This window comes from Pongo pygmaeus, chromosome 13 (assembly GCF_028885625.2).
Source record: "Pongo pygmaeus isolate AG05252 chromosome 13, NHGRI_mPonPyg2-v2.0_pri, whole genome shotgun sequence".
Lineage (NCBI taxonomy): Eukaryota > Metazoa > Chordata > Mammalia > Primates > Hominidae > Pongo > Pongo pygmaeus.
Window position 1 is genome coordinate 21,057,287 of NC_072386.2, and position 144,179 is coordinate 21,201,465.

Here is a 144,179-nt window from a genome sequence, read left to right on the forward strand (position 1 = left end):
GGCGTTCCGGCCGGCGCCACCAGGGGACGGCCTCTGCCTGCCGCGGCCTGACACGACACACGCAGCCCCGGGGTATGCCCCCATCTCCGGTGACTCTGGGCTCCGGAGGGCGGCTGGTTCGGGGAGGGGGACGCTCCTCTCCCAGGACACGCCCTCTACTGCCAGTCGGGGTGGAAGCGCCGCCGCCTCTGACCCGTCCACTCGCCACTCATTGCCTCCCAGACCAAGCCAATTCCCACCCCTGCAGTCTGGCCCCAGACCTGTCTCCCCAACGCCCCACCTTTTCCCCATACTCCAGTCAAACTAGATGTCTTGTCATTCCCCAAACATGTTCTGGGATTTCCCACCTCCCTGCCTTTCCTCAGGCCGTCCCTCCTCCGGGAGTGCTGGCCCTGGAGTCACCATCCAGTGCTGCCCATCCCTCAGGGTCGGCCGGTCTTTCCAACTGCCAGGTGCCCTGACCCTGGGGGCAACACACACCAGGTACTGGGGAGATGTGGTCCCACCCACGGCCCCTGCCCCGTGGGAGAAGTGCACTTACTTGACCGCACAGCCCTAGTCACCTGTGCCAGACTTCCCGCAAGCGCTCCTTTCTGGGGAAGGGGCTCGGTACACCCCAAATGAAGGAAGCGAATTTTAAGGCTTTTCAATGAATGGGCACTGAAGTGAGCTGACCCACTGATGATAAGGCTAGAATTTGTAATACCAACGGCTTACGAATGTCCCGCAGGGCAATGGCTGGGCACTGAGCTCTCTATTCCTTTCCCCATGTCAGGCAAATACACCTACTGTATTTTAGTACAGTCATGAGAAATGACATTTCAGTCAATGCCAGACCACATATACTGTGGCAGTCCCAAGAGATTATGATACCATATTTTTACTATGTTTCTATGTTTACATCTGTTTATATACGCAAATTTTTACCATTGCGTTACAGTCGCCTAAAGTATTCAGCACTATATATATAAAATATAATATATATTATATATTATATATTATATATATACTATGTATATAAAATGGGTCAAGTTGGTGCCCAACCCTGATTCAAAAGGGACTCCTGGGGCTGGGTGCGGTGGCTCACGCCTGTAATCCCAGCACTTCAGGAGGCGGAGGTGGGTGGATTCTTGAGCCCAGGAGTTCAAGACCAGCCTGAGGCAATATAGTGAGACCCCCCCATCTCTATAAACAAACAAACAAAAGGGACTCCTGGTGCTAGGTGGGGATCTAACCCCCTCTATTCAATTCCTTCTCCCATTTTGTCAACAAATCCCTATTGAAATAATCAAATGAACACAGTAGGAAGAATTCCATGTTGCCTCTAGACTCTCTAGAAGGCTGTATTTCACATAACAAAAACTTTAAGGCCATGGGTGGAGACAGTGAGGCTCAGCGGGCTGCTCACTGCACGCAGAGGGAAGCCCATCTGGGACCACCACGTGTCACTGACACCTTGAGGTCTGAGGACTGGAGGTGAGAGGGGCTGAGTGGATGCATTTCCTAACTTAAAAATTCATAACCTTAGCAGCAGGCACATGAAGGAACAGTGTGCTGAATGGAGGGTGTTAGGGCAGTGCCAAAGTCAACCCCGACCAAGGGCCGTGGGCTAGTTGGAGAGGGAGTTGCTTTCCAGGCATCAGACACAAGAGACAAATGGCCACAAAGGTCAGACACAAAGAAGAGTGATTGACCCAATGTATCGTCTTTGTGTGTGTGTGTGTGTGTGTGTGTGTGTGTGTGTGTATGTGTGTGTGTTTTGAGACAGTCTCGCTCTGTCTCACAGGCTGGGGTGCAGTGTTGCGATCTCGGATCACTGCAACCTCCACCTCCTGGGTTCAAGCAATTCTCCTGCCTCAGCCTCCCAAGTAGCTGGGATTACAGGCGTGTGCCGCCATGCCCAGCTAATTTTTTGTATTTTTAGTAGAGACGGGGTTTCACCATATTGGCCAGGCTGGCCTTGAACTCAAGTGATCCACCCACCTTGGCCTCCCAAAGTGTTGGGATTATAGGCGTGAGATACTGCGCCCAGCCGCCACTACTCCATCTTTTAACTTTTAACCTGTTTCTTTATATTTAAAATAGACATCTTATAGTTGACAAGATGCAGTTGGGTCTTTTTTTTTTAATCCCGTCTGACAATATCTGCCTTTTAATTTGTATTAATACCATTCATACTTGATAACATTGTTTTCTTTTTTCTTTTTGAGATGGAGTCTCCCTCTGTTGCCCAGGCTGGAGTACAGTGTCTTGATCTTGGCTCACTGCAACCTCCACCTCCCAGGTTCAAGCAATTCTCCTGCCTCAGTGCCCTCCCCCTGACCCCAGTAGCTGGGATTACAGGCATGTGCCACCACGCCCAGCTAATTTTTGTATTTTTAGTAGAAACGGGATTTCTCCATGTTGGCCAGGCTGGTCTCAAACTCCTGATCTCAGGTGATCCACCCGCCTTGGCCTCCCAAAATGCTGGGTTTACAGGCGTGAGCCATCATGCCCGGCCCGATAACATTATTTTCAAATTTGTATGGAATAAATACAGAAATTGACCAAATGTTAAGTCTTAAACTAAGCTGTAATAAATTCCTGAAAGTAGAAAAAATTCAGTCACATTTTCTGAGCACAATGTAATAAAACTAAAACTAAATAACAAAAGATTGGCTAAAAATTTTTGAATCATCTAGAAAACAAAAAAAAATCCCTCTTACAGCACTGAAAGGCAAAATCAAAACACGTTCAGATATAAATGACAATCTGAATACTTTGCAGGCTGGGCGTGGTGGCTCACACCTGTAATCCTAGCACTTTGGGAAGCCAGGGCAGGTGAATCGCTTGAGAACAGGAGTTTGAGACAAGCCTGGACAATATAGAGGGACCCTGTGTCTCACGAAATTAAAAAAAAAAAATTACAAAAATTAGCCAGGCTTGGTGGCACATGCCTGTGGTCCCAGCTCCTCAGGAGGCTGAGATGGGAGAATCATTTGATCCTGCGAGGTCAAGGCTGCAGTGAGCTATGATTGTGCCACTGTACTTTAGCCTGGGCAACAGAGCAAGCCCCTGTCAAAAAAAAAAAAACAAAAAAAAAAACTTGGTAATTGTTGAGCATGTGGAGCATGGGCTTGAAGTCCTGTGGCCCAAGTTCAGTTTCTAGCTCTGCTGCCCACAGAGACTGTGGCTCTGGTTTGGGTGCTCGGGTTTCTCCATGTCTGTTTTCTCGTCTGTAAAATGAAGATAATAATACTTATCTTAGATAATTTTTTTAGCGATGGTGTCTTGCTATGGTGCCCAGGCTGGAGTGCAGTAGCTCACTGCAGCTTTGAATTCCTGGGCTCAGATGATTGTCCTGCCTCTGCCTCCCAAGTAGCTGGGACTACAGGTGAGTGCCACTGCACCTGGCTTAGAGGATTTTTTTTTTTTTTTAAGATTGAGGTGCATTTTAAAAGCAGTCTTTAAATATCACTCATTTTCATGTGTGTAATATTTCACAGTCACAATTTTGATTGTAAAAAGTAACTTTGTTTCTCTATTCAGGGCAAGCTCGAATTCTGCTGCTGATAGAAAACTTAAACTTACACACTGAAGGAAACTCACATCTACTTCAGTTTCTTTGGGATAAATTCATAATCTTTCTGGGGTCCTCTCCACACCTTTGAGTTGCCTCCTCTAGACTCGGGTGCTTGGACAGATGCATCCATCTGGCTGAGCCTGAGTCACAAGCCTTCACACAAGCACCCAGAAAGAGAACAGAGTGCTAGGCGCGGTGGCTCACGCCTGTAATCCCAACACCTTGGGAAGCTGAGGTGGGCAGATCACCTAGGGTAAGGAGTTCGAGACAAACCTGACCAACATGGTGAAACCCCGTCTCTACTAAAAATACAAAAAATTAGCCAGGCGTGGTGGCGCGAGACTGTAGTCTCAGCTACTCAGGAGGCTGAGGCACGAGAATCACTTGAACCCAGGAGGTGGAGGTTGCAGTGAGCCAAGATTGTGCCACTGCACTCCAGCCTGGGCAACAGAGCGAGACTCTGTCTCAAAAAAATTAATGAAATAAATAAATAAATAAAGAGAACCAAGGAAATTTCCCACCCCCTCTCCAAACCCCACAAGCTGCCAGAGTTAGAAAGGGTCTTTTACATTCAAATAGAGACTCTACCACATGCTGAAAAGCCAAAAACCAGCGAATGTCAATCGTATCTCCATTCTTAAAAGGAGAAATTTTGTTTCTGTCCTAAATCTGTTTTCCCAGAACATGCTGCACCCCATGACTAAACCCCTTCTCAGTGTCTAAGCTCTTACATCATTATGAATTATTCCCCAAACTGGTTTATGAAGCAAACTATGCTTTAAGCCCTCCAGTCTTTGGCTCTTGATTGGCAAAGGTTTTTGGAATAAAAAATTCACTGTAATAGCCAGTAGGTGAAAGGCCATGACAACTAGAAAAGTGGGGGAAAGAAAACTGGCAGAAAGTCTCCTTATTTTATCCTGTTATGCTTTCTTTATTATTGTGGTTAGAAAATACATGGGATGCAGCCAAAGATGTACTTAGAGGAAAGTATACAGCATGAGAAATATGACCATCGGTTGTGAGTTAGACCTGGGCTCAAAATATCTTGCTCTGCTTTTCTTTTTCTTTTTCTTTTTTTGAGATGGAGTCTTGCTCTGTTGCCCAGGCTGAAGTGCAGTGGTATGATCTCGGCTCACTGCAGTCTCTGCCTCCTGGGTTCAAGCAATTCTCCTGGCTCAGCCTCCCGAGTAGCTGGAATTACAGGTGCGTGCCACCATGCCCGGCTGATTTTTGTATTTTTAGTAGAGACAGAGTTTCACCATGTTGGCCAGGCTGGTCTCGAACTCCTGACCTCATGACCTGCCCTCCTCGGCCTCCCAAAGTGCTGGGATTATAGGCGTGAGCCACTGCACCCGGCCTTGTATCCCCTTCCTAAGAAGGGAATATTTGACTCTGTGCCCAGAGGGTTGAAACCCATAAGGAAAGAAGATTCACCATCGAAGGACTGAGAAAAAAAGTATAGACAGTAACTTCTTATAACTTAATACTTCCTTGACTTGAAAGTAAAGAGATTTTAATGAAAAACTCCTTCTTATTGGCCAGGCAGGATGGCTCATGCCTGTAATCCCAGTGCCATAGGAGTCCAAGGTGGGAGGATTGCTTGGGGCCAGGAGTTCAAGAGCAGCCTGGACAACAAGGCAAGACCCTATCTCTACAAAAAATTAAAAATAAATAGCTGGGTGTGGTGCACACACCTGTAGTCCCTGCTACTCAGGAGGCTGAAGTGGGAGGATGGCTTGAGCCCAGGAGCTCAAGGCTGCGGTGAATTCTGATCATGCTACTGTACTCCAGCCTGGGTAATGGAGTGAGACCCTGTCTTTAAAAAAAAAAAAAAATTTAAGTCTCTCTTTTTTTTTTTTAATTTGAGGTGGAGTCTTGCTTTGTTGCCCAGGCTGGAGTGCGGTGGCATGATTTTGGCTCACTGCAACCTCCGCCTACCTGGTTCAAGCTATTCTCCTGTCTCAGCCTCCTAGGTAGCTGGGATTACAGGTGCTTGCCACCATCCCAGGCTAATTTTTGTATTTTTCGTAGAGACGGGGTTTCATCATATTGGTCAAGCTGGTCTCAAATTCCTGACCTCAGGTGATCTACCTGTCTCGGCCTCCCAAAGTGTTGGGATTACAAGCGTGAACCACTGGGCCCAGCCAAAAAGTCTTTTCTTATTGACATCTTTTTCTTAGAATTCTCAATCTTACATGCATTGACTTATAAAAATAGTCTATTACCTAATTTGGGGTCTGGAGGGAGAAGATTCTCCCCTAATGTCTGATTTAAAATTTTCCCTAAACTGGCCTGAAACATGAGAGACGGTTAGTTAATTTTTTTTTTTTTTTTGAGATGGAGTCTTTCTCTGTCGCCCAGGCTGGAGTGCAGTGGCACAGTCTCGACTCACTACAACCTCCGCCTCCCAGGTTCAAGTGATTCTCCTGCCTCAGTCTCTCGAGTAGCTGGGATTACAGACCTTACAGGCATGTGCCACCATGCTTGGCTAATTTTTGTATATTTAGTAGAGACGGGGTTTCACCATGTTGGCCAGGCTGGTCTTGAACTCCTGACCTCAGGTGATCCACCTGCCTCGGCCTCCCAAAGTGCTGGGATTACAGGTGTGAGCCGCCGCACCCAGCCAGTTAGTAAATCTTAAATATTATTATATTACTTATTTAAAAAGAAAAAAGTAAAGCACTGAAGGAGCCAGACAACAAAAAATAAATGAAAGGAGAGAAACATAAAGAAATAGTGAATGAATGCTGAAGTGTTTCGGGGTAAAATGTATCGATGTTTGCAAGTTACTTTGGAATCCATAAAAAATTAAATGGATTCAACTTACTTTGAAACACATAAAAGGTAAGATGGATGGACAGAAGAATACATGGATAAATATAAGCAAATACAGGAAAATGTTTCTATAATAAGATTGCTATAAGATGTTTAAAATTGACTAAAGCAGTTAATGTAGATAAAGACAAAAAATTATATAGCAGAAAACAGATAAAGAGCAGGATTGAAAAATATAACCTAGAGCTGGAAGGCATATCAAATAGATATATCACTACAAAATCAAATAAATAAAAAAGTCTAAAAGAAGAGAAAACTCAAATGTACCACATGAGTAATAAAAAGGGGATGTAATTAGAAGTGTTCAGAAAAAACATATAGACAACTGTTCACTAATAATTTTCCTTAATTGGGCAATTTTCTAAGAAAATACAAATTATTAATATTTAAGAAGAGGAACCAGCCTGGCCAATATGGGGAAACCCCGCCTCTACTAAAAATGCAAAAAACAGCTGGGCATGGTGGCATGCGCCTATAAGTCCCAGCTAACCCGGGAGGCTGAGTCAGAAGAATCGCTTGAACCCACGAGGCAGAGCTTGCAGTGAGCCGAGATCGCGCCGTTGTACCCAGCCTGGACAATAAGAGTAAAACTCTGTCTCAAAAACAAAACAAAACAAAACCAAAAAAAAAACTCCCAAAAACAAAAATACAAAAAATTAGCCGGGCGTGATAGCACGCGCCTGTAGTCCCAGCTATTCGGGAGGCTGAGGCAGGAGAATCACTTGAACCCGGAAGGCGGAAGGTTACCGTGAGCCGAGATCACGGCCACTGCACTCCAGCCTGCGTGGCAGAGAGATAAGGTCTCAAAAATAAATAAAATAAAATAAAATAAAATAAAATGAAAACTAGCTGGGCATAGTGGCATGTGCTGATAGTCCCAGCTATTTGGAAGGCTGAAGCAGGAGGATTGCTTAAGCCCGGGAGTTGGAGGTTGCAGTAAGCCGAGATTGCACCACTGCGCTGCAGCCAGGATGACAGAGTAAGACTGTCTCGGGGAGGAGAAAAAAAAAGAAATATATTCACAATATTAATAAGTCAAAGAAAAAATATACTGTAAATGGATGCTGGAATATATTTGATACAATTGAGTATTTATTACTGAGTTTAAAAAAAACTCTTATTTTCCCATAGCAGAATAAAAAGAAATCCCTTGAAACTAACAGTAAAACGTGTTACGCTTAAAGCAAACATGTCATGCTTCACAATAAAACAATGGAGACATCCCCATTAAAATCCAAAACACAACAAGGTTTCTTGCAGTCCCCACTGCTATTCAATATTGTTCTGGGAGTTCTAGCCAATACTAGAGCAACAAGAAGAAATAAGAGGTATCTTATCTCTTTGAAAAAGAAAGAGCAAAGTTTTCATTATGGCTTCTCCCTGGAAAAACCTCAGAAAAGCCAATAAATATAAATTAATATGAAATTTTAAAATGACAGCCAGGGGGTCCGAATAATTTTTAAAAATCAATTGCTTTGTTACATAGTATCAGTAACCAATTGGACTATATCATGGGAGAAACATTAGCAACCACACAACAAGTTTCAAAATCACCCAATATGGGCTTATTTCACAAACACACGACCAAATCCATTTTATCATGAGGACTGTCTGCTCTGCTCACACGTGGCCAGACTGGGCCATTGTAGGAAGACCATGAATACTCGCCATGAGGATGCGTGCCTGCTGTGGGGCAGCTTCCTGATGATGAAGAAGGTGAGCTGGATCCAGGCAACCACCTTCCCCCATACTCCCCCTCCTTTTGGGGCCAGAGCCCAGCCCTCCACTTCAAGGCCAGCAAATCCCGGGCAGAAGGAAGTTTCTGCAATAGCCTGCACTAGTGCACTGCAGTTCTGCTCTAGGCTTTTGGCCAGAAGAGTGCCAGCAAGAAGGGGGACAAGAAGGGGCGTGGGGCCTGGACTGCTTTCTTGGGTTGCAGAGGGCTGAGGAATTCTTAGGGAGCTGGGTGGAGGCACTGGCAAATGTGGGCTTGATAAAGGGCTGTGAGAGGAAGACAGAGAGGAATTGAGGAGGCTGAGCAACGTCAGGAAGGAGCATTCAGCAGAACGTGGTCCAAAGGGTTAAGCCGAGAGCCCTTTCTCCAAAATGAGTGGTGCACCCGACTGAGTGCTCTTCTTGGTGTCACCCTGGCCTGCTGTGCTGGATATCTTCTTTTTGCTCCACTTCCTTCCTTATTTCCACTGTCTGCTCTGATCTCTGCCCCAGAAGGCTGACCTGTATGACTACCAGCACAGGCTGCCTGGTCCTTGGGTTTTCAACTGGGTTCCCAGTGGGAGCTGTGAGAGGAGACCCAAGGGAGAGAAGCAATGGCTTCTCCGTTAGGGTTAGGGGTTAGAGGTGCTAACAGCTCCACTTTGAGGCCCGGCGTGTTGTACTATGCCTTGTGGTTTCCCTACATCCTGCCCACACCTTTATAAATAGCCTCTTTATTAAACTTTCCTCCAATTAATCCTAATTTGGGTGGACCATTCGTTTTCCTGCTGGGACCCTGACCAATATAAATGGTTAGCCTTCTTCTTCTTCTTCTTTTTTTTTTTTTTTTTTTAATGAGACAGGGTCTCACTCAGTTGCCCAGGTGGGAGTGCAGTGGCATGATCTTGGCTCACTGCAGCCTCAACCACCCAGGCTCAAACCATTCTCCCACCTCAGCCTCCCAAGTAGCTAGGACCACAGGAACATGCCACCATGCCTTTGTATTTTTTGTAGAGATGGGGTTTCGCCATGGTGCCTAGGCTTGTCTCGAACCCCTGAGCTCAAGTGATCTACCTGCCTCAGCCTCCCAAAGTGCTGGGATTACAGGCAAGAGCCATCACGCCCGGCCTAAGTGGTTACACTTCTGTTTGGCAAAGCAACTGGTTGCATTTGTAGTAGAGTTCAGTGGGAGATTGGTCTGGAGAAGACAGAGGAGGTGGTCTTTAGGAAAAGACCCACCCCCTGATTACCTGGTGGATTCTGGCCAAGATAGGGCTTCCACCTATGAACCTTTAGGCAAGGAAGTACCGCCCAGTAGACAACATCCCAAATATGAAACCGTTTCCCTCAATTTCCCTGCACAGGGCAGTGAGGTAACCACCTCCTCCCCATTGCAGACAGAGGAGGAACCTTGCCCTGATCACATAGAGAGATAGATACATACAGAGAGGGCTCTAGAAGGATTCTGCACTTATTTGTAGAGGCAGGGAGAGGAAGGTGTGGGATTTTTTTTCCTTTGTTTATATTTCCAAGTACTTGGGGGAAGGTGTACATGTAACTTTTACAAGGAAAAAACAATACAGTGAACTTCATTTTGGAATAATGGAAAAGTGGGTGGAGCCAGGGGCAGAGTGTTCACCCCGTGAGGCTTCCTTCCCTACCTTCTCCACCATCAGCCTAATGCCCTGAGGCTGGGCTCTGGAATGAAACTCAACCTTAGACTTGGCATTTGCTCTCTGTGTGAGGCGTTTTGCTTTGGGCCGGGAGACAACGTGGTGAAAAGCACTCCCTAAACTGCCCTAGAAGGTGAGCTGGAGAGCTGTGTCAGTTACTTTTATGATTCCTGGTGCTCCTTGGACCTGTTTGCTCAGACCTACCCAGGCTCACCTGGCCTTGGAACTGTTTCACTCTGCTTACCTTCTGGCATCTACCTTCATGGCAACCTCCTTTACGGCCAGTTCCATTTCTGAGAAGTACAAATCCTGCCTGGCTGCCTTGTGCCAGGGAAAGCCTGGACTTGGCTTCTGGCCGTGGCTTCACCCTGACTCCCTGTGTGACCACAGCTTGGTCCCTGTAGTCTCAGTTTCCCTCTGTGTGCGCCGTGGAAATCTGCCCTCTAGCCCCAAGATTGCTGGACTGCCGAAAAGACTGGCTCATCCCTGGGAATGACCCCTCTGCCTTCACTTTCCCTCAGCTTGCAAAGTGCACAACTCAAGCCTCTTCCGCAGCTGGGAGGCAGGGAAGGAAAGGCCCCTGCAGCGGGGCCTCCTGTCCCTCTGAGAATTAGAGCACCCTCTGTGGGAGTGTGTGAGCCTGACTCTCATTAGCCCAAGGCTGAAAGAGAAGCATTGAATCAAACGAAGGAAAGTGCAGTTTCTCCAATGATGATCAGTGTTGCTGGTGGGTTTAAGTTTCTTCCCACAGTGGAGCTGAAAGAGACCCTGGCTGAACTCTAAGGGTGGGGACCAGGCCTAGGGGAACCCTGGCCCCCAGCCTGCTCAGTTATTATTTCCTCAGGAGAGTCCAGGGTGCTCACAGGACAGAGGAAAGCACTGCCTAGTAACGAGATCAGTGGATGGTCTTGAAGGTTTCGTGGCACTGAAGTTTGGGGCACACAATCCTTTGCAGGCTAGAGCTATCCAGGCTGGTCAGTGTAGCTGGAAGGACAAGGGCAGAGGCTTAGGATGCCACTGTGGCCTGGCATTCAAGCTGGGCACATCGGATCTGCCTTATACTTCCCCACACCACGCCCCTCACAACATGTCAGCCCTGCTGTTCTACCCCTGGAACGGACCTGGACTCTGTCGTTTCTGCACCTTTGCTCAAACTGTACCTCCTACTTAGAATGCCTTTCTCAAAGCCATCTGGCAAAGCCTCCTGATTTCTTCCAGGCCTGGTGCAAACCTACCCTCTTTTCGAGGGCTTGCGTCTTCCCCCTTGTTAGACGCTCCCTCCCCCTGCTCACACCTCCCATGGCAGGTTGCCTGTACAATTTGATCACCTTCTCCAACCTGTCCTATAAACGCCTTGCATTTTTTTTGAGATGGGTTCTTGCTATGTTGACCAGGCTGGGAACATCTACTTCTCTAATAAAAAATCTTGTCAGTCCTGGCTATTGTCCTAGCCTGATGAGAAAAGACGTCTATGATAGACTGTGTTATTCAAAATACTTACTGTCCCTCCCCCAACACACACAAAACACCATGGGAGGACTGTACATCCCCACCCTTTGAACTCTGGAGTGGCCATGTGACTTGCTTTGGCCAGTAAAACGTAGAAAGAAATGACAGCATCACTTCTAAGCAGAGACTTCAGGGCCAGCTTGTGGTCCTCTATGTCTCTTTTCTCCCCTTTGTGAGGACACTGGAATGGGTCTGGAGTGAAGATAGTATCAGGTGTAGCAGCTGACCCACAATGGACATGTGAAGGGGACAAAATAGAAGCCTCTGTTGTAAGCCACTGAAGTTTCGGGGAGTTAGCCTAAGCTGATTGGTACCACTTCTCTGGTCCCATCAGCAGCCCTCCATCTCCATGTTCCCATGGTCTCCCTGCCCCAGGTGTTACCCTGGAACTGGAACATCAGGACCAGCACGGTGGGGAGAACTGCCTAGTATGCTCTTGGGTCTTGGAAGGCCTGAAGCTCTCTCTGTCCTTAAGGCTGAAAGCTGGGGTCTTTGTATTTGACTCTCTGTCACTGCCTGCCCTCTGGTCTGACCAACTGTGTCCTAGCTGGCCTGTTCTCCCAGGGCCCTTGGCTTGGGATAATAGCACTCCATGACTTCTTTTTTTTTTTGAGACAGGGTCTCACTCCGTCTCAGGTATGAGACAGGTTGGTGTGCAGTGGTGCGATCTCAGCTCACTGCAACCTCCACCTCCCAGGTTCAAGCGATTCTCCAGTCTCAGCCTCCCGAGTAGATGGGACCACAGACATGTGCCACCACACCCGGCTAATTCCATGACCTCTTATCCCAGAGCAAAGGACACAGCTCACCTAAGGGTGATCAGTGGTTTCCTTTTTGAATGTCAACATTGCTTAGAAGCTGCATGATCATATAAAAATTATTTTTATTAAAATAGAAAAGCTTTCCAGTATATTGCATTAAAGACATTTATACAGAAAAAAGGCAATTGCAACAAGCATGCTACATCAGTACTGACATATTCTGAAAGCTTTAAGTGCCCATTTTTCAGCAACATTTTGGTATAATACGCATATCCCTATGTATTTCAGAGGGTACATATAATACTGAAAAAATACTTCATGTAAAATCTAAGTTCATGTGCATACACACAAGAAGTATTACATCAAATAGCTTATTTCAAACTGTGAAACACATTCAAAGTATTCAATTTCTTAGACAACATGCAGACATTTTAATACTCAGCTTGACACTTTTAAATATATAAACCACAATTCTTTATACTTCTATATCAAAAAAGAAAGTCAAACAGAACACTTATCTACATTGTGCATATCACAAAAAGCAAATGTGTTTTCACGAACGGAAAGTACTGGGTTAACACACATGATTGTCATTTTACAAATATGGCTATTCACCTTCTTCATAATAAAATAGAAATATAATGTATTATTTACATGAACTACTCATTATTTCACTTTTTGGCAATTATATAAGTAGCAGCAATTGGTTTAAAGATTGATGTTTAAAAACTCTACATTTAACTCGGATGAATACCGATGAATATATATCTGGTTAATATAAAAATTGCATAATGCAAGATGCTTTGATGCAATGTCACTTCTCCCTTTCACAAAAGTCATAGACACAAATCCATGACCAGTGAGCCTGTCGCTTACAACATATAACTATATGAGTGTCATTTAATCAGCTTGCTTTTGCATAACACAGTAGTTGGGGTTCTGAATTAAATTTCTGTAATTTAATGCAAATTTGCCTGATAATTTACATAATAATTTCAAAGATGCTTTATCTATATTTCATATTCTCTAATGGCAGTGGCTGTTTACTGGGACCCCTAACTTCTAGCCAGAGTAGGTAATTATCTGTAAACAAAACAAATGCAACGGGAACCTTAATACTTCAAAAAGAACTCTGAAGTGAAGTTTGTAAACCTGATAGTAAAGTGAATTATCTTTCTGAAAAGTGGTCATCTCATTTCCCAGCGATAAATTTGCTTTAGAGTGGGGGACCCGTATCGTGAGGAAATGTAAATCATACGCAGTGGTCTACCAGGAAGAGACATTCTCTTTTCATTAGTATTTGGAACAACACATTTTAACATTTGTAAAAGCAAAACAAAAATCCTACTAATATTGGCGGATTAAAAAAAAAATACTGTGTGGTGAATAGAGGTGACATGTGCCTTTCCTTGGCCACTATTCAACTACAAACCAGCAGTCCTGCATGTCTTTCTTAAGGCAGGAGAGTGAGGTGGAGGAGCATTCTGCACTTTCCGTGGGCAGTCAGTTATATGTCCAGAGCAAGTGCAAGGCAAGGCCCAAGCTGAGGGGAAGGAGGAAGGAGTGGCAAGAAGGCCTGGCCCTGATGCCGGCTGATGGCACACTGCTGGAGACCTGTACCTGGGAAATGATGAGGGCAGAGAGAGGGACATGGGATGCCAAAGTCGGGCTGTCAGAGTTGATAAGGGACTCAATCTTCTCTGCTTCTTTATTGCAGGCTTCAATCTGTGAGGAGAAACAAGATTCTTTTAATATAAAACCACAGAACGTTTTCAACGTCAAGCCAGACAAATTCCACATATATCCTAAAAGTAGCGTGGCCTCAGAGGGCATTTACTTTCTCTTTGTCCTTCTGTTCTTATCCAAAGTAACATTTTATTATAGTTTTAGTTTATTACATAAATATAGCAGCATTAATGGAAATGAAACCAGAAAAGAAATAACTGGCTGTGTGTGGTGGCTCCCGCCTGTAATCCCAGCACTTTGGGAAGCCAAGGTGTGAGGACAGCTTGAGCCCAGCCTGGGCAACATAGCAAGACCCCATCTCAAAGAAAAGAAAAGAAGAAAAAAGAAAAGAGAAAGACAAGAAATAATCCACAATGCCACTGCCCTAATCAATCAACTGTTTTCATTTTTCCATGTCTGTTACCCACACCTCTTACCCATATTTAGACTTTATCTTTACATGGTTAGTTGGGGTCACAGGGAATACAATTTTAATGTCCATTGAAACATGAAAAGGAAAACAATTGGACTAGATGAGCTTCCTAGTGATTCATAGACTGCTTGCCTTCGTTCCCTTTCCTTGAGCCCTCACTGCCTTTGATGTTGAAATTTGGGTCTACGTGAGTGGGGTTCTACATGTCTCTAGACTGATGAAGAAACACTGGAGCCCACAAGACCAGCTCTGATGGGATCTTCCTCCACAGTGGGCACACAGCTCTCAGGAGACTGGAGTCTATTCTGGCTTTATCACTGCATGACCTGCACCAGTTCCTTCCCCGGCTTGGGCCTCAGCTGCCTCGTCTGTACAATGGGTGGATTAGAAACAGTGATTTCTCGGACCCCTTCCAGCTGTACACACTCCCAGTTGCAGTATCTTAATCCCTCCCCTCCCCTGACGCCTCTGCATCCCACTGTCAAATGTGCACCAGGTCTCAGCCACTGGCAAACTGCTCAGTACTTTAGAGATTGCCTTGCTTTTCTCCCTCCTGCCCCACTGAACTTCCCAGATGCCTCCACTCCCTTACCCACAGATCCTTCCTCGGTCTTAGTTTGTGCCCACCCCCTCCTAGGTGCACCAAACTTGAAAGTGACAAGATGGCTTCACAACGTGTGCTGATCTCACCTGCAGAGCTTTTGGATAGTGATCGACGGGAATGATCAGGATCACAATTTCTGATTCAATGCTGAAGTATCCAAACACGTCACACTGTGGGACAGACACGTGCATTCGGATTTTCTGAAGTATTTCCAGAACTGTTATTGGCTTTTTATTTGTTACCTGGAAAGAGAAAACATGCTATTACCTGAAAAAAAGAATTCCTATGACTGCCTAAGCTCCCTTGCTTTGGGCTGCCAGCTGAGGACGCTCTTTTGACCACACAGCCCTCAGCGGAAGGCCCAACCACAGCTTTGCTAGGCCAAATTCTCAATCTCCGGTCCATCACAATGGGGTTTTGCCTGACTGAGAAGCTCTGTAGTGAAGATAAATACTCTCACTAGAAACACTTTGTAAAAAGTGACTGTTCTGAGATAGAGGTCACAGGGTTTTTAAAAATACAGGTGTTTGTAATCAAAATGGGACTAAATCTCTAGGTTGTGGCAAGTGTTGGGTGCAACATTTCTGGAGCCCTGTGATGGTGCAGAAAACAGAAAGGACAGAACTATGCAGGGAACGGGCAGGGCTCCAGAAGGTCCCCTCGGGAGGCACGGGGACTGGTGTGAGGGGAGGTGACCTCGAAACCACCTGGGCACCCACCAGTCTCTGGCTACCTGGCTCTGCCTGCAGCCCCACGTATGCTTACTGTGCCAGCAGGGACCTTTTCTAAGAAAGGCTCAGGCTGACTGTGATGTGCACAGCCAGGGTGTAGAGGGGAGGAACATGGGCTTGGGAGGCAGCCAGCCTGGGTGCAAACCCTCGTCCTACTGATTAAGGGCTATGTGGCCCTGGGAAAGTTGCTTTTCTGAAGATTAGTTTCTTTATCTATGAATGAGGACAACACATTCTACTCTCTAGGATTACTGAGAGGCTTAGCAATAAGATTTCAATAGCATCTGCATATAAAGCAATTTACCTTAGCAATAGTATCCAGTTTTTCTTTGTCAAATAAAACTCTTAACATCCCAGCACATAATGGGCAACAAGCACCTGTATAACAGAAACCATTTTATGTGTGTTCAGAATTAGAAACAAAGAGAATTTAAAATCCTTAGTGAAATGTCCAGCCCTTCATTTTGGGCAGGAGAGTTACAGTGTCCTTCCCAAAGACTGTACCTTTATATAAGTTCCTTGACCAACCTGGAGTCCTCTCATCTCTACATTTACCAAAATCCTTCCTCTACCCCTGCTTTTTATCCTTCACCACTCCTTGGAGTGAGAAGGCTGTGGTGCAGATAGCACAGAGAGAGCTGGCTTTTCAAGAGACCTGGGGCCTGATCCTGGTCTGCCTCAAAACTCACTGTGTGATTCTGGGCAAATGCTTCTGCCGGGCCTTGTTTCCCTGTCTGCAAAATAAGGGAGTTGGTGTTTCAGGGGTTCCATGAGTGTTTGATTCAAATTTATTTATTTATTTTTTTTGAGACAGAGTCTCGCTCTGTTGCCCAGGCTGGAGTGCAGTGGCATGATCTCGGCTCACTGCAAGCTCCACCTCCCGGGTTCACGCCATTCTCCTGCCTCAGCCTCCCGAGTAGCTGGGACTACAGGCACCCACCACCATGCCCGGCTAATTTTTTTGTATTTTTAGTAGAGACAGGGTTTCACCGTGTTAGCCAGGATGGTCTCGATCTCCTGACCTTGTGATCCGCCCGCTTCAGCCTCCCAAAGTGCTGGGATTACAGGCGTGAGCCACCGTGCCCAGCAGATTCAAATTTAATTTTAAAAATTATTTTAAACTGCTAAAACCCATAACAGAATATGGCATAATCAAATATAATATTGTGCCGTATTTTAACACAACAGAGATTTAACCAATCCATTAGCAGCCTCTCTGCCCTGGGCCCCTCCGATTCCCCTTCGTTTCGTGTCATCGTACTTGCTGCCATCTGGTTTAGTGCGGATTTGCATGGCAACTTGTGTTTGTTCTGTCGCCTCCCTCAGAACATGGTCTCCAGAAGGAAAAGGCCTTTGTTTTTCTCACTGCTGTGTCCCCAGTGCTTAGAGGAGCGTCTGGCACATAGTGAAAGCTAAATAAACATTTGATGAATTAACGGATGGAGGAATGAACCTGTTAGACTCCAGATTAACCTGTTCTGTGCAGACTTGGAATAAAGTCTCTTCTGCTACTTCTGTTTGACTAAGAGTGTGAGATTGTAAGGTAAGCTGTTTTAAAAAACTGTTACTGCTAAAAACAGTCTGTATGAAACAAAACTTTTCTGATTATATGCAACTAAAACAATTAAATTAGATGTTAAGGTCAATCTAAGACAACAACCATCTTCTATTTCTCTCAATTTCAAAAGTTTGTGTTCATCAAAACTACTTTAATTATTCATTAATTAGTAATTCATTATTCATTAACTTTGTAATAAGTAAACATTATGCATTTAATAACCCTAATTTTCATAATTGAATACTGCTTTATCTGTTTATATATTGGTGTTTTGTGTAAGATTTAGCTTGAGAAAAGGCTGCTGTATTGTTTTAAAATAGCAGGACACCAGATGATATCGAAGGCAAGCCCTAGTTTTTTAAGATCAACCCAAAGTAGTGAGTATGATCAGCATAAGAATCTCTTCAAGACTTCCTGAAAAATGTAAATGAACTAGTTGGCTCTCTTCTCAATGACTCACTCTCTGGAGGTGGATAAGCAAATCTTCCCAGTCCTCCCCTGTCCACCCCGATGCTGCCAGCCTACCCGGTGGGATGATGGGTTTGCATCCAGCTGCCAAGAGTGAAGGACACTTGACAGAAGCACACTCGGCAACGGAGCTGTGCTCTGAGAGGACCCCAACGGCCTGGCAGTCCCCATAGTAATCGACCGCCACGCGATCCGAGTAGGCAGCACACACGCTGCTGTAGGTCTCACCATTGTGCCCACATACGGGCTCGGTTGCTCTGCAAAAGGGCTGAGGGCAAACAAATCACATTTAGCCTGGAAATGTCTATGTTATACCTTTCCCAACCAAGAGTACACAGCGTGCCTCCCTATTTTCAGGAAGGAAAAAAGACACAGGTATAAATTACGGGGACCTCTTAAGCTCCTGAGGTGGGCTAAATGCTGGGGGGTGGGGGAGCAATATGGGTGTCTCCAGATGAGCTGAAAGATTACTTTTCTCAGCCTCTCTGGGATCTGGGTGCTTATTCCATGTGAACTGATAAGAGATAAAAACCTTCTTTCCTGCTACCTCTCTCCGCTCTGCTCAGACTTCTATTAGTATCCCAGAAGCGCCTCTTTAAGACGACCAGATCAATCTTCATGCAGATGCAGAGGTCCTATCATTTCATGCTGGGTATGGGATAAGGAGAGGGAGGAGTTGGGGGAGCAGTGGGGTAGACAGACTCTGGAGCCAACAGGTAGGTCAGGCATAGATCAGAGAAAAATCACAGCCAGGAGAAGGGAACAAGTAGGGGAAGACAGAATTCAGGGTAGACGGGATCAATGCAAACGGCACAGAGGCTCTGAGAGAAAACAAGCATGTTTCAGGGAGACATCATGATGGAATTTTTCTAACCATGAAGACCAGAGAACGTGAAGCAATCATCTTAAGTGTTAGCTGGTTGTGGGCAGCGGATGCTAGGCCCAAAGCGGGGCCCCAGGGAGAGGGGCAAGCATAAAATCAGTGGTGCATGTGAGAAGCCTCAAAAGGAATTGTCCTTGGTTTTTTCTTTCTTTTTTTCTTTTTTTTTAGACGGCGTCTTGCTCTGTCACCCGGGCTGGAGTGCAATGGCATGATCTCGGCTCACTGCAACCTCTGCCTCCTGAGTTCAAGCAATTCTCTTGCCTCAGCCTCCTGAGTAGCTGTGATTACAGGCGTGTGCCACCATGCCCAGCTAATTTTTGCATTTTTAGTAGAGATGGGGTTTCACCATGTTGGTCAAGCTGGTCTTGAACTCCTGACCTTGTGATCCGCCTCTTCTGCCTCCCAAAGTGCTGGGATTACAGGCGTGAGCCACCGCGCCCGGCCCAGTTTTTTTCCTTAAAACATAAATGCAGATTCCACAAACCTAAAAAACTGAGAGATAAGCTGATGTAACAAGACATTAAGTCTTAGAGAAAATTTCAATGACTCTTCAGTACCTTGGGAGGTGGGACTGAAGTGGGAAGAGTGGGAAAACTTTTCTTGGTTTTGACTCACATTCTTCCTGCTTTGTTTCTTAGTGAGGGCCCAGAGAACTATGAGAAGTAAGAATGATGTTGACCATGCCAGGGGTGTGAAACTTTTAAGTTCTTTTCCTAGGAGTGGACTGCAAGAAGCCACTCTCTGTTCTTACTTGTACACCAGATGTGCAAAGGTACACAAACTAGCAAGACAGCTTCCAGAGTTAGGAGAAGGAGCCGGTCTTCCTTTTTAGTGGAGGACTGGGTGCTATAGATTTGACAGGATTCACAGAAGACCCTCAGCTGGTCTTACTGTTGATTCATCTGTAAAAGATCATAAACCAATTTTATCCCTAGTGTACTTTGTTTTGTCAGCCAAAGCACTGTACCTGGCAGGGGCCTTTGTAAGAGAGGCTTTTTCCTCTTTGGTATAAAGTGCAGAGATTGTTGTGCTCCATGTGGTCTGTGTCACAAACAGGATCTTGGACCTGGTCACACGCGAGCTGTCTTGGTACACACTCATACTGGCTACATCCAAATTTATCAAAAGTCGTCAGGCAGACCTGTGGTTTGGGTATGCACCTGAAAAAGATGAATGCAGCACCATGAGCCAATGTAGGGAGGGACTGTGGTGGGGCTAGCAAAGCACTAGATGAGGATAGGAGGCTGCAGAGAGAGCAAGAGATGAATCAGGACAGTCCTGTCTCCAAAGAGCTTATGTAGAGTGGGAGAGTCGAGCCTGTATATACAGTAGGCTAAAAGGTAGAAAAGACGCGCACAAAGCTTGTGGGGATGAGTCATTCTCGTCTGGGGAGCCTGAAGAAAGCATGGGGAGGAGGCAGTGTTCTAGCTGGAGCCTGGGGGGTAAACGGGGCAGCATGGGCTTGCCAGGCTGAGAGAGCAGCCATGAACACAGGTGTGATGCTCAAGGAATGTGGTGCTGGGGAAATGGCAGGTGATCCACAGGGTAGGAGCCAAGGAGGCACAGACAGACCTATAGCAGCAGGGCCATGATATGAGGCCAACAGATAGGCTGGAGCCTAAGGCTGGAGGCCTTGCATTCAATAACAAATGAAACACTTCCAGGGGCTTAACTTTCAGCTTGGCTAATATGAGTCTATCTTAAGAAAAGGCCTCGGCCAGGCGCGGTGGCTCACGCCTGTAATCCCAGCACTTTGGGAGGCTGAGGTGGGTGGATCACCTGAGGTCGGGAGTCGAGACCAGCCTGACCAACATGGAGAAACCCCATCTCTACTAAAAATACAAAATTAGCCGGGCGTGGTGGCACATGCTTGTAATCCCAGCTACTCAGGAGGCTGAGGCAGGAGAATCGCTTGAACCCAGGAGGCGGAGGTTGCGGTGAGCTGATATCGCACCATTGCACTTCAGCCTGGGCAACAAGAGCAAAACTCCGTCTCAAAAAAAAAAAAGAAAAGGCCTCACTCTTTGTCCTAAAATAATTCAGGTTTTTGTACCTACAAGACAGAGGAGCTGATACCAGCTGGTTGCAAATGACTGAGAGAATGCCACCATGAAGATGGTCTTTCCTAGGAAGATGAGGACCTTGCTTCATTCTCAATTCCTGAGCTCCTTCAGAGGGGCTAGGGATGATGACTCTTTTCTTCTTTAGGCTTTTTTCTGCTTTCCTAATTTTTATAAAGGGTTTACATAACTTTCTATAAGAAGATAAGACCCATGAAAATGTTTAGCTTTCACTGGTATTGTAAGTACTAAGATATATACATTTTAGTTTATAAAATAAAAGAGGAAGCATATAGTAGCTAGTGTTATTTTAATTTCAAAGGAAATGATTTATATTCTTTTTAGGGCTAACCTCCTGCACCAAAATCACTACCACCACCACTATGCATGAAATGGTTTGAAATTACAATGCACTTAGTTATGGTTTTATGGAAATTTAAAATATTGGAAGAGAAATAATGGAAAATAATATTTAGAACTTCATTACCTACTAACATGCCAGGGATAAGAAACAGGAATATCAGGAGAAATTTGGTAATTTTGAGAGAAAAAGTCAATTTGAGTATATGGAAATAAGAGGATCATAAAAAAAAGATTGAGAATCTGGGGGCAAATAAAAGTAAACATGAGCAGGGCAGACACTTGATCTGTCTTGCTTGTTGTTATGTCCTAATGTATAGAAAAATGCCTGGAACATCAGTAGATACTTGATGGATGAATACAATTCTTAACAATTATTATTATTATTATTATTATTATTTGAGACAGAGTCTTGCTCTGTCACCCAGGCGGGAGGGCAGTGGCATGATCTCAGCTCACTGCAACCTCTGCCTCCCAGGTTCAAGAGATTCTCCTGCCTCAGCCTCCTGAGTAGCTGGAATTACAGGCGTGGGCCACCACGCCTGGCTAATTTTTATAGTTTTAGTAGAGACGGGGTTTCACTATGTTGGCCAGGCTGGTCTTGAACTTCTGGCCTCAAGTGATCCACCCACCTCTGCCTCCCAAAGTGCTGGGATTACAGGCATGAGCCGCCATGCCCGGCCACAATTAATTATTTTTTGAACACATAATACAAGCCCACGGTGAAACTGAAAAAGTATAACATGGTATACAATGAAAAATAGTCCTCCCTTCTACTCTTGTGTCCCAGACACCTAGTTCCCCTCCCTAGAGGAACCACTATTACCAATTTCTTTCTTTTAGTGTTTTTTGTTTGTTTTGTTTTTTTTTTAGATGGAGTCTTGTTCTGTCCCCCAGGCTGGAGTGCAGTGGCACCATCTTGGCTTACTGCAGCCTCTGTCTCCCGGGTTCAAGCAATTCTCCTGCCTCAGCCTCCCAAGTAGCTGGGACTACAGGTGGGAGCCACCATGTCTGGCTAATTTTTGGTAGAGAAAGGGTTTCACCATGTTGCCCAGGCTGGTCTCGAACTCTTGAGCTCAAGCGATCTGCCTGCCTCGGCTTCCCAAGGGATTACAGGTGTGAGCTACCACTTTCTTATTTATCCTTACGGATATATTTTATGTAAGGATAAGCATTTATATGTGCATTTAAAACTGCAAATTTGGCCAAACTGCCCTCCATAAAGGATGTACCAATCCTCCTCCAGCTCCCTCTTGTATGAAAGCAGCTATTTCCCTATACTATGTTATCAAACTTTAGCTTTGCCAGTCTGATAGATGGAAAATGGTATACGATTATAGTTTTAATTTAATTTACATTTCTCTTAATATGAGGAAGGTTAAGCATTGTGGCAGATTGGCTAGATGTTTATCAAATTCACTTCACTTTCTTCCTGGGTATGTATCTAAATTGTATCTCCCAGTCTCCCTGGAATTCATTATGGCCAACTAACTGAGTTCTAGACAATGGAATGTGGCTGGAAGTAGTGAAGAATGTTACTTTTAGATGTGGCCTATTAAAGCTTCTTAAGAGCAGTCCCCACTCTCTCCCTTCTCTTATCTGCTGTCCAGATGCAGAAGACACAGAAGAGGACTAAGAGGACTATGAGGCTGTAGGAGAAGACTGGGTCACTATACGGAAGGATCCCACATCTCTGAATGACCACATGGAAAGCTGCCTGCTGAATAAACAAATGGGCTCTATGTAATTATCTACTCTGTGAAATTATTGATATTTTGGAATTTGTATACAGTAGCTAGAATTACTTACCCTCACAAATAAAAGTATCTTTTCAAATGTTTAAGAACCATTTGGATTTCTTTTTTTATGTTTATGTCCTTGGTCCATTTTTCTATTAGGTTATTGATCTCTGTCCATTTTGATATTAGGTTGATCTTTCTCAAACTGATTTGCAGGGGCTCTTTATATTACAAGGACATCAGCGCTTTGTGATATTCCTTCCAGTGTGTCATTTGTCTGTTACCATGCAGAAAATTTTGAGGTTCATGTAGCTGAATTTTTCAATCTTGTATATACTCAAGAAGGCCTTCCCACTTTGACATTTATTTTTATTGTTTTATTATAAAAGCAAGACAACCTTATTCAGAAAGGCTAGCCAATGGAGAAAACAAATGAACAAATATTAAGACAATTCTCAATTCTACCTCCTGACACAACCTGTATTATTCTTTCAGCTTATTTCTTATGCATTGCATCCAAACTTTCTTGGATTAGTTTCATTGTATAAACTTTGGCAGATGGATGACTAATTCTTTGCCATTTCTTTTAACACATGAGAAAGTCTCCCCCTCCCTCCATATTACACCAGGGTTTTCAGGATGGAGAAGCAGCAATTGCTTAGGAAAGCACTGTGGCATTGGAATGTGTACTGTTCAGGTCATTCAGGCAAGCCAGTAAACACTCTGCTTCCAGAAGGCTGTAACCTAAGGGTCAGCAAGATGCCTGCCATGGTGGCTGCCCCATACAGAAATCCATCATTAAGGCTGGGGAAACTGTCTTCTGAGCTTAAGTGAGGAAACAGCAGAGAAAGGAGCTCAAAACAAATAATTTCAAATAGTGAAGTTGCATTTCCAGAGATTTCTCATGTCCAATTTCTAAAATGGTTGCATATAACTAGAAGAAAATTTCCCTTGACTATCAGGTGACAGCTACTAATAAGAATACACCCTTTTCTCTCGTCTCTTCTGCTACCTCTCCTTATGTTACATTTTCTGTTTCAGTCTTACAGAACTGCTTTAGTGCCCAACAGACACCATGTTATGGAGATAACAATGTTATGGAGATAACATTTCCAGCAGCCACGACTCTTGTTAGTCTGCCTTCACTACCACCTCTTTTTCTCTACTGCAAACCTTGCCTGCAATCTCTTACTCATCTTTCTAGATTCAGCTAGGTATCACAATCTCTAGAGGCTCCCCCAGGGCCTTCCCCAGGCTGCATTAACTGCCCTACTTCTGGGCTCTCAATCGCAGCACCTTATCAAGCAGCTTTACATGGCTCTCTTTCCCTCCAGACTCCAACCAAACTCTTCAGGGCAGAAGTGATTTCTTAATTTACCTTTGTGTTTTCACTGTCTGGTATATGGTAGATGCTTTGTAAGTACTAGTCTTCAACTGAAGAAAATAAGAAGCCATTTGACTTACCTTTGGTTTTTCTGGCAGGGATTAGGATTACATGGATCCTTTGACATGCAAGATCCAAACTCAAACTGATGGTCTTGAAGGCCCACACAACGAGCAATGCAGGCACTGGGGTAAGTGCGCCCATTCTGCCCACATACGGGAACAAACTGATCTGCACAGTTACAGGGCAGACCTGAGGAGAGGAAAGAGCCTCAAAAATATGTATGTGTATATTCCCCTCCCCTTATATTTCCTTGTTAAGGCAAACCATGAGCAATCATGTGAAGGTCTCATGTTAAAATAGAATTGTAAATTAAGTCAGGAAAAACCTTCTCTCCAATCTCTGACAGGGTTTTTTTTTTTTTTTTTTTTTTTTTTTTTTTTTTTTTTTTTTTGAGACGGAGTCTCGCTCTGTCACCCGGGCTGGAGTGCAGTGGCGCGATCTCGGCTCACTGTAAGCTCTGCCTCCCGGGTTCACGCCATTCTCCTGCCTCAGCCTCCCGAGTAACCGGGACTACAGGCATGTGCCACCATGCCCAGCTAATTTTTTTTTTTTTTTTTTGGTATTCTGACAGGGTTTTTAAAGGCAGCAATGCTCTGAATAGCTTGTCTGCAAGATGGCTTTCCTTTGTCCTTTTTATTGCCAGCTAGTTGAGGGCCCCCTAGACTTTGATCCCAGGTAGAGACCCCTATTAACAAGGCTATAGGTAGGGAAAGTAAAGACTGTTTCTCCCAATTTGGCATATAAAATCTATAATTTAGATGTTTGAAGTCTGATGTGGGGATTTCTTCAATGTTAAAGGCTAATACTAAGCATAAGAAAGAGTGGGCTGAGCTCACGCCTGTAATCCCAGCACTTTGGGAGGCTGAGGTGGACGGATCACCTGAGGTCGGGAGTTCGAGACCAGCCTGAGCAACATGGAGAAACCCTGTCTCTACTAAAAATACAAAATTAGAATGGCGTGGTGGTGCATGCCTGTAATCCTAGCTACTTGGGAGGCTGAGGCAGGAGAATTGCTTGAACCCAGGAGGCAGAGGTTGTGGTGAGCCGAGATCACACCATTGCACTCCAGCCTGGGCAACAAAAGCAAAGCTCCTTCTCAGGAAAAAAAAAAAAAAAGAAAGAGTAAAGGTTGTAGGTTTCTTCCACTCTCATGTCCAAGACAGTAACTTAGAAAATTATTGTAATTTTAAGACTTACAAATTATTATGAACATCTTTCTCTGAGTCACATTTGGAGTGGGACACAGGGTCCCAAGAAATGTGGCACAGTTTTGGGTCAGTAAAATTTCCTTAGTCTGCTAGATCAACAGTCATTGACTTAATTTATCCCAGGACACCAGGGGCCACACACTGTAGGAAACAGGGGTCTTGCTAGTTGTAAAGCTCAACTTCTAAAAACATTTAGACGTTAACAAAAAAATTTTAAAAAGTCTTCCTTGTAAATCCTTTGCTTATTCTTTATCCCCATATCCCTCTATGGTTTCTCTAAGCAGAATGAACAGTCCTCGCTTGAGCAGGGCAAAGGATAATAATAAAGGATGTTGATAATAAAACAGTGAAGGCTGGGGTAGAGTTTGTCCTACCTCTACTTCCTTACCAGTGTGCCATTCACTTCTTATTTCTGATCCCCTTTTTATTTCCGATGGGCTGGAGGTACAAGGTTGGTAAATCCTTACTCTCCTCCACTTCTCCTCCACCCGGCCCCCACCCCTCTCCACATGTAATACTAATTCTGGGGAAAGAAGAATTAAGTTACCACCGCAGCAGCGTGAAATGGGGGCAAGGGCAGCTACCTAGTAACTTTTTACCCACAACCAAAGGTATTTTAGATCTAGGAGAAAGCAGATACCAAGATATACCAGTAGACTGTGCTGTTGCTATTGGCAACAATAGCTTCACGAGAGGAAAGCATCCCATCTCACTAGCCTTTTCACTTACTTACGTTGGTGTAAGAATAATAAGAGCAGCAAAGCGTAGGAAAGTCAAGAAAGTAATATTCTAGGATATTATTGTTTGTGGGAGTCTAGATGAAGAAATAAGCTAAGGTAGGCTGAGGAAGAAGGTGCTGAGAAACAAACTGAGAACACGCATGGACATTTTAGATCATAGCAGTAGGGGTAAATGAGGTATTCTACCAGGTAGAAAAGTTCAATTTAATTAAACCCATTCCAATCACTGGCCCTGTTCTTTTTGACTCATGAAATTCCAGAATATTAGTGCTAAGGGCCCTAAGACACCATTTAGTATAATATCTTCAATTCATAGAGGAAGAAACTGAGATCCAGAGAGGAGAAGCATCTTGCCCTTAGATTCTGTATTGATTTTATTGTGTACATTTGCAGTTAAGACTGGAGAAGCTGCCTTGAAGGGAAAAATGTGTGCAAAGAAATGATGGCTCCTAAGGACAGACTCTGGGCAATCATGGTCACCTGTGAAGGTACGACGGTCATCTTCTGAACTGTGCTCACTGAGGCAAAGGCGGGTAGAACACACCAAATTGCCAGCAAAACAAGAACAGACATTGCAGTCAATACTAAAGGATGTTCCATGACCTGACAGAAAGAGAAAGAAAATGTTGATCTATATCACGCATTGAGAAATAGAGCACATATTACAATTTTAATGGTTCAACAAGTTTTAAAATAGAAATTTCTTTTTTTTTTTTTGAGACAGGGTCTCATTCTATCGCCCAGGCTGGAGTGCACTGGCGTGATCCCAGCTCACTGCAACCTCCGCTTCCCGGGCTCAGGTGATCCTTCCACCTCAGCTTCCCAAGTAACTGGGACTATAGGTGTACACCACCACATCTGGATATTTTTTGTATTTTTTGTAGAGACATGGATTCACCATGTTGTCCAGGCTGGTCTTGAACGCCTAGGCTCATGCCATCTGCCTGCCTCGGCCTACCAAAGTTCTGGGATAACAAGCATGAGCCACTGTGCCCAGCCAGAAATTCTTGAAAGATGACTTCTGAATATACCAACTAGAGTAAAAGCTGTGGTATTTATATTTTCATATTTGCCTCCTATCATATTCCTCCAAGCCCCTGAAGTGCTGGTCTTACCAGGCTGCTCCCTATCCTCTAAGAATGTTTCTGGCTGCCTCTTCTGCTTTGAAAGCTCATCTCTCCAGGGCCAGACCTGATGCCATCTTTGGATAAAAGACTCTTCTGATGCCCTGGCAGGAATGCCCAGCTCCCAGAAGAGCACTTGGTCTGCAACTTATTTTGGCTCAAATTCTCTCATCTTAACACATAAAGCATGATCTCATCCCCCATCCCGGTTTCAGCTCCATAAGGCACTAGTATGCTCTTTTGTACAGAATAGGCATTTAGTCAGTGAAATGTTACAGAAGGAATGAATCTGTCCTGATATTTTCTGTGATACAAAGTACCTACCTTTATAGTTTAGTCAAGCAGAATATGGATTGAGAGATAAATACCTGACTTGCTCTAAGGCAGAAGTTTGAGAGCTAATTTTAGCCAAGAGCACTCTTCTTTCTAATCAAATCTCACACAGAAGAGTAAACCAAAAAGCATATAAAAGCTGAACTACTACGGTTGAAGGGGTAGGGGATGGAAGTAAAATGGGGTAGCAGAGTGAGCTTGTGGGGAGGGAACAGATCCTCAAAAGCGGTGTTTTTTCACAATTGTTTGAATTCATATATTGACATGAATAGTTGTTGGGGCTACAAGCAAAAGATGGTTAAGGAAGCAGTGGAGTCTAAGATTTTTAGGGAAGGTGGTCAAAGTACTTTTTAATGTACTTTTTTTCCAAACTCCTAACAGTGTAGTTTCTATACACACTTGCTTTCCATGATGTCAAAATCTGAGTTTCACTTCTAGTGAAGTGAGGGTGGGGTGGGGTATACCTGAGGAAAGGGTTGGGGGAAGATTACCTGTGTCCTTGCCTGTGAAGGGTAAGGGATTTGGAGTCAACTAGACCTGGAGCAGAATCCAGCTTTGGTCATTTACTAGCTGGGTGACCTCTTTAAGCATCAGCTTCCTCATCTATGCAGTAAGGGTAATACAGGTATTATTATTACCTATATCAAAGTGTAACTTGGAGGATTTAATGAGATAATGTAAGGCAAGACTTAGCTTTGTGTTTAGCACATGATTAGAATTCAATAAATATTAATTATTATTAGCCATTAGCCCCCTATTGAGGGGACTTCTAAAGACTTCCTTAGAAGTCCTAGTGCTCTGTATAGTTTGAAAAATACTGCCCTGGAGTATCTGATATGCAGACCTTACTCTTTGGTCAGAATCTATCCAGTATTCTTCCTACAAAGTAAAAATAACTAAACTCATATTAAGAACAAAAACAGAGCTTAAGACTCACTTTTTCTTTTTCCTCCAACAATACAAGACTTCTGGAGGTCTATACAGTGCATTTCCATACAGTTTTCTAAGAGTCCACTCTGTCCACATGAACAGATTTTATAACAACCAACTTCCCCTGCAGATGATGGCACCTGAATTAGTGTCCCTTGACGGACAATGAAATCAGAAGCTTCTCCCAGTTTGCAACCTGTAGAAGCAAAAATTAGCTGAGAGAGATGGTACTGTTCTATGACTTTGTTTTATAACATTAGCTATACACTTGATAAAAGTCTTACAGGTACTAAATCACTATTAAAGATTATGTAATAGAACTTTCACCAAATTAAGGAATTCTTTGGTTCACTGGCCAAAAACATACCTCTCAAATTAAAATTCCATATTCTGGAGGATGGTGGTGATTACAGATCTGTACGCCAAAGTGACCTATCATTCAGTATAAAAGCGCTGTAAGATATGTAACTTTTTATTTGTAGGGGCTAGTAAAAAATATTTTAAAATCACAAATATTTTTAAAAATGGAATAGGGAAACTAACAGTATTTTTTTTTTTTTTTGAGACGGAGTCTTTAGTGGCACGATCTTGGCTCAGTGCAACTTCTGCCTCTCAGGTTCAAGCGATTCTTCTGCCTCAGCCTTCTGAGCAGCTGAGACTATAGGCGCATGCCACCACACCTGGCTAATTTTTGTACCCGGCTAATTTTTGTATTTTTAGTAGAGACGGGGTTACACCATATTGGCTAGGCTGGTCTCAAACTCCTGACCTCGTGATCCACTTACCTCAGCCTCCCAAAGTGCTGTATTTTTAGAATAATACAGCCTCCCAAAGTGGCCAGTATTTTTAGAATAATATTGTTCGGAAAAACTTTTAGTGATGGAAAACAAGTATACCTTAAATTCAAGGAAAAACTGAATATTTGGGTGGGCTTATGGAAAACCCGTTTTCCATTTTCTATCTTATTATATGATGGGTTTTCTGAGTTTAATGAAACAAGAGGATTCTGAATTGAATTCTTTTTTTTTTTTTTTTGAGATGGAGTCTCACTCTGTCGCCCAGGCTGGAGTGCAGTGGCACAATCTCAGCTCACTGCAAGCTCCACCTCCCAGGTTCATGCCATTCTCCTGCCTCAGTCTCCCGAGTATCTGGGACTACAGGTGCCCACAACCATGCCCGGCTAATTTTTTTTGTATTATTAGTACAGACGGAGTTTCACCGTGTTAGTCAGGATGGTCTCAATCTCCTGACCTCGTGATCTGCCTGTCTCGGCCCCCCAAAGTGCTGGGATTACAGGTGTGAGCCACTGCGCCCGGCCCCTGAATTGAATTCTATATTTAAATAATATGAAATACAGATGTCACCATTTTAAGTAACTATATCTTATTTTCTTGCCAAAGAAAATACTGACCAACTTATAATGTAAGGGTAAATGGACAGAAAATACTATCTTGAAATTTAAAACAGTCCAACATGTCCAATTTTGACAGGATTATGACTCTATAGCCAACATATTACAGTATTACACATATATTATAGATGATCCTTTGGGACATCACGCTTATTTCATCTTTTGCTTTATTTTACTTTAAAAATATTTTAAGGCCGGGCGTGGTGGCTCACACCTGTAATCCCAGCACTCTGAGAGGCTGAGGTGGGTAGATCACCTGAGGTCAGGAGTTCAAAACCAGCCTGGACAACATGTTGAAACCCTGTCTCTACTAAAAATGCAAAAATTAGCTGAGCATGGTGGTGGGTGCCTGTAATCCCAGCTACTTGGGAGGCTGAGGCAGGAAAATTGCTTGAGCCCAGGAGGTGGAGGTTGCAGTGAGCCGAGATAGTGCCATTACACTCTAGCCTGGGTAACAAGAGTGAAACCCCATCTCAAAAAAAAAAAAAAAGTTTTTTTAAAATCTTGATTCTAACATGATAAAGAAACATTCTCAATTGGGAAATAGATAAAAAGAAGCAAAATGTTGCAACAACTATATTCTAAAGGGATTGACAGAAAGATAAAGACTATCATAATTCTATGGGATAAAAATCCTTCAGCCTTAAAGTTATATACATTTCAACATAACATTAATCTTTATGGAGATAGCTACACATTCTATTGAGTATGCTATTTCTGTATATACTAAAGGAAAGAAAAGAAAAAACATGAACAATGTAGAGTATTTTTTTTCAAACATTACAACATAGAAGAGAAAGTACAAAAAGCTGGTCTGAGCTTCTTTTCTTTCATAGTCTAGAACCCTGCAACTCATGAGAGTCAAGTTTTAGACTGTTATTATTAGTTTACAATTTAAATAACAGTGGAGGATTACAAGTGTCTGTCTTTTCCTGCTTACATCAATAATACATGTTTAATGAGAAAATCTCAAACATTATAGAAAAACATAATATAGAACATGAAGTCCCTCATAATCTCACTCCAAAGATAACCCCTATATTACAAAAGGAGCAGGATTGAAAAAAAGAAAGATAGCTCCTATAAAGAAACACTAGCAGCACCTATCCATCCTCTTCTCACACCCACCTACCTCTTACCTTGAACACAAAAGTATGGAAGACAGGGATCTCCAGATGGACATCCTTTTCGGTTCACTTCACAGAGCTCATTGGCAGGGCAAGGATTTGGGTTACAGGGATGAGTCACTTCTTCTACAATGTTACCTAAAGTACTTGGCCCTGAAAAAAACAAAACAGATTAGTTTAACCAACCTAAAAGAATAAGAGAGAACTGTAAATTATCTGAATTAATTATGGCTGGAATAAATGAAGAGCTCATGAGCATAAAGTAAGGCCTGATTCTACCAAGCTATTAAAACACCGAGATTCTTTCATTTGTGAAATGATGAATTTAGCATAAACATACATTCATTCATCTTTTTAATTTATTGGGATCTACAATATTCCAGGCAAGGTTCTAGGTGCTGGAGATACAGTGATGAACAAAATAGACAAGTCTCTAACATAGAGTTTACATCTAGTAGAGAAACAGACAATAAATATACTATGTATGAGCCGGGCACAGTGGCTCACACCTGTAATCCCAGCACTTTGGGAGGCTGAGGCGGGCAGATCACTGGAGGCCAGGAATTTGAGACCAGCCTGGCCAACATGGTGAAACCCCGTTTCTACTAAAATATAAAAATTAGCTGGGCATGGTGGCAGGTGCCTGTAATCCTAGCTACTCAGGAGGCTGAGGCAGGAGAATTGCTTGAACCCGGGAGGCAGATGTTGCAGTGGGCCGACATCACGTCACTGCACTCCAGCTTGGGAGACAGAGTGCGACTCTTTCTCAAAAAAAAATCCAAAAAAACCAAAGCCCCCCTGCCAAATTTAGCTGGGCATGGTGGCATGTGCCAGCTACTCGGGAGGCTGAGGCAGGAGAATGACCTGAACCTGGGAAGCAGAGCCTGCAATGAGCCGAGATTGCGCTACTGCACTCCAGCCTGGGCAACAGAGTAAGACTCCATCTCAAAAAAAAAAAAAAAAAAAAAATATATATATATATATATATATATATATACACACACACACACACACATGCTATGTATGTATATGTGTATATATAAATAAATAATTAAGTCATAAAATTGTAAGTAATAAGTAGTGTCAGGGGATAGAAAGTGACAGGTATATTTTGGATAGGGTGGTCAAATAAGATGTCTAAGAGGGATAATTTAGCTTGTTTTATCATAAATGAGAATTTATTATGGTAATATGTATGGACTCCAAACCATGATTATATTTAACTTCAGAAATCATGGCCAAGGAAGAGTCTCACTTGATAGAAAGCATGTGTGATATTTAAAGAGATATTTAATTTTCCTCCCATTGATATAGTTTCCTTCTACACAAAGATTTGCCTGCTGTAATAGAATCTAGAATTATAAATACAATAAGTGTTGCTTACTTGATTTTAGGCCAGACTCATACTCTAAGACTAACAGAGGTATAAGGGCCCTTGGAGTTCATCTCATTTTGCCTAATTATTTCATAAATAGGGAAGCCGAGGCTCAAAGAAGTGATCTGCTCAAAGACACAAAGGTCTAAATTCCAGTCTAATGCTCTCTTTTTTGCTATATTGGTCACAAAGGTTAAGGGACACAGTTTGTTGGCCTTGAGAAAATATGGCAAATACTACCAGCTACAAATCTAGCACATACTTTTCTCTCCCTGATTACTAAAAGATCTCCAATTTTACTTAGGGCCGCAATGGGCCCAGAACTAAAAAAATAACCTTTCTCAGTTTTCCTTACAACTAGGGGTGGACAGTGTGACGAGGGAGAAGTTGTTTGCTCTCTCCCTTCCTTTTTACCATCTGGAACTAGATTATGGTGGCTAGAACTCCAATAGCCATGTTGTGATGACAAAGTACATGAAGTAATCTTGATGACTGAAGCTAAATGCTAAGAATGGTGGGGAAAGATAAAAGGAAGCCTGGATTCCTGATGATGAAGCCCTAGACTATTTGTTTCTGGGCTTTCTTTTACTTCTATTTGTTCTGTTTTTTGTTAATCCTATCTAACACAGGAAAACAAAGCAAGTAGGAGCTGACTTCACTGTCTGCCTTTGTAGCCAGCTCATGGCACAGATGCCCCCTGGTGGCAGCCTAAATACTTCCCTTATCTTAACTACTGGGTGTGTAGGAGTTCTACTTGTCATCCCCTGGTTTCCACCATGTATTGGTCTCACCGCCAAGAAGCTGAGCTCCAGCTCCAGGATCCCTCAATGAGACAGCAACATGCTCTTCTAGCTTTTGGCGGGAGTATTTGGCAGAGAAAAACTGAAGCAGTGAGATAAGTTCCATTTTTATAGCTAGACCATCTTTTTTTTTTTTTTTTTTTTAGATGGAGTCTTATGTGTCGCCCAGCCTGGAGTGCAGTGGTGTAATCTTGGCTCACTGCAAGCTCCGCCTCCCGGGTTCACGCCATTCTCCTGCCTCGGCCTCTGGAGTAGCTGGGACTACAGGCATCCGCCACTAATTTTTCTGTGTTTTTAGTAGAGACGGGGTCGCACCGTGTCAGCCAGGATGGTCTCGATCTCCTGACCTCCTGATCCGCCCGCCTCAGCTTCTCAGAGTGCTGGGATTACAGGCTTGAGTCACCATGCCTGGTCTAGACTATCATTTTTTATACCTTGTTGGGTGAGTAAGTCCAAGCCAATTCCTGGCTCTCATCCACTGACACTGTGATGACAATAGGCTGATAGTCTCTGGGGGGAAACTCCACTTTCTAGTCATTATTATGGTAAGAAGACAGCAAGGATATGGAGCTGGTTATCTGAGAATGCTGGCCCCCTGGGTCACTGCTTAGAATTCCTGACTGACAACAGTTTGTACCTCCTCAGACTGATAGAATCACTTCTGCTTACATATTTTAAAACAACAATTCTTTCCTGGGCCAAAAAGGCCAAGCAAACAAGAGTCTGTGATTGAGATGGTTATCATTGAACCCCATGTTCTCAACAGATAAATGCTCATCCAAAACAAATAGTAAAACAAACAGTTGGAAGAGAGAAGTATTTGAAATCTAAAAACACACATACAAAAAAGTACTTACTGAGGTATGTATCCAAAGGTATACAATTCTTCAGATCATCTGTAGGTGACAGAAGCTCACAAATACTTTCAGCTGTGTGGTCTTCAGGGAATTTGTTCTGGTCTCCACATTTTTTAAGAATCTCCACACAATCTGATCTTGAAAAAAAAATGTACATAAGTTTAGAGCTTGAGGCACCTCCTCATGTTGTCTAGTCAACATCACTTGTTTCTGAGGCTTTCCAGAAAGTGAGCTTTCATAACTTAACATGTTTCATAATTGGCTAAGTATGGCAAAAGAGGACAAGAGTCACAGTAGAGCGCAGGTTGAATAATAAATTCAAAGCACCCCCAACTTTCTGTTGTCTGAGACCAAAGCCCTTACTCAAATTGTACACTTCTTCGTACTGTTACTACCAGCAATGTGGCTTTTCAGTATCTTTGAAAGGAAATTAAATGAAGCTAGTCTGATTTACTCTCTGCAAAAATCATATATCCTCACTTCTAGGACCTTATGCTTGCTTGTTTGCTTGCTTGCCTCTCTTTTCTCCTTCCCTTCCTTATCTAAGTCTGTTTTTAGTTACCAACATTAGCATCTGGCCTATAACGACTAGAAAGTCCACTACTTTAAAATGTTCTTGGTCTTCAATAGGGATTTGACTCCTACAAGTTTTCTGTACTAAGAGTCTACATATTCCCCTCTTGTTGCCTCTTGCTTGTCACCTAATTGTTATATCTCAGTATTTCCCCATCAGGTTGTCCCCAAGCCATGTCAGAGAATAGACTGGACTCTGTTTAAGGTTGAAATTATTAAGGCACCCAGCAGCACTGAGCCACATACCAACAGCTTAGGGGCTGGATATTAACTTGGTTTTGGAAAACTTTTGGAAAAAAAGATATGTGAAGAACAATGGGCAGATTACTATGTGTTAAATGCTTTTGGTTTCACCCACTATAGCAGCTCCTATCTTTACTTGATCCCTGATTTCCTAAGCAAAATAAGCTCCTTAAGAAGAGCAAAGTCGGCTGGGCGCAGTGGCTCAGGCCTGTAATCCCAGCACTTAGGGAGGCCGAGGCGGGTGGATCATGAGGTCAAGAGATTGAGACCATCCTGGCCAACATGGTAAAACCCCATCTCTACTAAGAATACAAACATTAGTTGGGCGTGTAGTCCCAGCTACTCGGGAGGCTGAGGCAGGAGAATTGCTTGAACCTGAGAGGTGGAGGTTGCAGTGAGCTGAGATCATGCCACTGCACTCCAGCCTGGTGACAGAGTGAGACTCCATCTCAAAAAAAACAAAAACAAAAAACAAAAAACAAAAAAAGAAGAAGAAGAGCAAAGTCTAACAGAATATAAGACAAGTACATAAATTAACATATAAAAATAGAATTGTGCATCAGAGGTATTTAATAAATGTTTCATGAACTAAGTTCCATAAAAGAAGTACAAATAAAGGTCTATAGGAATCTGTAGTAAGGATAGATTACTTTCAGCTGGAGAAATCCGGGAAGACTACAGGAATGTCTGGTATTTCAGAGGAGACAAGGACAGCCAGTAGGTGGTGATGAGGGGAGCAGTATTTCAACTAGAGGAGGAAAAAGTGGGAAAGCATTTGACATACGGGGGTGACAGGCAAAGGAAGTGGTAAGAGAGAAAATTCTATAGAGAGGCTCTGGCTAGAGATCATGGAGGGTCTGAACTAAAGCTGGAGAATCATTAGGATGAAAGAAACTTACTTGCAAATAATACTTCCTCGAGATTTACTATGACAAGGTTTAATCTGCAGTGAACAAGCTATTGCTTTCCACATCTCTGGCTGGCACTTTTTAATATCAAGAACAGGTATATTGATAAATGGCATCTTTATGCTTCCTTTCTCCCACAACTTCATGTCATTCATGGCTCCTTGATCTGACTGTGCATTACAACTTCTGAAAAGTTCTGTTGGCCTAAAGAGAAAAAAGGCCAGAAAGAATCAAGAGGCAATTATTTTCTAGAGAGAAGCAATGAGTAAAATCCTGACATACTAATGCATCATAAAAATCTGGTTTTCTTAAGAAAGCACATACAACCCATGAAAGGATATCAGCTTTGACTGTATGAAGATTCAGTGTAGACACTAGCATTAAACTCTGATTGCATGTTTTCTTTTTAACAGATTCTTGTGGGGCAGTTTAAAACTTCACAATGCTCTTAACAGGACTATTATCCCCAGACTATCCCATTTCATTTCATAAAATAAATATTATGAGGCCAACTTTTTAAAATGGAGACATAATTTACAAAAGCAGAATGCACCAATTTTATGGGTACAGCTTGGTGTGCTCTGACAAATATGTACATCCATAAGCACATCTAAATCAATTAAGGAACCCACCCAACATTTCAGCCAGTTCCCTTGTGCCGCTGTTGAGTTAATGCCTCCCTGCTGACTGCAACTCAGAGGCCATAACTATTTATACTTATATCACCATAGATTAATTTTGCCTGTTCTAGGCTGGGTGCAGTGGCTCACACCTGCAATCCTAGCACTTTGGGAGGCCAAGGCAGGAAGATAGCTTGAGCTCAGGAGTTTGAGACCAGTCTGGGCAACACAGCGAGATTTCATCTCTACTAAACAAAAACAAAAACAAAAACAAAACAAAACAAAATTGTGGCATGCCTCTAGTTCCAGCTACTCAGGAGGTGTGGCAGGAGGATTGCTTGAGCCCAGGAGTTTGAGGCCAGCCTGGGCAATATAGGACTACCCCATCTTGAAAAAAATTTAAGCAAATTTTAAAGTAGTTATCAAGTTATTTACAATTATAATAAACCCATTACATGTTAATATAAGTATTTTTATGAAAAATAACTATTTTCCAAAGTAAACATTAGCGAGAAGAATAGGACTGTTTTACAGTTTTGCAAATCTCTGTAATGTCTGGCTTAATAGAACTCAGGTGGATTTTCATATCTGCTTCTGCATTCAATCTGTTGTTGTATCACATGTTTTATAGCCACTGGAAAGCTCCACTGTTGTTGTTGTTGTTGTTATTGTTGTTGAGACAGGTTCTCACTCTGTCACCCAGGCTGGAGTGCAGTGGCATGATCACAGCTCACTGCAGCCTCGACCTCCTGGGCTCAGGTGATCCTCCCACCTCAGCCTCCCACGTAGCTGGGACTACAGGCACCCACCACCACACCTGGTTAATTTTTGTATTTTCTTTAGAGACAAGGTTTTGCCATGTTGCCCAGGCTGGTCTCAAACTCCTGGGCCCAAGCGATCTGCTCACCTTGGCCTCTCAAAGTGCTGGGATTATAGGTGTGAGCCATCGTGCCTGGCCTAGAACATTTTCATCACCCTATAAAGTACCCTTGTGCCCCCCTCTAGTCAATCCCTGATTCCAGCAGAGGAAAGGATATTCTGATCTTTATCACCATAGATTACATTTGCCTATTCTTGGATCTCATGTGTCAAGAATATATTTTGTGTTGGGCTTTTTTTCTCAACGTAAGATTCATCCATTGCTATCCCATTGTTTGGATGCACCACAATGTTATATTCTTTCATTCTCCTGATAAATGTTTTGGGTCCTCTCCCCCATTTTTTGGGCTATTATGAATAAGGGTACTAGACAGGTCTTTATTTGGACATATGTTTTCATGTCTCTTGGGTAAATGCTTCAGGATAAAATTGTTAGGTCACAGAGCTAATTTTTGAAGAAACTGAAAAAAAGCTCCAAAGTCCTTAAACTATCTTCTACTCCCAGTAGTAATATACTATAAGAATTCCACTTGCTTCATATGCTTCCCAGTCTTTTAATTTCAGGCATTCTTGTGAGGGTGAGGAGGCACTGAATTACTATTTTAATTTGTATTTTGCCATGACTAATAATAATGAACCCTTTAATGAACTAGATGGCTATTTCTTTTATATTTTTTTAATGGACAAAAATTATATATTTATTGTGTGCAACATAATATATTTAAACATGACACATGTGGAATGGCTACATTAAGCTAATTAAAATATGCATTACCTCACATACTTATAATTTTTTTGTGGTGAGAACATTTAACATCTACTCTCTTGGCAACTTTCAAGTATACAACTCACTGTTAACTATAGTTACCACGTTGTATAATAGATCTCTTGAACTTACTCCTTTTGTCTAAATAAAATTTTGTGTCCTTTGACCAACATTTTCCCAATCCTCTCCCCTCCCTCTTCCCTCTTCCTTCTCCTCATCCACCCTCTCCAGCCACCCTCTGGTAACGACTATTCTATTCTCTGCTTCCATAACTTTGATTATTTTAGATTCCACATATAAGTGAGATCATGCAGTATTTGTCTTTCTGTACCTGGCTTATTTTATTTAATGTCCTCCAGGTTCATTCATATTGTTGCAAAAGACAGGATTTCCTTCTTTATAAAGGCTGAATAGGATTCCACAGTGTATATATACCACATATTCTTTATCCATTCATTCATTGATGAATACAGGTTGATTCCATATCTTGGCTATTGTAAATAATGCTGCAGTGAATGTGGGAGTGAAATATTTCTTCAACACGCTGATTTCCTTTCCTTTAGATATGTACCTAGTAGTGGAATTGCTGGATCATATGGTACCTTCTATCTTTAATTTTTTGAGGACCCTCCATACTGTTTCCCATAATGGCTATACTAACTCACATTTCCATCAACAGTGTACAAGACTTCCCTTTTCTCCATATCCTTTCTAACAATTGTTATCTTCCATCTTTTTGATAATAGCCATTTTAACATATGTGAAGGGATAGTTCATTGTGGTTTTAATTTGTATTTCCCTGATAATTAGTGATGTTGAACATTTTTTCATATACTTGATTAAATGGCCATTGTGATGTCCCTCTTTGGTAAAGGGTCTTTGAAAGTTTTTTGCACAATTTTTTCTTTTTTTTTTTTGAGATGGAGTCTTGGTCTGTCGCCCAGGCTGGAGTGCAGTGGCGCGATCTCGGCTCACTGCAACTTTCACCTCCTGGGTTCAAGCAATTCTCCTGTCTCAGCCTCCCAAGTAGCTAGGACTACAGGTGCCTGCCACCAGGCCCAGCTAATTTTTAAAAATATTTTTAGTAGAGATGGGGTTTCACCATGTTGGCCAGGCTGGCCTTGAACTCCTGACCTCAAGTGATCCACCTGCCTTGGCCTCCCAAAGTGTTGGGATTAGAGGCGCGAGCCACCGCGCCTGGCCTTTTTTGCACAATTTTAAAATTGAGTTGTTTTACTTTTTATCATGATGTTGTAGGAGTTATTTATATATTCTGGATACACAAGTTCTTTGACAAATGTGTGTGTGTGTGTGTGTGTGTGTGTGTGTGTATGCACGCACCTGTGCATGATATGTTGAACATTCCCTCTGAAGTCTATGACTTGCCCCTTCAAGTTTTAAATGGTGTCTTTTGGCAAACAAAAGATTTTACTGTTGAAGTCTAATTCATTTTTTTCTTTTAAAATTGTATATTTTGTGTCCTGTTTACAAAATCTTTGCCCACACAAAGTTTCTGAAGATGTTCTCCTATGAGCTTTATATTTTTAGTTTTTATTTTAGTTCTGTGATCCATCTGGAAGCAATTTTTGTGTAGGGTGTGAAACACAGGTTGAGGTTCTTTTTTTCCCCCCTTCATAAAGATATTCAATTATTCTAGTATTATTTGTTGAAAAGATGTTTCTATTTTATTTTATTTTATTTTATTTTTTCTTTTTTTGAGATGGAGTTTTTGCTCTATTGCCCAGGCTGGAATGCAGTGGCACAATCTCAGCTCACTGCAACCTCCACCTCCTGGGTTCAAGCGATTCTCCTGCCTTAGCCTCCCAAGTAGCTGGGATTACAGGCTCCTGACACCACGCCCGGCTCATTTTTGTATTTTTTAGTAGAGACGAGGGTTCACCATGTTGGCCAGGCTGGTCTTGAACTCGACCTCAGGTGATCCACCCACCTCTGCCTCCGAGTGCTAGGATTACAGGCGTGAGCCACCATGCCCAGCGTTTTTTTTTTTTTTTTTTTTTTTTTTTGAGATAGGGTCTCACTCTGTCACCCAGGTTGGAGTGCAATGGCATGATCTTGGCTCACTGCAACCTCCACCTCCCAGGCTCAAGCCATCCTCCCACCTCAGCCTCCTGAGCAGCTGGGAATACAGGTGCACACCACCACACCCAGCTAATTTTTTTATTTTTTTTCTTGAGACGGAGTTTCGTTCTTGTTGCCCAGGCTGGAGTGCAATGATGTGATCTCAGCTCACTGCAACCTCCGCCTCCTCGGTTCAAGAGATTCTCCTGCCTCAGCCTCCCAAGTTTACAGGTGCCCGCCACCATGCCCGGCTAATTTTTTTTGTGTTTTTAGTAAAGACAGGGTTTCACCATGTTGGCCAGGCTGGTCTCGAACTCCTGACCTCAGGTGATCCACCCACCTCGGCCTCCCAAAGTGCTAGTGTCAGGCCTCTGAGCCCAAGCCAAGCCATCGCATCCCCTGTGACTTGCACGTATACACCCAGATGGCCTGTAGTAACTGAAGATCCACAAAAGAAGTAAAAATAGCCTTAACTGATGACATTCCACCATTGTGATTTGTTCCTGCCCCACCCTAACTGATCAATGTACTTTGTAATCTCCCCCACCCTTAAGAAGGTTCTTTGTAATTCTCCCCACCCTTGAGAATGTACTTTGTGAGATCCACCCCTGCCCGCAAAACATTGCTCTTAACTTCACCACCTAACCCAAAACCTATAAGAACTAATGATAATCCATCTCCCTTCGCAGACTCTCTTTTCGGACTCAGCCCACCTGCACCCAGGTGAAATAAACAGCCATGTTGCTCACACAAAGCCTGTTTGGTGGTCTCTTCACACGGACGCGCATGAAAGCTAGGATTACAGGCGTGAGCCACCGCGCCCGGCCAATATTTTGTATTTTTGATTGAGATGGTGTTTCACCATGTTGCCCAGGCTGGTCTCAAACTCCTGAGCTCAGGCATTCCAACTGCCTCAGCCTCCCAAACTGCTGGGATTATAGGTGTGAACCACCATGCCTGGATGAAAATATGTTTATTTTTGTATCGAATTGCCTTGCTGCTCTTGTTGAAAATTAGTTTCCTATACTTGAATTGAATTTCCTTATCTTTTACTGAGGATTTTGGCATCTCTGAGTGATACAGGACAATAGTTACCTTGTTTTTAATGTCCACATCAGTTTTGGTATCAAGGTAACACTAGCCCCATAAGAGGAGTTGGGATATGTTATCTGCTTCCTGAAAAATTCTGTGTAATAAGTGCATAATTTTTTCCTTATGTGTTTGGTAAGCATTACGGGTAAAGCCAGAAGTTTTCCTTGTGTGAAGATTTATAATTACAAATTCAATTTCTCTAATAGTTATAAGAATAATCCTAACTTGTACTTCTTCTTGTGTTAGTTTTGGTTTTTAAGGAATGCATCCATTTCATCTAAATTGCAGGATTTACTGGCATAAAGTTGTTCATGGTATTCCTTTTATTTTTTGAGAGAGTCTCGCTCTGTTGCCCAGGCTGAAGTGTGGTGGTGCAATCTTGTCTTACTGCAACCTCTGCCTCCCAGGTTCAAGCATTTCCTTTGTGATTTCTTCTTTGTTGCATAAATTATTTAGAAGCATTTGTTTAATTACCAAATATTTGGGAATATTTCAATATAGTTTATTTTTATTGATTTCCAATTTGATTCTGCTGTGTTCTGAAAATACACTTTATATGATTTTCATCTTCTGACAGTGGTTGAGACTTGCTTTTTAACCCAGCATATGTTGTTCAAATCCTCTATATCCTCACTGATTTTTTTCCATTTGTTCTATTAGTGAGGGAGAGGTGTTAACATTTCTGAATATGATTGAATATTTCTCTCTCTTTAGGGTTTACTTCTGTTTTTAAGTATTTTGCGTATATGCACCTATCTGACATTAGGTGCATATATATTTAGGTTAATTGTATCTTCATGATAAATTGAACTTTGATCATTATAAGGTGATACTCTTTATCTCCAATCATATTCTTTGTCTTTCTAACAACCTCTGCCTTTCAATTGATGTTTTTAGTTCATTTACATTTATGTAATTATTGATACAGTTGGGTTTAAGTCTCTATCATTTTGCTGTGGTTTTCAATTTGTCTCCTTTTTCTTTCTGTCTTCTTTTGGATGGATCAAGTATTATTTTAGTGTTCCATTTTATATTTCCTATTAGCTTCTCAGCTATACCTCATTGTGTTGTGTTTTAAATCAGTGGTTGCTCTAGGCATAATACATGTCCATTATTTATTATAGTTTTCCTTGAATTAATGCTATACAATGTCACAAATAATGTAAGAAACTTATAACGGTATAATTATTTACCTCTCTCTTATCCTTTTTGCTACTGTCATATATCATATATTTTACTTCTATGTATAAATTCCACAATACATTGTTATTATTTTTGCTTTAACCAATTACTTTTGAAAAATAAAATATAAAAGAAAAAAAGAAAAAGAGAAAAAGAAAATGAAGAAAAAATATTTTTCATGTTTACCAACATTTACCAATCCCAGTGCTCTATAGGTCTGAGTTTTCATGTGGCATTTTCCTTCAGACTGAAGAATTCTTGTAGTGAGAGACTGCTGGCAGAAAATTCTGAGGTGTTTTTTTTTTTTTTTTTTTGTGATATCTAGAAATACCTTTATTTTTGAAGAATATTTTCACCGAATGTAAGATTTTTTTTTTTCTCTGAGTACTTTAAGGATACTACTTGGGATACTACTTGATGGTCTTTGGTTCTCCATTGTTTCTGAAAGGAAGTCACTTGTCATTTTTATTGTTATTCCATCATATGTAAAGTGTCTTTTTTTCTCCCTTTGGTTGCTTTAACTATTTCTCTTTGCCTCTGGTTTTCAACAGTTTGACTATGATGTGCTAGGTGTGTCTCTCTTTGTATTTATCTGACTTGGCATTTACTAAGGTTTCCCAAAAAGTGGATTAATGTATTTGATCACATTTGGAAAAATTTCAGCCAAGGTTTAATCAAATATTTTTCTGCTCCTTTCTTTCCTTTCCTTCTGGGTTACTACCACAGATGTTATATCACTTATTCTCTGTGCTTTGGTTTAGATAATTTCTATTGAGCGATCTCCGAGGTCACTGACTTTTTTCTTCTGCTGTGTCTGTTTTCCATTCCCTACAATAAACTTATTTTAGATATTGCATTTCTCAGTTTTAGAGTTTCCATGTGGTTTTTTTTAGAGCTTCCATATCTCACCTATATCTATCTTTACCTGTAGATCTTTCAATATATTTATCATAATTAGATTCTTTATCTGCTAATTCCAATAGTTGGGTCACCAATGGGTATGATTGTTTTTTCTCTTAACTATGGGTCATATTTCCTATTTTTCTCATTTCTAGTAATTTTTGATTGTATAATAGACATTATGCGTGATACTTTGTGGGATTTAGGATTTTGTTACCTTCTTTGGAGGAATGTTGTTTTCACACCAACAGGCAGTTAAATTACTGACAAATACCTCCTTCTTCTGGAGGCAGTTTCAGGTTTTGTTAAGGTTTTTCAGCTTTACCCTTAGCTCTTGGATGTCGTATGTACTACCAAGGTTTGGCCCTTATGGGGTTTACTAGGCCCTTCTAACTTGGCATGATCTGAATTCTAAATCGTCTGCCCAGCAAATGCTAACTGCTATAATCTATGTTCACCTTCCCCTGGGTTCCTTGTAGTCTCATCCTGCAAAAGTACAATTTCGGAGTCAGCCAAGGACTTAAAAGGAGTCTGTTTATGGATTTTGGGACATTTCTTTTTGTGGTTCCCTCCCTTGTGGGATTTTTTTCCTTCAATATCTAGCGTCTCTGGAAGGACCAAATTCTGATACCTCACTCCTTAGGCCAAGACTGCTGCTTTCTGCTTGAACTCTACTCCCCATGAAAAGAAACTGAAAGTGTCTATGAGGAAGAAGTGGACAAATGTGGCTTTCGCTCAGTGTGGTTTCTATCTTTCAAGAGATGTTGGCCACTGGTGGTGGCTCACGCCTGTAATCCTAGCACTTTGGGAGGCCGAGGCAGGCAGATCACTTAAGGTCAGAGGTTCGAAACCAGCCTGGCCAACATGATGAAGCCCCATCTCTACTAAAAATACAAAAAAAAAAGAAAAAAATTAGCTGGGCATGGTGGCAGGCGCCTGTAATCCCAGCTACTTGGGCGGCTGAGGCAGGAGAATTAATTGCTTGAACCCAGGAGGCGGAGGTTGCAGTGAGCCGAGATCATGCCACTATACTCCAGCCTGGGTGACAGAGTGAGATTCTGTCTCAAAAATAAAAAAAAAAAGATGTAGACCCTCCTGCTTTTGATCAGTCTCCAATACCTTGAAAACAATTGTTCTTTTATATTTTGTGCAGAGTTCATAATTGGTATTGGTAGGACTGTTATTCTCATACAAGCTACTCCATGATTACCAGAAGTCAGACCAGAACTATGTGCCAAAGTCTAACTTTCAAACATTTCAGATGTACTCAATCTCTAAATCAGGTCTTTACTGGCTAATACTCTATCACCACTTTTAAAGATATCTCAATTTTCTCACTCTTAAGTAATACTCTGAGTGCTTTAAAAAAGATAAGATGTGTGTTAGCTTGAAGTAAACACCATCTGACAAAAATATCTAGAACTTCCTTCTGGCCCAATTGAATGATTCTCTTCCCTTTTGCCCTCTTTATTTCTGGGTTGTAACTTATAAAACCAGCCACCTCTTCTTCAGTAACTCTCTCTCTCTTGCTTCTGTATGGAGTTCTCTCATTTTGTGCTTCCGGTGCCCTTTTCTGTTTTCTTTAGTTTCTTCAACCATTAACTGTTGATATTCTCCAAGGCTCAGTTCTTGCCCTCTTATTTTTCTAATGATACTTGATACCCTGGGAAAACATCTATTTGAATTGCTTTTGTAAAGAAATATTTTTGTATGAAACAGGGGACTCACAGAGAAGAAACCTCAACCAGTCTCAAGGTCCTTTAAAGTAAACTGTTTAAAAGTGGACATTTGGATGACCAAATAGTTCACAATAATTTATTCTACAATGTATTACTTCCACTGGTAGTACAGTAGAAGGGAGAGGGGACTGACAGCAGAAGGGATTCTTTGAATTCCAGAAGCTTGAGGTATCTCTAGATTGGAAGGGACTTTGTAATAGTGTTTCCTTTCCCAGAGGTGACTTACCAGATGGAATACTGCATTTAAAGATTAAATCATAAAGAAATAAGACTTTCTTTTAACCCAACAGGAATAAAATCAGAATAAAGTGGTATTTCACTTATTTATAATTAATAATAAAATATTTCCATTCCATGTATAATAATTTGTCCTACCTGTTGTTAAAATTAGTACAGTAAGTAAGGTTTCTACAGCCCAACTGGCAAGGTTCCCGGACATCCGCTAAACAGGTCAACATGGACACTTCTACTGGATTATATTCACAAAAGCGATCAAACTCTTGCCAACTCTGTGTATTGCCCCAGCTCATGCTGTAAAGTTTAGTGCAGAGTTCCCTGAAACAAGAGCACAAATGCAGAAGCCGACATGAGCCAACCAAGTAAATATTTGATTTGCATAAAACTAAAACTCTATGAACTATATACTTTGGAACGTAAGTGAGAAAAAAAGTAAAAAAACCAAATGACTATTTCCTAGAAACTAGAGCCAGAAAAAGTGATTGTTTTCCATGGAAAACAGGCTTCTTTTATCACCTACCTTTTCTCTTTTTGTCAAGGTTAGAAATCTAACCTTGGCTAGAAATCTCAGTGCCAAATTTAATGTTCAATTACAGTACTTGTGCATCCTTAGTTCCTGGCACAATTATTTCCCCCTATATCTTTCTGATTTCTTTTTTACTTTTACTTAAAGCGCATGGTTTTGCCTCCACAAAGATATACTCCCTTATATTTATGTTCCGTCACAGAAGGTAAAACTAGGACATGGTCCTCTGACTTCTTTTAAGAAGCATGATAGACTTAGGGTACATTAGTTTCTCCCTGAAAAACTATACTAAAGCCATTTCTATTCCCTAAGATATTCCAAAGCCTCTATGTACTATTGTAATACACAATATTCTTATTTTTAGTACTCAATGATTACAAAGCAACTTATGTGTATATAGCTAAAACATTTGTACCATTTCTAAAGTGCTCTCACACATGATATTCATTCATTTTATTTACAAAATACATGTTTACAATAAAATTTTCATATTATTGAAATATACAAAATTATAAGTAAAAATTTTCATTCACCTTATATTTTATTTGACTGTCATATTTACCCCTATGACAAAGATATTTTTACTTTTACATTTGTTCATTCACCCCACCAATGTTTATTGAGTGTCTATTTTGTGTGAGGGCCTGTTCAAAGCACTGGAAATACAATGGTGAATAAAACAGACAAGGTCCCTGCTATCAGGGAGGCTTACACATTATGGGAATAAGGAAGCTGTGATCAAGTTACATCAGGTACCTCGATCTGGAAACTTTCTTTTTTCTAGTCCTTAACTTTCTTTCTTTTTTGTTTTGTTTTTAGAGACAGAGTCTCACTCTGTCACCCAGTCTGGAGTGCAGTGGCGTGATCTCGGCTGACTGCAGCCTCTGCCTCCTGGGTTCAAGTGATTCTAGTGCCTCAGCCTCCCGAGTAGCTGGGATTATAGGCATCTGCCACCACACCTGGCTAATTTGTGTGTGTGTGTGTGTGTGTGTGTATTTTTAGTAGAGATGGGGTTTTGCCATGTTGACCAGGCTGGTCTGGAACTCTTGACCTCAAGTGATCCACCTGCCTCATCCTGGAATTACAGGCGTGAGTCACTGCATCTGGCTAGTCCTTAACTTTCTATAGGTTGGGTATCCCTCATCTGAAATGCTTGGGACCTAAATTTTGGATTTTTTTTGGATTTTAGAACACTTGTATATACCTAATGAGATATTTTGGGGCTAGGACCCAAGTCTAAATACAACATTCATTTATGTTCATATATACCTTATACACATAGCCTGAAGGTAATCTTATACAGTATTTTAAATAATTTTGTGCATGATACAAAGTTTTGACTGCATTTTGACTGTGACCCATCACATGAGGTCAGGTGTGGAATTTTCTACTTGTGGTGTCATGTCAGCAATCAAAAAGTTTCTGATTTTGGAGCATTTTGGATTTCAGATTTTTGGATTAAGGGTGGTCAATCTGTATTTGCCTTGGACAGGTTATTTAACATCTCATAGTTAGTTTCTTAAGTGTAAAAGAAAAATTACATAAATTTCTCCAATTATCTCCTAAGGTTTTATGAAGATGAAATCTGATGAAAATGAAAGCCTTCAGCAAACCATAAAACCCTGTATCAAGGTTAGAGAGAGGGAAAAGCCTTCCTTACTGAAGCTCTTTTGGGACAACACAGCCATTCCAACCTCTAGTGACTCTATGTAGGTGTAAACTTTATTGTGGGCATTCTAAGAAACACTCAGCATCCCTCCCATAAATATATTTATTAACTTCTATAAGCAACCCGATTTCCTTAATTACAAGCCTAATTTAATTTCCCTTTAAGCCTTTTTGTTAATTTTCTTTGGATATTTTTCAGATTTTTCATGTCTTTCATTTATTTATTTGGAGACAGAATCTCGCTCTTTTTCATGTCTTTAATTAATTAATTTATTTATTTTGAGACGGAGTCTTCACTGTGTCACCCAGGCTGGAGTGCAGTGGCGCAATCTCAGCTCACTGCAACCTCTGCCTCCCAGGTTCAAGTGATTCTTCTGCCTTAGCCTCTCAAGTAGCTGGAATTACAGGCACGTGCCACCACGCCCCGCTAAATTTTGTATATTTTTTAGTACAGACAGGGTTTCACCATATTGGCCAGGCTGGTCTCAAACTCCTGACCTCAGATGATCCCCTGCCTCGGCCTCCTGAAGTGTTGGGATTACAGGCATGAGCCACCGCGCCTGACCTTCATGTCTTTTAAAAAATTTGCCAAAGTTTGATTGACAGTTACCAAAGTTTGATGAGCTATTCTAGGCAAAATTTTTTGCTAAAGGTCCATCCAATTTAGAATCCACAGGAAAGATTGTTTTATGCCTGGTATCTTATATTCATTTCAGGATATCCTAGTAACATGGGGTCCCTTTTTACCCCAAATATCTCTAATAAAGCACATTTCTATTGTACCTGTGTTCTACCAATGATCTTAGGTATCTCCACTTGTTTTTGTCTCTAGACTGCAATTCCTACATCCTATATTTGTACTGTTAATTTTTCATCCCTAAGTGTATCACCCAGATGAATGCCAATATGCTACCACCTAACTCTGGTTATAATTGTTAACCCAGGTTATCCACCAATATAATAAAAAGTTCAAAGTTTCATAATTTAATAAAGAGAATGTCCCTTAGATGTCAGATCCAAACATCTTCTAAACTGTAAGCTTACTTAATGATTTCTATAAGGATAGAATTCACCTATTGCATCATCTTATATATTTACTACCCTGCCAATGCTAATCCTCCACACCCCAAAACATAGTGCTTTTAGCACTCAATATACAGAACAATGTTTTGTATACGGTACACAATGCTCAATACACATTTGTTGGATGAAATGATATTTTATATTTTCCAAATGCTAAACCTATACCATGTAAGAATATAACACACATTTGCTAGGCTTAAAATCATTAATTAAAATGCCATTTTCTACTGATTTTAGTAAAGGAAAATGAAATACTAACCTACATGTTGAAGTGTTTGCTTTAGAACAACAATGCAATTTAGCCCCATCAAGGCCTGTAGAGGGAGGAGGGTGTACAGTGACTCCAGGGTGAACAGATTGTGAGCTTTCAAGAAAACATTGCCAAAGAGGATCTTGAGGCAAGGGCTGGGTCTTACAACCCTCGATGAGACCATCAACAATCTCCATTTCCGTTTTCTTGGACATCAGGATTCTCTTGCAGGCATTTTGGCAAGCATGGTCTTCAGCTCTGTCACAGCAATATAAACCTACGTTTTCAGAATATAAGTGGCTTAATTAGCTGTTTTTTTTGTTTGTTTGTTTTCATTATACTTTAAGTTCTGGGATACATGTGCAGAACGTGCAGATTTGTTACATAGGTATACACATGCCATGGTGGTTTGCTGAACCCATCAACCTATCATCTACATTAGGTATTTCTCCTAATGCTATCCCTCCCCTAGCCCCCAGCTCCCTGACAGGCCCTGGTGTGTGATGTTCCCCTCCCTGTGTCCATGTGTTCTCATAGTTCAACTCCCACTTATGAGTGAGAACATGCGGTATTTTGTTTTCTGTTCTTGTGTTAGTTTGCTGAGAATGATGGTTTCCAGCTTCATCCATGTCCCTGCAAAGGACATGAACTCATCCTTTTTTATGGCTGCATAGTATTCCATGGTGTAGATGTGCCACATTTTCTTTATTCAGTCTGTCACTGATGGGCATTTGGGTTGGTTCCAAGTCTTTGCTACTGTGAATAGTGCTGCAATAAACATACTTGTGCATGTTTTTTTTTTTCCTTTTTTTGTCATGCTCTGCCTAGCACAGAACATGGCAGTGTAGTGGAAGCCATTACTACTCTTAGTTATATGTCAGTATTTGCAGAATACAGGCCCTACCAAATTCTCTATTACCTTGCAGTGTAGCAAAAAGGTGAGGAGCTTTAGGTGGACAAGGTATCTATTACCAGAATCCACCACTGTCTCCAATCATGGGATCTTTAGCACCATCCTTACAAAAATGAAAGGCCATCCTACACCTAAGAAGTCCTCACAAGAGAGGTATTTGACATTCCTAGAAAAGGTATTGTAGATCAAGCTGGAATTATTTCCTGCTAGAAACAATTACCTAAAAGGGATTATGTTCTTGACATGAGATAAATGACTAATTTGTATAGCAACAAACACAAACACCATATTGAGAGGTGAAACTGGCTGAACCTCTGGGTCAGGTGGGGACTTGGAGAACTTTTCTGGCTAGCTAAAGGTTTGTAAAGGTACCAATCAGCACTCTGTAAAAATGGACCAATCAGCACTCTGCAAAATGGACCAACCAGCGCTCTGTAAAATGGACCAATCAGCAGGACATGGGCGGGGCCAAATAAGGGAATAAAAGCTGGCCACCCGAGCCAGCAGTGGTAACCTGTTCCAGTCCCGTTCCACGCTGTGGAAGCTTTGTTCTTTCACTCTTCACAATAAATCTTGCTGCTGCTCACTCTTTGAGTCTGCGCTACCTTTATGAGCTGTAACACTCACTGCGAAGGTCTGCGGCTTCACTCCTGAAGTGAGCGAGACCACAAACCCACTGGGAGGAACAAACAACTCTGGACGCCACCTTTAAGAGCTATAACACTCACTGCAAAGGTCTGCGGCTTCACTCTTGAAGTCAGCAAGACCAAGAACCCACGGGAAGGAACCAATTCCAGACACAATATTTCATCACATTCCAGGACCACATAAAGCTTTTATATATCTTATGTTAATTAATCTAAGTTGTAACGTAAATAATGCAGTAGCGAACTCTGACAAGATATCAGTTTGGCTCTGCCTTTAATTTTCTCAAAGAATCAGAAATAAAAAAACACTTTCAACCATATTACAGAATTCAGAAGGGCTTCTTTGAAGTAGTTTTCTTTGACTTTGGAAGAAATCTGTGCATATCTGTTTGGTGCCTTCTTTTCCAGATTCCTCTGTATTGGCAAAGATGGAGATGGTTGTTCTACCCTTAAACTTAAACCCTCTTTCTGCTTTTTTATTGAGCTGTCATCTCGTTAGCTCCAGCAGTACCTCTGTATAGACTAAATGTCAGAGAGCACAGATCTGCCTTTAAAACAAATGAAGGTTATTAGGGCAATGCTTCATCCTCTGATTTTGACCACACAGTACACCTGACCACACAGCTACACCACAGGATGTCAAAAGCCATTAGAGTTCTGATTTAGATGGTGGCCAAGCAAGGCACACAGTACTGCTTTTGAGTTACAAAAAACAAGTCTTTCTTTCTTTTCGTCTTTTTTTTTTTCCCCCTGAGGCAGGGTCTTGCTTTGTTGCCCTAGCTGGAGTGCAGTGAAGTGATGATGGCTCACTGCAACCTTGAACTCTTGGGCTCAAGCGATCCTCCAGCATCAGCCTCCTGAGGAGCTGGGTGTGTCACCACACCCAGCTAATTATTATTATTATTTTTTTGTATAGCTGGGTTCTCACTTTGTTACCCAGGCTGGTCTCAAACTCTTGGCCTCAAGCGATTCTCCTGCCTCAGCATCACAAAGCGCTGAGATACAGACATAAGCCACAGAGCCTCTTTCAATATCCCAGTGTAAATCAAAACATTGACATCTTATAAATCAGTCTTTGGTCAGTTTGGTCAATCAGTCAGTTTTTATAAATCTGGTCACCTCTAGGTGAAGAAAATGGATTCCAGGATGTACAAAGCTGAGACTCTGAAGAGCCATATCAGGTGCAGTTTCATCAGGAGGCCCTGATTTTTAAAAGATATCAGGCTGTCTTCTCATTGTTATGACTTTTTAATTACAAAAGTAATAATTGCTCATTGGCAAAAAATTCAAACACCGTGGAAAATATATAAAGTGAAACAATTAGGTATAAACTAAAAATGCATCACACTATATTTTTAGTTCTGTGATTTACTTTTCTTTTGCATAATACATCTTGGACTTCACTATTTTTTAGAGACAGGGTTTTGCTCTGTCACCTAGGCTGGAGTGCAGTGGCACAATAATTCACTGCAGCCTTGACCTCCTGGGCTCAAGCCATCTTCCTGCCTCTACTTCTCAAGTAGCTAGGACTACAGCTATGTGCCACCATGCCCAGTTAATTTTTTAATTTTTTGGAGACATAGGGTCTCACTATGTTGTCCAGGCTGGTCTTGAACTTTTGGCCTCAGGCAATCCTCCCATCTAGGCCTCCCACAGTGCTGAGGTTACAGGTGTGAGCCACTATGCTGGCCAACTCGGACCTTCCTTCCTTCCTCCCTCCCTCCCTCCCTTCCTCCCTTCATCCCTTCCTTCCTTCTTTCTTCCTGACGGAGTCTCATCTGTTGCCCAGGCTAGAGTGCCGTGGTGCAATCTCGGCTCAATGCACCTCCACCTCCAAGGTTCAATCAATTCTCCTGCCTCAGCCTCCCGAGTAGCTGGGATTACAGGCACGTGCCACCACACCTGGCTGATTTTTGTATTTTTAGTAGAGACAGGGTTTCAACATGTTGGTCAGGTGGTTCTTGAACTCAGGTGATCTGCCCACCTCAGCCTCCCAAAGTGCTGGGATTACAGGCATGAGCCACCGTGCCTGGCCTTTTTGTTTTGTTTTGTTTTTTCAGACAGGCTCTCTCTCTGTCATCCAGACTGGAGTGCAGTGGTAGGATCTTGGCTCACTGCAACCTCAGCCTCCCAGGTTCATGTGATTCTCCAGCCTCAGCCTCCCAAGAAGGTGGGATCACAAGCGTGTGAACCTGGCTAATTTTTGTATTTTTTGTAGAGACGGGGTTTCACCATGTTGCCCAGGCTGGTCTCAAACTCCTGAGCGCAAAACGATCTGCCTGTCTCGGCCTCTCAAAGTGCTGGGATTACAGGAGTGAGCGACCACACTCAGCCTTGGACTTCTATGTAAGAAGTCCTTTTTTTTGTTGGTTGCCAAGTGTTATTATTTTATAGGTATGCCGTAATTTACTTAATTTTAATCAATGCTGTATTGATGGATGTTTGGATTATTTGTAATTTTTCTCTATTATACCAGCATTGTAGTGAACATCATTTATATGCATATATATTTATTTTTGCAAATTTGTATAAGTTTTCTTGTGAGATAAATTCTGAGAAATGCAACTGCTAGATCAAAAGCTTATGATAATTTGAAATCCTAATGGTCATTACCCAACTTCCCTCCAAAAAATCCATATCAGTTAACTCTCCCACCCTCAGAATTGAGAATTCCTGTTTCCTCATACCCTCTACAGTCTCATCTTTCTTGGCCCCTTTTGGCTGTGACAGTATTCTTCAATCTGCCAAATCTAAATACCAAAGGAAGTCTGATATTTCTCAAATGACCCAGACTGCAGATATCTACAAGAACATATCACTTCTTTTTACAAACGATTTTACCAAAGATTGAAATGAGAAGAATATGTCCCTTTTACTTACTATCCGTTGGGTTCCTCATTGGATAAGATTGAGTATAATTGTTCACACAATGTATTAATTGTGGACTAATAGAGGCACAATAATTTTCCACTGCTTTGATCTGAGATGGACCAGGAGAAGAGTCTGTTCGAAAAATGGCTTGACAGTATTCTCGGCAGTTTGTGTGATGACCTGCATAACTGCAACAAACCGAGCCCACTATGGAGAAAAAAAGAGAAGGCACTGAAATGGAAACAGCTTTTTGTTAACATTAAATCATCATCATAATGATGGAACAATATGTCTTTCTAAATTTGAGAAATAAAACCATGCCACAGATGATGAACACTTAAAATCGGCACTTCTGTAGGTATAATCATGGGGACACTCAAGTGCTCACTAGTGTAAGAAAGTCATTAATCATCAACTTACAGTCTATAGTCCAGTGGTTCTCCACAGGAACAGTACCACACCCCACAAGGAGTTGGACTACGACTGGCATTTAGTACATGAGGGTTAGGGCTGCTAAACGTCTTGCAATGCATAGGATAGCCTCAAACAACAAACACTGTCTCTCAAAATGCCAAGAGTGCCCATGTTGAAAACCAGTGAAGTAGTGTCTTTCTGTATTAGATTTGTAGAGGTTTATAAACACAAAGCAAAGCCAAACCAAACCAAACCAAAATAAAACAAAACCCCAAATCCCTCACATTTATAAAACAGGGCCAGTAAAAACTAAGTGATGTAAGGATCATTTAATAAATTTGACATTTATATAAGTGTATATCTTGAAACAAAATCCCAACACAGTTTGAACATCTATCTGTAAGAGTATGCCTAAATTGAGATAGACTTCATCTCACAATTGGTATGTCCTGCTTCAACACTGAAAAGAAAACTCATTTGAAATAAATATTACTCTGGATTTACGTATTAAAAAAATCAATGGGCTGCCATTTAAGGTATTTTGGGAGAGCTAGATGAGTAGCTGGGGGTGCAGATGTGGGATCTGTAAAGGAGAACAAGAACCCCTCACAGGAATCTAAGGGAGTCTGTGGGAGGCTGAAGGGAGAGGTAGAGGTATGGCAGGAAGAGGTTAAGGGAAAGCAGGGGGGTCAGGCGCTGTGGCTCACACCTATAATCCCAGTACTTTGGAAGTCCAGGAGTTTGAGACCAGCCTGGGCAAAATGTTGAAACCCTATCTACACTAAAAATACAAAAATTAGCTGGGCGCAGTGGCATGTGCCTGTGGTCCCAACTACTAGGGAGGTTGAGGTGGAAGGATGGTTTGAGCCCAGGAGGCAGAGGTTGCAGTAAGCCAAGATCTCGCCACCACACTCTAGCCTCAGCAACACAGCCAAATCTTGTCTCAAAAAGAAAAAAGGAGAGAGAGAGAGAGAGAGAGAAAGCAGGGAGGAAATTCTTGATAATTATTAGGGATAGACACGGAGGAACCAGAATCAGGTTTCTGGTGAATTCCAAAGACCCATGAGCAGGGAGTTCAGGTGACTTCCAGAAATAATGATAATAATAAAGTCATAACCAAAGAAACTGAACTAGGACTGAACTGATATAGGACAAGCCTCAGTTTCCCAGACCAGGAAACTATTCCATACCTACTGTACCACCTCTTTTAAACTTGCAACTACTACCAAACTTATTGTGTGTATTGCCAAAGAGTTCATTTTCTTCACAAAGAACAAATTTTTTTTTTTTTTTTTTGAGACAGAGTCTCGCTCTGTCGCCCAGGCTGGAGTGCAGTGGCATGATCTTGGCTTACTGCAACCTCTGCCTCCTGGGTTCAAGCAATTCTCCTGCCTCAGCCTCTCTAGTAGCTGGGATTACAGGCACGTGCCACCACGCCCAGCTAATTTTTGTATTTTTAGTAGAGATGGGTTTTCACCATATTGGCCAGGCTGTCTCAAACTCCTGACCTCAAGTGATCCACCGTCTCTGCCTCGCAAAGTGCTGGGGTTACAGGCATGAGCCACAGCGCCTGGTCAAAGAACAATGATTAATGGCTGCATTTATCACTGTAAACCTCAGTGAGGATACATTGGTGGGGGTGGTGGGGAATGGTGAGGACATGTAAGAACAGACACATAGGAACAGGACAAGATGCCTATCTTCTGATTCTTCCATTCGGCTGGCTTTTTCACCAGTGTGGGAGGACATAAGATTACATGCCTGAGACTACCTGGAAAATCTTGAACTAAGCCCCAGTTAGAAAGGATGGAAGATAAATTACAGACAGCAAATGTTTCTTATTATCCTTCAATATACTTCCCTGCTGAGCTAAAGAACTCTTTGTTCCTTACATGTGTTTTCCCATCTCTAACTGCTCTCACTATTCCCTTCACCTGTAAGCCCTTCCTCCAATCTCCATTTCCTCCATTCTCCGCTGTTCACATCTTATCCATCCTTCACGGCCGGGATCAGCTACCAACTCCATGAAGCCACCTCTAAGTACCCCTGCAGAATATGATCCTTTCTTTCTCTGAACTCCTGCAGCACTTTATCCAGTGACACTATCTCATATCCTACCATATCCCAGGGTTCTTTGTGTCCTCCACAGATGTGTGTCTGCCCCACACTGACCAAGTACTCAATCAACGTCTGTTGAATGAACTGAGATGTAGCACTTGGCAAGTGCTACATTATATAGTGTGGGTGTACTTAACTTCTGAAAATGGGCCTATTTATTGGGTTGTGATCATCCTCTAGCACATACAGCTGTAGTATCTGCATTGTAGATCTACAGTTAGGACATGGGAATTGTTATAATACATGAATGACCTAAATACACCATGGGAAAGAGCCTATCAGAATCCTGCTGTGCACATTGCTTCAGATGGCTAATTATATCTTTGGACTGCTTGTACAACCATTGACAAATATACTTACTTTCATTTCTGCTAATGCAACTGAAAAGAGCATTCTGTAAATTGAAGAAAAACAAATAAACAGAAATTAACAACCAGAGAGAATTTGTAATTTAATTCCACTTTATGGTTACATGGAAATCATGATATTAAAACTATTTAATTCTTCTCTAAATCCAAGACTGAAAACACAGAAGTTATGAAATGATATCCTGGTAAAAAGGGAAACCATCTTCCAACATATATCAGGATCAAGATGACTACTTGGAGCCATAAGCTGACCAGTTATAGCAAACCAAGTTTATGTAAAGCTGTAAGTGTGTGTGGGGGGTGGGAGGGGCTACAATGTATTAATCTTAATTATTCCTTGTAGGATATAAAAACTTTCCAGAAAATAATCTAATAAATGACATCTAGGGAAATATATATTTCATGTAACCACTGCATTTTAGATTTGAAAGGATTTTGGACATTATCTCTGCTTGTTCTCAAATATGGCTGTACACTGGAATCATCTGAGTTTCCTAGACCTTACCCTAGACTACAGATTCAGAATCTAGGGGTGAGGCAGAGAAATGTAAATTTTAAACAAGACTTCAAATATGGTTTTTTTATAGCCATCCTGGGACCAGAGTTTGGGAATCTATCATTTTACAGATGAAGAAACTGTTTCCTCAGCAGGGGAAAAGAGACCTGCCCCAGGTAACAGAAAAAGTCAAAAGCAGAGTTTGAGACTATAATTAGTGTCTCTAGAGTGCTTATTGTTCAGAAAACACTACCCTGTATTAAAGTCAACGTAAAGAAAATAAAACCCAAAACAAGACAAAAATGAAAAGCTTATACAAAGCCATTTGGATATTTAGGGCTTGTCAGCTATGAATAATAATCAATCACAATGGGAAGATAATGACTTCCTAAAAGAAATAATATGGGCATAAATCACAGGCAGAAGGAAGTCAAGCACACCCTTATTGTTGGAACGAGATTATTTTGGCTTTTAATTGCAGCCATATTGCAAGGTGGCTAGGTGATGGGGATTTGTTAAAGGATCAGCTACTGGAATTTAAAACCTAGCTTCAAAGATCCCTCTATGTAGCTGTGTGAAGCTGTATTCATTCATTTTCTCTGCTAAATAATATTCCATTGTAGGAATATGCCACACTTGATTTAACAATTTAAAGCAAAATAAAATAAAACCAAAAACCCTGGGCCTCATAGATAAGGGTTCCTGAATTCACCCAGTATGAATTCTTTCTGCTAGAGACTCCATCAAGCAATATAACAGGAGTGAAAAAGTAAATATTCTTAGTGTTCATTAACAATGATCTTGTTTATATCTCTCTTCATTCATGTTTCCTTCTTTTAGTGTGACTTTTCAGTTATCCATTATAGATAACTCTCTATTTAAATGGATTCACTGGACTCAGGAACACTTATAAAATGATCTAAATCAATATTAAAAAGTAGTCAGCTACCGGCTGGGCGAGGTGGCTCACACCTGTAATCCCAGCACTTTGGGAGGCCGAGGTGGGAGGATCACCTGAGGTCGGGAGTTTGAGACCAGCCTGACAAACATGGAGAAACCCTGTCTCTACTGAAAATACAAAATTAGCCGGGCGTCGTGGTGCATGCCTGTAATCCTAGCTACTCAGGAGGCTGAGGCAGGAGAATCACTTGAACCTGGGAGGTGGAAGGTGCAGTGAGCCGAGATCATGCCACTACACTCCAGCCTGGGCAACAAGAGTGAAACTCTGTCTCAAATTAAAAAAATAAATAAATAATAAATAAAATAAAATAAAATAAAGGTGGTTGGCTACCAACTTTCTAGCCCTCTTTGACTGGATGAATGCAATTCTCATTGCTCTTTTCTTTCTAATAAGATCTTTGTTCCCTTTGGTTTGGCTTTTTTTGACCTTGTACCTGAATAAATATGTTTGATATCTTGGTGGCTATCTTGGGTTGCATGGCCTGATTTTCTAGTATTTGATATTTTTCTAGTTATTTTTGAACTTTCCACAGAAGTGGTTTTCAACTAGGGGTGATTTTGCTTCCCATGATACATTTGGCAGTGCCTGGAGACATTTTTGGTTATCACAACTGAGGGGTGGAGAGTGCTACTTGCATCTGGTGAGTAGAGGCCAGGGACACTGCTAAGCATCCTACACTGCACAGGACAGTCTCCCTCCCGCAAAAGATTATCCAGACCAAAATGCCAATGGTGCCAAGACTGATAAACTCTGCTCTAGAGACTTATACTTTTGTTCAACCTGGATGTTTAAAAAACTGACCTTACAAATAAATGTCACTGTGGTTCAGCCTGTGGATCACTTAGCTTCAGGGAGAGGTACTACTAAAGGAGATAAAACCTGCGAAATGTGAGAAATCATCTAGTCCAACTTCCTTATTTAATAGAAGCCAGAGGCCAAGGCCTAGAAAGGAGAAATACTTATGGACAATAGCTTTTACTCACAAACAGGGGCTGGCAAACTATGGCATACAAGCCAAATCTTGCCTGCCACCTGTTTTTGGAAATAAAGTTTTTATTGGAAGACAGACATGCCCATTCATTTACATACGTTTAAAATTTTAATTATTTTTTTCATTTACATACTTTTTTAAATTAAAAAAAATTTTTTTAAGACACAGGGTTTTGCTATGTTGCCCAGGTTGGCCTCCACTCTGCTGCCTCCCAAGTACTTGGGACTACGGGTGCATGCCGGCTTATTTACATATTTTATATGGCTACCTCACGCTAAGCACACTTCTATGGCAAAGAGTGAATGATCTCCAAGCCTAAAATATTTGCTATCTGGCCCTTTACAGAAAAAGTCTCCCAATACCTGAAGAAAAAGGAAAACGGCACAGTTGCTTCCCTTGATGTCACATCCAGAGTTCAGAGATGTTCTTCAAGCATCTCTTATTTCTCTTGACGTTCATTAATAGACCTTTCATGCCTAAGTTTACCTGAATTTGTTGAACTAACCTTTTATATTTTCATATGGCAGCATCATGTGAAAATTACCATTAACCACTAACATTTTAGTGTTAATAAACACCATCTTGCCTCTTTACCCATTTTAAGGTCTAAAAGAATGTTCCTTCATTCCAGTATACCAGCATTTGATGAATAAATTCTGTTACACCTATCATGATTTAACAGACTGATCGTATCTCCCTCTTTGATGAATGACTCCTAAATTTACTATATGTAACGCTATCTTTTTACCACTTTAATACTGCTGGTTAGTCTGACAGGGCTTAGGACATACACATAATGAGTTATAGGATTAATAAACTTAATAGTTTCTTCATTTCTTAAGTCAGCCTGTCTTGAAGTCTTAGCTAGTCAATTTTTAAGCCTTTCAAAAGTCTGCCATCTGACCTTTGAAAGGTAACTTTCTGACTTTTGGAGGTAACTGAGGGTTCGTATTCACTCCTATGGTGCCTCTTTTGACCTGCTTACCAATACCACACCCAATGTGCCCCCATATAACAGCTCCCTCCCCTACTCATGTTACTCAAGAATAGGTCAAAACTATAGGGGTGCTGAGGTGAGGATCTACCGCAACTTCAAAGATGCAAAGAACATGTCAGCATACTGGAGTTGACAGGGTCTCAAGAGAACTTCAAATCCAAAAGCTGTCACTATCTAGTTGGAGAGCCAGATATGTATAAGCAAGCAAAGGGCAGGGCCAGGGCTGGAACCCAGACTGCCCTGCCAGTGCTCTTCCATGACGCTGCACTGAGAATAATCTGGATTGTTTTTCTCAATGCAGCCAATGCAAGGTTGAATGTTTGTTCACAGAGTAATCTATTTAACCAGTCCCCTATTTTTAAAATCAGTACCTTAAATTGTAATCAAAAAAGGTCACCATTTTCTTGAGGTTAATATTATTTTCCTTAAAAATATTTTGATCCTAAAAAAAAAAATTTTTGATCCTAAAATCTTTCCTCTGGTAGCTGCTCTCAATGACTAGTTCCCTGCCCTACTCTCACGATTAAATTCCTGAATATTTGACAATTAGTACTCCCAAGCTGGTAGATGTCAGCTCCAATATATTACTAGATGGGGGTGTGTTAGGATGGATTCAGGAAGAGGGAATTCCAGGTAGAACAAGCCCTTTGATCCAGTGTTGGGAGCATATGAACTGTGGGCAAACCTGGCACAAAAAACAGAGTAAATCAAAGTTGAGGGAACCCTATGTGATCCTTCATGCCACACTGGTTTTCATTTTGGTGGGGAAGACCCTTTGGGTGCACCTGGGAGGTAGACTCTGCTGGTCCAACCTCTAGCCCAGAAGTTCGCTCTGCAATTTATTTTCTGCCACTTCAGTGACCCTTTTCTATTGATTTTTAAAATAGGAAACTGGTTAAATAGATTAATCTATGAACAAACATTCAACCTTGCTTTGGGTGCATTCAGGAGAGAGAAATCCAAATAGTCCATTACAATACAGTGAGACAAGACTATTCTCACAACGCAGTGTCATGGAAGAGCACTGGTAGGGCAGTCTGGGTTCTAGCCCTGGCTCTGCCCTTTGCTCGCTACGTATATCTGGCTGTCCAATTTGATTTGGCTTTTGGATTTGAAAAAAATGGTTCATTCCTCCATTTGTCCACTTGTTTCAATCCTTTCTCTGTCCACTGCCCTTTTACTACTGGCTACTCCAGCTCTCTCTCATTTTCATCAATAATAAAGATGATGACAACAAAACACTGATCATATGAATCTTGTAAAAAAAAATTACAGGTTTGAATTTTGGATGATTTAGTTACTTTTGGACAAAGACCCAAAAGAGCACATTTTATTAACTGTTATGTTAATGTTTTATATGCCCAGTACTTTCTACTTAACTAGGCTACTACTTAAAAGTAAAGGGGCTACTTTGTTTCTAAGGCCTCAATAAATAAAAATCTGTTTCCTTTTCACAGATGGGTTGAAATTTCTTCCAGTTTAAAGTTTCGCATTTCATACAAGAAATCCAGCTTATGAAATGCTAAGTAGGAGAGGTTAAATATAACTGATCTTTAAAAACATAAATGTTTTTAAACCTCTACAAGGTGTTTTTTCCTTGTGGATACCATGAATGTCAAAAAGTATAGATGACTAGAATATGTAAGGAGTTTAATGTCATGACTTGGAAATATCACTAAACAAGAGATTCTTAAATTTCTTCGGCCTTCCAAATGATGTGTCATTTCAACAGATATGCAAATAAAAATGAACACCCAAAACAGAAATGAGCTTTATAGGTCTAGACTGCTCAGAAAAATTTGCTCATTATCACCACAGGGCACCCAACCCTGTGGGAAGCAAATTCACTGGCAAGTAACATCTGCAGAGAAACACAAGGTCTAGAAGACAGCCTAGCACAGAGTATGTGCTTGTGGTGAACTGACTACAGTAATGGCCCCAATTTTTCACATTTCCTTATATCTATTTCTTGTACACTAACTCTGGCCTTAGCCATGTGACTTGCCTTGCTTTGGCCTACTGGGCACTAGCAAGCTTGGAGCAAGCAGTTGCCCGAACTACACTTGCATGTTTCCACTTTCTCTCTTGGACTCCTGCCACCACCACGTGAACATGCCTGAGCTAGTCTGCTAAAGGGAGGGGAAAACATGGAGAAGATCTGAGCTGACTTAGCCAAGGGCATCCTAAAGCAGGCAGCCCCAGGCTGACCTGCCATCTGATTGTAGACGGATGAGTGCGCCCAGCTGGAATCAGCTAAACCTGGCCAGAGCAGAAATGCCTAGTAAGCTCTTAGATTTGTGAGAAATAATAAATTGTTACTGTTTTAAGCTATGGAGTTTTGGGATGGTTTACTATACAACATTATTGGGATAATAAATAGTACTCAGAATGAAAACATTCTCCACAGTACAGTAGAAAATGAGCACTTTCTCCATGCATTCCAAGAGTGTAAGACATTTACACAGAGTTTCCACATAAAGCTGATATACTGTGTTACAAAGAACCTTGAATAATTCTGTTCTCCAGAGTGGGAAAAAGTCTATAAAATTTTTCTATCTATAAAAGTACTGACTGTAGCACTTTGTTACAGGCAACAGCTTTCTGCTCATCCTTTAAGTCTTACCTGCTCTGTGAAGACTTCCCCATTTCCCTAGGCAGGGTTTTTTCCTCCAGGCTCCAATATGTCTTGTACAGACTTCTAGCAATGTACTTGTCTCACTGTATTGTAATGGACTATTTGGATTTCTCTCTTCCCATGGACTAACTATGAGCTTCTTGTAGACTAAATCCTTTCATTTTTGTACCCTGAGAACAATGCCTGATACATATTAAATATATTGGTTCAGTGTGTATCAGTTCAATGAATGTTAAGTGAATGAATGACAGAGACAAAGATAATTATAGGAACTCTGTCCCAGGAACTCAGGGATTAGTATTAAAAAGAGACATGTAAATATAGTTATGCTATAGAGCGACAAATGCTATAATAAAGCATGCAAAGGGCTTAGAAGTAGTGATCAATTTTATGTGTGTGGAGAGAAGATGAATGGGCAGGAAAGGCTTTAAAGTGGTACCATTTAAACCAGGATTTAAGGCAAAGGTTACTCTAGTTCAATAGGGGTAGTGATGTTCTGGAACCAGCTTTTTTTTGTGGGGGGTGGTTGTGGAGAAAATCTGGATTTGTAGTATTTGCTGATGTTCACGGTGCAAATACCTCCACCCATGGCTGATTTTAAGGTACAAGCTGGCTTGCAAAATCCCTGAATATTTAACAAGCAGTACTCCCTAGCTGGTAGGGAGCTGGTATTGCCAGCTCCAGTATACTATACTTTTTGTTCCAAGATTCAGAAGAAGGAATTCCAGGTGGAACAAACAATTTGTACAACTACAACTAACAAATAAAACAACAGGGTCAATCTGGGAAACTATAAGTAGCATGCTGCTTAAATGTAACAGAGAGAAGAACCAGGAGCTAGACTGAGAAAAGCTTGGGATACTGGGCTGAGGAGCATGAGCTGTGTTCTACAGGGAAGCAACTGAAGGGTTTAAGGAAGGTAGTGACATGGATCAAATTTGGTCTTTAAAGAGATGAATCTAGAAGTGGATATAGTAGATAAGAGGAGAAATTAGACACAGGAAAACTAGTTTGGCAGCTATTATAGGTATCCAGAAAAGTGGCAGAAAGGCCTAAGCTAAGGCAATACCTGAGGATCTGGAAGGGAGATTGATTTAAGGTACATTTAGAAGGCAACTCTTGAGGCTTGAGAGACAGTAATTTGTAGGAGGTGATGAGAAAGAGGAAAGAGTAGACAATACCTCTCAGGCATTTAAGTTGATGTACCTGGAAGGATCATATTGGTACAACCAAAGAAGAAATGCAAGAAAAATCATAAGTTTTGTTTTGTGTGTGTGTGTGTGTGTGTGTGTGTGTGTGTGTGTGTGTGTGTTGCTGCTTAGGGGTGGAAGGGAGGGAAGGGGAGGCAGAAAAAGTAGAGAAAGTAATAATTAATTTGGTTGATTTGAAATCAATCAATTTTGGTTTGATTGATTGTTGTTCCAAGGGAACATCAAAAGTACATGTATCCAATAGTGTTCAGGAGCTCAGAAAAAAAGGTTAGCAATGAAGATTCTGAAGTTGTCAGCATATAGGAACAATTAAATCTATGGGAGATGAGATTGCTTAAGGGGAAAACCTTGGCCACTTAAGATGAGACCAGGTCACAATCTAATCTGATTTGATCAAATTTCCCTTTTGGAATGATCTTGTTCAGGTGACTTCTGAGAAGAATGAACTGGAAAAGGAAATACACTAGCAGCAAGGAGACTAAATAGGAGTTACTCCCTTCCCCCAACTACAAAACAAATACGACAAACCAAAACAACATACAAAGTTTTATACTATCTTAAGCCAGTACTGCAGGACCTAATAGGTTTCGCTCTTTTTGGAGCTCATCAGCTGCAGGTAACGGCTCAAATCTACTCTGATACAGTATACCTGTATAGCATTTTACCATTTATAAAGCCTCTCATTCATAGTCTTCTATTTACTATATCCTGGCAATTCCTGAAGTTGCCTCAGCATAAACTAAAAGATGCTTTACTTTTAGGTCCTGAGGGCTTTGCTGAGGCAAAGTACCACACGATTCCTTTTGTTAAAATCCCTAAAAGCTGACTGGGCAAGGAACAAAACTGTCCATAGCCTAGGCTGTGATCTGCCACAACTAGATGGTCTCCTCTATTCTTAGAACCACTGCAGTACAGATCCAATCACACTGAAGCTTAGGAGGCTTCTAGCTGTCCAGAGAATCCTGTTGGTCCTGATATCCCTTCTCCTTTTATCTCTAAATTGGGCTAATTTTTCATCCCTTTTCCTTTATGCTTCTGGTAGTAAATCTAGAACCAAAGTTAATTTGAAAGAAAAAGAAACAAAATAAAATTAATAGATACACAGAAATCTTTAAGCAGAACATTTTATTGTGACATTTCCTGAGGAAACAGTATACAGTCTGGGTAGGCATACATAAACATACATCAAACACTGGCATCCAGGGGCAGAACAAAGGGTACAGTAAACTACCATTTGTGGTAAAGGAGGGTAGAGGAGGACTATACATATATATATTTACTTTTATATGCAGAAAATATCTCAAATATCTCTAGTAACTTTAGGAACTGGATGGCTGTGGGAAAGATAATTCATTGTATACCATTTTGGATTCTGAACAATGTGAAAATCCCAAAATTAAAATTTAACACATACCTGTACCGTTCTGTACATTTAGCTGTGTACTGACAGGTGGGGCTAACAGAAGACAGAATCCTCAACAGTCTTAATTTTAGCATTCTCACAGAACCACAGCCCCATGGCAGAACAATATTTTAGTTGTATTGGCAACTGTTTAGTTTAAAACTTAACTGCCTTAAGACTAAAAAAAAAGTCCTCACAAAAATACCCCCTACTAACTTTCCTTCACAGTTTCTCACCTTCCTTAATGATGTAACATCAAAAAAGCGTATTGAAGAAAGTTAGCAAAGAAAGGAGAGCATGAAAATGACATTTCTGAAAATATAAAGAAAAGCTTAGAGAAGAATCTGTGAAAGAAGGAAGAAACAAGTAAAAAATATAAAAAGTATGATGGCAAATTTGTAGCACTGCACTTCAGTGGCTCACGCAGCAAATGGACAGGCATTTATATTTATGGCCATTATGGTAAGGGAATGGCAGGTAAGGTCTGCCATTAAAGGTATAAAATGGATTTACAAACCTCAAACTAAAATTTATCTCATCACTTTATAGCCATTGCCAGTCTCTGGGAATTCATCAGCCTCATATTACCTTAATGAAGCTTATTGTGACATTTAAGAAAGAAAATTAACCATCAACAACCAAAAAATTTTTTAAATCATAATTTTGGTGGCTAGAAGAAAATGTTCACAGCCAACCTGTGAACGAAGACTCTGCAAAAAGAATCTACACTGTATTTCACACCCCCTGGAAAACACGAATTCATTTTTCCTTTAGTTCTAATCAGCCAATGTGCACAAGTATGGCTATTCCTATGGTTTACAGCCAGCATCTGTTCTGACTGTTGGTGCCTATGTAACTACGGCTGCTGAATACTTTGAATATCATCTCTGGTTGTAGCTTCACAACACATTCATGAACCCCATGTGGCCTAACCAATACTTTTAGGTGGGCCAATGGACAAAGCCTGTGAAAATGCAGAGAACCTAGAACTGAGCATGTCCATGATACTTGAACATGCCCATAAAGGAGTTATCAAGCTAATGGTTGATTTGGATAGCTCCCACAGGCCAGCGTCTGGTGACCCCACAATCAAAACAAGTGTGATTCTCAAAAGAAGTACTCTCAAATAGTGAAGGATATATTATTTCTTAGGTATTCATCAGAATAAGAGAGCTACAGAGTTGGAAGAGAGATCACCAAATCTCCTGTCTGTTGCAAAAATCCCCTTCACATGAATCCAGTAAGTCTTTACTTGAACATTTCCAGTGATAGGAAGTTCTCTGTTTCTGGAATATCTCATTCCATTTTGATCAATTTCAGATCAGTATCTGGCTCCTTCTTTTCTAGTTCCCTAAAGAAACTTAGCTCTCTACTCTCTATTTTTTTTCAAAAGAATAGATTATTTTAGATTCTATTAGATTCCTAAAAGATTCTATTCTCTTTCAAAACCCAGCTCTCTATTCTTTTTACACTTCCTCTTCTATGGAGCTTTCATTCACTCCAAGGTTCAAGGGTTACTTCAAGGTTGACTGTGGGCATGATAATTCTCTTCATCTTTAGTCTGGATTCCTAATCACCTCTGAGATATGGGTCTTTTAATGTAAAGACCCTAACACACCATATGCTTCAATTTCTTCAAATTCCTTTCCCAACATAAATGCTACTGTTGCTATGTTTTAATTATTTCTTAAAAATCCAGTAATACATTACTATTGTTTTAAAAATCTATGTCCTAATTTACCCACTTTCTATTTTCACATTCCCTTTTGCATCTCAAATAATTTTCTGTCTGAAGTAGATATTTTAGAACTTCCTTTACAGAGAACTTCCAGAAAGGGTCCACTAATGGCAATTTTGTTTTAGCTGTCTAGAAATAGCTTAATTTTGCCTCTTTCTTGAAATATATTTTTGCTGGATATAGAACGCTAGATTGATAGTTACTTTCTTTCAGAACCATTTAGCAATCATTCTACTGTCTTCTGGCTTCCTCTGTTGCTACTGGGAAATCAGTCGTTGGTCTTCTTTGAAGGCAATGCCTTTTTTTCTGACTACTTTTAAGATCTTTGGCTATGATGTCTGTCTATAATATGTGGATTTCTTTTTCCTTTGATCCTGCTGGGTATTTGTAGTGCTTCTTTAAACACTGCTCCTGCCCATCCTATTTGTTTTTCTTCTAGTACTCCAGTTAGAGAGGATTTTCTCACTCTATCCTTCCTGTGTCCTAAACTATTTTTTAGCCCCATGCCCCTCTGTGTTTCTTTTCCATATAATTTCTTTAGTTCTGTCTTCCAATTTACTTTCTTTGCCGTACCTAAACTATTATAACACCCATCCATTGTTTTTGTATTTCAATTATACTGTTCTGGAAATTCTCTTTGATTCTTTTTCAAGTAGGCTTGCTCTTCTTCTTCTTCTTTTTTTTTTTTTTTGCAACCTCCACCTCCAGGTTCAAGTGATTCTCCTGCTTCAGCCTCCCGAGTAGCTGGGATTTACAGGTGTGCACCACCACACCCAGCTAATTTTTGTATTTTTAGTAGAGACGGGGTTTCATCATGTTAGCCAAGCTGGTCTCAAACTCCTGACGTCAGGTGATCCACCCGCCTCAGCCTCCCAAAGTGCTGGGATTACAGGTGTGAGCCACCACACCCGGCCTCCTCTTCATATTTGTAAACCTATTTTATTTCTTAAACATATTAAACATCTTAGTCTGCATCTGATAATTTCTATATCTGAAGTATCTTTAGGTCTGATTCCATTCACCATTGTTCCTGTTGGCTTTTATTTAATGAATCATGTTTTTTGGTGAGTTCTGTGACTTTTTTATTGGGAACTGCTTATTTTTCCTTAGGACTTTATCTGTGGAAATCCCAAGAGGTCTGAAATACAAGATCAGTTCCTTCAGAGAGGATCTGTGTTACCTTTTCTCAAGCATCTGAGGGCCACTACCATTTCAGAACCACTTGAAATAAATTCTCAGCTTGAGGTTTTACAAACACTCACTTGATACAAATTTGGGCTGCAAACTCATGTGAAGACCAGCTTAGAGTTATGAATTTTCAATGGAATAAGACTAATGTTGGAGAGAAGCAGTTTTCCTTGCAGATCCACCTGGAAAGGGAGATGAGCATATTTCCTGGTCACCCTAATACTAAGTGTATAGTCCCTTTGGAATCCCAAATTTATTGGTGGGAAGGGGAGGGGATTTCAGTTAGATATTCCACCTTCAATCAGAACCCAGGATTTGTCTCCTGACTTCTGAGCCTCGTGAAGCTACAAAGCTATAAAAATTGATTCAGCAAATGCCCTCAAAGCTAATGCCTTCTTTACTGCTCTTACTTCTCTGGATTCCTGCCTTCATTTAGTTTTTAGCTTGAGCATTCCGTATTTTCTTTCCGGCAAATTCATCTAGCATTTTAAGTTATTTTCACCTGGAGGATTGGTCCAGGAAGCAAGCCTGCCCTATTGCCAGAAAGAGAAGTTTTAACTAGTACCTTTAAGTATAGAAGAATAGTAAATGAATGCCAGGAAACTAGGCTTAAAAGATTAGATTATCTCCCTGAATATCATCTATATTCAATCCATCATAACAAATCTTGCTGATGGATTCTGCCTTTGAATCTCTGATTTATTCTTGAATATTTGACTCTATTACTATTATCCTAGTCTGGGATTTATTATCTCTTTTTAGCTAAGCTAGAGGGGTTTAGCTAAGCTAGTGGGATCTAAAACTTAGCCTGCAGAGGACTATGAGTTTAAGTTTCTAAAATATTGGCTTTGTTATTTGTTATATATTGGTCTCCTTTTACAGAACCTTCATCATCACCCTCTCATTAATAATGAGTTGAGCCTCAAAATGCCATCTTTTTAGGATTTGGTCCCACTTTACCTATCCGAGCACAGACTTGCAGCCCAAAATAGGTCTGTCTTCTCTTTTCCTCCTGCATAAGCCAAGTGCATTTTTGATAACATACCTTTGATCCACAGTCTTAGGTCTTTAGGTCTTTACCCAAATTATACCAATCCTTTCAGCCCTCTCTGATTTGCAACGTTTTTCCTGATAACTCCAAACATTCTTGCTCTGCTTTCTTATTTCCCTGAGCCCTTATGTGTGCAGTATATATTTTAATTAGCCTAACTCAATTAGATATAATTCTTTAGTATTTGGAGTTATGCTAAAAGTTGCTTAATCAGAATTCTAAACTAAGTCTGCTTCCAGTTAATGCTCTTTCTAATATATAAAACTCTCAGTATTCAACAGGTACTTGTTACTTTGCATAAGAAAAAAACCAGACTCTATAAAATCTGATGTAACAATGCTTTACATTGAACTGGTTTATCTTAGGTTGGCTAGAACAAGACAAAATCTTAAATGGCATTAAAATTTTAAATCTTTAAGTAAATTTCTTAGCAAATCCCTTCAAAAGGAACTCTACAACAGCTTACCAAAAAAGAAAAACATCAGCTCCTCCACATGTAATTACTCATTCTCTGAAACTCAAATCAAACTATACATACTATACATAACTATACAAACTATACAAACTATACATAAACTATACCACTCTCCAGGGTAACTGCTACCCTTAAAATTGCAAGCCTATAGAAATGGCTTACACATCTGCAAGTTCATCCCAGGGACCATTCCAGTGTTAAGGAAAAGATACTAAAAGCTTAGTTTATAAATTATTCTGATGTTGATAAACAACCAGTCCAGTTAAAATAGGCTATATTACACCAAATTTACCCAATTCACTTTATAACAAATAGCTTTTATGTCTAGACTAGACTTCAACAATCATGACAGTGACTGTTATATGAGGTTTATAATGCAGAACCCTTCCTGCATTAAAGTACTCTTATCTCTATTTTCATTTCTAAATAACATGTAAGAAATCAAATTGAGTCTTACATTGAAGAATCTGTGGGATCAACTTTTAATATAAAAACAAAAGGATCCTTTTGCCATACAGATTTTTGGAAAATGGTTGCTTAATTCTAGGCCAAATTAGGGAAGATAGACTGGGAAAAGTAAACTATTCTTAGTATTTCTATCATAGGACAGTTTGTCTCTCTTACCTTTCCTGTCTTGTCCTTCATCAACACATACTGGCAGACTTCCTAGGGCAATGCAGAAATCCAGACAAGAGAAGGAAGCACACTAAAATAACGGAGGACAGGCTATGGAAGATGGACAGTGTCAGACATCATGTAGGAGAAAAGAAGGAATTATCACAGTTAGCCACTTTGTTCAAGAGAAACTAAAACTGGTTATTTCAAAGATAGAGAGATAAGAAAATAAAGATCTTTTACTTCTCTGTAGCAGGGCTCCTTTCAATAAGAACAGAGGAGATCTATAATTTGGAAATTCGTCTTCAGAGGAATAGATATAACTTAGCAAACAGTACAAAGGAACAAAAGATAAATAAGACTGTCAAGTTTAAAAATAAGAGATATAGGCTTTGAGAAAAGAAAAAAAATAAAAACTATAACCTAGAAGTAGTTAAGAGAGCTATTCTATCTTCTCCAAGAAAACACAGCAATAGGAATCCCAATGTTTGTATATAAAAATGGTGCATGAGATATATGCACTTAAGTATCCTTAATTACATAGCCTTACACTACAAAAAACTGTAATACTGTCACATTTAAGAACAGAGTTCTAGAAAATGAACAAAGTAGCCCCAATGAGGAGGTTTTTTCATATCAGGCACAATCTTCTGCACATATTTGTATGGTGTAAAATACTTCCGCTATACCCCTGCCTTAATATCTACCCCATCTAGATATCAGTGTTAGAAATCCCACCATTGAGATTAGAGTCCTTCAGATTTAATATAGCTTTTGTAACTTAGTATTTTTTCCCCCAAATGCAAGATTCTAGGAAAGTCTGAGCTATTCACACTAGCCCTGTGATTTTCTTTCTTTTATTACTTTTCTTTATGATTAGAGGTAGTTTATAGAAATGAATACCACCTGGATGGGTCAAGAGATAGGAGATGAGACAAAAGAGAACATGAAACATGAGAAAAATTATTTCACAACCTTGGGTACAACTAGTTGCTTTGTAATAAAAATATTATAGGTTAAATCCTTTGTATGTGAGATTTAGGCATTTCTTTAAAATTAATACTTCATTTCAACAAAAATCAACTAAAATCATAACATTTCCGAACACAGTAAACGACATTCTTGTCAATGCAAAATTTTCTGTAAGGTAAAAGGGAAGTTGTATAAAAATAAATTCATTTTAAAAATTTAAGTAATTTTGTTAATTCTGATAACATCTGAATAGGCTAGCCACATTTGTTAAATAAAATGCATACCTCATATTCTTTTCTGCAAACTTTGGAAATATCATTCTTTGAAGATGCCTAAAAACCAACAAATTTCTCCATTAATTTATTATACATGCTATTCAGCACAGGGCAAAAAGAACATAAATTAGCATATGTTAATTACTGATATAGTATCCTTTATTTCATCAAGGAAAACCTTATGTTCAAATATTTTAAAGTTCCTAAAATACAACAAACAAATTTCATGCAATTTCTTTAAAACAAACATCATCTGTAGGGCTACTCAATATTCTAGAGCTTTGCTCTAACTTTTATGGCTTTAATCTCACATAATAACACAGTCCTTTTGTTATTTCAGAAAATAGATGTCTTTGAAGGAAATTGTAAATCAGAGGACTTTTTTTTTTTTAGCTGAATTCCACTCTGTAGAAAATTTTCTTGTGAAGCTCTGCCAGGGCACTTACATTTTACTTTTTCTTTAACTCTTCACATTCTAAACTTTCATTCTGAACTTGCTGAGTATATAATGGAGGGGGCAACTAAATAGGGAAGAGGTACTATGCCAGGCATTTAACAAGTTATTTTTGTGTAAGTCTCTTAACAAGTTTATAAAGAAGATACTAACCCCTCTACAGATGAGGAAACTGGTGCTTAGAGAAGTAGCAAGTTATTTGCCATATTTAAGTATATACTTTCTATATAAAAGAAGCCAAAAAAAAATCTGCTGAGGGGTGGTTGTTTTCCCACATGAGTCAGTCTCCATTCCAGAGCTGGGAGCTCTGGTTCCTTGCTCCATTCTTCCTGCTCTATCACCTAGGCCCGTGCAATTTAGAACAGGCCAGCTGATGAGGACAGGGAGAGCAAGAAGAAGAATGGGCCAGCAACTGTTTTACAACTCACTAAACCCATTATACTTCAAATCCTCTGCAACTCAGCTTCACCTCAATGCCTGGAGGACAGCAGCAGACAGCTAGGTCATGTGCTGCCCAGACTGTTGCTCAGGCTATAGGATAGTCGTCTCTGTGAAAGTGAAGGGGATACCATATCTCATATACTCTTATCCGAGATAAGTCCCTAGAAGAAGAAAATAAGAGAAGGCTTTCTAACTGTGGTTTCAGGTCCATCTAACCACTTCCAGTTTCCCAGTTAAGTCTATTTCTGCCACTTGCAGTAGAGGAACCAAGTGGCTAGTTTTTCCTTGCTAAGAAACCACTACTAAATATGCAAAGTGAGGACAAACTCAGGCACCTAAGCTGAATTGGGGCAGAACTATATCAAATCAAAGATAAGTAATAACTCACTGTATGAGTCAGATTCATCTTAGGAGCAGAGAAGGGATATAAGAACACACTCAGGGTAAAGCCATGATGAAACAGAGAAAAGGAGATGAAAAAATAAGCCAACTGTGTCAAATGTTCTCATCCAAGCATAGCCTACATTTACCCAGCCATCATCAGCATTGACTCAGCATGATTGCAGGCAAAGTATGGATGACCTAAATTCCTATAATATTCTTTTTTGCATGGCAGAGACAAGGAACAATAAGAAAGAATAAAAGAAGGCTGAGGCCATATGCAGCAGCCATAAATAAAAAAACAGCAAGTCTAAAAGGAAATGGTCTATACAAGAAATGCTAAATTTGCAGTTTTTGCAGGTTACCTCTGCAAAGCTAGGAGGTAGGCAAGGCCCAAGACATATGCACAGCTAAAACCAAACTGCACTCCATGATGTTTGAGAGCCTGACTGCCCAGTGTTACCTGCTTGCATGCCTGTCGACACTCCAAGGCAATAGCCAGTTCACAGCAGCCTAAGCCAACCCAGCCATCAGACTTCTTAAACACACCTTAAAAACAAAATGTTTAAATGTTTTGGTCATAAGTAGCAATAAAAATAGATAGCATGCCAGATGTTTCAAGGCTACTACTAAAAGTCAAAGCAGGTGTCCATAAGAAAACTGGTTCAGACAGCAGGGCCTCAAAATTATTAAGGACCTCCCTTTACCCTTACTTCCACTGCTATCAGTCTCTTTCAAAGTCCCTCACAGCATAATTATCAGGTCTTTTGTTTTTTCTCTTTTCCCTCCCACCCTAAATGCTCTTTAAGTCATTCTCACTCTTGGGTAGGTAACATCTTTACCAGAGGACATACAACGGAAGGAAAGCAAGGAAGAGAGCTTTCTTACTGTTAGACTGTTAATCAGAGGCAAAGATTTTAATTTAATTTAAGCAAACTAACAAGAAAGGGCACAAGTATTACTGTATTCAAAACAGTAAATACCTAGAATAGCATAAAATTCATGATCCTGTTTAAAAACTGATACTTAGCAAATAGGGGCAATTTTTGTGAGTCAGGTATATCTGGCTTTGATGGGCACATTTAATCATGGGGCAAAATGACCATGTATTATTCTGGTTCAATTTATGTTCAGCAGTGACTCTTCCAACCAAATTATTGTGAAACTGAAAGATGATAAAATTATAAAAAGTGTTCTAATTTTTTTTTGAGATGGAGTCTTGCTCTGTCGCCCAGGCTGGAGTGCAGTGGCACGATCTTGGCTCACTGCAACCTCCGCCTCCCAGGTCCAAGCAATTCTCCTGCCTCAGCCTCCTGAGTAGCTGGGACTACAGGCGTCTGCCACCATGCCTGGCTAATTTTTGTATTTTTAGTAGAGATGGGGTTTCACCATGTTGACCACGCTGGTCTTGAACTCCTGACCTTAGGTAATGTGCTTGCCTTGACCTCCCAAACTGCTGGGATTACAGGTGTAAGCGACCATGCCCGGGCTTCTAATTTGCTTTTAAACCCCTTTTGCAATCATAAATGTCAATGAATGAATCCTAAGGCAAAAGTAGGAGATAGGGCCAGGCTCGGTGGCTCCCACCTGTAATCCCAGCACTTTGGGAGGCCAAAGCGGGCAGATCACTTGAGGTCACGAGATCAAGACCAGTCTGGCCAACATGGTGAAAGCCCATCTCTACTAAAAATTCAAAAATTAGCTGGGCATGGTGGCACACACCTGTAGTCCAAACTACTCGGGAGGTTGAGGTGGGAGAACTGCTTGAACCCAGCAGGTGGAGGTTGCAGTGAGCCGAGACTGCACCACTGCACTCCAGCCTGGGCAACAGCAAGGCTCTGTCTCAAAAAAAACAAAAAACGAAAACAACAACAACAACAAAAGGCTGGGTGTGGTGGCTCACAACTGTAATCCCAGCACTTTGGGAGGCCGAGATGGGTGGATCACTTGAGGTCAGGAGTTCGAGATCAGCCTGACCAACATAGTGAAACCTCGTCTCCACTAAAAATACAAAATTAGCCAGGCGTGGTGGTGCATGCCTGTAATCCCAGCTTCTTGGGAGGGTGAGGCAGGAGAATTGCTTGAAACCGGGAAGCAGAGGTTGCAGTGAGCTGAGATTGTGCCATTGCACTCCAGCCTGGGCAACAAGAGTGAAACTCCATCTCAAAAAAAAAAAAAAAAAAAAAAAAAAGTAGGAGATACAAGAAATAATTATGAAAAGAGAAAAGCCTTATGCTTGCACGAATGCTGCAAATTCCTCCTTATCTCCTTTAAAATTGCCTTATGCTGCTTCTATGTAAAATATAAATTTGAGTTTAAAATATAAATTTGAGTTTATCTGAAGTTGGATTATTATTTATATTTGAAAAAAAATGTCAGGGATTCAAGGCAATAAGTAACATAGTTCCCCAAATGAAACTAGGACTTCACACAACAAATAGAAGCATTCTGCTAAAAAGTAAAACAAGGCAAATAAATGGTTCACAGATAGACAAAGCTTTCAAAATATAATAAACTACCCCAATTATAAAAATTGACTAAAAATACTGCATATTATAAGCTTATCTCTATGTGTCTTAAGGGTACAAGGGGTAACAAATTCACATCTAGCCTCATTGCCTAGTATAGTTTCTTCTAAATCTTTGCTGCTTGCTATTCAGGTTCCTCACATGTTGGAAAGAATTTTAAATGGAATCAACATAGGTCATAAACTCTGTGACTTGCTATATCATAATGAAGTATGCTGCTGTTTACAGGTATCCAGTGGCCTCTTAGAACATATTAAATTATCCAACAAGCATTTATATTTACTAAGCTCCCACTATGTACAAGGCACTCTGTTAGGTGTTATGTGGGCTATGAAATTACAGAATAAATAAAATATATGATTTATCCTATTTGGGAGATTACAGTTTGTTAGCAACAGAGTGTGTGTGTGTGTGTGTGTGTGTGTGTGTGTAGAAAATTACAGGATACTAAGGATGCTGGGTACAAGGATAACTAGGAGACAGGCAAGGAGGTGGGCAATTTCAGAAAGGCAACCAGTTTGAAATACAAACTTTAAACAGTGCGATAGCCTCTAGAATTCAGAGATACATAAGGTATAAGATTTTTTTTTTTTTTTTTCAAGAAATTGGCTCTATCCAGGGCTGGAAAATAGGCTGTAATCCTGGGAGATCATGAGTGCCAGGCTAGAGAGTTTGGGTTTTATTCTGATGGAAGTGAATATCCTCTGAGAAATTATTTTTGAAGAGGATAGGAAAGAAAGATATAATGTGTTGAAACATCAGTTATAAGGTTATTATAATATTCTATCCCAAGAGTGTAAGAATAAAGACTTGAACTAGAAATAGAGAGGACAGGTGTAATTTTGCAAGGGGAGAGTCAATGGAACTAGAAAGAACAAGGAGTAAAATATAACTTGGGGGTTTCCAGTCTAGTATCATTCACAAGAGGTGCAGTTAAGAGTTTGATTTTGGATTTGTGCTTCAGATGGCACCTGGATGCAGAGATCCAGGTAGAGATGTCCACAAAGATATCTAGAAGTTACAAACAATGATTTAGATTTGAGAATTACCTTCTCAGAGCTGATTAGTTAACAGTTCTGGGAAGGAATGAGATTACTAAGGTGAATGTGAAGACAGAAGGGAAGAAGACCACACACAGAAATAACCATAGTCCTTACGGCTCCATCTGCAAAAAAAAGGTAAGGCAGAATAGGTTCTGAGGCCAAGGTGGAGTCATAAGGAGGTAGTAATCAATAATATCAAGTGTTTCAAGAAAGTCAAAGACAGTAGTACTGAGAAAGAGCCCTAAGATCTAGGAACCAAGAGATCCTGGTAATCTTTCAAAGACTAGTTTCAGTAGAATGGCAGAAGTGGAGACAAGAGAACAAAGTTAAGGATTGAGTGAGTGAGAATAAATTATGTATTTGAAAATTTGGGCTGGACATGGTGGGTCATGCCTGTAATCTCAGCATTTTGGGAGGCCAAGGCAGGATGATCACTTGAGGCCAGGAGTTCAAGACCAGCCTGGGCAACACAGTAAGACTGTGTCTTAGAAAAAAAAAAAAATGTAGGTGTTGAAGGGAAAGAGAGGATAGAAACTCCAGAGAATAAATTAGGTTCCAGGACAATGACATCAATTTTACATTCACACAGTAAGTTTTTAAAATTCAGTGCTAAATGTTCCACTTTTATTGCTTACCTGGCAAAGATGAATTCATACAACTCCAAATTTCAACCTAAAAGTGTAACCAATAAAAGGCTTTTATGTAGATAACCAGTTCCTAAATATGACAATTAATTTCTACAGAAATTATGTACAGCTAATTTGATTATGGCTATGTCTATACAGTCAATGTTCTAGAACTATAGGCACATCAATCAGCTATTCGGCGGGAACAAAGCTGAGATACAGAAATATTCCTTGTTCTTTTCCCATCTGAGAGCATTAACGATGAGTCTAGTTACTCAGGATACTTACTGAAATCACTGTTTCCAAGCCTATAGACAAAACTGAAGACTAAAGGGAATGTGTCAGTCAGAACTATTTAATCATCATCTTATTTCCCCCTTCACATAATACAAGCCACCATATCTAAAGAGGCTCTTGCAAACAAACTCACACTTTCTTGGTCTAGCACATGAGCATCCCAAACACTGAGGACAGCCCAAGTATTAGAGACCTTTTAAGTTACCTGATTCAGATAGGTAAGCAATATATCTACAGTACGTCAGAAAATTGAAAGTTAATAAATCATATATTTTCCCTTATCCCAAATTCAATTTTCTAAAATCAAAATAAATAGATTTGGTTATTATAGTTTTCATAAATTAGTCAAACTATAACAATAAATAAAATTCTAAGTTCCAGTTTTTTTGTTTTTTTTTTTTTTGAGACGGAGTCTTACTCTGCCGCCCAGACTGGAGGGCAGTGATGCTATCTCAGCTCACTGCAACCTCCCCTTCCTGGGTTCAAGCAATTCTCCTGCCTCAGCCTCCGGAGTAGCTGGGACTACAGGCGTGTGCCACCACGTCTGGCTAATTTTTGTATTTTTAGTAGAGACAGGGTTTCACTATGCTGGCCAGGCTGGTCTCGAACTCCTGACCTCAGGTAATCCACCCACCTCAGCCTCCCAAAGTACTGGGATTACAGGCGTCAGCCACCGCGCCTGACCCCAGATAAAATACTATAATGAAATTTAAAGACAGGAACACATTTATATTTAAGATTGTTTTTAGATCTATATCATAGGATAATAAAAGAAGAAAAACAATATTCTATCTAGCAATTTATATGAAGATTTTTTTAAGTATTTAAGTTAAACTTAACATTTTATTTTGACCACAAATTCCAATCACATTTAAAAATTTGCTAACTCTGAAAGTCATTCATCGGATAGTTTCATTTAGACAGAAGCTTCTACAGTTAAGTTACAATAAGACTTACCATTGTCTCTGGGCAATAATCTGGGGCTCGCTGCAACAGATGTTTTAGTCGGGATTCACTTTTTGAGGAGAAAATCTATTTGACAAAAAAAAAAAAAAAAAGTTTTTGTGGCATTTTTCTATAAGAAATAAGAAGAGGTAAAACTTATTATCCTCTAGATTTATCAGTAGTCTAGAATATTTTCCAACTTCCTTTTTATTTATTTTATTTATTTTTTTAAGACAGAGTCCCATTCTATCACCCAGGCTGGGGTGTAGTGGTGTGATCTCAGCTCACTGAAACCTCCACTTCCCAGGCTGAAGCGATTCTCCAGCCTCAGCATCCCAAGTAGCTGGGACCTCAGGCATGAGCCACAAATACCTGGCTAATTTCTGTATTTTTTTGTAGAGACAGGGTTTCACCATGTTGCCAGGGCTGGTTTTGAACTCCTGAGCTCAAAGTGATCCGCCCGCTTCAGCCTCCCAAAGTGCTGGGACCACACGCATGAGCCACCGTGCCTGGCTCCTTTTATAAGTGGAAAACCTTCAGAATGATCTAAGTTAAGCTGAGGTAACATTTCTTAAAAAGCGTTGATTAGTTTCGCAAATAAGCAAGAAAAGTCCAAATACAGCAAGTCTAGACCCTTTTCTATTGACCAAAAAAAGTGGAGAAACCCAGGCTACCAACCTGTTTAGAGGCTGGGGGTTAGAGAGCGAGAGAAGGAAGAAAAAAAAGATAAGTTTATTCTAAACTGTTCTGTACATTGCTTTTAGTCAACTGGTAACAGTGAAAAATAGACTGTCATCAAACCCGTGATACTGGTGAAGATCAAATTCGTAAACAGCATTATGGCATATAAATTCTCCATAAAATGCTGTAAGATAGAAACAAAGCTGTTTTTTCTTTTAATTGATGCTGATGAGCTGACAAAGGTTCACTCACCAAGCTAAATGGCTCACTTCCAAATAGGACGTTATGCAATTACAATTCGGTGTTTCAGTAAATAATAAATCATTACACATATCAGACAGACCTTCATGATTACCTGCAAATAGCTGAGACGGTAAAATCCATGAATGCTATGGACAATGAAAAAGGATTTATCTCCAGTTAGCTTATTTATTAGCCATTTTCCTCCAAAACTACCAACTACAATTAAGAAGTGAAAAGAGATAGAATATCACTATTTTGCAATGCCTAGTGAATTAATGCATTTAGACAATTATCACAATGACTGTTAACATCACAAAAAGAGACATTTTTTGGGGAAGACTTAAACAAAACTAAGTCTCTGGATCTGGCTCCTAAGGTAGCTGTTAGCCATGTGTGGGTATTTAAACTTAAATCAAGTAAAACTAAATAAAATTAAAAGTTAAAGTTTCTCAGTCTCTTTAAGCACATTTCAAGTGTTCACCTGGCACACGTGGCTAGTGGCTACCATATAGGTCTAGAATATTTTCATCATTGTAGAAAGTGCCATTGGATAGCTCTGCTCTAAATCTAACTGCCAATTACTAAGAAACACAGAGAAAAGAGGAAAATGTTAAATGACACCAGGGGGATGTGAATAGCAAAGTTTGGACTATGGGAAACTCTATAAGACAAATGATCAAATTAATCATCAAATAAATTGCAAGGAGAAACCTACAGATCAAAAGATATTTAAAAAACATATAACCAACTGCAATACATACATATCACTTGAATTCTGATCCAAACTAAAAAAACCTTATAAAATAATTAAGAAATCTGAATAATTAGATTTTTGAATATTACATTTTCAAAGAAGTAATAACAGTATTGTGGTTATCTTTTTTTTTAAATGACATATCATTTGTAGCTCCAAACTGAAAATTTATGGATCAAATAATATGACAATTGAGATTTTGCTGCTACATAAATTTGCCTCAATATAGTGGGGAAAGTAAAAAGAGATTTAAATAAAACACAAGTGGTCATCACTTAATAATATTGAAGCTGAATATGGGGGTTTATTACACTTTTCTCTCTACCTTTGTATACACTTAAAGTTTTCTATTATAAAAAGATAAAAGGAAGAGTGAAAGAAAAGAAAAATCGATTGAAAAAGACAACAATGAAAGATAAGAAAGAATGAAAAAGAGAAAGAGGAAGAAAAAACGAAAGATATAACATTGGTAGCAGACTAGGAAAAAGCACAGGGAAGGCTACGCTCTCTCACTCATTCCTTCTTCCTGCAATTCCATCTCCCCTCAACAACAACAACAAAAACAAACAAAAAAGGCAAAAAACCTACAAGCACTTGAAACAGGTTAGAACAATCGAAAGAATATAGAACTGAGAGTTGGAAATACACTCTGAATACCACTGGGCAAATTACTTGGCCTCATAGGAGGTAGTTATATCCTGGTGGCTAAGGGTATGGACTTTGTAATCAGACACATTTGAGTTTGAGTCCCTGTTCCTCAACTAATTGGCTTGGGGCCTTGGGAAGTTATTTAAATCTTCTATATTTCAATTTCTTTACCTATAATATACAAATAATGACAATACCTCTTTCAAGGGCTGGGTGTAAGAATTAAATGAAATAATGCATGTAAAGGGGTATAGTAAAGGGCATGGCACTTAGGGAGAAGTGTAAAATAAAATTTAGGTCCCAGTTTCTGGTTTCCTGAATAGCTAATAAGCAAAATTAAAAAGTTAGATAATCTATTGGGTCCCTTCTGCCTCTAAAATTATGATCCTATAAAGTAGAATGAATTAAACTGATAAACACATACTTATTAGAAATACATTTAGCTTAAATAAACCAGCACATACTATGTAAACTTTCAGATAATAAGGTAGACTTGAATATAAAGTCACTTTTCTTGCTAAACAACTAGTAATCACACTTAAAAAGAAAGACGAATGCTTATTCAGAATACATACTAGAATATATACTATAATTATACAAATCATCTCAGAGCAAAAAATTTAATAACCAAACTTGTATGCCACTCAAGGCAGAAATTATCAGACCACAGGGTTTACAATCTTGAATTCTGAAAAGTTTTTTACCCATACTTATCTCCTTCCTCTGTCATAACTCATTTTTCCTTTGTCTTTAAACAAGTAAAAACCTTTCATCTCGAAACTAATCTTTACTTCCTGCACTTACTAACTTTTCCAGCTTTTTCCTTTCATTGTACCCATTTCTTCACCAATCAACTCAAAAATATTAACTAATTAGTTTGCATGAGCAGGGACATGGATACAACATAGGCAAATGAGACACGATCCCTATATTCAAGGAATTCATAATATATACAGGTAAGACATATACAAAAACTGAATACATTTTTGTAAGTCTGAAAAATTACATAACTGTAAATATTTTTATTAAAAAATTTTTAATGCCTGCAGTGTGACTTTTAGCTCCATTGTTCCAGTTGATCTAGAAATATTTATTGAGAGTTTTGAGTGTTAGATACTGTTTTAACTGTTCTAGGCACCAAGGAATTCATCATAAACAAAGCAAACAAAAATCCCTGCTGCAGGGAGATGTTTTTAAAATTTCCACTAATTGGCTTTTTTTTTAAAAAAAAAAAACTAAGGGCCTTTTCTCAGATCTCAAACTCCTTGACTTTTCTTTGGCATCTGACACTGTTGACAGCTTCACTGTAAACCATCACACGTATTTTGCTGAATATCATAAGCTACCAGCCCTGACTTCTTACCTAAATTCCAATTCCAAAAGTTTTAATTCCAAATCCCTATCTTCACATAGTGGTTTTCACTGATAATTCAACAGCTCACCTTCTCGTCAAACCAAATCTTTTCCCTAACCTCCTAGAGTCATCAAGAATGCTGTTTACTCAGTTCAAAATCTAAATGTCATCAAGACTCCATCCTGTCTGCATTCCCTACTGGTTGAAGAAATAATGATTCCTCACTCACAGCATTTCCTTCTCTTTGAAGTGAGCTCTATGAGTTTTAACAGCCCTGGTCTCTCTCCACACCCCGATACACTTCTCCCATGATCAGGATGGCTGACTTAGCTGACCATTGAGTTTGGCAGGGGAAAGTAAACATATGTAACACATCCCTTACCTCTCCTCCTCTGGGAGTAAGTCTAATTCTGTCACTTAGTGTGTGCCTAGAGATAAAAGTCACATTCGACATCTGTGTAACTAGTAATAAAAGTAATATTTTTGGACCTATCTGCCTTATTTCTCAATTAGTTAAGAACTTGGTTGGGGAAGAATATTCTTTATTAGGGTGACTATAGTATTCAATTAATTTGCTAAGTTATATAATTCCTAGCATTCCAGATTTTAAGAAATTAGACCTTGCCTGCTGCTGGTGCCTCATTACAAGATATCTCCTAAAAATCATTCACCCTATAGAACATCAGTAGAAAAAGCAAGAAACAAAGTGAAATGTCAGGTAAGTCATGTTTCCCAAAGTAGCAGAGCTACTTTAAAAGCTTCCTTATGACATCATCGAGGGGCCATTTTTGCTTTAAAAAGCTATTCTTCTGGCAGTAAATGTGCAGCAAACTTAATTTGCAATAGTGATTTGACGTGTCACTGAATTCTCCGGTAGCCATTTAGATGAGCTGAATCAGTGTCATGTCTTATAATCAGACCGTATCTTGCAAAATCTTTCTACGTCTACATTATTATTACTTATGAGAAGTTATAGTCCCAGTTAAGTAGTTCTCTCAGTTTTAAAAATAACAAGATCCAGGTTATTACTTGAAGACTCCTCTAAAAGATGATTGAGACTATTATTTCTCGAGTGCTAAGGCTAGACATACATGACCAAGCCTGAAAGAAAGGTAGGGCTTTATGAATGGGTAGTGCTTCGTGGAACTTTCATAAACAGGTTCAACCAGAAAAATTCAAACCTACAGACAACTTTTAAGAATAGTACAGTGAATACCTACATGGTCTTCATCAAGATGCACCCATCCTTAACACTTTGCAACATTTGCTTTAATTCTCTATATATACACAAATTATTATTACATACTATTATTTTGAAGGACTATGTTAGAATTTGTTATAGACATTATGTTCATTCATTCCTAAATCCTAGTATGTATCTCCTAAGAACAAGGACACCATCACACCCAACCACAATATAATCACCAAATTCAGGATCACAGTATTGGTATAATACTACTATTTAATATCCAGTCTATATTCAAATTTTACCAATTTATCCTGATAATGTCCTTTATAGCAATTTTCTTTCATTCCAGGATCCAATCCAGGATCACATATTGCATTTTGTTGTCACATCTCTTTAGTTTCCTTTAATCTGTAACAGTTTCTTAGCCTTTCTTTGTTTTTATAACACTAACATTTTTAAAGAGTACAGGCGTTGATGTTTTGAGGAATATTCCTCAAACTGGGTTTGCCCGACTATTTCTTCATAATTCAAATTATGCAATTATAATATTTTCCTTCTCAGTGTATCATGTCAGCAGACAGTCACTTTGCCCATTATTGGTGATGTGAACCCTGGACAATCAGTTAAGGTACTATCCAACAGACTTCTCCAAAAACAATTATACTTAATAAATAGTTGTATAACTAGTAGCCTCTATAATTTTATTTATTTTTATTTTTTAGAGACAGGGGTTTTGCTATGTTGTCCTGGCTGGTCCTGAACCCCTGGCCTTAAGCAATCCTCCCACCCTGGCCTCCCAAAGTGCTGGGATTACAGGCATGAACCACTGTGTCTGGCTGCCTCTGTAATTATTATGTAATCTTACCTGTTCACATACATCACGGCACATTTGGTTATCCTTTGAATGATTACAACACAATGCACCTAGGGAGAAAAAATAAACATCAAATGTTGTTCCACTGTTAAACAAGATGACTAAGCTAATTCAGATGGTTACATAAACCATTTATTCAGTAGATGATGATTATTATTATTCATTTTAACTCAACAAACCTTTACTGAGCACCTATTACAAGTCAATGACAGTGTTAGGTTTGAGGACACGGTCCCTGTCCTCAAGAAGCTTGCAGTCTAATAGGGGAGACTGTCATGTAATAATAATAGCTACTATTTAGTGTGTGCTTTCTATGTCCCAGAATTCGACTAAGTTTGTTGTATGCATTTTCTTATCTAATCCTTACAATTACCATATGGAGTAGAGCTATTATTAAACCAATAATAAAAAGTCAACTGATAAAAAGATAGTGAATTTTGTTTTGAGTGTGTGAATCTGAGGTTCCTATAGAATATCCTGATGGAAATTCCAGTAAACTCAGAAATTCAGGCCTGGAGTGCAGGTAAAGCCAAGCCTAAAGATCCACATTTGGAACTCATCAGCATAAAGGAGTATATGGAAATGAATGATATTGTCTAGGGAGAGTTTCTAGTGAGAAGAGAACATAGCATCAGATTCTAAAGAAGAGCAACATCTGAGATATGGAAAGAAAGGAAAGAGACTGAGATGGAATAGTCAGAAAGGTAGGTTAACCGTGAGAGTGGCATCACAGGAGGAGTAGTGTCATGCACCACAAGAGTCAAGTTAGACTGAAGAATGAAAAAAGGAAATGGGTTTACTAATTAGCCCTTGGTGAGCTTCACAGGTACTTTCTATGGAACTGGTAGAAGTGAATGATATTAAGGAGTAAACCACAGGTGAGTAAGTACAGACATCAAAAATAGAGTCATAAGAAGTCTAGCAACGATGGGAAGGAAAAAGAGTAGTAATTATACAAAGATGCAAGGTTCCAAGATTTTTCCCCCTTTTTCAGAGTGGAAAAGACTTGACCTTCTTTATAGACAGAAAAGAGCAGTAGAGAGCTAATTTTCCTCTGACAGAACAAGTCTCAAGAGGACTCCAAAGGGGATAAAACCAAGTGTATAAGAGAAGGCACTATCCCTGGAAAGAAACAGGGAATACTTCTTCCAAGATATTTATTAACTTAAAAAATTTTTATGAGCAGCTTAAGTACTAGCTTAAGTACTAGCTTGTTTTTTGATCATTCATTCAAAAAAACAAAAGTCTCTGTTCTCTTGAAACTTAAAGAGCAGATATTAAACTATATATGTATATATACACATACATATATATATATGGAGACAGAGAGAGAATACGAATGTGAAATGGTGGTAAATGTTATGGCAATAATAAACCAAGTTAAAGAGTAAGGAGGATGTGTGTGGTGTGGGAGTGAGTGGGTATTTTAAAGGGCAGGCTAGGAAGGCTTCACTGAAAAGGTGTCACTCAAGCAGATACCATAAAGTAAAGGAACAAGCCACAATGAATTTTCCAAAAGGCAGAAACAGCAAGTGCAAAGTTTCTGGTGTGTTCAAAGAAGAGCAAAGAGTGTGGCTAGAAAAGAATGACTGAAGGGTAGAGTAGGACATAATGCCATCAGAGAGGGGGACCAGATCATATAGGTCTCTATAGGCCATGGTAAGAACTTTGGCTTTTACTCTGAGAAGGATGGAAAATCACCCACAGGTTTTGAGCAGCATGTCATAATCAGAATAACATTTTAAAAAGACCACTCCGGTTCCTGTGTTAAAAATATAATACACAGGAGTAAGGGAGGAAACACTAATAGGCTATTGCAGTAGTCTTGATAAGAGACTGTAGTGTCTTCAACTAGGGTGGCAGCAGTGGAGATGGTATTAAGTAGTCTGAATCTGGATATATTATGAATATAAAGCTGACAGGATATGCTAATGGATTGGAAGTGAAATATGGAAGAAAAAGAATTAAGAATGACTAAGGTTTTTGGTCCAAGAAAGTGGGAAAACAGAAATATCTAGAAATACCATTAACTGAAATGGAAAAGACTAAGGGAGGAGATCTCAGAGAGAGAGAGGATCAGAAATTCAGTTTTAGATATAATTTTGAGATGTCTATTATATATCTAAAATAATATACTGAGTAGGGAGTTGAATATATGAGTTCGGGAAGACTCCAAACTGGAGATGGGAATTTGGGAGACACACTATGTAGATGATATTTAAAGCCATGATGGCATCTGGGGAGGGAAAAGATCTGAGAACTGAGCAATGCATTCCATCCTTCAGAGACAGGTGAGAGTGGTCAATGTATGGGAAGATAATTAAGAGAAAGAATGGTGTCCAAAAAGCCAAATAAAATGTTTCAAGAAGATGTTAACCATGTTAGATACTGCTATCAAGTAATGAGGATTTCAAACTGATCACAGTATTTAGCAATGTGAAAGATATTGATGATGACCTTAAATAAATGTTATCAATGTGAAATAAAGGGCAAAAGCCTGACTGCAGTGAGCTCAAGAGAGAATTCAAGAAAATACAGACAATTCTTTTGAGGAAGTCTACTTTTGAGCAGTTGTAGAACACTGTATAATAAATAATTTGACTGGCCTTTCTCCCTGGTTCCTGGGAGGGAGACTCTAAATCACTGGAATTTCCTGAGTAATAGGAGTGTCTCTGTTATGCTAATAAGGTGACCCATGGTCTCACCTATCAAGCTTGCCCAAACGGTGGCCCATGGGCTGCATGTGGCCCAGGCCCAGCTTTGAATGTGTTTCAACACAAATTGGTAAACTTTCTTAAAACATTACGAGAATTTTTTTTTTTTGCAGCTCATCAGCTATCATTAGTGTTAGTGTATTTTACATGTGGCATAAGACAATTCTTCCAGTGTGGCCCAGGGAAGCCAAAAGATTAGACACCCCTGACCTAGATAGTTTCAGGATGGAGGCTGGCAACACCAGAGAGAACAGCCATGTGTTTAAAGAGCTGGGGCTTTTAGCCACATGGTATCAACCTGATCTCCCAACTTCCAAGGATTGAAGGGGGACTGCAGATTGATCTCAACCATATGACCAATAATTCAATCAAGTATGCCTATGTAATGAAACCCCAATCAATACTCTGGACATAGAAACTCAGTGGAGCTTTCCTGGTTGAACACATTGATGTACTGGGAAGATGATGCACCTGATTCCGTAAGAGGACACAGAAGCTCTGCATTCCCTCCTAGATCTCACCCTATGAGGCTCTTTATTTGACTGGTCCTCCTGAATTGTACCCCTTATATTAAAACCATTATTTAAAGTATAGTGCTCTTCCCAGAGTTCTGTGAGTTGGTCTAGCAAATTATTGAACCTGAGGGGGTCATGGGAACCCTGGATTTATAGCCAGTTGGTTAAAAGTGTGTGGGTGGCCTGGGGACCCTTGAACTGAAGCTAGTGTCTGGATTAAGGGCAATCTTGTTGGGGACCATGCCCTTTAACTTGCGGGGTAGATGCTGATTCTGGGTGGCAGAACTGAATTATATTATATCCAGTTGGAAGAAAACAGAATATAGAGAAATGAGGTGGTTCCTGGAAGGGCATGTGGGTTTTAAAAGAGGCACTGTGTTTAGGAATAGGGACACAATAGTGAACAAAAGTTATGCTCCCTAACTTCACCCAGGTTAGCATCTGGTAGTAGGACAAAATCTAGACAAGAGTAAAGAATTCAAGGACACCGATAAATTAACAGGGAAATTGACAGCACCTCATTTTCTCAGTGAAATAGTGATTAGATCTGAAAATAGATAGGGCTGAGATAGGGTTGGGGGCTTGAGTTGAAATTATAGAGGTCTGAAACAGCCACTTTGGAAAATAGAGAAAGGAAACAACTATAAATATGTTTCTCAAACCTGTGTTCAAAACAACACTGCTTCATCAACTTAGAGAAAGAAATGTCAAATTAGAGAAAAGGAAAAAGGTTACCAAGCAGCATTATGACTCCAGAGGAATTCATAAATTGGCTATAGCAATAATCATCAGAGGCATGTAACTGTTGTAGAGCACAGAAGACTGAAAAGAGGATAGAGTTGGAATGGTCAGCAGCTCTCTAGAATTAGCAAGTCAAAAGACACAGGGGAGAAAAATACTACATTTCAGGCAGGTAGATCTGGTACAATGGTTTAAAACACCTGTTTTTACATATATATATATTTATATTTATATATATTCAACCTGTGTGTCTGTGCGTGTGTATGCAACATAATCCTCTCTTCAGATGAAATCTATACAACTTCAGTATACATATTAGATAAAAGTAGAACTTATTTTATTGAAAAGTAGGATTGGTATTGAGGAGAAATGAATGAGTAAACAAATGAATAAAAGAAGTCCTCTTCAGATCTTACCAACCAAGTTTCTAAGTTTTAAACTGGAAATCACTTTTCCATAAAACAATGACAGGGTCTAGGATGTTACTGCCATATTACTACAGTTCAGTTTCATAAAAGACTTGGGGGCTAGCTCTTTTTTTTTTTTTTGAGACTGGCTTTCTAATACTATTTCTATGTCAAAACATGTCTTGAAGTTCTAAACATTTGGTTTACAAAATTCTGAAGGACACACAAAAATTTCACTACATTTCAGAAGAAAAAAAAGGTGCCTTGATTGTAGTAAGGCTGTAGTTACTTTCTATGAAGGGCTAACACAAGGCAGGACCGAAGCACTCATGAGGGTTTTTGTTTTTTTTGAGAGTCTCGTGCTGTCACCCAGGCTGGAGTGGAGTGGTGCAGTCTTGGCTCACTACAACCTCCACCTTCAAGTGATTCTTGTGCTTTAGCCTCCCAAGTATTAATAGCTGGGATTACAGGCATGCACCACCATGCCCGGCTAATTGTATTTTTAGTAGAGATGGGGTTTTGCCATGTTGTCTAGGCTGGTCTTGAACTCCTGGCCTCAAATGATCCGCCCACCCTGGCCTCCCAAAGTGCTGGGATTACAGGCATGAGCCACCACACCTGGCCGACGCTTTCTTATAACAACTCCTCTGCAATGCCACACCAAACTACATCCATCTCCTAAGACTCTGCTATGTCCCTACCCTCATTAGATTGAGAGGATAGTCAGGAAAAAAGGCTCTCCTGAGTGACACTGATGTGCTCTTTTGAAGAGCTCTAGAAGTTGGCACTTTCTACTACTAGCCTCTAACACAAAGGTCATATGAGGGCAGAAAATCCTGCTGGTTGTAAGCAAAGATAATTCAGGATAACATATGGTCTCAATAAACAGAAAAAGGCTCAGCAAAAAGTAAACAATCAGGCAGACAGGAGTCTGATTTGGACCTAGGGATTTTTGAAAAACAATTTCTTGGAGCAAAGGTCTATTTAGAACAGAAACACAAAACGTGTTATAATTAAAACTCCACTAACAGAGGTCTTACTAAAAATATAACTATAAAAGCCTTTTTTCCAATTTAATGGTGAAGGTCAAATATATAGGGGAGTATCCCTCAAAGTTAAATTTTTAAAATAATTTTTTTTCATTTAAAAAACCTCAAAAATTTGGAAAACAAGAAGAAAAAGAAAAATTATATTTCCACTGTCCTGCCACAACATCTGTTGACATTTTGGCATATATTCCTTCTAGTCTTTCCAAAAGACTTTTTGATACTTCTGACAAAATGGGATGAAAGAGGGCAGCCTAAAGTCTTCTGGTAATAACTTCTTTCCTTCTTCCAACCAAATGTTCTTCTGTAACAGCATACGTCTTCTCTTGAGGGCATTGCCACTCTCCACGAACAGGACAGGGGACCTCTGCTCCATCACATTTTCTACACCCTCTTCTTACCCTTAGCCATTATTGTATCCGCACACATTTTTCTTCCTTTGAAATAGTTAAAGCTTATTAGAATCTTTAACGTTGCATATTTTTCAAGAAATAAATGTCTACAAATAGACATCCATTCATATGATTTCGTTATCAGTGGGAGAAGAATTCAAATGCAATTAATGTGGCAATTAAGGGTCTTTATCTTTTTCAGAGCAACTAAAAGGGATTGAGTCATTCAACTATTACAGTACAAAAAAACAAAACAAAACAAAACTCTCCCAGGCCTAATGCTTTCTATAAGAGAAGATAATGAATTCTAGATATATTCTGGGTTTATAATTTGATCCTAATATATTCTTCAAGAATAATAGTTTAAAACTCTGCTTATTTTCATAAAATGGAATTGAACAGATGAAGATGGAACAGTTCAAAATAAAATGTGATACTGCTATGATGAAAATAAAAAACACAGGTGTTATCTTCATTAAAGACATCAGTATGAGTGTCGTATCTTGCATTCTTATTCCAATAGTCTGTGATTATAAAATAAAAATTAAAAATTGATTACTAAAGACCACATTTTTTGGGCTTAAGAAGGTATTAGTGTAGCCTGAAAATATGCAAGCGGAATCATCCAATAATTAGAAACATCTAGTTTCAGCTGCTGGTTTTGGCCATGTGTATACTAAAGACAGGCAAGTAAGCAGGAAGCACATGCTCCAGCCACATGCAGAAAAATGCAGCTTCTAAAGCCAACTAGCTTTAAAAAAACAAATACACACCCTAATCCAAAACTAAGAAATATCCATAGAATTATAGGATTTTTGAAGTTAAAAGGGATTTTGCCACAGATGTCTCACAAAAGCTATAATTCAGTTGGTTAATGAAAAGCAATTCTTGTTTCCTAAAAAAAAAAAAAAAAAAAGATTCCCTCTAATTAATGTCTCCCTAAAGAACAACTAAAACAGTGTGTATGTGTATAAATATATATATACACACACATATACATACATAGACGTGTGTGCGTGCATGTGCACTGAGTGTGTATTACACACTTCAGGAGAAAAAAACTAAATCTGAGTCGATACTGGAAAAAGGTCATTCTAAATTAAAAAAATTAATTTAAAAATCTGTTTTTTTAATGTAAAATCTTATTTTTAATCAAATTTTAATTTTCAAAACAACTTGGAAAATGACAATCACTTAAAAAACATTTAAATGAGAACTGCAACTTTAACTTATAAATACATTCATGCAATTGTCACATTTAACCCTTTAAAAATATACATGTGGGTATATCTGCATAAAGTATATAGTCAGCCAAGGAAGCGCCAAATAGTGAGAGGATTACGCACATACCCACCACCTCAATTCAACATCGCTAACATCTTGTCATACTGCCGTATCTATCTGTATGTATGTATGGATAGATACATATTTTGTTTTTCTCCCGAATCATTTGCAAGTTACATATATCCTTCTCCACTGCTTGCCTCATGTTGCACTGCCGCAGCAGCCAATTATATTAAGTCAATTGTAGTACCAATATGACTGCCAGATTACTTTTTTTAACAGACCTTTCATGACATTCCTCTTCTAATCAAGGGCCTACAATGGCTTCCTGCTATTCCAATTCTAAAATTTCAAAGTCTTTCTCTAGCCTTCCCCTCCCTAAACTTCTATTACTTTTAGCAAAGAAAATCTACACTTACCTAGAACACAGTCCTCTGCCTGAAATGCTTGATGCCCACTTCCTGCTGACTCCAAATATATTGCAAGGCTTAACTATCATCTTAATTCTTAGTAAGCCTTTCTTCTCCAACAACTCTAGGCCATGTTGATGTTTTTGTTATTTAAGACCCTACCATTCTAGTGAGAGTTGGAAACTTTAACACTTAACTCTTCTCTAATCATTTCATGTGGGTTCTCTTGGTATCCCCAGATTGATTGTAAGCTTCTTGGTACAATTAGCACAGTGCTCAGCTCAAAAATTAGATTCACTGACTAATAAGGAATAATGGAAGTCCTAGCCAGAGCAAATAGACAAGAGAAAGAAATCAAGGGCATCCAAATTGGTAAAGAGGAAGTCAAACTGTTGCTGTTTGCCAATCATATGATTGTATAACTAGAAAACCCTAAAGACTCATCCAAAAAGCTCCCAGATCTGATAAATGAATTCAATAAAGTTTCAGGATACAAAATCAAGGTATAAAATCAATAGCACTGCTATACACCAACAGTGACCACTCTGAGAATCAAATCAAGAACTCAACCTCTTTTATAATAGCCACAAAAAAAATAAAATAAAATACTTAGGAATATACCTAACCAAGGAGGTGAAAGAATTCTACAAGGAAAACTACAAAACACTGCTGAAAGAAATTACAGACAACAGAAACAAATGGAAACATATCCCATGCTCATGGATGGGTAGAATCAATATTGTCAAAATGACCATACTGCCAAAAGCAATAGACAGATTCAATGCAATTCCCATCAAAATACCATCATCATTCTTCACAGAACTAGAAAAAACAATTCTAGTTCCTAAAATTTGAATTTCAACCCTAAAATTCAAATGGAAGCTTCAAATTATACTATAAGGCTATCGTCACCAAAACAGCATGGTACTGGTATAAAAATAGGCACATAGGAACAGAATAGAGAATCCAGAAATAAAGCGAAATACTTACAGCCAACTGATCTTCGACAAAACAAATGAAAACGTAAAGTGGGGAAAGGGCATCCTACTCAACAAATGGTGCTGGGATAATTGGCAAACTGTATGTAGAAGAATGAAACTGGATTCTCATCTCTCACATCATAAAAAAATCAACTCAAAATTGATCAAGACTTAATTCTAAGACCTGAAACGGTAAAAATTCTAGAAGATAACATCAGAAAAACCCACCTAGACATTGAATTAGGCAAAGACTTTATGACCGAGAACCCTAAAGCAAAAGCAACAAAATCAAAGATAAATACATGGGACTTAATTAAACTAAAAAGCTTCTGCACAGCAAAAGAAATAATCAGCAGAGTAAACAGATAACCTACAGAGTGGGAGAAAATCTTTGCAAACTATGCATCTGACAAAGGACTAATATCCAGAATCTACAAGGAACTCAGACAAATCAGCAAGAAAAAAACAAACAGTCCATTAAAAAGTGGGCTAAGGACATGAATAGAAAATTCTCAAAACAAGATATACAAATGGCCAACAAACATATGAAAAAATGCTCAACATCACTAATTACCAGGGAAATGCAAATCAAAAACACAATGCAATACCACCTTACTCATGCAAGAATGGCCATAATTAGAAAATAAAAAAATAACAGATGTTGGAGTGGATGTGGTGAAAAGGGAACACTTTTACATTGCTGGTAGGAATGTAAATGAGTATAACCACCATGGAAAACAGTAGAGAGATTCCTTAAAGAACTAAAAGTACATCTACCATTTGATCCAGTAATCCCACTACTAGATATTTATCCAGAGGAAAAGAAGTCATATGAAAAAGACACTTGCACACGCATGCTTATGGCAGCACAATTAGCAACTGCAAAAATATGGAACCAGCCCAAATGCCCATCAATCAACAAGTGGATAAAGAAAATGTGGCATATGTGTGTAGCAGCACAATTAGCAATTGCAAATATATGGAATCAGCCCAAATGCCCACTGGATAAAGAAAATGTGGTATATGTGTGTACACACACACACACACCCACACACACACACAATGGAATACTACTCAGCCATAAAAAGTAATGAAATAATGGCATTTGCAGCAGCCTGTATGGAGTTGGAGACCATTATTCTAAGTGAAGTAACCCAGGAATGAAAAACCAAACATTGTATGTTCTCATTTACCAAGTGGTAGCTAAGCTATGAGGACACAAAGGCATAAGAACAATACAATGGACTTTGGGGACTTGGTGGCAGCAGGGGAAGAGTGAGCGGGGGGTGAGGGATAAAAGACTACACATTGGGTACATTGTAGTGATGGGTGCACCAAAATCTCAGAAATCACCACTAAAGAACTTATTCATGTAACCAAACACCACCTGTTCCCCAAAACCTATTTAAAAAAAAAAGTAGTAACATCCTACAGTTATACAATGCCTTTTTAACAGGAAAAAAGTACAAAAAATTTTCTCTCACTATATTAATACTATTTAAGTACCATATTTCATATGGTAACTCACCTATAACTTAGAAAACATCATATGATTTTTAAATCAAAAGATAAATTGGACTAAATCATACACTCAGGTAAGAGGCAGGCAGCCAGTTGGTGGTGGGCTCTGCAGCTATAAGGTCAAGAAGAGCTGAGGAGGCCGGGAAGCTGACATTTTATGAGGGTGTGGAAACTACGTGCAAAAAAAAAAAAAAAAAAAAAAAAAAAAAAAAAAAAAGGAAGCTGATTGAGGGAGAGAGGAAACTGGAAGAGATGCACAGAGAGAAGCCATGTGAGATAGAGACTGTCTCTAAAAGAACACATGGGAAGTCTAATTTCCTGTCGATCTTGGTTCCTGTCAACTTTCTAGTTCCTGTAGCAGTCCCTGAGGTAGAGATGTGCTGAATTTCCTACCCTTGGCTTTCCATGTGATTTCCTGTTAAATGCTATATAACCAGCCCCCTAATCCTGACTTATTTTGGGTTTTGTTCCTTAGAGTCAAAAGAGCTGTAACCTAGACATTCATCATTATGAAACAACTAAAGCAAATGACTCTTCTGAAGTCCTCTTCCCAGAGGCTAACAGTCAGTATTTTTAGATAATTCCCTTCCCCACTGCAGCAGGGCTCCCGTCTCTAAACAAAGGATCTAAAAGTATAGCTCCCGATTATCTCATGGTCAGAACACATCTCTTAATACTCCACTTATAGTCTTGTTCAAGTTACCTATGTGCTTTACAGCATCCATCATACTATATGCTATATACCTGATGAAACCACATGCTTTTTCCTCAAATATATTCTTCAGATTTAGGATATAAATAGGTATGTACTAATATAACCACACAATATTAGCCATGTAGGTATTATACATTTTGGGGTGATATTTCCTGTCTGAATTTCCCACTAAACTTAAGCCTCTATTTTTGCTTACCACTTTATACCTCTGCCTATCACAGTGTCTGTCAGTATTAATAGCTTAATAAATATTTGCTAAATGGATTACTCACAAGTATGGAATTTGGCTTAATAAGCAATGGCCCTAGTGCAATTATTACTAATATTCATCCTAAACATGTACAAAAATAGAACTTTTTATTCTCTCCTTTCCTTACCTTCCAACCCTCCTCCAAAATGCTCTTCCTCCATCTTCCCTACTTCAGTAAATGGCATCAACTTTTATTACATTGCTCATGATTAAAAAAAAAAAACCTATGAGTAATCCTTAATTCCTTCTTCCCTCACTTCCCACATCTAATCCATCAGCAATATATTTTAAATATCCCCTCTCCTATCTCCACACCACTCTACTCGAGTCAACCCTTATCACCTGCTTGAACTACTGCAATGGCCTTCTAGTCATCCTGCTTGTACTCTTACCCCACTACAATAATTTTTTTCATTCAGCAGCAAGACTGATTTAAAATAGAAATAAAATCATACCACTCTTACTTAAAACTCTATTGGTTTCTATCTGTGCACAGAATAAAATCCATAATCCTTATGTGGTTTTTTGCAAGGCTCTGCACCATCTAGCCCTAGCATACTCTGTCGGTCACTACATTCCAACCATATAACCTTTTGTTCCTTATGCCTTAAGGCTTCTGCACTTCCTGGACCTCACCTCTGTCTTTCATAAGAATACCCACCACCTTCTCAGCCTTCAGATCTCCGTTCTAAACTTTACCTTCTCAAAGAGGCAGCTCTTATAAACTCTTTTGAAGTTCTTTTACATAAAGAACTACTCACACTCCTCTCACACAATTCTCTGTGTTAGCCATTTGGTTTAGTTCCTTCATGGCATCCTTATCATACCTAGAAATCATTTTGTTATATATTTATCTATTTATCGTCTATCGCCTCTCTCCTAGAATGTAAGCTCCTTGGAGCAGCAGCTCTGCACCTAGAACAGTGCCTGACATTTAATAAGTACTCATATAGTATTTTTTGGATAAACAAACCTCACAGTATCTCTTTTGTTCTTTTAAAAACCACATTTATAATATATAAAAATAACCTCCTTGACCTCTTCCCATTTTCTTCTACAAGTGGCACAGAGTGAAAAGTATGATTAATGAAAGATTGCTTAAATTTATGGATGCCAGACAGAAACTTTTAGCTGCATACCAGAATAAACTGTCATATCTGGTCTATCACCAATCCTAGCTCTTTCTACAGTGTGGGCCAAGATACTTCTTTGGTAAGAGAATCTGCTTCTTATTACTTTGCTCCAGATAGGCGTTTGCTTTTTCTAACTTAAAATTCATTACATTCTTCTTCTGGATTCTAGGTTTACTATTACCTAATTCCTTAAATGTCAATTTACTGAAACCTGGCCCTTAAGGTTATATCCTTCCCTCTTTTGTACTATTACAAAGCAACTTACATAAAAACAGAGCCATTATCAGGTGCCATAACACACGATGCTGATACTGCAGGATAGGGTCCCTTCTCATCCTCCAAAGAGAAAATCATTGAGCAAGTCATTTCACTTTCACACCTCCATCCCCCAGGAATAGGAATAATCAAGGTAATAAGATTTGCAAAGTTGTATAATAGAGGGGGTCAATAATCTGCAAAGCCTTATACCAGAGCAGACAGAAGTACCCAATCTTGGATGCAGTTAAGAAGGGAAGGAAGACTGAGCAGGAATACAAGCAAAGCCTTCACTGAAATACAATTTTATATTGTGTTCTTAATTCTGTTTAGGATTGAAAAGCATTTTCTATACTTTCTACAATTCACAGTGGAAGCCTTTGTCCGTTATATTACTCAATGTCCTTTAGTAAGGAACCAGGCAATACATGCTTCCTAGAATTTAGTATAAGGAACATGTCTCACTTTTAGATCAAACTTGGAATTTTTTTTTTTAATCAAACAATGCAAACTATTATGTTGTCATGAACTTTTAGAGCTTAGAAGGGCCTTTAGAAATGAACTAACCCAGCATTTTCTGAAGTGCCCTTTAGGTGTTATGAAGAAAAAAAGAATTTTATGAGCAAACAAGTTTCTTTCTTTAACAACTTTATTGAGCTACAATTTGTATACCATGAAATTAACCCTTTTAATATGTACAATTCAGTTGTTTTTAGTATATTCACAGAGTTGTGTAGCCATCACCACTATCTAATTTTAGAACATTTTCATTACTCCCAAAAGAAACTTCATACTCATTAGCAATCACTGCCATTCTCCCGGCAAAAAAGTTTCTTGTTTTTTTTGTTGTTGTTTGTTTGTTTATTTTACCACAGGAATCCTTGGACCCTTTATTGTGAATCTCATGTGTTTTGTGAATTTATAAGACAGGGTACCACGTGCAATATTTCCCGAACATACTTAATAGCTAATATTTAACTGCTTACTACGCTAAATGCTGGACATGTATTACCTCGATTCTCATAATAAAATCTGTGAGGTACCATTTATAATAAATGTGGCTATTTGAGCACAAAAAGATTAAAGCTAAGTAATTTGCTTACTGTTCTTAACCACTCCACTGTACTACCTCTTGCAGAACGGACTGGTTGTGGGAGGAGAACGGACAACTAGTATTTCATAATTTTGTAAGTGTTTCAGTTCAATCTCTTTTAATTTAACAGGGAGAAAAATGGGGCCTAGGAAAGTAATCTGATTTAGCCAAGAATACACAGCATTTTCTCTTTTATTCTTTGGGATAGTTTACAGCTAAATTTGAAACCTAGCTATAGTTAATACCCCTGTTGGAACTGACTTTGCTTTTTTTTTTTTTTGAGACAGGGTCTCACTCCCGAGGGCAGTGGCATATCACTGCAGCCTCAACTTCCCGGGGCTCGAGCAATCCTCCTATCTCAGCCTCGCGGGTAGCTGGGACAACAGGCATACACCACCACGCCCGGCTAATTTTTGTATTTTTAGTAGAAACGGGGTTTCACTATGTTAAGCAGGCTGGCCTCGAACTCCTGGGCTCGAGGGATCCGCCCGCCTCCACCTCCCAAAGTGCTAGGATTACAGGCGTGAGCCTACCGCACCCGGCTGACTTTGCTTTATTTTTTATTTTTTATTTTTTTTAGGTGTCTCTCCCTGTCTCCCTGTAAGCAATGCACTTCACCACTTTTGCATGCACACATCCTAGCCATCTTTCAATGTCTAGTACAGCTAGGGGGAATCACTCCACTTTCCACTCATCCTAGGTCGATGTCCTCTCTCTCCCTCTGTGCACTCATACCTGGCCCTTCATTTCCTCTGGACATTTCTGTCTTGAATTCGAGTTACTTCAAGCTCCTGCTGTACCCCATCTCCTACCGAGAGAGCTTTTGGAGGGAAGGAGTCGGCGTGCACTCAAAAGGCCAGCAAGTGGGAAGCAATCAATAAGCACTTAACAGTTTCCTATCCATCCTTGGTTTAGTTCTTGTAGAGCAAGAATTCCTCTCCTCAAGCCTGCCAGCCCCCGAGGGGCAGGGTTTACTGATTTTTAATGTCTCCTGCCCGAGTCCAGGACCCACCACGCGGGCTGTGGGGACCGTCAGTGCTCACCGCCACCAAGGTCGTTATGAACCAAGTGCGGGTCAAGTAACAAGTAACAATAACTAACTAGGGCCGCGGTAGGGCGGCTGCGTATCCGAAATCCCATCCAAACCTCGCGACGATCCCGAGCGGGGGCATCGCACCCTTTTCTGACAAGCACCAGAGGCAAGCGAAGGGGTCAGTGCCGAAGAGGGGGCCCGTGTCGGTGGGTGACAGACCAAGGCCTCGAACCCGAGTCACCGCCCAGAAGATCTTGGGGCGGAGAGAGTTCCTCACTCGCCCCGCCTCGGCACCCGCCTCTGGAGCGCTGAGACCTCGGGTCTCGGGGTCACCGGACGTGGGCAGGGTCTGGGGGTCGCGCGCACCCCCGCCCCCTGCCCCGCGCCATCTTGGAGCGCTGAGGCGGCCGCTCCCGACAGCTTCGAACCGTTGCTCCGGAGGTTACTCACCCGCACTGCCCGGAGCCAGGCCCCCTGCCACCTCCGCGACCCCCGCCACGGCCAGCAGAAGGAGCAGCGCGCCTCGCAGAGAGGCCCGGACGGTCGCCATGTCCGGGCCGGGCGGCTCCAAAGCCGTGGGATGCTCGGACCCAGCTTAGCCGCAGCCGCTGCCGCCGCCGCCGCCCGCGCGAGGCCTCGCCCCCAGCGGCCGGTCCTTTGGTGATTGGCTGCGGCCAGCTCAAGCTCCGCCCCCTGCCTCACAATGTTTCCAAAACCTCCCGGGGGCGGGAACGTGCCCCGTACCAGGGCTCTTTGTTATGGCCCAACTGTGTGTCGGCTTCTGCCCTGAGTCCACCAGCCCACGTTCTCCCAGAGTGAAGTCAGAGGATGTCAGAGCTGGGAGAATCATTAGAAAACCTCTGCCACCTCCTGAGGTTTCGGGCCACTGAAGGGAGAGAGGAGACTGACCTTACTCTAGATCACACTGCAAGTTCACCTGAGAATGAGGGCTTAGTCCAAGGCCGAACCAAAGGGGCTTCTCTCCTTCACGTACTCTCAATAATACTCGCAATATTCTTTCTGCCGAGACGCTGCCTCGCACCCAAAGAAAGCATGTCACCCGGGATCCTTCGGCCTCCCGCAGACACGGCCCCCTGACAAGGGTTCATCACTAAAGCTCTTTGGCACATATAGCCTCAATGTGTCTTTGATGTACTTTTAAAATTATTTATTTATTTAGACAAGAGTCGCTCTGTCGCCCAAGCTGGGGTGCAGTGGCGCGATCTCGGCTCATTGCAACCTCCACCTCCCGGGCTCAAGCGATCCTCCCACCTCAGCCTCCTGAATAGCTGGGACCACGGGCGCAGGCGACCACGCCTGGCTAATTTTTATATATATTTTTTTTTTTGCAGAGAAGGGGTTTCACCATATTTCTTAAGCTGGTCTCGAACTCCTGGCCTCAAGCAATCCCCCAGCCTCCTCCTCCCAAAGTACGGGGATTGCAGGTGTGAGCCACTGTGCCTGGCCTTGATGTTACTATTAAGCACCTATTCCTGCTAGGAAAAGAGGATAGGAGAACACTTGTATACCTAAATGTGGAGAGCCTTGAATATCCGGCTGAGAAGTATAGACTTTGTCCAAGAGACAAGCTGGAAGTGGGTCCCACCCCACCCATCAGCCCAGCAGCTACGTGGAGAATGTTTAAGCCACTGGCTAGCAAAGCTAATTCATTGTCTCTTTTTTTCTCTGTGTGTTCCTGAATTAAACCCTTTTTCCTCCCTTTTTGAAAAAGCATGACCACCGTTTTAAATTCTCATGAAGACACCTGGGGCTAAATTACTTAAAACATTTTTAAAATTCCTTAATATTATTAAATATCCAGTCATTATTTACATTTTTCTTATTGTCTCATGATTTCTTTTTACAATTTTTCAAGTTCTAAACAAAATCCATATATTAAAATTGTTTTTTATGTCTTTGGGCTCTTACATTTATTCTCTCTTTTGAGTTTACAAAAGGAAAACATGAATAAGTTAAAATATCTAAAACATCTGCTCTGATGACTCTCTTGCTTCTGTGTATAAGGTAAACTGAGGCACAATAAAATTTTAAAGTTTATTTCAGCACGCGGTGATTCATGAATTGAGAAGCTGCAAACCAGAAGTGGTTCTGGGGCTCAGCTCTGTCGAAGAAGCAGATTTTTACAGAGTGAATGGGAAAGTAATAAAAAGAAAATATTTGATTGGTTACAGTTATAAAGTTGCCTTATTTGGTCTATCCCACTAAAAAGCCTCTAGTTATACAAGTTTGTGGACTACTTCTGATTGGTTAAGCTTGTTCTGTTTTTCTTTAATATATGCATTTGCAAGAAATAGATTAACTCAAGTAAGTTTAAGGTCACTTACGAGGACTAAATTGACTATCTGCTCAGGAATTCTGCAGACCTGGCCTTCATTTTAATTTATTTTAACAATTCCCCTCTGAGAGTAATAGTACCACTATTGAAACAGTCACTGGGCCAAAGAGTCATGATGCTATCATTATTAACGGTTGCGACTGGGTGCAGTTGCTCATGCCTGTAATTCCAGCACTTTGGGAGGCCGAAGTGGGAGGATAACTTCAGCCCAGGAGTTTGAGACCAGCCTAGGCAACGTTGTCAGACCCCCATCTCAATTAAAAGAAAAAAAAATAAGTAAATAGTTACATTGAGATGTAGAATCGCATGTAGGCTTTGGCAGTTGGGGTAAGTTCTTCAAGTTGTCTAATCCTGATGGCAATCATTTGATGTGTGGCTGCTGGAAAGCATTAAAACTCTTGACAGGGGCTGGGCGCGGTGGCTCATGCCTGTAATCCCAGCACTTTGGAAGGCCAAGGTGGGTGGATCATGAGGTCAGGAGTTCAAGACTAGCCTGGCCAACATGGTGAAACTCTGTATCTACTAAAAATACAAAAACTAGCCAGGTGTGGTGGTGCGTGCCTATAGTCCCAGCTACTCAGGAGGTTGAGGCAGGAGGTTGAGGCAAAGTAGACTTTATTTTTTAGAGCCGTTTTAAGTTGACAGCAAAACCGAGTGGAAAGTACAGAAGGTAGACAGTCCCTGCCCCCACATATGTAAACCTCCCCCCACTGTCAGCATCCTGCACCAGAATGGTACATTTGTTACAATTGATGAGCCTACATTGACACATCATCAACCAAAGTCCACAGTTCACATTAGGATTCACTCTTGGTGTTGTACATTCTGTGGGTTTAGACAAAGGTATAATAACATGTATCTACTCTTATTTTTTTTTATTTTTTAAGATGTAGCTATCAGAAAACTTAAAATTACACGTGTGAGCCCAAAGTGAACCACAAATGTAATTATGTTCTTCCTGAGACAGGGTGTCCTTTTGTTGCCCAGGATGGAGAGCAGTGGCACAGTCCTGGTGCACTGCAGCCTTGAACTCCTGGCCTGCAGTGATCCTCCCACCTCAGCTGCCTGAATAGCTGGAACTACAGGTGCATGCCATCATGCCCAGCTAATTATTTTATTTTATTTTTTGTAGAGATGTGGTCTTGCTATGTTTCCCAGTCTGTTCTCAAACTCCTGGACTCAAGCAATCCTCCAGCCTCGGCCTCTCAAGCTGTTGAGACTACAGGCATGAGCCACCATGCCCAGCCCCAATATTCAATTTTAAGCACTGTAAGAGTAGTGTAATTATCTTTCATTCTAAAAAAAGGTTAACGCTTAGAGATGAGTATGATATTTTAAAAAATGTTACTCACCAGTGATTTTGTTTTGAGCCAAAAAACCATGGTTCTCAAGGTCTTGCACCTTTCCTCCTCTTCTTCTATCTCTGACTTCATTTGCTACTGTTTCTGTCGTGTCCAGCCAATACCTCCAGCCAATCTTGCTCAGGGCCTTTCCCTAACTGCTCCATGTAACTCCTGCCTCAGGACCTCTGTTCTTGGAGTTCTTTCTGCTTGGAATTAATTTCTCCCAGATAGTTGCACACTCTCCCTTTTCTTTTTTAGGTCTTAACTCAAACGGCCTTCCTTAATTGCCCTTCTTAAAATTAAAACTCAACCCCACCTCCGAACTTCTTCTCCCCTTTCACACTTTATATTTTCAAAAGCCACGATTACCTTCTACCATATTAATAGGTTCTAATATATAATATTATAAAATATACTACTTACTTTCCCAAAGTGTTGCTTGTTTATTATTTGTTTCCCTACTTCATGAGGGCAGAGATTTTTGTCTGAGACTACAGACTATCCTTATTTCTTTTATACACACACATACACACTCACTTTTTTTTTTTTTTTTTTTTTTTAATGAGACAGAGTCTTGCTCTGTCACCCAGGCTGGAGTGCAGTGGCATGATCATGGTTCACTGAAGCCTCAACCTCCCAGGTTTAAGTGATCCTCTCGCCTCAGCCTCTTGAGTAGCTGGGACAAATTTTTTTGATTTTTTGTAGAGACGAGGTCTCACTATGTTGCCCAGGCTGGTCTCGAACTCCTGGGCTCAAGTGATCTTTCTGTCTCGGCCTTCCAAAGTGCTGGGATTGTAGCTGTGAGCCACCATTCCTGGCCAACTATCCTCATTTCTTAATTGCTTCCTGCAGCAGAGCCTGAATCTGTTTCAGAAAGAGAAACTTTTAAAATTAAGAATATGGCAGATGTTTAAGTAATTTTAATTAAATAGGAGTATTGTTTTTTAGAACTTTTGCATAGTAAGTTCCTAAAGCCAATCTTTAATGGAAATACTTTTTCTGACTTTGTTTAGCCTGAACATATTTGATCATGATTAATTGACCTAGCTTAATAAGGAAGAGGTCCATTTTGAGTTAGTTAACTAAGACCTTATGGCATCTGATTTCATATGTGTACAGTAGGACAATTTTGTGAAATATTAATGTATTTTCTGTTCCCAGTAATTCCTTCATTAGAACTAAAACATGAGGGCAAGGCATTCATATCTTCAGAGATGATCATTAGAGCAGAAAAATAGTCAAAGAGGACAACTCCTAGCTTTTGGTTTTAAAAAACATACACTTAAAATTTCAGGCAGAGACAATGGCTTTAAAGAGAAAAAGCCTTTGAAATATCAGAACGTGGTCTATGTTATAGCTGAGAGCATAAAATATTTGTATGAAGAACAGACATGGAAGAATACTATGAGACACAGTCCCTCCTACCCCCTCAGTCCCCAGTAATTTGATTGACTCTGATGTGGAAGGAGGAGAGCCACTGGAGGAAAAGAAGGGGTCTCTGGTCTCCTTCTTCTGATGCAGTGGGGTGGGACATAGAATCCCCAGAAAGTCTTGAGACTACGAGATAAGAGGGGATCTGATTCTCCTTTCTGTGTGGAACTCAGGAAATGACAGACCGTATAAAATTCATCTGCACTTAACATGACGTAGGTATAGAGTAGAAATGGCTGCAAATGTGTCCTATTTCATGCTCCACACAGAAGAGCAGCCAAATGTTTTTTTGCCCCTCAAGAGACACAAGGTAGGAGACAGCTGAGAGCCTGGAGCGACCTCAAGATTGGAATGAGGAGGCTGTATCTGTTATTTGAATCATCTGTACAAATGGATACCAGATGAGAATGCAGATGTCAACAGGGATTGATGATGATGACTGAGGACCAGATGTCCTGTCTTCTTCTCCAGTCCCAGTTGCTGGCTTTGGCTCTATATAGACCTCTCAAAGCTGGGGAGGGGTTTGTGAGAGGCCTTGACTAAACTGAGATCCCACTGAACTTACTGAGATATAGTTTTAGTCATTCGGCAGGAAGGGGATATGCAGAGTCAACTAACTGTCCATTGAAGATTTGATCACCCCTTCTAGAAGTGGTTGCTTGAAAGCAACTACCAGCCAGAGACATTTTCCAATTACTAGTGTGTCATGTTCACTGTTAATTTAATAACTGGGAGTAAGGCCTTGGAGAACGAAGGGTCCCTGTGCCTTGGAGCAGAATTGGCATGTCTAACATCCACACTGATGCCTACAGTAAGATCTAAGAGGAGGACAAAAAGCCCTACCCCTAGGCATCCAACACCCACATGTTATGAAATTCAGCATTGAGACTTCAGCCTATGATGCTGGTACAATATCCTGCCAGCCTCCAATAAGCCCTCTAAAGATGTAAGCCTGTGACTATAAAATTGCCACCCCCCCATTCTTTACTCTCTTTGGCTGTTTATTTTAGTAATTTTTGAACTTAAAACTATTATTTTTTATTTTTTAACTATAGAATCATTCTTTTCCCAACAAAATCTTAGAGTTCTGCTATATAAACAAGAAAAAAGTTGTGTTGTATTGCTACACTTATTTTATAAGTTCCAATTTATAGCAATTATGTAGTTCAAAGTCAGTGAATGAGAGTTCAAAGACAATGAATGAGAATTCAAAGACAATGAGTAAGATTTTGATAAATATAAAAACTTGAATTCTGGAATTATGGATGACTGTTGCAGTCACACAAGTTTCAGCTTCCGATTTATTTATGCATTTTCTTTTTGGTTGCCTGCTATAGAGAAAATCCTGATTCGTAGAGATGAGTACCTTGCAAAGGGTCACAGTTTTTGAAATAACTTAACTTGCAGTCCCACACAACTCTTTATTTAAATGAAGATGGTATCTTGAAAATGAAGCACTGAGAAATTTCTGTTTAAATATTGGTTCATGAAAACTTAGGTCCACATAAAAACTTGCACATGGATATTTATAGCAGCTTTAGTCCTAATTGCCAAAACTTGGAAGCAACCAAGATGTCCTTTAGTAGGTGAATGGAGGAAAAAAAGACAACAACTTTGGTGCATCCAGACTGTGGAATATTATTCAGTGCTAAAAAGAAATGAGCTATTAAGTCATGAAAAGACATGAAGGAACTTTAAATGCATATTACTATGTGAAAGAAGCCAATCTGAAAAGGCTCCATACTTTATGATTACAACTATATGACATTCTGGAAAAGGTAAAACAATGAAGACGGTAAAATGATTAGTGGTTGCCCGGGGTTGGGGGAAGGGAAGGATGAAAGGCAGAGCACAGAGGATTTTTTAGGGCAGTGAAACTAATCTGCATGATACTGCAATGGTAGGTACATGTCATTATACACTTGTCAAAACCCATAGAATGTATAACACCAAGAGTAAACCCCAATGCAAATGACAGATTTTGGGTGATGATGTGTTGATGTAGGTTAACCCATTGAAACAAATGTACTACTCTGGTTGATAGTGGGGGAGGTTGTGCATATGTGAGAACAGAGGATATGTGGGAGCCCCCTGTACTTTCCACTCAAGTGTGAACCAGAGTGTGCCAAAAAAGTTTATTAATTTAAAATATGTTAGATGTTAAAAATCTGAAAAAACTGATTCACTAATATGACAGCTGCTCAAATTCCTTATCACACATTGAAAAGAACCAAAGATGTAGCAACCAAGACTTATGTTTAATCTTGATGCTATTTATAAGGTAGTAGCAACCAAAATTTGTGGTTAATCCTCATTCTATTTATAATGCACATTATTTTTGTGTGACATGTTCACTTGTTATTGTGCAATTGGCTATGATGCCATAAAAAGAACATGCACCAAGCAGATGATTCATAGCCTTGCCCAACACTTAATTGAGAACAGCACATATTTGTACTTCTTTGTATAATTTTACGTGAGCTATGTGCATGGGCTTGGATTAAAGAAAGATCATTTCACATCTGAATCTATTCTAGTAATAAACAGAGAAAAGAGAAAAGATAAGTGCAGAGCCACACTTTTTTCGAATCAAGGACATTTAAAGAAGATTGCACAGAGATGGCAGGAAAACAATTATTCCAAGGTCTAATCAAAAGTGAGTCAATTCGACAGGACACATGTTAATGTGGTACTAGCCTCCAGTATGTCAAAAATCAAAAAACAACACATTTGTGTATGTCCATTGTCTTGCATATTAAAAGTTATATAGAATATCTATATTTTTAAAGAAACTCAAATTAACTACTTGTGGGATGTGACAAACCTCCATTGGGGAAAAGTTAGATTCTTGTTTAATCAGGTTATATTATTCCAGAGTTTCGTATAATGTATGTTTCAACATATCTATTTTAATTCTGATATCTTCTTTCTCTCCCAGAATAATGAATCACACTCCCTTCTACAGCTAGTATAAATATGTCATTGTGTTCTTTTTTAGCTTTTTGTAATCATAACAGCATTTGTAGTTTAATCCAGCTGAAGTTTATGGAAGTGTATGGTGTGATGTATGGATCAAAGGCAACCTTCATTCAATTGAATGTTGTTGCTGTTCCACTATTTATTAAAACATGATTCCTTCTTTAAGCTATTAATTTTGGTCTGATGTATATGTATTAAATTCTTACAGTTTGGATTCATTTTCTGGTATCATGAATATAAATGATTTTGCAAAACAAAAATCCGGTGGTGTATAGTTCAATAATTGTTACCTCGCATATAAGTTCAAATCTGGTAGGAAAAATCTGACATTGTGATCTTCAAAAGATCCTTGTATTGTTCCATTATTCTTCACTAGCAATTTATAGTGTTCAGCAGAGTCTTTTGGATAATTTAAAACACCAAATAACTGTGTTTATAAGGCCAGATTTCCTATCAGCCCTACTTCAAACATAGTGGAATTTGAATCTTTGGGGACAGAGCCCAGCAATATGTATATTGAATAAGTTTGGTTTTGTTTTTGTTTTTGTTTTTTTTGAGACAGAGTCTTGCTCTGTCACCCAGGCTGGAGTGCAGTGGTGTGATCTCTGCTCACTACAACCTCTGCCTCTTGGGTTCAAGTGATTTTTCTGCTTCAGCTTCCTGAGTAGCTGGGATTACAGGCATACACCACCACATTTGGCTAATTTTTGTTTTTTTTTTTTTTTTTTTTTTAGTAGAAATGGGGCTTCACCATGTTGGGCAGGCTGGTCTCGAACTCTTGACCTTAAGTGATCTGCCCACCTCAGTCTCCCAAAGTGCTAGGATTACAGGTGTGAGTCACCACACCCGGCCATATTAAAGAAGTTCTTTTGTTTGTTACAATTTGAGAGCTTCTACTTTAGGAATAAAGGTCACTTTTATTGTATTTCTTTCCCCAAATCCCTGGCCAATCCCCCTGCTTTCCTTTATACTCTTATACTAGTCTTGATTGGGTGCAGTGGCTCACACCTGTAATCCCAATACTTGGGAAGGTCCATGCCAGAGGATTGCTTGAGGCCAGGAGTTTGAGACCAGCCTGGGCAACATAGCAAGACCCCTAACTCTACCAAATATATATATATATGCCTAACTCTACCAAATCTGTCTATCTATCTATCTATCTATCTATCTATCTATCTATCTATCATCTATCTATCTATACCAGGCATGGTGGTGTGTGTGCCTGTGTTCTTAGCTGAGGGAGGCTGAGGCCAGAGGATAGCTTGAGCCTCAGGAGTTCAAGGTTGCAGTGAGCTGTGATGGTACCACTGTACTCCATCCAGGCTGGGCAACGCAACAAGATTCTGTCTCTAGAAAAATAAATAAATAAAAACAAAAAGAAAACAGTCTTATACTTTTATTCTTGACTTGATCTGTCATGTCTGGAATTATGATTATTCTCAATTATTTGATATTTGTAATTATTATGAATACAATAGTATTCCTTGTTTTTTTTTTTTTTTTTTTTTTTTTTTTTTTTTTTCTTTTATTATTATTATTATTATCATTATTATACTTTAGGTTTTATGGTACATGTGCGCAATGTGCAGGTAAGTTACATATGTATACATGTGCCATGCTGGTGCGCTGCACCCACCAACTTGTCATCTAGCATTAGGTATATCTCCCAATGCTATCCTTCCCCCCTCCCCCCACCCCACGTTTTTTTTTTTTTTGTTCTTAGTTTGTGTTGTTGCATGTTGAACACAGGAATGTATATGTAGGTACGTGGGAATACAATCGATTTTGGGGAACTTATTTCTATTTTCTAACTTTTCTGAACTCATATTACTGCTAATAGTTTTCTGGTTAATTTTTAGAAATACTGTAATGGGTTTTCCGCAAAAATTGACCTATATTTCTTTCTCTGCTATATTTACATCTCTTATTTTGCACTTGACCACATTTTTATATCTATTTGCACTTGGCTACATTTTAGAACTATTTGAAATGAGAATTAGGGTGGGGACAGTGTATAAGCTAAAGAAAAGTACTAGTTCAGTCAGCTAAAAAATTACACATAACAATTCAGATAAGAATGAGAACTGAAGAAAGAAGTTGCTTCTTTTTTAAAAAATTGACTTTACTGAGGTATAATTTACACACAATAAAATGTACCCATTCTAGGCCGGGCATGGTGGCTCACGCCTGTAATCCCAGCACTTTGGGAGGCCGAGGCGGGAGGATCATGACGTCAGGAGATGGAGACCATCCTGGCTAACACGGTAAAACCCCATCTCTACTAAAAAATACAAAAAATTAGCCGGGCGTGGTGGCGGGTGCCTGTAGTCCCAGCTACTCAGGAGGCTGAGGCAGGAGAATGGCGTGAACCCGGGAGGCGGAGCTTGCAGTGAGCTGAGATCACACCACTGCACTCCAGCCTGGGCGACAGAGCAAGACTCCAACTAAAAAAAAAAAAAAGTACCCATTCTAAGACTCAGTTCCATGAGTCTTAAGAAATGTATGCACTTGTGTAACTACCATCACAAAATCAAGATATAAAATATTCCCACCACTCCCCAAAGCTTCTCCATGCCCTTGCAATCAACCCTGCACCTCACCAGGCTCCAGGCAACAACTGGTATGATTTCTGTCACCATATATTAGCTATGACTTTTCTAGAAATCCAGTCATACACCATGTATTCTTTTGTGTCTGGCCTCTTTCACTTAGTATAATGTTTTTGAGATAATCCCATGTCTTAGCATTTTTTGCGTATTTTGTTCCTTTCTACTGCTGGGTAGTATTCCATTGTACGGATGTACCTCAATTTGGTTATCTTTTGACTTATTGATGAATATTTGAGTTATTTTCAATGTGGGGCTATTAATGAATAAAGATTCTATGAGCATTTGTATACACATCTTTGTGTGGATGTATATTTTTATTTCTTTTATGTAAACACTCATGTCCCAAGATGTACTCGAGTCATCTTAATTTATGTAGATGACCGAGTGAATATACATAGAGGCCAATGCCTTTGAAAGAAGATTTTTATTACTTACATTTCCCAAGAGGAGAGGTCACACCATACCATGCTGGGGTCATATGGGAAAGCACCAAGGTTTTTTCAGGAGGCAGAAGCAAGAGTGAGGGGAGAGCCTAGGCCAGAGACCCTATTACAGTTTCCTTGGGAAAGGCAGGGCAGGGGTGGGTAGACAGCATAGGATTGAAAAATATGTGGGCTCTGGGCTATGAGGGTGGTCTCTGGTTGTCCGATACATAGCCCTGGGTGGTTTAGGGCAGGGAAATATTGGTTGGTATGTGAGTTAGATAAGGAGGTGGTTCAGAGTATAGGCTCTGGATCTCAGAGGAGATGTAAACAACTTTGGTTGTTAGTTTGGCCCTGAAATTAACGGATGTCAAATAGACAAATACAGAATCTAAGAAAATACAAAACTCAAGACTTGAACTATTGTCACAAGGAAGTGTATGTTTAACTTTATAAGAAACCAGTAGCTGTTTTCCAAAGGATTGTACCATATTACATTCTCATCAGCAATGTATGAGAGTTCTAGTTGCTACATGTCTTCCATAACACTTGGTATTGTCAGTCTTTAAAATTTTAGACATTCCAATGAGTGTATGGTGAAATCTCATTGTGGTTTTAATTTGATTTTCCATAGTGACTAATGACATTGAACAATTTTCATGTCCTTCTTGGACATTTATAAATCTTTTGTGAAACTCCTTTGCGAAGCATCTGTTCAAATCTTTCCCACATTTTCGGGGGCTGCCTTCTTATTGCATTGTAAGAGTTCTTTACATATTATGGATACAAGTCCTTTATCAGATATATGCATTGCAACTATTGTCTGTCAATCTGTTGCTTACCCATTCATTTTCTTAATGGTATTGTCCGAAGAGCAAAAGTTTTAATTGGACTTTGGTGAAGTCCAATTTGGCACTTATTTCCTTTAGGGTTCATGCTTTTTTACATCTTAAGAAACTTTTGCCTATTCTGAGGTCACAAAGATTTTCTCCTGTGTTTTCTTCTAGACTTTCTATAGTTCTAGCTTAAGCATTTACGTCTATGATTGATTTCAAATGAAGTTTTGTGAATGGTGTGAAGTAAATAAAGGTCAAGGTTCATTTTTTCCCCTGTATGACTATCCAGTTGCTCCAGAAACATTAACGCCCAACTGACTTGGGCCTGCTTTGACTCTGCTGATACAATGGACCCCTGAAGATGTGGCTAATATTCCCATTTGTTCTAAATCTTTCCATTCAATGGCCTTGACCCATTAAATGGAAAGATTTAGTGATGGGGTCACTTCATCACTCACCATGGTGATCCTGCTGACAACATGATCAGATAATATGTCCAACCACCCCTGTATCCTTCTAACGGGGACACGAATTCTGGACCCCTTTCATGTGCCATTGGGGCTGAGAGTGTCTTGGAGTTGGTGGTCTGTTGCAGGCCCAGTCCTTCTGGGCTTATAGCATCCATAAGATGTTGGTCATTCTGGAGAAGTAAAGAACGATAAATATTCATGGATTCGCCCTTAACAAATATGGACTTTCTATCAGAGGTTTTATTGTCTCAACATCACCCACAACCTCTAGCTTGGGCACCAGCCCAGGATGGAAAAGGTGTTAAATTCCTCCCTGTCCACTCAACAGAATCTTACCCTAGTTCTATCTTTTCTGATTATCCTCTTCAATCTGACCAACCTTCTAGCTAAGAAAGCACTCCATTTCTCCCTAAGGACATTGGAAACCTTTATTATTATATCCTGAATTCTCTTGCCTATACCTTTTAGTAAAGATAAAGGTAAACCCAAACTGCCGATAACCCCCAATTTTGCTCTTAATCTATAAAAGAGAAATTCTGGATTTTTAAAAACTCTCTTTTCTCTCAGAAAGCCTAATTTTTTTGAGATGAGGTCTCACTCTGTTGCCCAGGCTGGAGTGCAGTGGTGCAATCAAGGCTCACTCTGTGCAGCTTTGAACTCCTGGGCTCAAGTGGTCCTGTCCCAGCCTTCCAAGTAGCTGGGACCACAGGTGTGCGCCGTCACACCCAGCTAGTTTTAAATTTTTTTGTAGAGATGGGGTCTCACCATGTTTCCCAGGCTGGTCTGAAACTCTTGGCCTCAAGTGATCCTCCTGCCTTGGCCTCCCAAAATGCTGGGATTACAGGTGTGAGCCACCATGCCTGGCCAGAAAGCCTAATTTTTAAGATTATTGTCTAATTTGACACCCTAAGAGAAAAACAAATGTTTCATTCTAGGGAGTCTTTGTTCATCCCCATGAATTAATGAAACTATTGATTGAATAGGGGGAGCAACTGGGCAACTTGATTTTGGGAATATAAAACCACACTGGTCAAGGGTATCTCTTCTGGCAGCATGAACAATTAGATTCTCTGAGTATTCTCATCTTGCTGAGTGTGGAACACAACTGAGCATGCTGAATAAAATGTAAAAACTTTTTTTAAAAGGTATTGATGAGCTTTCCAGAAACTAAGGGATACTCAAAGGCCAAAAACTAAGTGAAATCTGCAACCCAGAGACTTAAAAGCATTGACATTTTAGGCTTTTGCTATGAGGGAATTTGCCAGGCTAATGAACACCTCACAGGCTTGCTGATGCCCAAGGGCTTGGCTCACAGTAGGAGACTTGCGCGAGGACGTCTTCCTACCCTGCCTCTTCCTTCAGTCCCTCTGCCCTGGTCCCACATCTTCTAGGGCTTTGCTCCTCAAAGCATGGCCTGCAGAGTTCAGCAGCATAGAAATTACCTGGAAATCTGTTAGAGATGTAGAATCTTAGACCCTACCTCAGACTCACTGAATCCTTATCCACATTCTCAGATAACTCATGAAAACATTCAAGTTTGAGAAGCACCTATCTCAGGAGCTTGCAGAAATTTCAATTGTCAGCTTCAGCAATGTCCACCAGGTGGCAGGTTTGCAGCAGGCACAGGTAGCTAGAGCTGCAACCAGCCACCCAATTCTGTAAGTGGCACTGGAAGTTAGGAACAATTGCTCATGAACTGTGGAGGGAATGAATGGAGGGGCGACCCCAGAGGAGACCCCTAATCAAAGAGTGGTGGGTGGTGGGGTGCGAGCCATGAGTTCCTCCTCTCTGGCAGTCCCCAGTTGTATCGTCTAGTGAGAGGGATGGGCTATACCCTCTCATTTTACAGACAAAGAAATCAAGGCCCAGAGAGGGAAGGAGACTTAGCCAAGTGCTCAGCAGCGGGAAACAGTGTTAGGGCTGGACTTGGAAGGCAAGTGTCAGGCTGCCTGGCCTGGGCTGAAAGCACTCTACGGTCTATGCTGACCTGAGCGTCTGCCTCTCTTCTCCCTCCCCTCAGATGCTCTTTGAACAGCTATCTTGTTTTCTCTGGAAGTGCTAGAAGCTGCTGTTATAATAATTCAATTCGGATGGCCAGTGGTATTTCCAGATGATATAGTTTGGATACTTGTCCTCACCCAAATCTCATGTTGAATTGTAATCCCCAGTGCTGGAGCTGGGGCCTGGAGGGAGGTGTTTGGATCATGGGCAGATCCCTCATGGCTTGGTGCTGTCTTTGTGATAGTGAGTTCTCCCAAGATTCAGTTGTTGTAAAGTGTGGCACCTCCTGCCTGCTCTCTCTCTCTTTCTCTCCCTTTATCTTTCTCTCTCTCTCGCTCACTCCTGCTTTGGCCATGTGAAGTGCCTGCTCCCACTTCACTTTCTGCCGTGAGTAAAAGCTCCCTGAGGCCTTCCCAGAAGCTAAGCAGATGCTGGAGCCATGCTTGTATAGTCTGCAGAACCATGAGTCAGTTAAACCTCTTTTCTTTATAAATCACCCAGTCTCAGGTATTTCTTTATAGCAGTACAAGAATGGCCTAATACACCACAATACTCAAGGTCCTGTGGCTAGAATCACTGCCCTGGAAGGTCAACTTTGAAAGGACCTCCAAGCCATGCAGTCTAAAGCTAGCTTCTAGCAGGGGAGAGAAACAGCTGAGGTCCACAGAGGGGCTCCGACGACCAGCCCACTGCCCCCACCCCAGCCCCCACTGCCATGTCTTGTCATTAGTTCATTTGGGTTTTTTGTTTGCTTTTTCATTGCTTTGTTTCTTTGGTTCCAATTATGCCTACTCTCATGTCATAAAGGATTTGTGGTAACCCAAAAATGTATTCAAGGCCAAAAAATTAAAAATAGATAGGTGAGGAAATGGGGCAATGGGAAATTAAAAGTAGAAATGTGGAGGCACTTTCCCTCTAGGTCCTTTGATAGAAGCTTCCATTACTTGTGACACAACAGGGGACACTCAGTTTACTTGTTCGTCCTAGTCCCATGGTTCACGGCCTGGACCTTGGGAAAGTCCCTTCTTTCCTCTGAGTTATCATTTCCCCATGAGCACAGTGAGGTGCTTAGAGATCACATGTTCTGGCCACCTGGGATTCTGACAGTCTGTCACTCAGTTAGGGGTTTCTGAAATACCAGGTTCTTCACAGCAGCCTTCACACCCTTGTTCCTCAGGCTGTAGATGATGGTGTTCAGCATGGGGGTGACCACTCCATAGGAGAGGGAGACGAGTGTGTCTGCAAAATCCTGCTTGTCTGCCCCCAGTGGGTCCTTCGACTTGGGCTTCCCATACGTGAAGAGGATGGTCCTGTAGAAGACGACCACAACTGTGAGGTGGGCAGAGCAGGTGGAGAAGGCCTTTTGCCTGATCACGTTCATAGAGATGTCAGCACAGGCCAACTTCAGGACAGCCAGGACCTCACAGGTCAAGTGGTTGATGATGTCCCCATAGAAGGGCAGGCAACTGATGACATTTAGTCTCTTCCCTTCCCTTAGAGTACATGGGCCAAGAACTCCTCTGCTCTAGTGATATCAGCCAGGAGTCAGTCCCAGGTACCCTGTAACTCTAGTGCCAAGACTTTAAACTTTTACTGACCTTTAAGTAAATTTCACTTCACCAGTGAGCCTCTATGACTGGATAGCAAGGGGCCTCCTGCACGTTTTGGCCAAGTTGAAGTTCAGTTATCTCTGAACTTCCCTCCTCGCCATTCCCCACCAGCTCTCACGAAAGACACTGACTTGCTTCTGAGGCTGGTCCTGAGATTTCCCTTGCTTTTTTCAGGGAACTAAAAATCTCTCTTTCGGATTTCTAGGTGCTCACATGTGATTTATCCTGGGTCATCATAAGCTTGTTGACAATCCAGGGGTTTTGCAGTTGGCTTTATTTTACCCTGTGCTTGAAAACCATACAAACTCTGTAGAAATCCATCTCCTCTGAGCTCTGCTTTGTGATCTGACCCCTTCCCAGGTTGCTACAGGAGTACTTCCAGCAAGGAGCTCTGAGACTCTCCTGTACTTGCGCAAGCACACAGTGTCTGTGCCATGGCCATTTGGCTCAAGTCAACAGATGGCTACTGAGCACACCTTCTGTGCCAGGCATGATTCTCAGTGCTGGGTAGTCAGAGATGAAAATCAAAATTTCTACTTTGAAGAGCTCAATATTTAGGAGAAGACAGACATGCTAAAAAATCAGTGCAAGGGCTATAACAGCAACGGCAGCTGTAGAAGCAGTGGTAGGAGCTATTATCAACTGAATATAAATTTGTACTAGGAGGCCAGATGCAGTGACTCACCTCTGTAACCCCAGCACTTTGGGAGGCTATGGCAGGCGGATTGCTTGAGCTCAGGAGTTCAAAACCAGCTTGGGCAACACAAGGAGACCCCATCTCTACAAAAATTTTATTTTAGAAATTAGCTGGGTTTGGGGGCATGCACCAGTAGTCCCAGCTATAATCAAGCAGCTTAGCAGCTAAGCCTCAAAAGGCATTTTATAACTCTTTTTCCTTTCCCCTTTCTTCCTCTCCCACCCCTAGTCTCAAGATATAACTTTGAGACAGACTGCTTATGTGTTACCTTTCATCTTGAAATACAGCCTCAGAATGGGCTGTGAACCTCCACTCCCTTTCTTTTCCCATTCTGTGCTCCCATGCTTTATGCACATTTGTTTACCTAGATGCTTGTTAAGCACACACCATGCTTACTTATCTGGTCATATGCTTCCTTTGATGCTTCAGAGGTCAGATCCTGATAGGGACCAGACACCTCCAGAATTCTCTCTCTAACAAAAGGTTACCTCAGGGCTGGAACTCACTCTCAGCTGAAGAGTGATCACAAGATTGACTGTGATTAATTTATAACCTGGTAGGATCCACGATGGCACCAGCCCCTTCACCAAATGGAACAATAATTCAAGATGAGCCATCGGAGTGTCATAGCACCTGGCATCTCCTAACCCCACTTGCCTCTTCCACATTCCAAAATGCTTTCTTTAAAAACACTTGCATTCCCAGCCGGGCACGGTGGCTCACACCTGTAATCCCAGCACTTCGGGAGGCCGAGGCAGGCGGATCACGAGGTCAGGAGATCGAGACCATCCTGGCTAACACGGTGAAACCCCGTCTCTACTAAAAATACAAAAAAATTAGCCGGGCGCAGTGGCAGGTGCCTGTATCCCAGCTACTTGGGAGGCTGAGGCAGGAGAATGGCATGAACCCGGGGGGTGGAGCTTGTAGTGAGCAGAGATCGTGCCACTGCACTCCAGCCTGGGTGACACAGTGAGACTCTGTCTCAAAAAAAAAAAAAAGAACACCACCACCACCACCACCACCAAAACCCCCTGCATTCCCTCCACAAATTGAAGAGTGGAATTTGCTGTCTACTCTTCCCCTTGCTGGCATGGATAATAAAGGAATATTGCTCTTCCGTATCATAACTCGTTATTATTTTGACTTCTTTCCACAAGCAGTGAGCAACCAGATCCTTTTGCCAGTTCCACAGCTACTCGGGAGGCTGAGGTGGGAGGACTGCTTGAGCCCAGGAGGTTGAGGATGCAGTGAGCCATGATCATACCACTGCACTCCAGAATGGGTGAGAGAGCAAGACCTTGTCTCAAAAAAAGAAAAAAAAAGAAAAATTATGTACTAGGCACCTTATCTACTGTCATTCTCACAACATCCTCAGAAGGAAAGAGCTATCATATCTGTTCTCAGATGAAGAGAGAAAGTGCAATAAAATCCAAAACATATGTCTAAGGAATGGGGGCAGATGTTCTTAATCCTCTGGTAAGCCTTTAAGTTGGATCTGAGGCCCAGCCCTATAACTACCCTGTTTTCCTCTTTGCTTTTAAATGTAAAGGTCAGACTAAAAGACTGAATGAATATCCATCTACCCCTGACATCTTCCATACACAGGTCAGGTCAGGATCTGTAGGGACTCTGTCTGGGCCCCATGTCTCCAAGGTCAGATTCCTCTCTGACCCAGGGCTGGATGTTTTGATTCCCCTTGAGCAGCTCCTCTTTCATCCTAGGAGGGAAACCATATGGTTTATTCCACAAATTGAATCATGGTTCAAACCTTCATTCTCTTGTAAGAAGAAAGATGAGGGATGTTTCTATTTTGGGATCACTTAAGCCTAATTAATTTGATTTGGAAGTATTCATGTTTGGAATATTTGCCAGTGTTTTTCTTTCAGTGGTCATGCAAAATAGTCATAGAAACAGTCACAGGATGGATGCTCTCTGCTTAATCAGGGTTTCCTAAAACACACCACCGTACAGACCATTCTTCAATTCTGGCTTTTGTTTCGCTCATAGACAATGGTAGGCCCAAGCTTGGAAGCAGCCTTAGGGACTAATCAGGCCAATTCCTGTGCAAAGCATACCGGCCCAACTACTTCCTTGATCATGGTCCTCCAGGCTCAGCTGGAATACAAATGCCCCTCAACTTACAATGGCGCAATGTCATGATAAACCCATCATAAATGGAAAATATTGTAAGTTGAAAATGCCTTTAATACTCTTAACTTGCTGAACATCATAGCCTTAGCCTAGCCTACCTTAAATGTGCTCAAAACACTTACAGCAGTCTACAGTTGAGCAAAATCATCTAGCACAAAGTAATTTTATAAGAAAGTGTTGAATATCTCATGTAATTTATTGACTACTATATTGAAGGTGAAAAAAATGGTTGTATGGGTACTTGAAGTACAGTTTCTACTGAATGTGTATCACTTTTTCACCACTGTAAAGTTGAAAAATTGTTAGCCAGCTTTCTTCCAGCACCCTGTGCTAAGAAAAGCTCTATGTACATAGGATATATTTGTTTAGAATTTATGTATACCTGGGTAATCCTAACCATTAATTTTTCCAGAAGTAAATACCTTGAGGATGAGGAGAGCCATGAAACCTCCATTTTCTTTCTGAGGTCTGGCTTTGTCACCCAGGCTGGAATGCAGTGGCACAATCAGCTTACCACAGCCTTCAACTTCTGGGCTCAAGCGATCCCTCTGCCTCAGTCCCGAATATCTGGGACTACATGTGTGCACCACTACACCTGGCTAATTTTTAAAAATGTTTTTGTAGAGATGGAGTGGGGGGTCTCACTCTGTTGGCCATGCTGGTCTCAAACTCTCAGCCTGAAGAGATCCTCCTGCCTCATCCTCCCAAAGTGCTGGGATTACAGGCTTGAGCACCACGCCCAGGAAGAACTTCATTTTTCTTTTTTCTCTTTTGAGACAGAGTCTCACACTGTCACATGGGCTGGAGTGCAATGGCGTGATCTCTGCTCACTGCAACCTCCGCCTCCTGGGTTCAAGCGATTCTCCTGCCTCAGCCTCCTGAGTAGCTGGGATTACAGGTGCCCGCCACCATGCCCAACTAATTTTTTATATTTTTAGTAGAGATGGTGTTTCACTATGTTGGCCAGGCAGGTCTGGAACTCCCAACCTCAGGTGATCTGCCCGCCTTAGCCTCCCAAAGCGCTGGGATTACAAGCATGAACCACCGTGCCCGGCCTTTAGAACTTCATTTTTCTACTGACACCTCCCCTGGTTCCTGTCCTGACCCATGCCAATTGCTTCCAATTATATTCAATTGCTCAAATGGTCAGTTGCTCTGTTTATATCATCATTGGGTGCCTTTATTCCCTTCTGTCTCCAGCCAGGCATTTCAGACCTATAATGATGCATAAAAGATACCGACCCATTTTTGTACAAACAACATTGGCATTATTTCCTTCTGAATATGCCTGGAACTAGAGTTTATGTTATCTGGTATCAGAGTCACAGAAATGCATCATGTCTTGTGAAATAAGTCTTCTCTATTTTTTGGGCCTAAATTCATATTAAACCTATGCTATTTCTAAGGAGTTGAGAGTGGGTGTATGCCAGGAATCACAATTTTTTCAAATTGCTCATTGAAAGGGACTTCTTTGAAAGTCATCAGGCCATCACAGCCCCCACGGAGGAATAGGCTGCTGTTCTGCTGGCCACCGTTTTAGAGAGAGTGTCTGGTAACCAAGAGATCCTTCAGGACGGTTGGGATGGCTCCTGGAAACATCAAACTGCCTTGGCAGAGTGTAGAGGAAGGAGCCAAAAGGCTCAAAGAATTTGGTATGCTAAATAGACTTTTAAATTAGACCTACCAGATGGCTATGTTCCCTAGGAAGGCTAGAGGACACTCTCCTCACTAAGTTAATAAGAAAATGCACTAGTGAGGTGCATTATTGAGAACCTCAGCAGTGTTTATCCTCTGTCAGCTGAGGCTGACTGTAGGAGGTGCTGTTTTGGAAGTGGGGTCCCTAGTGTTAATGGAGATGATAATTTTCCAGAATAGTAGAGGCCTGATGGCAGCACTTAACTATTAGGGGCAAAAAGATTAATTACTGTAATAGACAGCAAGGTCAGAATAGCAACCAGAGGGCCTGACCCACAGGAATGTATGGTAATGAGTATGAAACTGTGATGTTCCTGGGAGCAAGACAGGTAGGCAATTTAGAAGGTTGTAAATGTAGGTAATTAAAAAAAAATCAAGCATGGATGAGCAGAAGCCTGATAACAGCTTCCCTGTTGAAAAATTATGATCATTCACTCAATTCCAGACCTAAATTAATTCTCAGATCCAAAATACCTCAATTGAAGGAGAGGCTGTTCTTTGAGGAAGAATGCCTCAAGGGCATTCCCTTGCATGTATGTAGTGGTGATTTTCGCTATATTTCCCTCCAGGGACTTGTGACTATTTCCCTGAGTAGCTGTACACTGGGGAAAATGGAATACCCCAATATTTTGAGGGCTGTTGGTTATAGAATCTTAATTGACACTAATACCAAGGAACCCAAAAGAGCATCTACTGTAGGAGTATATGGAAATCAGGTGATAAATGGGGTCTAGGTCCAAGTTTGTTTCCTGATAGGACAAATGGATTTTTATGTAACTAACCACTGGTAGTCATCCTCCAGGTTTCCAAATGCGTAACTGGCATGGACATACATAATAGCTGGTTCTCACATTTGCAGTAGGGGTGAGTCCTGCCTAGAGTGAGATCTGCGACCTCCACCTCTCTCCTGCCTCTGGAAGGAATCTCTCCTCCTTCCTGTTTTCACGTCTGCTCTTTCTTCTTCTCCTTCTGGACACCTAAATGTGTCTCTTTAATGGGCTTAGGCTTTTTAAAAAGTGATGGGAACTGGTGAATTCCAGCTGTTTTAATTCTCTAGGCCACCCTCTCTATGTCCTCATTACACTCCCACCAGTAAAAATGCATTTAGGGCAAAGACCTGAGTCTTATTTCACATGGGGATGAGGAAGGAAAAAAGAGAAAAGAAAAGGAGAAAACAACCTAATATGTCTTGGCATGGCTAAAGGACCAAAGTTTGGTAATAACTGACTGCCATGGTCTGAATGGTTCCCCTAAATTCATATGTTGAAACTTAATTATCAATGTGATACTATTAAAAGGTACAACCCCATGAATGGGATTAGTAACCTTATAAAAGGGCTGGAGGGAACTAGCTAGCCCCTTTTTTGCTCTTTCATCCCTTCTGCCATGTGAGGACATAGTGTTCAAGGTATCATCTTGGAAGCAGAGACTGGACTGTCACCAGACATTGAACATGCTGGTGCCTTGATCTTGGACTTCCTAGCCTCTAGAACTATGAGAAATAAATTTGTACTATTTATACATTACCTAGTCTCAGGTATATTGTTATAGCAGCAAAAATGGATGAAGACACTGACATTTACAAACATAAAGTGGACTGAAAAATAGTCACTATAATACATTAAGTTTCACTCCTATCTCAGTCTGTTCCTTGAGTGTAGAAGGAAGTCATGGACTTAGAGCTCTTTGGGCTGCAAAGGACACATGGCCAATCTCACCAGTGTTGCAGATGGTTGGTGATGACTGTTATTGCTGGCCTGTTATTAGTTGTAGGATTGAGGATTATTTTTGCATTTGCTTCCTCACAGTCTTTTTGGTGTTCCGGAACAATGTGGGCATACTGATGGAATATGTGCCGTGTGTAACTGCTATGTGTCATGTTGGTTGCATGGACAAAAGTTTGGAAGCTGCTGGCACCCAGTCATACAGTACTTGGGTACTGCTTCAGTGGGGTGGCAAGTTTGCCTCTGAATTCTCCTGTGGTGACAATAAATAGATGAATGTTGTGAATGACAAGATTCTTAGTGCCCATGAGGTCAAAACAAAGCAGCTGCTCAGGTCTCACTATTGCTAGTGCTAAGATGTGAGAAGAGTTCCGCCATAGTGCTAATGCTCACCATTATATGTTGGGGCAGATGACATTTTCCAATTTATCCCTACATGAGAAACAGCAAAGGTCTCTGGGGTAACACAAAATCAGAGTAGAGTAAGTAGCAGTTTTACATAGGACAAAACAACATTGTATTAGTCCATTCTTGCAATGATATAAAGAAATACCTGAAACTGGGTAATTTACAAAGAAAAGAGGTTTAATTGGCTCGCCGTTCCACACGCTGTACAGGAAGCATGGCTGGGGAGGCCTTAGGAAACTTACAATCATGGCAGAAGGCGAAGGGGAAGCAATCATGTCCTACATGGCTGGAGTAGGAGGAAGAGGGTGAAACGGGAGGCGCTACATGCTTTTAAACATCTAGATCTCATGGGAACTGACTCACTATCATGAGAACAGCAAGAGGGAAATCTGCCCCCATGATCCAATCACCTCTTACCAGGCCCCTCCTCCAACACTGGGGATTACAATTCGACAGGAGATTTGGGCAGGGACACAGAGCCAGACCATATCCTGTATCCTCCAAGATCCCAGTACCACTAAAATTTTTGTTTGTTTGTCTCTTTTGACCACCTCTATAACTCTTATGGATATTCATTAAATTCTGTATCAAAGAATTTAAGATTTAGTCAGTAAAATATAGCTATGATATGACACAGCATGATTCTGTGTAAAGCCAGCAAACTAACCAGCAGCCTCAGAAATTTTATGGTTCTTTCCACTGACAGTCGAAGGTCCTCCCTGGTTACCATTTCCCCAAGAGAACAACGAGGAATTTGGAGGTTATGCACTCTCGCAGTCTGGGAACCTATGATAGTTGCTCTGTTAGGTGTTTTTGAGCCACCAGGTTCCTCATAGCAGCTTTCACATCTTTGTTCCTCAGGCTGTAGATGATGGGGTTGACCATGGGGGTCACCACCCCATAGAAAATGGAGATGAGTTTGTCTGCAAGGTCCTGTTTGTCTGTTCCCGTTGGGTCCTTAGACTTGGGCTTCCCATACATGAAGAGGATGGTCCCGTAGAAGATGATCACGACAGTGAGGTGGGCAGAGCAGGTGGAGAAGGCCTTTTTCCTCCCCTCAGCTGAGGGGATCCTCAGGATGGTGGCAATGATGAAGACATACGAGACAAAAATCAACAGGACTGGGAGTGCAAGGAAGATCATGTTGGCCACAACCATGCTGATCGTGTTGATGGAGATGTCAGCACAGGCCAACTTTAGAACCGCCAGGATCTCACAGGTGAAGTGATTGATGACATTGTCCCCACAGAAGGGCAGTCGCATTGCTAGGGATATCTGTACTACAGAGTTGGTGATACCAGCTGCCCAGGAGCCGACAGCCATGGGCACGTAGGCAGCCTTGCTCATGACCACAGGGTACCTAAGGGGGTTGCAGATGGCCACGTAGCGATCAAAAGCCATCATGCTCAGGAGAACACACTCTGTGGCTCCCATGGCAAGGGACAGGAACATCTGTACTGCACAGGCTGAGAAGGAGATGGTTTTCCTGGGGGTCAGGAAGCTGTCAAGGATAAGGGGGACTAAGGAGGTTGTATAGCAGATGTCCAGGAAGGAGAGGTTCCCCAGGAAGAAGTACATGGGCATGTGCAGGCGGGAGTCAAGGATGGTCACCAAGATGAGGACCCCATTTCCCAGCAGGATCACCAGGTACATCTGCAGGATGAACACAAAGAATGTCTTCTCCAGCTTTGGGTGGGCAGAGAGGCCCAGGAGAACGAACCCCAGCACAGGGGAGGTCTCACTGGACCTGTTCATGGTGCATCTGCTCTCTCACCTGGAGGAACTCAGAGGTCAACCTCAGCATTCTCTTACTCCAAAAGTACCTGGAAGGCCAAGCACAAATCCTTGCCCTGCTGAGTAACTGGGGAATAGCACTGATGATTTGTTCATCTCTATGGGGTTCTAGGAACAATGTAGTACAGGTCAATATTTAACTTCTGCTTCCAGTAAGAACAAACAGGCTAATTTGGACTAACTGTCTTGCAGATGACAATTAGACAAACTGGAAAAAATACATAAAACATTGCAGAAATAATAAGACAATAAGGAACATAGGGTTATGACTCTGGGGAAAAACAAGGACCCAGAGATGTAAGTCTAGCACTTGTGGCTGTGATTCAACTCGAGCATTTGTAGCTTCTGGAAGGAGCCAGGGAGAGGCTGGGAAGCATTACTGACAGCCTCATGGAGATGGGGAGTAGGTTTTGTTGTGAAAGACTCACCTTGAAAGGCCCCTCACTAAATGTTCTCCTTTTGGGATGGACTCTCAAAGGGCAGCACCATAGGAATAAGAGCAAATCAGAAGGAAACAGACATTTACAGATGCTGTAGTTCAGCTTCAAATCTTCCCAAGCCCTGAAATTGAATTGAGGTGATACCAAGTTTTGATGCTCCCAAATGCCTCACAGAAGCAAACACAGATCCACTTTGGAGGAAGATAACATCACCCTAGTCTCTAAATCATTTCCACAAACAATTTTGCAAACACAACATCTGGCACACACTAGAAAAGAATAAGGCACACAAGGAGACAAGAAAACAAATCAAAACTAACAGAAAAAAAGCAACAACAGAAAATAAAGCATCTCCTGGGGCATGTAGCAGCCAAGAGGACAGTTCTAGTGGCACCTGCCTAGACAGCAAGCCCAGGCCACCTTGACACATCCGGTGCCAAAGTCTCAACATTTGGTTGATCCTTATGTACATCTGTGGCAGCAAGTAGGCTCCTGTGCCCCATGGCCAAGTTGAATCAGAGTTCCGACTGAACCTCCTGTCTTCTCTTCATTCTCCATTGCTTGCAGCAAAGGCATTAACTTGTTCCTGAGACTGTTCACAGAACCCTGGGTCCTGCTCTGTTACTTTTTTTTTTTTTTAATGGAAAAGTTAAATCTCTCTTGATAAAGATTCTTGGATTTTCCAAACTTTGGCCAGGCACCTGAACCTTCTTCGAAGTACATCTGTGTGCTTGCTTATAAAATTCAATTTCAGCAAAAAGTCCTGCTAAGTCAGTTCAGCAAGAACCCCCCTCCTCAATACTTGATCATCTTCAATGTTTGATGAGGTTCCTTATCCTCCACCACCCCAGGTGATGTCTGATTGCCCTGTCCTCTCTTCAGCAAGAATTCTGTTAGGTCTATTTAGCCAGAATCCCCGTTACCCCTGATGTTTCTTCTTAGTAATTTTCCATCTACTGACCCCCTCCTTGGCTAAAAATTCCCACTTGTGCCTGCTGTATTTGGAGTTGAGCCCAATTTCTCTCCCTCACTGCAAAATTCCATGGCAGTGGTCCCTATACATGTTGAGATAGTCCTGAATAAAGTCTGCTTTGCCATGCTTTAACAAGTACTGATGAATCATTGTTTCCTCAACACTCAGACTTCGAAGTGCTCCTCAAACTATGATTTTTTCTGGACCAGTAAAAAACTTGTAGGCAACTGAACACTACAGTTTTATTAGCACCGTATCTAAAATACTTACAAACCTCCCAGATATCCATCTCTCCAAGAGCTCTCGGTAACCCAACCCCCTCCTCTGTTGTTGCAGGGATGCTTCCTGCCTCATGAGCTCTGAGATACTCCTATGTTGGTGGTTAGCACATTATAGCTGTGACCAAGTCAGTGCCATAATAATTTAGGTCAGGTTAACTGATATTTGTTGAGCGTCTACTTTGGGCCAGGCATAATTCTAGGTGCTGGGAACAAAGAGCTCAAAATCTAGTGGAGAAATAGTCATACAAACAAATACTTTCATCATCATTATCATCATCATCATCATCATCATCATCATCATCATCCATAACAATTACTTGAATGCTAAGGACAACAGGTCTTAGGGTCTATTTAGTAATTGCTCCCTTTCTAATGCAGAAAGCCCTTTACCACGTTCCTGATAGTCCTAGAACCTAGATCTGACCATCTGAATGATGTGAGGTTATTTATCTCCTGGTAAGGCTCACTTCATTTTGAAGTAGTTACCCTGTGATATTGAGCTGAAATCTGTCTCCTTGCAACTTCTACCTGGCCTTGTCTTCTGGAGCCCCTAAAGGCAGTTAATCTCTCTTACACACAACTGCCTAAGTATCTAGAAATAGCATGGCTTCAGCACGAAGATAAATAAGAATAAATCTCCCTTTTTCTCTTAAGGTCTTAAAAAAGTAGATATATCTCTTAGAGGCAAATGTATCAACCAGGAGCTCATTACAAAGGCTGACACTGAGAATGGTCCCCAAGCTTGAGGATGGCTGAGATGCCCGAGACACACTGCTGCTGGGATGTGTGTGTTGGGCAGTGTATCAGTCCCCAGCTGGGGTTTTCACTGTAGGCTGGCCAGCCAACTCTCAAGAACTTGCATCAGATCATATGAAGAAAATATTCCCTCTATGTCATCATCATCAGATCCAGAAACATGCTTATTATTATTTCCAGATTTTGTATCTAACTATGAAGTGAGAAAGAGCCCAACAGTTTTTATCAAGAAAGGACAACCAATCGTGAGAAGAAGACTACTAGCTGTATGGTCCCTGGCAAGCCCCCATTTCCTCGGCATGATGGCAGGGTGAGGCCAGATGATCTCAGACATTCTTGCAGGTTGAGGAGGTCTATTTGATTTTGTGAGAATAATATCACACCAGTGAAACAGCTTCACATCTGCCCTCCTCAAGCCCCCATTCCATTACAATGAAGTCTGATGATAGAAATGTAACCATGCTGTTGAATAATGGGTGAAAATATATGGTTTGATCGAAGGAATAAGACCTAGTGTTCAATAGGTCAGGAGGGTGACTGTAGTTTACAATAAGCTACTATACCTTTCAAGATGGCTAGAAGAGAATAATTCAAATATTTCTAGCATAAAGACAAATGTTTAAAGTCATGGATATCCCAACTACACTGACTTGATCCTTGCAAATTATATGAATGTATTAAATTATCACATGTACCTTAAAACCATGTATATCTATTATGTATCAATAAGAAACTGTATTTTAAAAAATAAATATAGCCAATGCTAATGAAAATTGTGGAATTCCTTTCACCAAAACTTGCCCTTACCTTTATAAAAAAACATCATGAGCAAGAATGATCGATTTTCCAAGGTTTGGAAAGAGGCTACGTGTCAGAAACAGTGACACTGGGTCTGAACGCCAGGGTGAGAGCTCAGGACATGTGACAGGTGAAGCATCCTTTCTGCTTCTCCTGCCTCATGTGCTTGAGGCACAATCTCCAAAGGACTGGCCATCACCCTTAGAAGATAATTTAAATTGCAGTTTATTCTTTGGGACCATTGTAGTCCCTGAAGTCATTTAAGGTTTGGAAAGTGAGTTGTACTCAGTTTAGAAACTTTCTATCCTTCTGGGATAACATCCCCAAGAACCAATTATGTTGGCAGCACTGGAGGAAGTCAGCTGTCTGCTTCTTCTCCCCCTCCTTCTCTCCCTTCCTCTTTCCCTTCCTTCCTTCCTTGTCTCCTTTCTTTCTTTCTGAACATCATAATCCCATTAACAGGGTCCAACAATCTGTGGGTCAGTGATTCCGGGATTCATTCAAACCCCAGGTGCTTTCTCCTGTGCTGCAGCGAAGCCCCGTCACCCCCAGTCTGTGCTTACGCAGTGACTTGGGGCATCTGATTGAAAGACCTTTACTCTCCCTCTAAATGTTCATCTCATTGGATTAAACACCTTGAAGCCACCTGCTGTGTTCTGCCTCAATCCTCACTGGGCACCCAAGTCACTGTCCTTTCAGCTTCCTGTCATCTGTGCATGTGCTCCCAGACCTCTTACGAGTCATGGACAGAATGTGACCCAGGACAGGGATGAGTCTAGAGAATGGGGACATTCCTTTATTCAGCAAACAATTATTGAGCATATGCTCCATAAAAGGCAGAAATGTGCAGAGTAACCCAGGGTCCCTGCCTTCTGGAAGTGCACCCTCTAGCGGCAAAAGGCAGAAATGTGCAGAGTAACTCAGGGTCCATGCCTTCTGGGATTGCACCCTCTAGTGACAAGAAAGAGGCACATGAAAAAAATACAGTTGACCCTCGAACAGCGCATGGAAAATCCCCACTGCAGTTGAAAATCCATATGTAACTTTTAACTCCCCCAAAACAACTACTAATAAATAGCCTATTGTTAGACTGAACGCCTAACCGATAACATAAACAGTAGATAAACACATATTTTGTATGTTAAATGTATTATTATCCTGTATTCTCATAATAAAGTAAACTAGAGAAAAGAAAATGTTAAGAAAATCATGCTGGGTGCAGTGGCTCATGCCTGTAATCCAGAACTTTGGGAAGCCGAGGTGGGCGGATCGCCTGAGTTCAGGAGTTGGAGGCTAGTCTGGACAACAAAGTGAGACCCTGTCTCTACCAAAAATACAAAAATTATCCAGGTGTGGTGGCATGTGCCTGTGTCCCAGCTACTCCAGAGGCTGAGGAGGGAGGATGGCTTGAGCCTGGGAGGCAGAGGTTGCAGTGAAACAAGCTGGTGCCACTGCACTCCAGCCTGGATGACAGAGCCAGACCCTGCCCCCTCCCCGCCCACACACACACACAAATCACAAGAAAGACAAAACATGTTTACTGTTCGTTAAGTGGAGTGGGTCATCATAAAGGTCTTCATCCTCCTTGTCTTCACATTGAATAGGCTGAGGAAGAGAAGGAGAAGGAGGAGGGCTTGGTCTTGCTGTCTGAGGGTGGCAGAGGAGGAAGAGGTGGAGGAAGTAAAAGGCAGGCAGGACAGGCAGGCACACTCGGTGTAACTTTATAGAAATACATGGTAATTTCTGTCTGACTTTTTAGCTTTGGGAATTGATTAGCCTTTGGCTACATGGGACATAATCACTTCCTCTTTCATGACAGACAGTCTACAAGTACACAAGGGTAAAGAATATTTCCCAAAGCATGTTTGGTCATTGGGATGTCCTTGAGTGGTGATGTGGCAGAACTTGGAAGACTCTTCATGCTCTCTAGTGTACACCAGGCAGATGGCAAAGATTGAATTCAGGAGGGAAGTCAATGAAACTGATGCCCTGAAGGAAATGTTTCAGAGTTGGTAGAGTGTTCTAAGATTTCTGAGGCCAAATACAAAAGTAAAGATGTAAAACTTCTTTGTATAAAAGATAAGCAAAACTCCAGCTGATATGTCAATATCTGACATATCTGTCCTAATTGGAACAAGCTTTTTACCAACTCAGGAAGCTTGCAGGGAACAATGATTCCCATCACTGTGGCTCCTAAGTGGAGAGAGAGAATACAAGGATGTTTCTCAAAGCTCCATTATTCTGCAGGGATCATCTAAGACATTAGAATTTACTGTGGACCCAAGGGGTATGATTCTAGAGACTCCTGTGAGTAGTCACAGAATGAAAAAAGGAAGTGAGGAAGAAGCTAATCATGACAACAAAGTGTTTTCGGTTCAAGAATGAGATACAGAGTAAGTCCAGGAAACCAAGCTCACTAGTCATCATTTTGATTCCTGCTCTTTGCCACTATAATCATAAAGGCTAACTCTACTATGGAAAAATGAGGGACATAGTTGAAAGAACTATTGACAAATAATGTTACCACTGAGTTTCCATCCAGAATGAAAATAATGAATGCAGATGAGTTCTGGAACATGAATTAGACAAACTAAGGGGGATTCAAACATCAAGATTCAAGTTCACGATTCACCAGGAAGCCTATTAGCATTTCATCTTGGAAATGGATACCACCAGATCCTTGAGGCTGAAGAGAAAAAGAGTTACAAAACCACCTATATGTGCACACACACATTATGCATATGAATGTGTGAATAGAGCTATGCACATGGCCCCCCCGCCGAGAAAATAAATTACACAAGTTAATTTCCAGAGTTCAGAACAAAACTGGACATCCTAGGGAAGGAAGCTTTTAAAGTTTAGAGGAGAGAGAGTTCTGTGGGCAGAAATTGCCATGGGAAATTTCCTGGAGGAGATGATTCTTTGCCAGGTAAGCCAAAGGGATCTCTGACACATTGACAGAAACACAGTGTTCACAGCAGGCAGTAGAAGGAGTAATGTGCCTAGTTCAGAGCCGTATCTTCAGTGTAGCTGCACGTATCTACAGTGATTTATTGTCCTTCTGTCTCTGAAGGGCTGATACACAAAAGAGGAAGTGATTATGTCCCATGTAGCCAAAGGCTAAGCTAACACCCAGGATAGAGGTGCAGGGAGATAAGCAGACTTTGACCCAGGATGAGAAAAAACTTGTTGAACACTAATGTCCTCTGGCAATAGGAAAGACTTTTGAGGAAGTAGAGGGCTCCCTTTCACTGAACCACTGTTTTCTAGATATTTTACCTTTCTTTCCTTGGCTTCTTCCTCATGCTTCATAACCATCCTCTACATATTAGTTACTTGTTGTTGTATAACAAACTTCTTCAAAATTAAGTGGCTTAAAACAACACACATGTTGCCTCACAATTTCTGTGGGTCAAGATCTGATTATAGATTAACTGGATCCTTTGCTTCAGGGTCTTTCACAGGCTATAACTAAGGTTTTGACTAGGGGTGGGATCTCATCTGAAGGTTCAACTGGGGAAAGGTTTACTTCCAAGCTCACTTAGGTAGTTGGCAAGATTCAGTGCCTTGAGAGTTGTTGGGCTGAGGTCCTGAGTAAGTTGGCCAGAGACCTCTCTCAGTTCCTTGCCACATTTGTCTCTCCAATCTGGAAGTTTGTTTCACTAAAGCCAGCAAGTGAATGTATTCTTTTGGTTAAATGCAAGTTACTCAAGGGGAGAGGACGACACTAAGCCACAAATACCAGGAGGCAAGAATCACTAAAGCCATCTTAGACGCTGCCGGTCATACTCCAGATTCCACTAACAAAGAATGTCTTCCCTGGACTTTGTGCTATCCCTCCTGTTCCATGAAGCTGTTCAAACAAATGCCTTGTTGAAGTTGTGGAAGAAAGAAGCAAGCCAAGAGCTGTGCCAAGCTCTGTCCCCAAGATGGTCTTCTCCTTCCTCCCATCCCTTGCCTGTCTCTTCATGTGTAAATTCTCCCCCACTGTTCAAGGACTTGCCAGAGACTGACTCCCCATTGAGGTCTCCCCAGGGCTTTATATAGAAGTTCCCCCAAAATGTCCACAGCCATGCCCCTGAGCACTTGATTTGGAATCATTGTGCCCACAGCTGCTGGTCCCATAGTGCATGGACAGGGGGCATTCCTAAATAACATTTAGCTCTCCAGCTTCTTTTCAAGAATTTTTAGCATTTTGAAGTTTGCAGAAATTCAAAAAGGACATGAAAATGCTTTCTCTAACATCCCTCAATAGTCTAAGTGTGGAAAGTTCCAACAGGAAGACAAGAAGGAGGAAAAGAAGTCTTTCTGGAGTGCTTTTGGCATAATTGGATCTTGGGGACATTGTCTCAGAAGTATAAAAACTTACCTGACTTTGTACAATTCTACTTCCAAACTTTTAATCACTTCAGGGAGCATAATAGTCCCAATCGTAGCACTGATTTCAAATTGCCTTTTTCATGTTCTGGTTATTCATTTGGAAATTTTGCTTAAAACATAAAACCAAGACTGAGTAAGAAGAACTAGCTTTCACTCTTTTCTTCAAATCAGAGGTGGCCATCTCAACCTGAGTCTTTCAAGCTAGTGCTGCTATTTCTTGCCCACACACTGTTCCTAAGCCATGGGCACATTTTCTCAGTAGGCTCCTGACAAAGGTAAGTGAGGGTTCTTATAAGAGTAATACTTAACCTTTTTATTAGCACAATAACATTCCTAACTTCTGACTTGATTTTCTAAAGGGATTGGGACTTGAGAAGGGAAGGAATGAAGCAATTTCAGCACTATCACAAAGATTGAGGCCCATGCAAAACTCTTTCTTCTTAGGTCAGAAAATCTAGATGGCAAGAAGCCTATGAAACTTTTCAGTCTTAGGTCATGGACTTACCTAACTTTAGAGACGCCACCAGAAATAAGATGGTCGTATGGTTTCAGAGCCTCTTCTGTTGACTTTTCACAAACTCAGGCAATTCCAGAAGGAGGTGAAATCACCATCACATGAATGAGAGAAACTCAGAAGGCTGCTGGCTTGGTTTAGAATAAAGAATGTTCTGACACTTCAGAGCTCTGTAAATAGGAAGCAAGCTGTTTGGGAATGTAGTGAGCTCTTCATCACTAGAAGAGATCAAGCTGAAAACCCATGCATCAGTGTTCTGCAGAGGAAGATCTAGAATGGGACAGAGGGTGGGACCAGATTTATTTGGGGGGCATAATCAGTGTCAGGATCTATATCTGGGTGACATACTTAGGTTCAAGAACTCTTGATTCCTGTGTAGGCACTCACCCCGATTGCCTTAGTTACCAAAGAAAACTAGAGTTCCAGAAATTGTGAGCCACTATGGGTTTCTGGGGCCAGCCTCCTATTTATCTTCATGATACATCAGATTCAAATATTAGAGACATATTGAAATTTCCAGAGCATGAAGTTACCTTGGAACCCTCTCCCCTTTCCCTTGCATCTCTCCATGTCCAGTCTCCTCTTTTCCTGAAAGACCCAGCTGGGGCTGGTGTTGCCCATGAGAAAGATCTTGGGCAACAACCAGAGTTTGTTTTATATAAAAATTGTCTAACAAGAAGAAATAGTTATAAAGTGAGGATTCACAATTAATCAAGTCACTAGTATTTGGCACAAAGTTGGGGGAACATGGAGCAAACTTTAAGTCACTTTTCTGATCAAAGTTTAACGAGATAAATTGCCTTGTAGGATGTAGCATCCCTAAATGAATGTGTTATGTGTTTTCATCACTGATCACATGTGTTACATTATCATAGTCATCATTTTAAACCTTGTGCATTTGGTGTCCTGTGGCCCCAAAATAATTTTTTATTTTGTTGTCTCTTTTTTCTTGGAAATAAATATTGTGGACTTTCAAAACTGTTTTCTAATGTCTTAGCCAGACTGGAACCCCAGACCAGATGCACTGGTCCTATGCAAGGCAAAGAAAGTTGAGTTTGGACCTCTAAGTATTTCCTTCAGTCAACAGAGGAGATACACTATGGTAAGTGCCAACCAGACAGCCTCTGTGACACAGTTTGTTCTCCTGGGCCTCTCTGCCCACCCAAAGCTGGAGAAAACATTCTTTGTGCTCATCCTGCTGATGTACCTGGTGATCCTACTGGGCAACGGAGTCCTCATCCTGGTGACTATGTCCAACTCCCAACTGCACATGCCCATGTACTTCTTCCTGGGGAACCTCTCCTTCCTGGACATCTGCTATACAACATCCTCAGTCCCCCTCATCCTTGACAGCTTCTTGACCCCCAGGAAAACCATCTCCTTCTCAGCCTGTGCAGTGCACATGTTCCTCTCCTTTGCCATGGGAGCCACAGAGTGTGTTCTCCTGAGCATGATGGCTTTTGATCGCTACGTGGCCATCTGCAACCCCCATAGGTACCCTGTGGTCATGAGCAAGGCTGCCTACGTGCCCATGGCTGTCGGCTCCTGGGTAGCTGGAAGCACTGCTTCCATGCTGCAGACATCCCTTGCAATGAGGCTGCCCTTCTGTGGAGACAACATCATCAACCACTTCACTTGTGAGATTCTGGCTGTCCTGAAGTTGGCCTGTGCTGATATCTCTGTCAATGTGATCAGTATGGGAGTGACCGATGTGATCTTCCTGGGGGTCCCGGTTCTGTTCATCTCTTTCTCCTATGTCTTCATCATTGCCACCATCCTGAGGATCCCCTCAGCTGAGGGGAAGAAAAAGGCCTTGTCCACCTGCTCTGCCCACCTCACAGTCGTGGTCATCTTCTATGGGACCATCCTCTTCATGTATGGGAAACCCAAGTCTAAGGACCCGCTGGGGGCAGACAAGCAAGACCTTGCAGACAAACTCATTTCCATCTTCTATGGGGTGGTGACCCCCATGCTCAATCCCATCATCTACAGCCTGAGGAACAAGGATGTAAAGGCTGCTGTGAGGAACCTGGTATTTCAGAAACGCTTTGCCTAGTGATGTTTGGGGGAACAGATGTCCCCGTAGCTTTTTGCCTCTTGGCTGCTTTCACCCACAAATCTCAGAAGAGCATGCTCCCTAAAGAAGATACATGTGAGGAATGACTACCAGAAAATTGAAATACTCATGTAATAGAGCACTTTAGCTGTGATTGGACCCAATTAAAATGTTGAAACCTAGAACCCAGGGGGAGTGTGGCTTGAGGGGATGGAAGCAGAATGCTGCTGGATACACAAGGAATGATTTTTCTGTTTCTCCACTGTTCAAGTCTGAATTCACCTTTGTGAGCAGATGGTTCCTCTGTTTTGGGAAAAACACCCTAGGGTACCTTTCTGTTACAAAAATGTAAAGCCAAGATTCTACTCTTGAAAGGAGGCACTGAAGACACCGTGGGACAGAACTTCATGATCCTGCCCACCTCCCTAGCACAGTGCTTCCCAACCTGTGTCTTGCCATGGAGCACATAGAAAACAACGGGATGTGTAGGCACCCTGGGGTGAGTGGATGAGTCTTTTCATGGCTGAAGGCAATTCACCTGGGGGCTTGGGTCACTACAGGTTCTGCTTAGTAATCCCAGGAGGACTCTGAGCTTGGTATGTCTGTACCCTGTGGCACATTAGCTGAAATGTTCTGCCTGAAGAAGAATGTGTCTTCCCTTAGCCCCTGCTGAGAGGACAGTCATGCTCTCTCCTTTGGCTATAGATAATTGGCGAGTTGACCCAAACTGGGCAAACCATATTTTCTGTCCAAGGAATTTGGAATTTGGATGTAGAGACACCTCATAATTGGCACAAAGCTCTTGAACTGATAGACCACATAAAGGGGGCACAAATGTGGCCCTGTGTCTAGCAAGGAAGAGAAAGCTGGTCTGCAGAGAGAGAGGATAAAGCAAATGCACAAAGAAGACCAGACCTACATGAAACAGAAATAAAGGCTGCAATATTTAGGCTAGGTATTGGAGAAGGTTTTTTCTTTTATTTTATGGGAAAATTTAATCTTGTAGAAAGAATAATAGGTATTCATCTTCCAGATCCAAAGATGATCTGCTCATGGCTGGTGTGTGTGTGTGTGTGTGTAATTTTTAATTTTTTAAATTTTCCTGGGTACATAGTAGCTATATATATTTATGGAGTATATGGGATATTTCAATACAGGCATGCAATGTGTAATAATCACATCAGGGTAAATGGGGTATCCATCACCTCAAGCATTTATCCTTTGTGTTACAAACAGTCCAATTAATAAGCTCTTTTAATTATTTTAAAATGTACAATTAAATTATTTTTGACTGTAGTCACCCTGCTGTGCTATCAAATACTAGTTCTTATTTATTCTATTTTTTATACCCATAAGCCATCTCCACTTCCCCTCTACCCTCTCATCACTGTTCCCAGCCTCTGATAACCATCATTCTACTCTCCATCTCCATGGGTTCAATTGTTTTAACTTTTAGCTTCCACAAATAAGTGAGAACATGCAAAGTTTGTCTTTCTGTGCTGCTTATGGCCAATCTTGTTCTTCCATAGCCCTGTGGATTATTTCTCCTTCTCCTTAATTATTCTAAAGCAAATCCCAGACGGTAATAACATTCCATCTTGAAATATTTTAGTATTTATATCCAAAAAAGATTAGTACTCTTGGAAAAATATAAAGTACCATTTAATATTTAACATATAAATCACCTAAAACTAATTCCTTGATATCATCAATTATCCAGCATTTATATTTCCAGAAATGTCTTATACATTATTTATTTCAATTTTTAAATTGAACCAGGATCCAAATAACAGCATACATTGTGATTTGTCTCTGATATGGTTTGGCTGTGTCCCCACCCAAATCTCATCTTGAACTGTAGTTCCCATAATCTCCACATGTTGTGGGATGTCATGGGAGGGACCTGGTGGGAGGTAATTAATCATGGAGGTAGTTACCCTCATGCTGTTCTGATAATAGTGAATGAGTTCTTATGAGATCTGATGGTTTTTTAAGGGCCTTTCCCCCCTTTTTCTTGGCACTTCTCCTTGTTGCTACCATGTGAAGAAGAATATGTTTGCTTCCCCTTCTGCCATGATTGTAAGTTTCCTGAAGCCTCCCCAGCCATGCTGAACTGTGAGTCAATTAAACCTCTTTCCTTTATAAATCACCCAGTCTCAGGTATGTCTTTATTAGCAGTGTGAGAATGGACCAGTACAGTCTCTTTCAATCTACATTTCCCCTTCCCTTTTTCTATCTTTCCCTCTACCTCTGTTCCTGCCACCACCACCCTGCTTTTAGGCTAGATTTTTTTTGGAAGGAATAGTTTCTCAGTATGGAAAACTATAAAGTTTACCACAGTCTGATTTTGCTGATTGCAGTTCTGTGGTGTCTGTCTTTGTGTTTCCCATACATTGGTGATTAGATCTAGTTACTTAATTTTTTTTTTTTACTGGAGTTATGAGCTCATGGCTCCTGAGACCTTTTGCATGACACTAGTATCTTTGATGACTTCCTGCTATCTGGTATGTCAAGATATTACAAGCTCAATATACACACTTCCTTCCCAGACCTGAAACAACTATTTTGTCTAATGAGCTCTTTTTTCCTTTAATGGGGAACGGTATTTAGAAGTCATAATCTGGGTGCTAGGGTTACTATTGAGTTTCCCATGTTTTCTAAATGTTTCAGTGGAAAGAGCTATGAAAAAATATATATAATTGAATTATATGTATGTATGATACATAAATATATATTTAGATTTAGATCAAATACATAAATCATACATACATACAATTCAAATTAAGAGCTATGGATTTTTTACCTAATCTCATTGATTTTATACCTGTATCTCCTTCTTCTATGTACTGTCTCCTCATTCCAGAAATGTCTGGAGATGGCTTGAAGTTATACACACATAATGATGTCAGGAGTTAACATTGAGCACACCTTCTGTAAAGAGCAGAATTCAATCAAGTCATCCAGTGGTGTGTGTCTGGGAGTACTGGGGCTGATCATAACAGTTGAGGTGATGATGTGGGCTGTGGGCCCTTTTCTCTCGCTTGTTCCTGAGCTTACTGCAGGAGATCTGAGTCTGGGAGTGAGGCATTGGGTGGCAGTGGGCTAGGAAAGAGTTGCAAGATAAATTCAAGCCTGGAAAGAAAGATTCCAGACTGGAACCTCAGGGCATCTTGCAGCTTGGGAATGACTTTCCTAAATCGTGTTGAGGGCAGTCACAAGCCCCTGCTCACCAGGGCACTTTGGCAAAGAAGGGGACATGATGCAGACAAGAAGGAAGCTGGCAGATCACCTCTAAATGGGGTCCAAAGTCCTGAATTCTGCATTCCTGCTCTGTTCAAAATAGATGTTTCCAATATGTAAGAGCCACTTAGAAAAAAGAGGTTTGCTAAATATTTGGAAGGATGGAGTCACAGTCAAAAACTACATATCTGGGGTCCATGGTTGCCAAGATTTTAATATCATGCTTCCTTACAATTTAAACTGTATTTGTTTATTGATTTATAAGTAGAATACCTATAAGTATATAGGTATTCTACTGTACCAATAGGTTATGGACATTTACAATGTTTACAAAAATAGAAGTTCAAAAAGATAGGACAAAGATAAAATATTTTTTTTAAAAAAGAGCAAACATGGGACAAAATCAGAAGAAAATGAGGGTAGGCCATAGATTCATTTATTCAGCATCTATGTATTGAGAGTCAGTTGTGAGTGAGGCCCTATTTTTATACTAAGGAAACATCTGTGAACAATACAGAAAAAAACTTACCTCTGTGAAACTTGTATTCTAACAGGAGAGAAATAAGCAATAAACAATTACAAAAATAAATAGGATGTTAGAAATTTTATGGAATCAAGAATGCATAAAGGATAACTGAACACATGCATCTAATTTCATTCCTCCTAAAACCCATGAAAACTACAGTCTTCCTTTCTTTCCAATAAAATCTACAAGGTTAAGGAGAAGAAGTAAGATATCAACAGTGAGAACATTGTGAAAGTTAGGAAGCGGATGAACTAGTGCTAATTGCCATAGCAGATCTGACAGAGCCAAATCCCAAGCCAGAAACTTGGAAAAGTAAGTGTCTTCCTCCATTTTCTGCTGCTTTAACAGAATATCTGAGACTGGGTAATTTATAAATAATAGACATTTATTTGGCTCACAGTTCTGGAGGCTGTGAAGTCCAAGAGCATGACACTGGCATCTAGTGAAGGCCTTCGTGTTGCATCATCCATGGCAGAAGGTGAAAGAGCAAACAAGTACATGAAACAAGGAGAGAAAGGAGGCCAAACTCCTGCAATAACTCACTCCTGCAATAATGGCATTAATCACTTCATGAAGGCTGAGCCCTCTTGGCTTAATCACCTCTTAAAAGTCCCATCTCTCAGCACTGTTACCATTGCAATTAAATTTCACCATGAGTTTTTGAGGGGACATTCAAACCATAGTAATTGGTAACAACTAGATTTGTAGCACAGAGAAACTCACTGTACCAAGTACCTCTAGGACCGGGGTGAAGGAAGTACTGCTAAAAAAGGAAGACTAGTTGACAAATGTATAAGAAACAGAGTCCCTACACCTCTTCATTCATTCCATGACATTAGTCAACTATCTCTTGCCCACGCCAACAAAACTTTTATTCTCTGTAGAGGGTAAAATCATGGCTCTCTGGACTGGCAGACAACAGCCACAGTTGAGAGTATGGGTACTTTACTCTTTCACGGAGTAAAAACACAATTAGCATAAAAGATCAAGAATCAAAATGGCTTCTGATTGCACCAGAATTACCTTCAAATTCAGAAGGAAGATGATTTCCAATAAGTTCCTAGAATTCCACACACTACTGTGTTGATTAACTTTATGTGTCAACTTGACTGGGTCATGGGGTGCCCAGATATTTGGTCAAATATTATTCTGGATATGTCTGTGAGGGAGCACCTGGATGAGATTAATATTTGAATGCGTAGATGGAGTAAAGCAGATTATCCTCCCTAATGTACTAAGCCTCATTCAATCAGTGAAAGTCTTGAATAGAACAAAAAGGATGAATAAGAGGGAACTTCTCCTGCCTTTGAGCTGGGACATTAGTTTTTTCATCAGCTCTCCTGGGCCACCAGCCTGCTGACTGCAAATCTTGGGACTTGTCAGCCTCCATAATCAGATAAGCCAGTTCCTTATGACACATACACATACACACACACACACACACACACACACACACACACACACACACTATTAGTACTGTTTCTCTCGAGAACCCTGGCTAATACACCCACCAAATTATCAGTCAGGAGGTTAAATACAAATATGTTCAGACACATAAGATCTCAAAAATGTGTATACAATACACTTTTTCTCAAGAAGTTATTCAAGGCTGGGTGAGTGGCTTATGCCTGTAATCCCAGCACTTTGGGAGGCTGAGGTGGGTGGATCATCTGAGGTCAGGAGTTCAGGACCAGCCTGGTGCCCACGGCAAAACCCCATCTCTACTAAAAATACAAAAGTTAGCTGGGTGTGGTGGCATGCGCCTGTAATCCCAGCTGATCAGAAGGCTGAGGCAGGAGAATCACTTGAACCAGGGAGGCGGAGGTTGCAGTGAGCCAAGATTGCGCCAGTGCACTCCAGCCTGGGTGACAGAATGAGATTCCGTCTCAAAAAAAAAAAAGAAGTTATTCAAGAAAGTGCTCTATCAAAATAAGGAATAAACCAAGAAATAGAAAGAAATTGACAAAAGAAACAGAAGTTCCAACCCATAAGAGAGGTGTAAGGAGTCCCCAGGACAGTAAAAGGAGATCCTGGCATGACAGTTGTATACCCTGCAGAGAAGACAGCCAGCCCAGAGGGCAGCCCTGTGACTCCAGAGACAGGCATGTCAAGGGCTCTCATTCATAGACACCTGCTGCCTACGGTGATTAACTTGAGGACAGAATGCCCCAGACAGCCTGGCCCACATTCTTTCCTGAACTGGCCTTATCTTGGCCATGCATGTATAAAATGCCCTCTTCTCTCTCCATGTCTTGCTGACTGGGTTAGCGGAGGTCACTCATTCCACTCCAGAGAGTATTCTGCTTTGATCTATTCCCAAGAGTGGGAAGAGGGCCATACTCAGAGCTTAGAAGCAGAAAACATAAAACAATCCACTCTCTCTGATGATATTTCTGCCCGATGTCTGGTACCTGGCCACACTACAACACTGTCTGACTTACCCAGAAGGGACTATTGAAACTGAGAGCTTAGATTCTCAGGGGAGTCTTCCCCAAAACAGTGGCAATATTTTTTTTTCATCAAAAAGCTAGATCTGCCAGTCAGAATGACTATTATTAAAAAGTCAAAAAACAACAGATGTTAGTGAGGGTGTGAAAAAAGGGAAACAATTGTACATTGTTGGTGGGAAGGCAAGTCAGTACAACCTCAATGGAAAACAGGACTGAGATTTCTCAAAGAACTAAAAATAGAATTACCACTCAATCTACTTTTTTACAGAATTAATTTTTTCTTTTTTCTGAGACAGAATTTTGCTTTTATTGCCCAGGCTGGAGTGCAATGGCACGATCTCTACTCACTGCAACCTTTACCTCCTGGGTTCAAGTGATTCTCCTGCCTTAGCCTCCCGAATAGCTGGGATTACAGGCATGCGCCACCATGCTTGGCTAATTTTTGTGTTTTTAGTAGAGATGGGGTTTCACCATTACATAATTAATTCTTTTCCTCTATGTAGATACCACTACTGGGTATCTACATAGAGGAAAAGAATTAATTATGTAAAAAAAGATATCCGCATTGGTACATTTATTGCAGCATTATTCACAACAGCAAAGATGGAACCAATCTAAGCATCTATAGATAGATGATTGGATAAAGAAAATGTCATCTGTGTACACAATGGAGTACTCTTTGGACATAGAAACGAAGGAAACCATGTATTTTGCAGCAACGTGGATGGAACTGGCCATGTTGGATGGCCAGTCTCTTAAGTTATGCAGCCCGGAAACAGAAAGTCAAATACCAGTGTGTCCACACGGACATAAAGTGTGGAATAATTGACATTGGACACTTGGAAGTGTGGGATGGTGACAGGGGCTGAGGGAGGAGAAATTACTTAATTGGCATAATGTACATTATTTTGGGTGATGGTTGCACTAAAAACCCAGACTTCACCACAACTCAGTATATCTGTGTAACAAAACTTCACTTGTACCCCTTAAATGTATTGTTTTAAAAAGCTAGGTTTGTAATTGTTACTCCATTTTTCAAAACAGAACAATTCATTGTACACCAATACATTGTAGAAGGTAAAACTGTGAAGGAAATAAAGGCAATACATATTAGCTTTCTCTTGTTGCATAATAAACCACCCCAATATCAGCAGCTTAAAACACCTAATTGTTAGCTCACAGTTCTGGAAGTGAGAAGGTTGGGTGAGTTAGGCTGGGCTCTGAGAAAAAGTCAAGCTCATTGGTATTGGTGGCAGAATTCAATTCCTTGTGTTTTTTAGACTATGGTCCCAGTTTCCTTTCTGGCTGTCGCCAGGGCTCATGCTTAGCTCCTTGTGGCAGCTCTCTGGTTCTTGTTTGCGGTTCCCTCCATCTTATAATCAAGAAACAGCATGTGGAATTCTTCCCACACTTTGAATCTGGCTTCTCCTTCCGCTACTAACCAGAGAAAACTGTTTTTAAAGGGCTCACTTGATTAGGTCAGACCTCGCTGGATAATCTTCTAATCTTAAAGACAACTGATTTGGAACTTTAGTTACATTGACAAAATCCCTTCACAGCAGTACCTAGGTTAATGTTTGATCACCACACGAAGGGAATTATGTGATCATGTGGGGATCATTAAGATTCTGCCTACCACAAAATGATTTCCATAGAAGTCAAAATAGTGGTCACTTCTGGAAGGGAGGGAATAAGGAAATTTAATTGGATAGGGAAATAAGAGGGGCTTCTAAGGTTCTGGAACATCCTAATTTTAACCTGAGTGGTGGTGGGGGGGGTGACATGGTAGTGTATTTTCTTATTTTTCCTTGAATGGTACACATATGCTTTGTACACTCTTTTGTATGTGTAATATATCTCACAAAAAGAAAAAATTCAATGCAAGACAAAATGGCTCATGACTACAAATGTGGTGTGTATTTGATTCTAGGATTTTTAGAGCTAGCGTATAAGGCAGGCATGTTCATTTGTGAGAGAGGTGGTCAGGATTGCCCAAGTGTTTTTGCTAACACTAGGCAGGCTCTTCTTGCACACCAAGAACATCTGTGGAATGAGAGCTCATCATATGTGTCACCTACCATCTCTAGTATTCGAATTAAATGGGAAAGGGAAAACTGGAATGTGATTAAGAAACTATAGCATATCAGAAAACAGTGGTCCACATTGGAGATGCTTCTGGCTGCTGCCTGGGCAGTCACAGCTCTCAGCTTTGGATATTAGAAGTGGAGGTTACCAGATCCCAGTGGTAAATCAGCAATGCCCTCACAAATGCACAGATAGAGTATACTCATGCACACACACACAGGAAAAGACTGAGCTGTTCGCAACAGGACACCACTTCCGTGATCAACTGCCCTTTTTTAAGTCCACAGCTGCCTTGCCTCTGAAACTCTCTGGTAGAAGCCATGACCAGATTCACTTATGACCCTTAAAGGTCTGGTCTGGGTAGGGTATGCCTAGCAGAACCTATTTGGTGGGATGCAGACAAGAGATCTTCTAGGTCACTGGCTTTCATCCAAACCTGAGATCCTGAACCCTTTGAATTTGTAAATGGTCAAGGGGACTAACCCACAAGGATTCGTCCTGTGTGATTTCATATTCCCCCAGATCTATCATAGACTCTGGTGACAGTTCTCATGGACTGGGGGTTCTTGTTAATTTGGGGAGGGCCAGGATGATCCTTCCGCTTTAATACTTTCCAATAGCCCAGCAAAATGGGTAGGAAAAGAGGGAAGGAGAGAAGAAAGTATTTCTGGAGAGACTTCAGAGTAATTGGATCATGCGGACACAATCCCAGATATATAAGAAGTTTCTTGACTTGGTAACTTGAATTTCCAAACTTTAAATGACTTTGGGGACTAGAATACTCCAAATAGCAGGATGGGATTTAAGTGGCTTTGTATGAGCAATGAGTAGTCTTTTGTGGATTTTACCAAAACACAGAACAAAGACAAGAAAACGTCCACCCATTTCAGGCACTAACTCATCTGGCTGCTGCTTTCTGACCAGATTGGCTATTTTTGGCTTCTGTACTACTCCCAGATTCCAGAGAAGTAATTTGAATCAACACATTTGTTGAAAAGGTAAGCGAGCACTTTTAAAAGAATATAGAAACTCTTGTGGGCCCAGCTCCATCCCTGGTGGCATACCTGGTGACTAAGTGGCATGGGAGAATTTTGAAGGAAATAGAAAAGGATGTCTCCATGGTGCAACAGTCCAAGAATGAGAAATTCATGAGATCATTTAGTCCCTGGGATGGAATATCTCTGATAATAATCTGTTCCAAAGTAAGCATCTGGGAAATGAAGTTCCAGAGAAGAAAAAGGACTTCACGATTCCCACGCATTGATTGGTTGGCAACTGCCAGTCCTGTTAATACGTGCTCCAGAAGAGTCTGGCAAGTGAGTGAGTGAATGCATGGGTGGACAAATAGCCCAGGGTTCTGTAGATCTTGGAAATGAGCTAGTAAAGAGGAGGCAGAGGGCATCTGAAATTGCTCACAGGCCGGGTGCCATGGCTCACGCCTGTAATCCCAGCATTTTGGGAGGCCAGGGTGGTAGGACTGCTTGAGCCCAGGAATTTAAGCCCAGCCTGGGCAACAAAGTGAGACCTCATCTCCAGAAAATATTAAAAATCAGCCAGGTGTGGTGGCACACACATGTGGTCCCAGCTACCTGGGAGGCTGAGGCAGGAGGATTGCTTGAGCCTGGAGGTTGAGGCTGCAATGAGCTGTATTTGCCCTACTGCACTCCAGCCTAGGTAATGGAGTGAGACTCTGTCTCAAATAATAATAATAATAATTTTAGAAAGTGCTCACAGAGCAGAATGGTCAGGGATTGAGGATGAGGAGTACCAGTTTTTTCTACCAGTCCTAGGTCCCAAGGGGAAAAAACATACAAATGGAATATAATATTTCTTGCCAAAACTGAACAAAGTGAATCATCCACACATGTAACTTGAAGTAAATGTGTGATGCCTGTCTTAAATGTGACGAGGAAAATTAAATCTAATCAGGTGACATTTGAAACCTCTCTATGGGGTGGCCAAATACCATCAAGTAGATTTTGATCAAATTTCCTGCATTTTATTTAAAGCAATATCGAGAAACCTTTGAATTGTCAGAGCTGTTCTCCAATTGCTCAGCAAGTCTGGGCTTCCTCACTGGCGGTCTGGGCACTTTAGGCATCAGAGAATCATGGAGCTGGCCCTCTGAGTTCGTGCAAGTGACATAGAAACACCATGGTCAGTTCCAATCAGACCTCCCCTGTGATGGGGTTCCTTCTTCTGGGGCTCTCTGCCCATCCAAAGCTGGAGAAGACATTCTTCGTGCTCATCCTGCTGATGTACCTGGTGATCCTACTGGGCAATGGGGTCCTCATCCTGGTGACCATCCTTGACTCCCGCTTGGACACGCCCATGTACTTCTTCCTGGGGAACCTCTCCTTCCTGGACATCTGCTATACAACCTCCTCAGTCCCTCTCATCCTTAATAGCTTCCTGACTCCCAGGAAAACCATCTCCTTCTCAGCCTGTGCAGTACAGATGTTCCTGTCCCTTGCCATGGGAGCCACAGAGTGTGTTCTCCTGAGCATGATGGCGTTTGATCGCTACGTGGCCATCTGCAACCCCCTTAGGTACCCTGAAGTCATGAACAAAGCTACTTATGTGCCCATGGCTGCTGGCTCCTGGGTAGCTGGAAGCCTCACTGCCATGGTGCAGACATCCTTTGCAATGAGGCTGCCCTTCTGTGGAGACAACATCATCAATCACTTCACCTGTGAGATTCTGGCTGTCCTGAAGTTGGCCTGTGCTGATATCTCTGTTAATGTGATCAGTATGGGAGTGGCTGATGTGATCTTCCTGGGGGTCCCGGTTCTGTTCATCTCTTTCTCCTATGTCTTCATCATTGCCACCATCCTGAGGATCCCCTCAGCTGAGGGGAGGAAAAAGGCCTTCTCCACCTGCTCTGCCCACCTCACTGTCGTGATTGTCTTCTACGGGACCATCCTGTTCATGTATGGGAAGCCCAAGTCTAAGGACCCACTGGGAGCAGACAAACAGGACCTTGCAGACAAACTCATTTCCCTTTTCTATGGGGTGGTGACCCCCATGCTCAATCCCATCATCTACAGCCTGAGGAACAAGGATGTAAAGGCTGCTGTGAGGAACCTGGTATTTCAGAAACGCTTCCCGCAGTGATGGTGGAGGGGTCCTGATGGCTCTGTGCTTCCTGACTGCTCCCA

At 40.9% G+C, this 144,179-nt stretch overlaps 4 protein-coding genes across 6 annotated transcripts; 2 read left to right on the top strand and 2 right to left on the bottom strand.

The window, feature by feature from the left end:
* Positions 1 to 12,155: 12,155 nt before the first annotated feature.
* RECK (reversion inducing cysteine rich protein with kazal motifs) lies at positions 12,156 to 100,179 on the bottom strand. 3 transcript variants are annotated; one of them, XM_054502548.2, is made up of 22 exons: positions 98,447 to 98,634; positions 83,499 to 83,557; positions 78,801 to 78,834; positions 77,777 to 77,851; positions 76,532 to 76,568; positions 72,789 to 72,874; positions 71,059 to 71,106; positions 56,035 to 56,068; positions 53,152 to 53,349; positions 48,721 to 48,988; positions 45,323 to 45,502; positions 35,682 to 35,894; positions 33,967 to 34,103; positions 30,947 to 31,087; positions 28,404 to 28,592; positions 26,490 to 26,612; positions 24,079 to 24,250; positions 19,423 to 19,615; positions 17,630 to 17,840; positions 15,851 to 15,924; positions 14,902 to 15,057; positions 12,156 to 13,778 (listed from the first exon to the last, which is right to left on the bottom strand). In XM_054502548.2, exons 2-22 carry the CDS (start codon positions 83,510 to 83,512, stop codon positions 13,557 to 13,559), a joined length of 2,805 nt encoding a protein of 934 aa, XP_054358523.1. In that variant the 5' UTR covers positions 83,513 to 83,557; positions 98,447 to 98,634; the 3' UTR covers positions 12,156 to 13,556. The 3 variants fall into 3 exon arrangements, with proteins under 3 accessions (XP_054358523.1, XP_054358522.1, XP_054358526.1); XM_054502547.2 differs by lacking the exon at positions 78,801 to 78,834 and having other exon boundaries at positions 98,447 to 100,179; XM_054502551.2 differs by lacking the exons at positions 12,156 to 13,778; positions 14,902 to 15,057; positions 15,851 to 15,924; ... (9 more) ...; positions 48,721 to 48,988; positions 78,801 to 78,834 and adding an exon at positions 49,051 to 50,819 and having other exon boundaries at positions 98,447 to 100,179.
* Positions 100,180 to 121,389: 21,210 nt separating this feature from the next.
* LOC129044565 (olfactory receptor 13C7-like) lies at positions 121,390 to 122,483 on the bottom strand. Its single transcript, XM_054502553.1, has one exon. The coding sequence runs from the start codon at positions 122,481 to 122,483 to the stop codon at positions 121,515 to 121,517; it is 969 nt and encodes a 322-aa protein (XP_054358528.1). The 3' UTR covers positions 121,390 to 121,514.
* A 9,280-nt stretch (positions 122,484 to 131,763) lies between these two features.
* Positions 131,764 to 132,720, top strand: LOC129044568 (olfactory receptor 13C7). Its single transcript, XM_054502556.1, has one exon. It carries the CDS (start codon positions 131,764 to 131,766, stop codon positions 132,718 to 132,720), a length of 957 nt encoding a protein of 318 aa, XP_054358531.1.
* A 10,455-nt stretch (positions 132,721 to 143,175) lies between these two features.
* LOC129044566 (olfactory receptor 13C7-like) lies at positions 143,176 to 144,135 on the top strand. Its single transcript, XM_054502554.1, has one exon. It carries the CDS (start codon positions 143,176 to 143,178, stop codon positions 144,133 to 144,135), a length of 960 nt encoding a protein of 319 aa, XP_054358529.1.
* Positions 144,136 to 144,179: the final 44 nt, after the last annotated feature.

Bases quoted from the DNA above. Each gene is read 5' to 3' on its own strand.
- RECK (XM_054502547.2), bottom strand. From the start codon at position 98,546: ATGGCGACCGTCCGGGCCTCTCTGCGAGGCGCGCTGCTCCTTCTGCTG. The intron at 77,852-83,498 runs GTAAGATTACAT...TTTGTCAAATAG, and splicing joins GCCGTGATGTATGTGAACAG to ATTTTCTCCTCAAAAAGTGA. The intron at 48,989-53,151 runs GTAAGTAAAAGG...CTGAAAACGTAG, and splicing joins AATGAGGAACCCAACGGATA to GTTTATATTGCTGTGACAGA.
- LOC129044565 (XM_054502553.1), bottom strand. From the start codon at position 122,483: ATGAACAGGTCCAGTGAGACCTCCCCTGTGCTGGGGTTCGTTCTCCTG.
- LOC129044568 (XM_054502556.1), top strand. From the start codon at position 131,764: ATGGTAAGTGCCAACCAGACAGCCTCTGTGACACAGTTTGTTCTCCTG.
- LOC129044566 (XM_054502554.1), top strand. From the start codon at position 143,176: ATGGTCAGTTCCAATCAGACCTCCCCTGTGATGGGGTTCCTTCTTCTG.